This window comes from Canis aureus, chromosome 34 (genome assembly GCF_053574225.1).
Source record: "Canis aureus isolate CA01 chromosome 34, VMU_Caureus_v.1.0, whole genome shotgun sequence".
NCBI classification, from domain to species: domain Eukaryota; kingdom Metazoa; phylum Chordata; class Mammalia; order Carnivora; family Canidae; genus Canis; species Canis aureus.
This window is the reverse complement of record NC_135644.1, coordinates 4772318-4916354: the sequence shown is the minus strand read 5'-3', so window position 1 is coordinate 4916354 and position 144037 is coordinate 4772318. Positions and strand designations below refer to the sequence as shown.

General features: G+C 38.5%; 1 protein-coding gene, 2 long non-coding RNA genes and 1 pseudogene across 7 annotated transcripts; 3 read left to right on the top strand and 1 right to left on the bottom strand.

The window, feature by feature from the left end:
• Positions 1 to 17008: 17008 nt before the first annotated feature.
• On the top strand, positions 17009 to 18491 carry LOC144304563 (protein FAM98A pseudogene; annotated as a pseudogene).
• An 8778-nt stretch (positions 18492 to 27269) lies between these two features.
• LOC144304694 (uncharacterized) lies at positions 27270 to 34691 on the top strand. Its single transcript, XR_013371628.1, has 2 exons — positions 27270 to 27414; positions 34401 to 34691. It is a non-coding gene; the product is annotated as an uncharacterized LOC144304694 (long non-coding RNA).
• NCKAP1 (NCK associated protein 1) lies at positions 30242 to 133359 on the bottom strand. 5 transcript variants are annotated; one of them, XM_077883224.1, is made up of 32 exons: positions 133203 to 133342; positions 119247 to 119264; positions 118090 to 118200; positions 96870 to 96962; positions 96624 to 96680; positions 95754 to 95896; positions 95580 to 95670; positions 92642 to 92779; positions 91488 to 91536; positions 86901 to 87057; positions 84348 to 84404; positions 82028 to 82124; positions 81529 to 81635; positions 80660 to 80792; positions 78056 to 78137; positions 76437 to 76495; positions 70330 to 70475; positions 68283 to 68415; positions 64510 to 64629; positions 63780 to 63919; positions 62794 to 62925; positions 60362 to 60580; positions 60054 to 60184; positions 59682 to 59779; positions 47485 to 47578; positions 40459 to 40541; positions 39982 to 40062; positions 35347 to 35440; positions 33282 to 33398; positions 32564 to 32673; positions 32131 to 32220; positions 30242 to 31175 (listed from the first exon to the last, which is right to left on the bottom strand). In XM_077883224.1, the coding sequence occupies exons 1-32, from the start codon at positions 133308 to 133310 to the stop codon at positions 31059 to 31061; spliced, it is 3405 nt and encodes a 1134-aa protein (XP_077739350.1). In that variant the 5' UTR covers positions 133311 to 133342; the 3' UTR covers positions 30242 to 31058. The 5 variants fall into 5 exon arrangements, with proteins under 5 accessions (XP_077739350.1, XP_077739351.1, XP_077739353.1 ...); XM_077883225.1 differs by having other exon boundaries at positions 96870 to 96956; XM_077883227.1 differs by lacking the exon at positions 119247 to 119264 and having other exon boundaries at positions 133203 to 133359.
• Positions 133360 to 134463: 1104 nt separating this feature from the next.
• Positions 134464 to 140808, top strand: LOC144304695 (uncharacterized). The gene is made up of 2 exons (XR_013371629.1): positions 134464 to 134739; positions 135209 to 140808. It is a non-coding gene; the product is annotated as an uncharacterized LOC144304695 (long non-coding RNA).
• Positions 140809 to 144037: the final 3229 nt, after the last annotated feature.

The following is a 144037-nucleotide window of genomic DNA, read 5'->3' as shown; positions in this document are numbered from 1 at the left end:
CAGGGCGTGATCCGGGAGACCCAGGATCGAGTCCCACGTCAGGCTCCCTGCATGGAGCCTGCTTCTCCCTCTGCCTGTGTCTCTGCCTCTATCTCTGTCTGTGTCTTTCATGAATAAATAAATAAATAAATAATAATAAAAATAAATTCATTAAAAAAAAAAGAAGTTCTTCATTATAATAACCCCCTGAACATAAAGTCTAGAGAGACGTATTGGCTTTCAGTCCTGGTTCCACCTCGTACTAATACCTTGACCTTGTGTAAGTCATTGAACTTCTCGGACCTTCAGTGTCCTCATCTGTAAAATGAGCCCAAGAATTCTTTCTCACTCTATATCAAAAAGCAATCTTTGAGGGTGAAATAAGATAACATATATTTTTAAAAACGGTGTAAATTTTAAGTCATAGCCTTGACAACATTAAACGAATCATTTTAATAATGAAATATCAAGGATAAGTTGAGTCAATTCCCTCATTTCTTCTTGACTAAACTGACTGCTTGACTTATTCAGCATTTCATTACATAATGTCATTTATAATTGTCATTTATGGCTACTCCTTCAACTTTTCATACACTGAAATGAAATACAAAATCTTTGACTGCTTATAGCAGGATTCTGAAGGGCAGAAATTTTGTAACATATATATTTTTGTATTTCTCTTTTAGACAGGCTCTCAGTTCATATTGGATGGCTAAGTTTTTGTGAAATAACCTCATTAAATGGATTTCTAAACAGGGTAAGCCGTGGGGGAAGTGGCTCAGAAACCCTGGCTTATAGAAATCAGGTCCAACTGCCATCGGCTTACGGTACACAGCACTATATCATTATGAGACTATGAGACCACATCCTCATAATTACATTATTCTAATTATACAACAAATTATAATATAAATAGACTATTAAACTGATTGTGATCTTATATATCATCTCATTCTTCATCCTGCCTTGAAGCAGGACTGTGTCCAAATGATTTGAAGACCAGTAAGAATATACTAGAAGATCCTATGATTTCTATGGCCCCTAACAGAGCAAGATACACGGCTACAGCAGGTTCATTACATATGCAAGACCTATTTGTATAATTATCCATGTATAGATGTATAATTATCACTCTACCCAATCCATCCCGCAATTCTCAGGAGAAAACGCAGAATTTTAGTCTTCACAATCCATGTCTTTACCAGTTTTCAGGACCAAGAGCTTTGCACGACTAAATTCATTGATAAAACCATAGAAAAATATAAAGGCTCTAAATTAAGCCCTGCTTTTAAAAAGACATTTGTTGCTGGATAGTTTATAATAAAAAGTTGGAAACAGCGTGACTGCCATCACCCGGTCCAGTAAGTGATGGCAGCTGCCCCAAGAGCCAGTCTGTGCAGCAACCGAAACAGTAAGGCAGGTTTGCAGCTGTGACCTGAGCACCAACCCATGATGTATGAAGTGAAAAAAAAATGCCAATACACTGACACCTCAGGAATCCGTGAGGGTGGCAGGAAATACCCGCATGTACCTGCACGTGCTGCTGCGGTGCCCTAGGAACAGGGGAAGGAGACGCCAAACCGGACGGGGGTGGGGGGGGTGGGGGGGTGAGGGTCCAGGTGGTGAAAACTGAAGCCTGAAGTCCCAGATTGGTAAACGGCCTCTTCACAGGAAACATCCTAAACCGTGTCCCGCCCAAGGCCAGCAGGTGACCTACAGGGTCAGGTCAAGGGCCACATGTGTCCAAAGCTGCGGAGAAAGGCTCCGGGAGACACGGGGCTAGACAGTGCTCCCCCGCCCCCCAATCCCCCACCCCCCACCCCCACCCCTGCTGCCGCATGGTGTACCCCCACACACACACACACAGACTCATGCACACACGTGCACACCCAGCGAACCTTCCAGAGCGCCTGCTCCCACAGCAGGTGTCTTCAGCCCTCGGATGAAACGTCCCCAGGATGCTGCCCAGCCGTGGGTTCCACTGCGGCTGACAGGTGGCCGGCTGACAGGTGGCCGCCCTGCGTTCCAGCCCCTGGGACCCCATGAATGAATTAAAGCTTTCCACGCCCCCTTAAAAAGATTGCCCGCTCTTTTTTTTTTTTTTTTTTTTTAAGCAAAACAAAACAAAGCTTTTCTCCCTTGGAACTAAACATACTCACTATTGTGGAGTCTGTTCATTTCATCGGCTGTTTCCTGCAACAGGGCTTCTCTCATATTTATTACGGAAGCCATCTATTTTGCAGAAGCGTAAAGAGAAAACATTATTCTCTCGATAAGCACACCCCCCTGTCGGAGAGGTGGCCCTGTTTCAGCTGCTGCCGGGGCCTGGACAGGCCTGGGGGGCCCTCGAGGCGGGAGCCCCTGCCGGCCTGCCGATTCCCCAGGGTCTCCCCCGGACCCCCTGATTCACTGTGAATTCAGGGCCAATGGAAACCACGTTGCTTTTGCTTCTGGGCCAGAAATCACTGGATCCTGGGAATCTCACGAGACACAGAGAGGCAGCCGCAGCTCCCAGCAGAGTGGGGGGGGGGGGGGACAAAATCAGTCATCCCTGGCGACACCCATGGGCCCACAAGTGCCTGGCTCAAACCGAGGTGTGCTGGATGCAACCCCGCCGTCAGGGGGATGCGCGCTCCGGTCGCAAAGGCCAGAAGCACTCTCTGGTCAGTGGGCAGAGCCTGAGTCCGATGGCGTAGGTCGTGCAGGGCAGGAGGGTGACCGTCACCTGAACCTAGCTCATAAGCTCGGGATAGCTGAGGTGTAGGGCGCAGAGCATCCGTATTTTTATCGTAATTGCCGGCAGAAGTGTTCTTCGAAAGGGAACTGTGTCTGGGAAATGTTTTCCTAAACGCCTTGGGCGGAGGCCAGAGCCACAGGCCAGCAGCTGCCCAGACCACAACCAGGAAGGCGGGTGGCGGGGGGTGGGGGGCAAGCCTGGGGGGGGCAGCAGGAGAAGCTGGGCCTGCGAGCCAGGCCTTGTTCTCGGGCCCTGGGGAGCTTTAGCCCCCTTAAGCCTCCCAACAACCCGGGGCCGTGGTGACCGTTACTCACTCCCCTTCGAACCGGAGCCCACTTTTCAGACGCGGCCTGGGCGTTCCCTAAACCAGGACGAGCCCGAGCCCACGTGGCATGTGTCACTCGAGGGTCCATGCAGCTGTGATAAATCCCACCTCCTGAACCTCCGGGCAAGTTTCCTCCACGGACATAAATATCTCTGGTGAATGATTTCGGAGTCAGGCTCACCGTGGCCCCAACCGAGGACGGGGTCGCGGGAAAGCGAGGCGCCCTCAGCCGCCAGGCCCGCAGCCCTGAGCTTCTCCGGAATCCACGGGCGTCGCTGCGAAGACGCTGGGCTTTCGGCAGCAAGTGGGAAGGCATTTGACCGGCCTGGAGCAAAGTAACCCCCAGTAACACTTGGGGGACCCGGTATAATCAGTGGAATCCCCAACAATTGTCTCTTCCACCTCCTAAAACATCTTTTTCCTGCATGCCAAGCTGCAAAGGGCCTTTTCCTGCGTGTAAACTCCGTCCTGAGCACTCAAGATACATTGTTTCATGGAATCTTCACCCAAACACTAAGTTTTAGGTCAGCCCGATAGTAAAGAGCTGGTAAGTCAGAGTTAGGTTTGAACGTAGGGCTTCCAGGCGCCTGACGCAACCCGTCTGAAGTCACCAACTGCGAGGCACCTGCGTGGCTCAGATGGAGCTGCCACCTCTGGCCCCGGGGCCTGGGTTCGAGTCCCGCATCGGGCCCCGCAGGAAGCCCGCTTCTCCCTCTGCCTGGATCTCTGCCTTTCTCTGGGTCTCATGAATAAAATCTTAAAAATAATAATTCTAGGACCCGAGGCCCCTATCGTCTGAGACAGGATAGAGAGGTCCTTACTGGTTGCGCCAGTGAAGTCTCAGCTGGTCGGGAAACCCCTGGAGGCTCTCCAAGTGGAGACGAGCTGCCTGCACCCTGGGCCTTGGGAGGCGGGCGAGGGGCCCAGCGTGCCTGGGAGGGAAGGGGAGTCTGGGGGTCCCGCTGCCCCAGGTGATAACGAAGAAGGAAGTGCGGTCCCCTCCCCTGGGAGTGGCACCTCGGGGCCAACGTCCCTGGCACAGCAGCCTCCGCAGAACGCCGGCTCCTAGGAGGGCCAGCCGGCCTGCATGCAGACACGGGGCGGGCACTGGGCCGCCGGGCGAGGCTGGCACAGAGCGAGGCCCTGCGGGCCGGGTGGCCGCAGCCTCATGGCAGGACACTGGTTCCTACTCTTTAATTTTCCCCAATTTGGTTCGTGGGCTCGCGCCCTCCCGCTCCCGAGGCCCTCCCTGGGCCCAGGCCCGCCCCAAAGACAGGTCCAGGAGGCCCCTGAGCTCCCGTCGCTTTCCGCCCTTCTCACAGAACAGCTTCTGGGAGGAATTCGTCTTCCACTTGTAGGAAAGAATGTCTCTTTCCTTCTAGGGACACGGTCTGGCCTACAGGGACAGTAACGGTCACCACCATGTACCAAAACCTCACACTGGAGATCCACAGAGCGGGTCTCTCAAGACTTTAAAGACAGGAAACTGAGGCACCTGGAGGGCTCAGCGGGTGGGCGTCTGCCTTGGGCCCAGGTGGGATCCTGGGGTCCCGGGATCGAGTCTCACATCGGGCTCCCTGCATGGAGCCTGCTTCTCCCTCTGCCTGTGTCTCTGCCTCTTTCTCTGTGTCTCTCATGATTAAATAAATAAATAAAATCTTAAAAAAAAAGTCAGTAAACTGGAATCTTCAACGGTGTCACGATAAGGGATATACCTCACCAGCGTCGTCTTGATTACATGGACCCTGGACCAGGTGATGCGCTGGAGGTGCACAGTCAGACCCGGGAGAGGTGCCACAGGAAACACCACCACATTTGGGCCTCAGGGAGGTCGACGGCATCGAGCAAAACGAGTTTGGTTCAGATGCACGTACTCTGGCGGCCACCCCTAGAGGCTTTGCAAATAAATTGGATTTTGAAAAATAAGATCATGTCTTGTTTTCTTTCTTCTTTTTGGAAGTTAGCTTTTGGGTCACAGTCATCAAAGAATACTCTGAATCTCTCTTAAAATGGCAGAGAAAAGACGCATAAAGACTCCTTGGAAAAAAAAACATTGAGCCAACAAACCATATTCTTGAAATATCTCCTGGTTTCTAAGTCACCTAACTTTTTTTTTTTTCTACTCAAACTAATAAGACACGATATATCATTGTTGGTCTACCTTGCTCACAGGAAACCTCATTACGTATCACCTTTCACAAACTCAGTATCAAACGCCTCTTTTCGTTTCAGAATCACGGTTGATTATGTGCTACCTACGGCGCGGACACTGGCCACAACCTCAAAGAGGTGGCAAATATACAAAACAGGTTATTATGCAGCGGAGGCTGTCCAGTAATACATAACTCACAACGTAATTTACTTGTTTCCCCTACAAAGTTACATGACTTGCAAGCACCATAAAATACTTCACTTCCAGTCATAAAAGGGGAATTTATTGTACGTTTCCTGTTTCAGCGGCGATCTCGTTATAGCTCCCACAGGTAGACAGGACACAAGAGAATTCTAGCTTCCTTTAATAATTGCTCGAACTCGAATGGAGCTAATCTAGAAGGAAACGGCAACAGGCTACAAGCATATGGTACCCGCCGCGTGTTTGGGAATCTCTGGTTTGTATTTCTAACTCGATATCGAATCATTTTGTCTTTAAAATCGAAAAAACAAAACTCTTTTAATTGCGAGGCTTCTCTTCCTAAGAAAACAAATCAGCTGACTTGTTAAATTGTCCATAATAGATGGGGCGATATCACCCCAGCTAGATTTCCTCGGCCGCGTTTTGGATCCTTTCCTGAGCACTGCACACTTGCTTCTTAGAAAATAATGACTAATAAGAAAAATCATTTTTCCCAAGCACCTCAGTGTAGAGTTACAGCTGTATTTGGTTACTCTCTGGATGGGAAATAGGCCGGTTGCTTTTCTTCCGGGCCTGCAAGCCTGGCTCCTGAATCCTCTGCACACATGCTCCTCAGATTTCAAAGGGAGGCCCCGCTGGGAGGCTGAAGACCTGACCGTGAGAGAAGGAAGTGATGCTAATTTCCCACCCCAAAGACACCACGGAGCATTTCAAAGACTTGCAGCTCAGGAGCGGAAAAAAGGCTCCATTCTGGATCAATTCAACGTTGGTCTCACTTGCAGGGTTTCCGGCCCTGCCTCCTCGTCCCCTGTTCCCCTCCTGCTTAGCTCAAGAAATCATGCGGCTGCTGGAGGCCGAATGGACCAAGTGTCCTCCCAGGACCTGGGGCTGGGCCCTGTGCCGATCTATCACGCAGATGACTGTGTTTCTGGCCACAGGACAGCCAGGACGCTGTGTTTGGGGGAACTCATGGCCCCCAAGGTGTTGAGGGAACAACCATCCGACACCCAGAAGTACTTGGCCTCTCAGACTTGAAAGATTCCGGAAGGGAGAGGTGGAGGGGGGAGGGGGCTCTGGAAAAGGAAACATTTGTAAAATGTTGACACATCTGCCCACAGTGAAATAACAGACCCTCTTACCTTTGTTGGTTGAGGAATTTCTAACAGAACAATCTTGCAAGAAGACATGGTGCATAGTCCACGAAATGTTTCAAGAAGAAATACAGTCCAAGGCAAGCAGCCATCCACGGCTATTTTATACACGCAGGGCAGTGACTCCCAACCTTCTCCCTCTCTGAAATCTGATGAACAAGATGAACTACAAAGCCAAGCTCACCAGCCTCCTGCAGTAGAGGCCAGTTTCTCTGGGGGGCCGGGAGTCTCTGGGCCTGCTCCCCACCCCAGCACCCCCAGGTTTCATCATGCCCAGGGACACCCAGGAAGGCCCTAGGTCCCTGCGGTCCCTGCAGGTGAAGTGGCCACGCAGCAGCATGGGGAAACGTCCTGCACACCTTTTTGTGCTGACCCGGGAAAGTCTGAGGATAAAGGTTTTCTTGGAAGAGAGGCCTACTTACCCTGGGTTGGGACTCGGGTGCTCTCACAGGTTTTCAAAGTAGCGGTTCCTATTGGGGCGATGATGTCTCTAGAGCTCAGATCTTCTCGTGTGAAGTGAAGGAAGCGACGGAGCATGAAGGCAGACGTCCCCCGACAGTCCTAGACTCTGTGAGCAGATGAGCCTTTCAGAGCCCGGCAAGGGCACGGGTCTGGTCTCTTCAGAGCTGGGCTCCGGGCTGGGCGATGGGGCCTGCTGAGCCACTTCCCGACCTGTCCCTCCACGTTGTGACCGGTGGAGACACTGGCACAGTGCTTCACGACGTGCTTAAGGAGGAGCTACTGTGTTTATGGAAGAGCCGAGTCTCGCGGACGCAATCTAACAGCAGAATAATAAGTCAACGACTGCGAAGTCAAGAATGAACCCATAGAAGTGCTAGAAATGACGCGGAGGTTTTCTGATCTTGAACAAGTGGGTACATGGGTGTCTACATAACGAGTCAGGAGTTCGGTCTAGCTTTTAAAAAGTGTAAAGACAAATGATAAACTTGGAAAATATCTGCCAATTATATGATAGACCAAAAAAAAAAAAAAACCCTAATTCTTGAAAAGGTACGCCTCACTGTACGACAATCACCAGCACGCACTCCAGGACCTTTCCCTCTTCCCCAATTCTGTCCCCATGAAGCGCTTGCTCCCCACCCCCTTTCCCTGCCAGCCCCTGGCAGCCACCGGTTTCTCTTCTGCTTCTGTGAATCCAACTACTCCAGGCACCTTGTGTGGAAGAAATCACCCATCTCTCTCCCTTCCTGACTGCTCTACTTCACTTGGCGCAAGGGCTTCAAGGTTCATCCACGTGGCAGCATGGATCCAATTTCCCTTCCTTTTCAAGGATGAATCCTATCCCCTTGCTTGTATGTGCTGCATTTTGTGTACGCATTCCTCTGTTGATGAACACTTTGCTATTTTATCTGTTTAAGTGAAAAATAACTTTTTTTTTAAAGATTTTATTTATTTATTTGAGACAGAGAGAGAGAGAGAGAGAGAAAGCACGAGCAAGGGGAAGGGGGAAGGAAGAGGGAGAAGCAGGCTCCCCACTGAGCAGCGAGACTGATGTGGGGCTCCATCCCAGGACCCTGGGATCATGACCTGGGCCACAGGCAGACGCTTAATGGACTGAGCTGCCCATGCACCCAAAAAAATAAAATTTAAAGCCAAATTTTCCCTGAGAAAATATTAGTGGCACAGAGCATCAAAATATAAATAATTTGACTGGCAACGGAGAGTTTCCAATGTTTCATTGTGAATTTGACTGGAGGTGCTAAGAATAAAGGGAGCCCACCCTGAGATGAGGTTCAGAATGAGCTTCTTGGTCACTCCTAAGGAAAACATTTTGCTCAGTTCCATCTGCAGCCACTGGTTTATACAAAGGGAAAGTAGCCTTCTGGTCACAGACCACAGCTTCGGTCACGTTTGGTGTTCAGACACATCTGCACGTGCCTGTTGGGATAGGGGCGCCATGGTGGAAGGGGCTCAGTGAAGACTAAAATACAAAAGGAAACTGTCGAGCTCCAAGAGAAAGCTCGCTCTAAGGAATTCAGCTGCTGGGCCCCGGAATTGAGGGCCCAAATACTGCACCGAAATACTGATCGGTGCAAAGCTGTGTAGATGATTCTTTTTTTTTTCAAGATCTTATTTATTTATTCATGAAAGACACACATAGAGAGAAAGAGAGAGAGAGAGAGAGAGAAAGAGAGAGACAGGCAGAGGGAGAAGCAGACCCTATGCAGGGATCCTGACATGGGACTTGATCCCAGGTCTCCAGGATCACTCCCTGGGCTGAAGGCGGCGCTAAACCACTGGGCCACCAGGGCTGCCCTGTGTAGATGATTCTTTAACCTGTCCAGATTCAACCACCTGATGGTCCAGAGGTGCCCTGGAAGCCAAAAGGGCTCTGGATGCAAACTCAGAGAGCTGCCTTCAGAACTCTACACTTGAGGTCCACGTAACCCTGCTGTAGGACAACCCTAGGCATTCCAGCACCATCCTGAAGCGAGCACCCCAGAGGGAGGGCGCGTTCTCCTCCTTGCCTGAGAGACCAGCCGGCTGTGCCAGCTCCAGCGGAGGTGCTTGGCACAGGTCTGTAGCTCACCAGCGAGTGGAGTGGAAGCTCAGAGCAGCCCGTTCGAGCTGCAGTTCTTGCGTGAGAGAGCCAGTATGGTCTGGGTCCGTACCCAGGGGAGAACACCCTGCCTGAGGAAGGCCAAAGGGAAGATTTCTCAGAGGTTTGGAGGCCAGGGTTGAGTGCATGAGGGGAATGGTGACTAGCATTTGGGCATGGATGTTGACATGTCCCCATATGCACACACAACATTTGGAGCCTTGGGAAGTTTGGGTCATGATTCTTTGGCAAAGAAGGCACTTGCCTGCACTTGAGTGCAAAGGGAATCTCAGAGAGGTCAGAACTGACCTGAATTAGTGAAATGCTCCGCTGCTTTGATATTGATGGACAACACCCAAGCCGTGGGCATTCCACTAATTTTGAACAGTGAGCAGAAAACATTTTGCGAGTGGTTTCTGGGGAAGGGTATAGATAGATCGACGTCTCGGATAAAGACCGTGGGTTCCTAAAGTGAAGAAACCCAGTAAGGAGGCTCCTTTGCCATGTTCTTTCGTCTTGGCCGGAGGACAGGGCCAGAGTCAGAGGACAGGCTTGTGTCCCCAGTGCACCACCTGTTAGCCAGATGTCTGACACAGTGACCCTCAGGATTCTCCTCAGGAAGTCAGAATAATTCCTGCCCACCCTGTTGATAGTACTGCTGTGCATGTCAAATGAGACAACGGGTGTAAAAGAACACCCAAGAAGTTCATCCACATTCTGTGGGAAGAGATCCTCATGACCTCACAGGTAACACATCCTCAAACACCTTTTTATTTTTTCTAGGACACCCCTGGCAATCCAATCCTATTTCCTCATTTTTCATGTTGAGGAGGTGGATGGCCAGACACTGAGAGCATCTGCAAAGTCTGGCCATCTTCACAGAAGGCTATCAGTAAGGAGGCGCAGGCATTCCTACGTATTGTGTAATTGCAAGTATTGCTAAGTATTTATAAGTTCACGACTCCATCTGAATTCACGTCCTAAAGGCCTACAGTTACACGCAGCATGTCAGGCCAAAGAAGACACATCTTTAATTTGGTTCCCGCAGAACTCCACTGCCAGAGGAACATGTTAATCCCGTCACGCTGAACATTGCTTAACTTTATTGAACACTTATATTTCTCCACTTTGCAATATCTCTATAAAGCAAAATTAGTATTTGTGAATGGGACTTTTACCAGAATAAGTAAATTAAGCAATGCGTGAAAGTTGACTCTTTCTACACTCTGATGTGCCAACATGACCCAGCATATTTGTGTAAGACGGAACCATGTTCAGAGGGACTCTGTGTACAGTTTTACGTTGTGTATCAGAAAGCTTACATCCAGAGTTCAAATGATCCCCTTCCCACTTCCCAGCTGCATAGCCTCTTCCCGGTATCGCCACTCCAACAAGTGTACATCTCTGTTACACCGACGTTGCGGTGGCATGACTTGCACAAGTGCGTCCAGTGTGGTGGAACATAAGCCCCCACGCATCATAAATGTACCAAGAGCCTATCTGACCCATATGTGGGCTGAGTGGTCACAAGCCTCAAGTTTGCAAGAACGAAAAAGGACAGCTTTGATTTAAGCAAAGGGGGGATTTAGTGAACGAATGTTGACCAGCATGTCACCGAATAGCCAGGAAGGCTAGAAACCAGACTCGAACGCCAGGCAACCAGAGGCATCAAAACCAAGGCGCAGAGATGACCCAGAGGGAAGCCCACCGACACCACCTGCAACAACAAACAATAGAGCTTTACAGAGCTGAGCTCTGGACACCACCGTTAGCGAGGTCTCCACGGGCCTGGGAAATCGGATAGGGCATGACCGCCTGCACTGCGCTCCCCATCGTCTTGCATCACTACCCCCCAGTTCAAAACCAGAGTCGTTGCATCTGACTAGATGAGCCCGAGTCTGGTACCCCGCAAAAGGACGGGGGATGCTAGGAGAATGGGCCTCCAGGGTAGGAGGTGGCCTCTCACCCCCCACGTCTTGGGCAATGGAGATTTCAAGTGCGAACATGGGAAAAGGCTACATTCAAAGGACAGCGAAAATAAAGCTGAAAAATGGCAATAAATTCATGACTTCCCTATTGAGTTACCATATTTTACATAATCTGTTATGAACAGACTATCTAGAAAAACTGAAACCTAAAAATCTTAAACCATGAACACACAGGTGAAATCAATATTCTGACCCTTGAAACTTCAAAATGGTAAGTCCTCAATGGAGTGACCATCATTGGGACTTGAAACTGGCAAAGTCACCAGTTTTGATATTTTTTTCCCCTTTCCCTCGGGGAACATTTGAACATTTATGTTGAATAACACCTACTCTTTCACTTGGAGAACAGACCCCTGTTGATGGAGATTTTTTTTTTTAATGGCAGGAGAGACATCACCAAAATGGTGACACGGGAAATGGTAGCCGCGTTCCCCCGCAGAGAGCAAGACCCCAACAGCTACCCAAGAACAGAGCACGGCTGGGAGAGCAGCGGAGTCCCCCCAAAGTTAAGCAGCACAGTGGAACAAGGAACCTGCCAACAACTGCCCAGCGGGGGAAGGACGGCAGCTGCACTGTGCCCCTGCGGCCCACCCGCCGGAGAGGGGCTGCCCATCTGGAAGCGGCCCCTCGCCAGGAAAGGGGGAACGGGGCGAGGGCCCAGCTGCCCCGGCCTCAGGGCTCATGGAGGTTCCCAGTGGGTGGCACAGAGAGGCAGCTCGGAGGGGGAAGAGCAGCGCGGGCCATCGTGGCCCACAGTCACCTGCGCTGCACAGCAACACGGAGGACTTCCAAGAAACGGATGCCAGCATGGCTGGTTTGCAGCAGGTTTTGCCCACAGCAGACCCTGCAGGTCCCCCCCACTCCGGGGCCCAGGAGCTGCACTGCTAGGTTCCCGGCCCACCTCCACCGCCCGCACGCACCGGGGCCGGGCCTCCAGCTGTGACTGGCCTGCTGCTCTCCTGACACCTGTCACCTGCCTCCACTGCAGCGTCTGCACCGACTGCTCGCACACCTGCTGGGCTCAAATTAAGGTGCCTCTTTTGGCGCTGGCCTGCAGCTAGTGCCCCCAGCCGTGCACCTGCATAGCCTGGCCTCACCCACCCTCCTTACTAGCCTTCATGATAGGCCATGCAGCTCGGGGAAGACTGTGCAGCCACAGGGGGGCACACCAGCAGGCAGGGCCCCCAGAGGTGTGAGGGAGCCCCTAGCTGGCCTGGCCCTTGCTGCCTGCGCTGGCCTTCCTCACTACACGTGTGACCGCATTTGGCCCCAGCCCTCACACAGGCACCTGCAGCTGGCTCTCCCACACCACTGGGGGCTCCCCACTGTAGCCGCCTGCCCTGGTCACTGGTTGGGGAACCTGGAGGCACCACTAAGGATCCCAGCAGCCCTTTCAGCCACAGTAAGTGCTTACCAAGGACCACGTGGGTCTTCATGCTGTCCATTCCAGCAGCTCAAGCCAAAGAGGCATCATGCACCCCTGAACCCAATGCTGCCACATGCCCCCACACCTGTGCCATACCACTAGACCCAGGGTCACAGTAGACTGTGTCCCTCCCATGACTGAAGAAGTTAATCTATAAAGCCTGGAAGAGGTGACTGGTCCTGCAAATGTGCAGACACCTACTCAGGGCTACAGGGGTCATGAAAAATCAGTGAATCATGGCTGCACCAAAGCAATGTAGTAAACCTTAAGTAACTGTCCACAGAGACATGGAAATCCAGGAATTGTCTGACAAGGAATTTAAAATAATTGTTCTGAAGATGCTCAGAGAGCTACAAGAGAACACAGATAAATAATATAACAATATCAGGAAAACAAATACAAGAACAAAATGAGATCAACACAGAAAATAGAAAACATAGAAATAAACCAAACAAATGTCGGGGCTTAAGAATAATGCAATGATTGAACCGAAGAATTCAACAGAGAACTCCCATAACAGATTTGACCAAGCAGGAGTAGCAGCGATCCAGAAGACAGGCCAAGTGAAATCATCCAATCAGAAGGACAAAAAGAAAGAGGAATGAAGAACGCTGACAGCACCTGTGGGACTCTAGTAAGAGAAACAGTGTACACGACTGGAGTCCCAGAAGGAGGAGAGAGAGAGAGAGAGAGAGAATGGTGTAGAAAGCTTATTTAAAGAAATAATAGCTGAAAGCTTTCCCCCTCTAGGGAGAGATTTGGACACGTTCACGAAGAAAATAGGTCACCCCAAAATTTCAATCTAAAATGATCTTCTCCAAGACACATTATAATAAAATTGTCTAAAATCAAAAACAAAAAGGGAGTTTTAAAAGCAGTAAGAGGGGATGCCTGGGTGGCTCAGTGGTTTAGCATCTGCCTTGGGTCCAGGGTATGATCCCCGGATCCAGGATCAAGTCCCACATCAGGCTCCCTGCACGGAGCCTGCTTCTCCCTCTGCCTATGTCTCTGCCTCTCTCTCTCTCTCTCTCTGTGTGTGTGTGTCTCTCATGAATAATAAATAAAATCTTTAAAATAAATAAATAAATAAAAGCAGTAAGGGGAAAACAATTCTCTCATCAGAGGAACTCCCATCAAGCTAACATCAGATTTCTCAGCAGAGACCTTGCAGGCCAGGAAAGAAGAGAATGATATAATCCCAGCGCTGAAAGAAAAAAGCTCCCAACCAAGAATACTTTACCCAGCAAAGTTGTTCTTAGGAAATGAAGATGAGATAAAGATTTTTCCCTAGCAAACAAAAGCCGAGGGTGTTCATTACCAGTCAATCTGCCTTCTAAGAAATGCTGAAATAGAAGGATGCTAATTAGAAACATAAAAACATATGAAAATAACTCCTTAACTCTAGTATAAAAGCGAAAGGACCAATGCGTTAAAACAAAAAGCTATGGTTACAATAACTTGCTACTAGAGACACAGTATAAAAAGATGAAAATCATGACTAAAAAAAAGATAAGGTAAAAAGGTAGAGCTTTTGTAGCAAAGTTAACTTATCAGTGTAAAATAGACTGTTAACACCTATGTGATGTTTTATGTACGCCGCCTAACAACCACGCAATGGAAACCCACGGTAGATTCACGGAAGGCAAAGAGAAGGGAATCAAAGCATTGACCCCCCAGGGGAAAGCGTCAATTCATACATGGTGTGTGGGGGCTGGGAGGCCGGGGGAATGTACACACACACACACACACACACACACACACACAGAATATTATTCAGTTGTGAGAAAGGAAATCCTGCCCTTGTGTCAACCTGGATGAAACTTGGGGCATTATGCTAAGTGAAACATGTCAAAGAAAGACAAATACAGTATGATATGACTGTATGTAGAATCTAAAAAAGCCAAATTTATGGAAACAGTGTAGAACAGTGGTTACCTGAGGAGGGAAAGTGGGGGGAAATGGGGAGAGGTTGGTCAAGGCTACAAACTTGTGGTCTTAAGATGGATAGGTTCTAGGGATCTAAAGTACGGCACAGTGATGGTAGTTGGCACTACTCTATCAGATACCTGAAAGTTGCTATGAGGGTAGGTCTTAATTTTTTTTTTAAGATTTTATATATTTATTCATGAGAGACAGAGAGAGAGGCAGAGACACAAGCAGAGGGAGAAGCAGGCTCCATGCAGGGAGCCCGATGGGGGACTCAATCCCAGGACCCTGGGGTCACCTCCTGAGCTGAAGGCAGAGGCCCAACCCCTGAGCCACCCAGGTGTCCCTCCAGTAGGTCTTAAATGTTCTCACCACAAAAAGGAAATGGCAATCGTGTGACTTGGAGGGCACAGTAGCTAACGCTGTGGTAGGAATCATTTTACAAGACATAAGTGGATCAAAATTACACGTTTTACAGCTTAAACTTACACAATGTTGTATGTCAACTCGGTCTCGACAAAGTTGTCGTGGGGGTGTGAGGGGAGAGGCTTCACGGAAGAAAACCCAAACATGTCACAGGGAGCTTTCTCCCATGCACTCTTCCCGTAGCTGCCTGAACTAACTTGAGGTGGTTTTGCTTTTTTCGATTTAAGTTTTTCATGCTTTTATTAGAAAGCCGTAACTGCATTTGGAACCTTACTGATATCCCACCTCAGGATGGCTTTTGCATTATTCATGCATTTTTCACAATAGGCTCTTCATGCCTTTGAATTCTTCTAGTTGGAGCAGGAAATGCAAACAAATCAGCAAATGGACTTAGCCCTTAAAAGTTTATGTCCAGCTGAGCAGTTATGATATCAATTACATCATGAAAAATTCCTTTTCCCTGAAAGACTGCTAAAGCTCAGAGGGTTACGGTACAATTTCTCAGCATAGGACAGATCGGGGAGGGGGGCGTGTGGAGAATGTAGATCTTTGGATATTGGCAAAAATTTGGGGAGTCTTTGGATAAGAGGGAAAAATAAGCATTTATTTGTCTTTAAGGCAACATGTTGCCTGTTATGTATGAATAAACTGGCTTCAACAAAAACTGTTTTATCCATTGTTAAAAAGTGACCGACTAAAAAAAAAAAAAAAAAAAAAAGTGACCGACTATAAAACAGCTACCACAGTTCTGTTTTGGCCAGTGACAAAAGGATTTATTTCCAAATCTTTTCCACTAAAAAGTCCACAGAGATCAAAAAGTTTTCACATGTGATCTCCGCACGCCAGTAAGATAAAAGTGCTATGTTTTAATATGTTATAATAATCCTATTGTGCGCCACTGTTTTCCAATGACCTGTAAATAGTACATATTTGAGAAAGGCTTTTTTTTTTTTTTTTTTTTCAGTTAAAGAGACAAAGTAGGAAGTAGGAAAGGTACGTATGACAAGTCAGGTATCTATTGTTATAAACTAATTGCTTTTTCCCCAGTCTGCAGAGTTCAGAATTGCAAATGCTTGGCCAATGAGACATAACAGAGGCAGAACTTGAATGTTACAGTGCAGTTGGCAAAATGATTTATCGCCCCTTTGTCATTGAAATTAATAATATGTATGCTCTAACATTTACAGCTTTTCACTTATTTTGTTATGCATGCTCTGCACCAAATTAAAATATGTGCACTAGCACAATATTGCAGTCATATTTCATTTATTTATTTATTCATGAGAGACACAGAGAGAGAGAGAGAGGCAGAGACACAGGCAGAGGGAGAAGCAGGCTCCATGCACCGGGAGCCCGACGTGGGATTCGATCCCGGGTCTCTAGGATCGCGCCCTGGGCCAAAGGCAGGCGCCAAACCGCTGCACCATCCAGGGATCCCTGCAGTCATATTTCAAAAAAGAAGGAAAGGGAAGAAATAAGGAAGAAAAGGAGGGAGAGGGAGGGTGGGAAAAAAAAAACATCCAGCCAACTCTGAATTCCAGTGAAGTGCAATTTGTTTATGTTTTTGCTAATAATATCAATGTTCTTACGCATTCACGTATCCATTGGTTGTGATCAATAACATCGAAACTTTTACCTGAGCTTCTGGTTGGTTTTGACACCGCACTATCGAATAGTCATTATTTGTTCAATACCTGCCTCCTGCATCAGATGATGAGAGTCAACACTTGTGTCATGGTCAAGATCGGATACGTAACACCTGTCACCTGTCTCCTCCTCTAGGGACGAACCCCGTGATGGCAGGGACCGTATCTGCTTCCTGTATACACCAAGCATTTAGGACGCAATGCCCCGTACAATTCATTCATTCAATAAATATTTTTTTGAGGACCTTCTCTGCACTGGGAAGTAGTAAGAAATATAAATCTAATGAAATCAATTCAAGTGGAAAAAAAAAAAGAGAGAGAGATTGAAGGAGAGAGTCTGGATTTTTTCTCAACTTCATCGTGCCATGTTTCTTTGATTTCTTCTGGGCATCCACACCATTCTTTTCACCCGATCAGCTTTCTGATTCTCTCCTTCCTTATAATCTGGGAGCATAGCAAACTGCCCCAATGACCACCCCAATCTCTACTCCATGACACTCGCAGCTGCTGAAACAACCACTACAACCTTCAGCCTTGGTCCTCACTTACGAGAAACATCTGGTAGAAACAGGCCGCCACCTCCAAGTCAGTGGACTAACTCCCCGCGGATCCAGCTTCCTCTCTCATTAACTGCCCGGCAGCAGGAGGACGGGTAGTGGGGTGCCAGTGTAGGATCGCAGGAGCCTCCGCTGGGAGTCTTCCTCCTTAGGGGCGGCTGGGCATGGGGCTGGGAACTGGATAAGTCTAGTTAAATTGTGCTTTAGGATAGTGTCTTCCTACTCCTCTGCCCCAAGTGGCTGGCGCATAGCAGGTATTAAATAAACATTCGCTGCAGGGAGGCTGCAGATGTGTGAGCACATGCTGGGGGGGCAGAAGGGAGTCTAGTGACCCGGGCGTCTGAGTGGCGCAGTGGCGTGGAGCGTGACCTCGGGGACGCTACCATCTTGGCGCTGCCCGAAGACCCAGGTTGTGGGTCCGTCGTGGGCCGCCGGCCGTGTCTGCGGAGCCAGTTCCCGAGCTCATCAGACTCGGTGCTGGGCTGGTGGATGGGTCAAGCGTGCTCCATAAACCAGAGGGAAACGTGCAAGTGACTAACGGTCCGAGTGCAGCTGAGAATTCTAGCCCAAGCTGAGTGGGCCACTAGGGGAGGCCACATCTGGATGTGACCACGCACCTTCGCACTCAGAAGTGCCTCCTTTGGCTCACATGCCTCATCTCAGAGTTGGAACCTGCCAGAATGGCCTGTGGGAACGCTGCTCTAGGAGAAGCTCCGGAGGAGGCGCAGCGAGGACCCTCAAGACTTGAAAAGCACATGTCCTGCCCTGGGAACGTCCAAACCCGCCGCCAGTATGACTGCGTTCCAGGTCTTCAGCGGGATTGACAAACGATTAGAGGGGACATTGGCAGGAGCTGCAGCTAACCATGTGGGGAGGCCTGTATTGCAGGAGCCACTGGGACCAGCTCCCTGGGAAAGGCCGGGGCGATGAACCGCAGCTAATGAAGACCCGGTCCCGAGAAGGCCGCTAATAAGATGGTTGGATGTCGCTGTCCAGTCTTCTGGTTGGTCTGACGGAGCCAAAGGTCACACAGAAAAATTAGCAAAGACAAGCTGAAACCTTATCCCCTAAAAGCTCATACTCCTAAAAGCACCGTTGCTGTGGCCCACCTTTTGGCTACAAGACAACACCTGTCAAAACTTTTAAGAACAAGCCATGGCTCTATAGGAGGAAAGACCGGCCGAGCCAGCAACAAGGTGTTGACGGGCTGGGTGCCCGACAGGGGAGGTAGACCCGTGAAATCGCACCCCCCCTTCCAGAGATGCCAGCACGGCACAGAGGCAGGATGGCCCCTAGCGGCAAGCAGCAGGCCAAGAAGGGGGGAGGGGGTCATGAACCTTCCCCATATGGTGGACGAGGAGGCCATGAACAAGGAGGACGGAGAGGTCGACGAGGTGGCTACGCCCATGGTAGCTGAGGGGGAGAAGGAAGAAATAAGCATGAAGGAGGCTGGACAGATGGAGGGAATGGAGCAGGAGGTGGCTACCACGGTGGTGCTTACCAAGATTCAGGCTTCCAGGGCAGCCCGGGGGGCTCAGCGGTTTAGGGCTGCCTTCAGCCCAGGGCATGATCCCCGAGACCCGGGATCAAGTCCCGCGTTGGGCTCCCTGCGTGGAGCCTGCTTCTCTGTGTCTCTGCCTCTCTCTCTCTCTCTCTGTGTGTGTGTTTCTCATGAATAAATACATAAAATTAAAAAAAAAAAAGATTCAGGTTTCCAGCCAGGGGGCCATCATGGTGGTGGCCACGGTGGTAGCTACCAAGGTGGTAGTGACGGTGGCTTCCAAACATCTACCTATACAGGAAGTGGATACCAGGGTGGTGGATACCAGCAGGGCAGATACCACGATGGTGGGCGCCGTGGTGATCAAGGCAGTGCTTATGGAGAGAGAGGTGGTTGCGGAGGCCAAGGAGGAGGAGGCTGGGGGAGGAAGGGTGAGCCAGAATTGTCACCAGGGGGGCCAATCTGAACAGCACTCAGCATGGAGGTTATCAGCATAATCATTTTAGATTTGGACACGGAGGACATTATCCTAGCTGAGTCTACAGAACCTTAAATTTTGCTAGAGCTCAAGTAGTAGAAACCTAGTCTCAGAATCTTGAATCCAACATCAAATTTTTTTTTTAAGATTGTATTTATCTATTCATGAGAGACACCAAGAAAGAGACGGAGACACAGGCAGAGGCAGAAGCAGGCTCCCCGCGGGGAGCCTGATGTGGGACTCGAACCCGGGACCCCGGGGTCACGACCCGAGACAAAGGCAGACGCTCAACCGCGGAGACACCCGGGTGCCCCTCAACATCAATTTTGAGTTAATGTTGCAGGGAGGTGGCAGGCGGATTCCTGCTTGGCATAAATATTTGTAGGTCTTCATTCAATCGTGTGTTTTTTTTAAGGACTTACATAATGCAGTCTGTTTGAGAGACACACACATCTGTGCTTTGTATGAAGAATTTTTAAAAAGATGATTAAAATTACCTTTAATTGGGATCCCTGGGTGGTGCAGCGGTTTGGCGCCTGCCTTTGGCCCACGGCACGATCCTGGAGACCCGGGATCGAATCCCACATCGGGCTCCTGGTGCATGGAGCCTGCTTCTCCCTCTGCCTGTGTCTCTGCCTCTCTCTCTCTCTGTGTGTGACTATCATAAATAAATTTTAAAAAATTAAAAAAAAATAAAATTACCTTTAATTAATTGACCAGTAGACTAATTCCACAGTCCTTTTTTGGGGAAGAAATTTCTTGCAAAAGTTTTCAATAAGCGATTGTGAAAAGAGGATTGTCCTGGATTTTTTTTCGGATTTACAACTAGGAAACCCTCCTCATATTAATCCATGTACATGTGTTTCCCTTCAAGTATCCCAGAGCCTACTTCCCCAGCAGAGTTCGGCCCTGATTGGCTTTTTATTCAGAAAGATTATACCACGTTTGCTCCACGATAGAAATTTTAGCTCAGTTCCTATGAAATGAGCTCTTCTGCAGACGGCACGTCCAGAAGCCGGATCCTTCTTGGAACACTGGACCCTATGCTCATCGCTGAAGACCCGGGACGCGGCCCAGGTCTGTGAAGACGGAGCTGTGCAGCCAGGGTGCGTGCAGGCATTTGCGCGGCCCGGCGGTTCCAACGGAGCCGCGGCCGGTCAGAACAAACTCTTCCTTGAGCCCTAGTCTTCCTTGAACTCTGTTACAAGAAACAGCAAACTGGGGTTTGTCTGACGCATGAGATCGTACCCCTGGCTCGGCTGACGGAGTCGGTCTGCTCGGGCTGGAGACTTCCTTTTGCAAGGGAGGAAACGCGCTCCTGCCAAGGCAGGGGGCAGACGGCCCTCGGAGCGGGCGCCCTTCGTCACTGCGGCCGAAACGGGCCTGGCCCGGCCGATGCTCCACCTTCTCGTGACCGAGTCTCAGAGACCCGGCGTGGGCAAGCGGGGAGGGCGGCGGGACGGGCCGCGGGAAGGCTGAGCCACCACGTCTGCGCGTAGCCGCGGTCAGGAAAGAGCTGTTGCCGCTGAGGGCGCCCGGCTGGTGCCCCAGAGGAGCATGTGGCTCCCGGTCTCGGGGTCACGAGCTCCAGCCCCACGTCGTCGGGGGGGAAAGGTTGCTTGAAAATAAACTTAAGAAACATTCGTCGAACTGATGCAAGGCGCGATGGGTGACAGCGGTCCTCCCTGATCTCCTGTGCCACGTGGCCCGGCTTCAGGGACCTGTGTCGCCGTCTGCGGCCGAGAAGCATGTGATCCTCCTCCTGCCCGTGGTCACGGGACAGACATCAGCCTCAGGCCGCGACAGGACCCGCCATCCTCCCTCCTCCACTGACAGGCCGCCGTCGGGCCTGCGGCGAGCACCTCTGCCTGCGTGTGGCCCCGGGCCTCTCCCCGCAGGCCGAGCGGCCGGTGCACACGTCCTCCTCGTCCTCCTCGTCCTCCTCGAAGGCGCGGGAGGCCGGGGCGTGAGGCGAGGCGGGAGCTCCACAGCCCTGAGGGGGGCGGCTGGAGGAGCTGCTCCTGAAAGGCCACATCTGTCTCCCAGCTGGGACGCCCTGTCCGGAAGGCCACGTCCTGGTGGGCTGAGGCTGAGGCCAGGCCCCCGCCCTGGGCAGCGCCCCTCAGGCCGAGCCGCCGTGGGAGCTCCCGTCAGCCGGGCCGGGCCGGGCCCTCAGGACGAGCCTAGAACCCGCGGCCGAGGCTCTTCGCTCCGGGAGTCGCCGCTCCTCAGCGTGGGCCCGGCCGCCAGGGTAGCTGCCGGCGCATCGCGGGGCCGGATGGGAAGTTAGGCTGACGGGGTGACAGGTCCACTGGGCCTTGCGCCCGATGACCTCAGAGGACCGTCGGCCGAGCTCCGGGGCGGGGGCACCGCTGCCCAGGGCTGACGCTGCGGTGAAGGCCTCGCAGCCCCGGCCCCGTGTGTGAAGCGCCCACCTCCGGGAGGCCCGGGTCACCAGGCTCAAAGGACCATTTTTCTACTTCAGGACGATGACCTCAACTGTCACTTTGCAATTTCTCTTAGAGCTCCTCTTCTTTGCTCTTGGCATTTCACTTACGTTTCCAGATTAAAAAAAAAAAAAGTCATTTTCCTGTTACAGGAAACACTATCTGGATCTCTCACGACCCCTCCCCTTCTTATGCCTATTTATTAAAACTTTTTATATTTATTTTTTTAAGATTTTTTTTTTTTAATGATAAACATAGAGAGAGAGAGAGGCAGAGACACAGGCAGAGGGAGAAGCAGGCCCCATGCTGGGAGCCTGACGCGGGACTCGATCCTGGGACTCCAGGATCACGCCTGGGCCAAAGGCAGGCGCTAAACCGCTGAGCCACCCAGGGATCCCCTAAAACTTTTTATATTTAAATTCAATTTAGTTAACTTATAGCGTGTCATCAGTCTCAGGGGCTTTTGCCTATTTACATAAGGAGTTCAGATTCCAAGTGTCCCCCTAATACCCCGAACGTGGGAATGATCTCACTGGGAGAAATCACACAAACCACTTTGCGTCACCACTGAGCTACCTCCACTCCGGGCCCTGGAAGCCCTACCTACCCGTGCTTCACAAGCAAGTACAAAAAGAAAAATACCCACTGGCCCCCAACATGAAGTAAAGGCCATTTTTCTACAGCATCTGTCCAGCCATCAGCCTTTTCCATTGAGTTGGGGGTTTGATTAAAAAGAAAGGTGAGGGCAGCCCGGGGGGCTCAGCGGTGTAGCACCGCCTTCAGCCCAGGGCCTGATCTTGGGGCCCCGGGATCGAGTCCCACGTCGGGCTCCCTGCATGGAGCCTGCTTCTCCCTCTGCCTGTGTCTCTGCCTCTTTCTCTCTCTCGTGAATAAATAAATAAAATATTTTTTTAAAAAAGGTGAAATGAACACGGACCCAGAAGGTATTCCAAGAATCAAAGGAGACGCAGATGTGTAACAATCACGCTACGATCCAGTAAGTGTGTAATAAAAGTATTTACGAGGTTCAGAAGAAAACAGAGAATGATGTGCTATGGAAAAGAAGGTTTGAACTCACTGTTGACAATGCGATCAGGAGGTTGAGGCCAGAATATGAGCGAACATTCCATTCTAGAGGCAGGAAACAACATGAGGAAAAAGCACAGAGACGTCCAGCAAGCAATTGTTAAAATTGTTCCGGATGCTACAATGACATTGAAAATGCAAGCTTTCTATCTTTTACATCCGTGTGTATAATGTACATAAATATAGTACAACGTACAGGCGTAAAGAGCAGGCTTCAATCAACTTGAGCATTGCTTTATGTTAAAGCTGCCTGAGAAAAAGAACTCTTTCCCATCCAAGATCACATAAAGACTCTCAGACCAGAGCTGAAACATAGGCTGGGATATAGACACAAAGGATTTTTTTTTTTTAAGATTTTTATTTATTCATGAGAGACACAGAGAGAGAGAGAGAGGCAGAGACACAGGCAGAGGGAGAAGCAGGCTCCATGCAGGGAGCCCGACGTGGGGCTCGATCCCGGGTCTCCAGGATCACGCCCTGGGCTGAAGGCAGCGCTAAACCGCTGAGCCACCCAGGCTGCCCGGATATAGACGCGAAAGTGTCCCAGTCGGGGGGATCCCTGGGTGGCGCAGCGGTTTGGCGCCTGCCTTTGGCCCAGGGCGCGATCCTGGAGACCCGGGATCGAATCCCACGTCGGGCTCCCGGTACATGGAGCCTGCTTCTCCCTCTGCCTATGTCTCTGCCTCTCTCTCTCTCTTTCTGTGTGACTATCATAAAAAAAAAAAAGTGTCCCAGTCTCGTGAATGGAAGTTGTGATGTGATACCGTTCCTAGAATCCACAGCAAACTCTTTGAAGACAGTTGTATAAGATGCAGAACAAATTGTCAAATCAACCACAAATCAGAAAAACAACCTCCATCTATTGAATCTTATCAGTTTATACACATGACCTCACTTCAGTCCTGACAACAGCCCTTTGAGGTAGATATTATCTCTGCTCTACGTTTATAGAAACAAACTCAGAAAAGTCAAGTAACTTGAAAGTAGCAGAGCTGGGATTGCGATCCCAGATTTTCTGATGCCATGGAATCATCCCTCACATAGACCCCCTAAAATCCTAGCAGGAACCAGGAAACGCTCATGATGACTAAGACGTTACGACTGTAGAACCATGCACGTACGTGTAACAGCATGGCACAGTAGAAGGAGCACTACACCTACTATGCCACGAACCTAGATGACAAAATTCTAAAAGAAATCACAAGATTCCTTCTATGTGACTGGATAAATTACTCACCCTTGAGTAGGTTAAAGTAGATCATTTCTAAGGCTCTCTCCAGCTATAAAAACCTAAAGTGCTCCATTATTACTGTCACTCCATGTGCCTGTGACAAGGGACTTAAAGCTCTGTGGTACCATTTCTTCATGAAAAGACAATCCCTCTTGAGCAATTTGGTGGTGGGGATTAAAACAGGCAATGGGTGTCAAAGTGGCATGATGTAGGCACTCAGAAGTGGCTCCTAACGCTGAAGCTGCACCCAAGGCGGTGCCAAGCAGCCTTAAATGCGACTGCATCCAGAAGCCCACCCTCCGATCTGAGAGATCTGAGACAATATAAGGATAAGGATAAGTATATAGTTTGGGACCAGATTTAAATCTTGGCTGCTACTTCCTTGCAACATGAGTTTGTACAAGTTACTCACCTTCCCTGAGCTTCAGTTTCCACATCAGTAACGTAGGGATATTGTGAAGACTAGATGAGCAATACTTAGATCAAATTGGATAAAACTTGGCAGTGTCCGCTGCACAGTGAACTATCAGTAAGTTCTTCTTCTTATTATTCTGACCAGCGTTTTCAGCTTGGACAAACCCCTATTAACAGCCAAGATCAAACTTGACCTTTATTCCCACCTGAGTCCTACTGGCAGGGCCTTGCTTCAGGCTATGCAAAAAGACCCTTGTACGTTTTGGCCGGAGGTAGGCATTAGGGATGAACTGAAAGTTCAGCGTCAGCCTAGGAACTTGTGCATTAGCTGCTCCTCAGATTTGGGTTTAGTTTTTGCAAGGTCTAACCACCGAATGCCGGCTCCAATCTGCCTTTTGGCCTCTACAAGTTGTGTGTGATCAATGACCATGTAATTCCATAGGTTATGGTCATACCCAGTTGGTATGGCATCTTGATTTATGATTCGTAATTGAATATCTGCTCTCAAATACTTTTTTTTATAAGGCTTTTACTTATTCATTAGAGACATAAGGGAAAGCACAGGTAGGCACAGTGGCAGGGAGAGGGAGAGGGAGAAGCAGCCTCCCCACTGGGAGGGAACCCCATGAGGGGCTCCACCCCAGGACCCTGGGACCATGACCTGAGCCGAAGACAGACACTTAACCGACTGAGTCACCCTGGTGCCCCAAGACAAACATTTCAGATATAATTGGAGTGGAGATCTCCTTAAATTGGATTCTATCAGTTTAAGTACAAATGTGCCTTTAGAATGTAAGGATTTCTTACATGATACTACTTGTTGTGAAGATTCTCTTTCTACCACAAGATGCCGAAATTAGCATGCACACAGTTAAAGATAATATGCAAGTGGAAAATTTAGTTGCATTTGTACCACTGTCACATTTTTAGAACCAAAGTCTATCAAAAAATTTTTTCTCAAGTAATTATGATGCAGTAATGTATGCAAGAACTTAGGAAAAAATAAACAAGGGCGACATGTTTTAGGTTTGTTTCTGGAAATACCACCAAATAATGCAGGAAGTTTCAGTTTGGGAGAATACTGCAATGAAATTTTATCATTAGCACTGACCCCCAAAACTTCAAATGCAGGAGTTAAAGAAGAAATGCCTTTAACTTATTCAGTTACTAATGGAGAAAAAGCAAATCTTACTAATTTGATAGCAACTTCGTGAGTTGCTCTCCACTCTCCACTTGAAAGTCAGTATTTAGGGGCACCTGGAGGGCTCAGTGGCTGAGCGTCTGCTTTTGGTTCAGGTCATGATCCCGGGGTCCTGGGATCGAGTCCTGCATTGGGCTCCCCGTAGGGAGCCTGCTCCTCCCTCTGCCTGTGTTTCTGCCTCTCTCTGTCTCTCATGAATAAATAAAATCTTTTTAAAAAGTAAGTCACTATTTAGAATTTTAAATGAGTGGTTTAACATGAGCACAGGAGCAATTTAGCAGTTGATAGAGGTGAGAAATGAATGATTCTGAACCACATTACACTTTAAAAATATAACTGATGAGGGATCCCTGGGTGGTGCAGCGGTTTAGTGCCTGCCTTTGGCCCAGGGCGTGATCCTGGAGACCCGGGATCGAATCCCACGTCAGGCTCCCAGTGCATGGAGCCTGCTTCTCCCTCTGCCTGTGTCTCTGCCTCTCCTTCTGCCTGTGTCTCTGCCTCTCTCTCTCTCTGTGACTATCATAAATAAATAAAAATTAAAAAATATATATATAACTGATGAAATAAAATTATAATAATTTTTAAATAAGACTTGTTCATATGTCTTAGAAGCTTATATTCTATAATGGTGATTTTCCTCTTAGGCCTTGGCCAAATATAATTCCAAGACCAGACGATTGAGCATTTGGTCAGTATGTACACTACGAATATGACTTAGCCTTATACCACAGTTAAGACATGGCAATCACAGGTTGCTTATCCAGTATCGTCCCATCTCCAGGCCACCCATGTCCCAGGTTTGTGGACCTCATGCAAGAAGTTGACCAGAACCCATCCCTCCACCTCATTCTCGAAGTTAAGAGAAAGTAGTAAAGTGCATTTAACTGGAAATAAGATATGGCCTCTCTGGCTAGGTTCCTCACTTTGATTTGCTAATTTATTTTACATTGTTCTTTTTAGGTCAAAACGACAGCCTGAGAACCTTTCTTGGAAATGAAGCATATTAGAGTTAGGCATGCTTGACCTGAAACGGTAATGACAGTAACGTGTATGGAAAGTTCGATTCATATAAATATCCAAATTTCAATATACCTAAAGCAACTTTCCACCCTGAAAATAATACCAAGTGGGCTCAATAAATACTGATTTTCCTTTCAATTCAACAGGACCAAATAACTAAATATCCATTTGTCATTAAAGATTAAAACATTTAAAATTTCAAACCAATCTTTTTATGAAAAGACAAGGGTCACAGCAAATCTTTAGAAAAAGGGGCACCTAGATGGCTCAGCGGTTGAGCACCTGCCTTTGGCCCAGGTCATGACCCCAGGGTCCCGGGATTGAGTCCCGCATCGGGCTACCCACAGGGAGCCTGCTTCTCCCTCTGCCTGTGTCTCTGCCTCTCTCTGTGCCTCTCATGAATAAATAAAACCTAAATAAAAAACTAAAATAAAGTAAAAAAGAGCCATTGTTTGAAAATTCAGGCCAATGCCATCAGATGAAAACGGGATGCCTGCCCGTGGGCCGTAGTCCTTGTTTGAGCTCTTACAAAACGCAAGAAGTGTATAACCCTGTAAAAAACTACTCATTGTCAGGAGCCCTTCTTGACTGTGAAGAGTGTGTTTCCCCGGCCCCTGGCCCAGCGTAGGCTCCAAGAACTCCTCCTGACCTCTAGAGATACTAAAGGCTTGCTCATTCTGCGTTAACACCTGTAAATTCGCAGAAGCCTTTTCTCCAGGGCCCTAATCCTAGTCCACTGAACTTTGGAGTTTTTCCATCCCATCTGGGTTAAGAGATCGGCAACACTAGCAGAACAATCAGCTGATTATGACTTAACAGCAAGGTGCACTCTGAGCTCCCGGAAGGTAGGTGCAAGATCTTACACGTCGCTTTCATCCCACTGTACGGACATATGCTCTCAGACCGACTGCACTACGGAACATTCTGTGACCGGATTTCCTGCATTAGCACCATCTATGAAGGTCAGGATTACAGTAAATAAAGATGACTTAATGACCAGGCAGCTTTTTTCTCACAAGGAATTATCTTAATTACATTTAAAATAATGTATGATATAGATTCCATTTCCTTTATGTATTTTTTCCTTCCTATTTGTAATAACAAAAAGGCCACTTTAGGAGCACCGGGGTGGCTCAGTTGGTTAAGGACCAACTCTCAATTTCAGGTCAGGTCATGATCTCAGGGTCATGAGATTGAGCCCCACATGGGGCTTGACCCTCAGCATGGAGTCTACTTGTCCTTGCCCTTCACTCTTCTCCCTGAACAATCTATCTCTAAAAACAAATAAATAAAATCTTTTTTTTTTTAAAGGCCACTTAACCTTGGCTCCGAAAAATTTTGTAAAATGGAAAAACTTTCCATAACTTGAAGGCTGGGGTGGAATGAATGACAGAAACAATTTTATCAAGCCCATTAAAATATAAAGAGCTTTACAAATTAACTTTAGAGGATGTAACTGAAAGACAAAGGTTAACATTAATTACACTAATTTAGTTACTGAAGTCCTCTTTGGTCTTTTTTCTCTTTAAAAAAAATGATGTGTACCAGACTATTGGTATGAAAGGCAAGGAGTCTTACAACTTTTCGCCTTCTGATTGGTAGACATTTTTACTGAGAACATAGTTTTTAAAATGACATCTCCGAGGAATGAAGCTAAAAACTGCTGTGTATAGTCTCCTATATAGTATTTAAACACACAAACGGCATCTTTCTGAATTAGCTTAATATATAATTCATAATATACCTATTTAATAGAATAAAGGAATTGCAATCTCGGTGTAATTTTAATTGATTCTTAAATTCATGTATTAAAGATTTCATTTATTTATTTGAGAGCGAGACAGAAATAGTGACAGAGCTAAGTGAGAAAGAGCAAAAGCAAGGAGGAAAAGGAGAAGCATATTCTCCGCTGGACAGCCAGCCCCACGCAGGGCTTGATCCCAGGACCCTGAGATCACGACCTGAGCCCAAGGCGGACGGGACGGACACTGGGCCGACTGAGCCACCCAGGGGCCCCTAAGTTCATGTTTTTAAATTGGACATCTTTTCATTCTCTAACAGGTATACACACACACACACACACACACACACACACACACACACACCCCTTTTAAATGAATGCCATTAACTTGGACTTGGAAATAAATGTCATATACTTCGAAAATTCAATTAAAATTCAGTTATCAAAGTAGCTGCATCCATGGGCAGCCCGGGTGGCTCAGCAGTTTAGCACCTGCCTTCAGCCCAGGGCGTGATCCTGGAGACCCGGGATCGAGTCCCACATCGGGCTCCCTGCATGGAGCCTGCTTCTCCCTCTGCCTGTGTCTCTGCCTCTCTCTCTCTTCTCAGTTTCTCATGGATAAATAAAATCTTTAAAAAAAAAAAAAAGTAGCTGCATCCTAACATTAATTACTATGCACTACTAGATTTTAACAGTCATATGACTACACTCAAGATTGTCTGGGAGCTATTTTCAACCCTATTATACTAAAAAATGTTTACATATGCAAATAAGTGTTCAATTGGTATTTTAAAACAACAGTTTTTCAACACTCCACTTAAAACAGTGAAAATGAAAAAAAATAACACAGTGAAAATGAGAAATTCATTTAAGAAATAAAAATAACCAATTAACACAAAAAAGATATTCCATCTCCCTAATGAATAAAGATATGTGAATTAAAACACAACATGTGTTTCACTTTTTGAAGAGGCAAAGATGCATTGGCAGTTAATAGAGGAAATTACATTCACATAACTGAAAAGGTAAAATTGATACAATCTTACTGGAAGGAACCTAACATGTTTCAAAGTTTAAAATGTGTACTTACAGATGTATTTATTTTGAGAGAGGCAGAACATGACTATATGAGCAGAGGGACAGGGAGAGAGTCTCAAGAAGACTCCCTGCTGCTGAGCGTGGAGCCGGACTCGGGGCTTGATCCCAGGACCCGAGATCATGACCTGAGGCAAAATCAAGAGTTGGATGCTTAGATGACTGAGCCACCCAGCGCCCCAGAAAATTCCTTTTCTTTTCAAAAATCCTCACTGAACTATTGAAAATTTTCAACAGAGAGTGCTGACTATTCCCTGCTTGAAATATAGATTGGAAGGATCACACACAAAATAGCAACATGATAATCTTGTGGCACCTCAATTTCATTCTACTCTCTTATCTGAACAAAGAAGAATAATATATAACTGAGTTCATAGTAGCTTCCTTTTCTCTTAACGTGCTACTAGTGTATATTTAAGAAGCTGTGAGCAAAAGTTCTACTTGATATCCAGATACAAAGCTGTTGAGAAATAGTCTTTATAATGCCAATCAAAGAGCAAAACATCTGGTTAGTTTTTAAACAAAATTAGCTGCTCTACCCTCGGCCAACCACTAAGCAATTGGTCTTTCCCATTCATTACTGACTGATGTAGTAGCTCTCAGCAACACTTTACTGGTTCCATAATCAATCATTTTATTCCCATTCTTTCAAATAAAACTGTCCATTTGGTCACATGAAACTGCAAGCTGATGGCACATGAATATCCTTTTAGTGCTTAATTCTTAAAAAAATGTCATATGATTTTATTTTCTGATTTTTATTCAAAAAAAATTTTTTTCCAGTGGGATGTTTTTCAAAATATTTAAGCAGATTTTTCTGACAGCTGACTTGGTATCAAATGCTACAGTTAGACATTTCTAAACTAAAAGCTTATTTTAAACTAAATTGAAACTAAAACTTTCATATTTTTAATAAATTTCTAGAGATCCAAAATTAAAGAAATAATTCAAAATGTGATACAGTCTAGTGTTTATTTTATGTTATGGCAGGTACACTTGAATTTCAAAAATTTAAAACATATAAAAAGTGGTTAGGGACTAACATTTGTATCAACAGTTGATAAATGTCTAAGATTATTTATTATACAGCAGGGTACAATGGTAGTGCTATTGCCAGTAGGGCACCAGGGAAGTTAGTCTAAAAATCATCACCAGGCTTTATACAAGCAACAACATGTGCTGCCGTTTTAGAATTTCTGGACATAGCCTGCTTCTAATGCTAAGCAGTCCTTAAACATTTTTAATGTTATACAGTGTTACAGTATTTAGTTTGGCAAATGTTTCAAAATAAAGTAGAAATGTATTCATAACATCACAGAAATACACATCCAGTTTTGTTTTCAATGCGGACCATAGGTACAGATCAGAACTCTTCCCTATATGAAATAATTTACACACAGATGAATGCTATAATATCACTATCTAAAATAATCACTAAATACAATTCTTTTTCAGAAATAAACAAGCAAAGGGTTTTTTTGTTCATTTTCAAATATCAAAAACATAGAGATAAATGTATATTTCCCAAACAATGATATTCTAAAATTATAGGAATAATTTTAGTGAATTCAGTGAATGTGAAACCTAAATCAACCAAGTATACTGTAATACAACCATATTAAATGAAACCAATGATCAGAAAACACAACCGTATGAAAGAAATTTATAACCACAAAACTGTTTTTCAGGCCTTAAGGTAAAATTGTTCCACAGTTTACAGGTAAAACCAGACCAACAAAAATGCGTGCTTGTCTTCAATAAGTAGGTATTTTATGCAGAAGATGTAACACTTTGCTTGTAGACGGCATGGTATGCATTTCTCAGCAAGACGTAAGGAAAACAAGATTCCAAAAGATCCATGGTCAGGAATGGGGATTCCTGTACAATCTGAAAAGTGGCAAAAATGCATCACAGATTTGGGAGTTATTTATAGCAGCAACATTTACTCACAGCCAGTATTACAGTGTTATTAGAAACAGAAAATTATTTTCCTTTTAACTTTAAAACCTGAAATCTAAGTGTGCCACTGTTTTGCTATCAAAAATGTTTAAAACATCACTTTTCAATTAAGTCTATTAATCACAGGAACAGACTGAGTACTTTCATTTGCCCTCAACGGTACACTAGACATTTAAGAGAATATAAACATATTTTTTTGAGAATATAAACATATTTAAAATACGGTCCATAGCATCAAGTGTAATTGGGTTCTCAAGTCTAAGCTAGGAGGCCAGATCACACATAAGACCAACTGTATGTAACTAAGTGGAAAGCTAGAGGAGTTCAAAAGGGATGAAAGATTAACGTGGGGCAGAGTCATCAGGAAAGTCTATCCAGAAAAAGACGGGAGTGATGGGGTATTCTGAATCACAGAACAGATAGAGATCTCTGCAGGAAAAGGAAATTACTGTGAGAGAAGAGGGACGGTGTAGAAACAAGCAGAGCTGGTTCAAACAGTGAAGAGAAAGAACCGACGAGGCACAGAGACTCACAGGAAATTACAGTAGACGGTGGAAGAGAGTCAGGGTGTAGAAAACCAGAGGCGGTGAAATATAAGGCCCCAGGTGCTTCCCAGCTGGTTGAAAAACTACTCAGAAAGAATACCTTAGAATACCTTATAGATAATGCTACTCATCTTTGTTTTCTGACCTGATTATCATATGGTAAAGCACAAGCATGTCGGTCTTTCCTGCAATATTTAGAAAGTGTGTGGCTTGAGTCAACTACACAGAGGGGATCAAAAGGAATTTCAGCTCATGTTGTTATTTAATTATCTAAATGCCAAGAAAGACTATCAGACTGGAACTGTTTTCTTGTTAATAAAACATAAAATGAGACTTACCATATCTAGCAGTAAATACACAGATTCTCTGTTTCTCGTTGTTGTTTTATCTGTCTCCTGGCCAATTTTCAGTAGACTGGAAGATGCCAGCTTAGAAGGATACAGACAATTTAAGGAAGTTTTAATGAAATGTTCACAAGTTACTTGTTTATTTTCAGTATGTTTCAACTTACAATATATTTCAATTATTCAGTGGCTATCTGTAATATAATGGGCAAAATTCTAGGCAGTCCAAATACCAGCTTAGAAAAAAAGGTCATATTGCAGAGCTCTAGAAATGAGAGACAGCTAAGGGAACAAATGATAACTGGCTCCTTTATTTGGTTCTCCTTTCAGGGGGGGAAAAAGGAGACTGTATTCTGCTTTATTTGATAGTTATCATTTTAATTTTCCTTATAAAACATCATGAGTTCTGCTATTTGAGTATACCTACCGCCAGAAATTCCTTAAGACGGTCTTCAATGCTTCCTTTGTGAATTGTAAACAAAGCTGCGGCAATCTGGTTGATGGCTTTGGCCAAGCAATGTATGTTGTTGCAGTGCCCTGAGAAAGTTCATATAGGGTTTGTGGTTTCTGTGTGACTCCGATATTTCAAATAATACATAAATGGCAAGTCTTTAATAACTTCACAATCTATATAAATAGTGACATTATTAAAGAGCTAGGACATAGCCTGCCTTGCTCTCCTTTCATTTTCATGTGGACTAGTGCTTTTAAAAATACTATAGTAGAAAAGCAACAAGTGATGATGTCTCTATTAAAAAAAAATTCCTAAAAGAAATCATGTATCATTTTTATATTTCCTTAGAAACTTAAAAAAAAGAAGCTCTTAGCTGCTGTAGAAACATTCTGTCATTCAATCTTTAAAATAATCTTAAGAGTTGGGTACTCCTTCACCATCCCCTGCCGCACACATTCAGGGACCCAAAAGCTCACCCATACATATTTCATTTATCAGGAAACTAGGGCTGAGAAACTCAAGAAAAATCTATTTTCTCTTTCTAAAGAAAAAACTATTTATGGTTATCAAGCTAGTAAGTGGCTACTAAATTAATCCGCATTCTTTATATACAAACATTAATTACTTGAAAACTACCTATTATATCAAAAGTTACTTCTTCATTGCCAAAACAGTTTTAAAGCACTATTACCTTCTATAGCAGGGCTATACTGAGACATCACGTTACTTGCCAGTGTCGGCAAGGAAACTGCCACAAAGACCATAAGGAGGCAGGCAATTTTATATTCTTCTTCTGGACTTATGTTTTCTGAGGGAGAAAATTAAAAATAAAACCAAGGTATTTCTTCAAGATTAGTTAAGAGTTATCAATCTAAACCAGAAAATGCAAATTTTAATTTTTGTATAAAGTATATTACTGAGCTTCTACAGAACTAATCACAACTTTGCTGTAAGAAATATAGAAGTAACATATATTATTATTGGCTATTATTAACTATCCAAGAATATTTCAAGGACCTCTAAAAACCCAATAAGGCAAAAAAACAGAGGAGATGATAGGACAAAAAAGTACGATTAGGATAAGTGGAATCCTAAAATTTCCTAACTGAAAACTGATAAATTATTATTTCATAAGATAACTGTGTACTACAGTTTAGAAAATTATCTCATAAATTACTCTGTAAAATCTTCCTAAAAAATCCTTAAATAGATGTAATTAAAAAATTACTATTTAAAAGACATAAGTGTGGAAAGTGGACTGGATTTCCAACCTCTCCATTCTAAAAGACAGAAGGAACCAGTCATAAATGAAAATAACTAGCACTGCTCTAAGTCCTTGAAGACATAATCCTTTCTAAAATATTTACTGTAATGTGTACTAGAACTCTAGGTCACACCTCGGCACTTGAATTTGGTGCCTGGGAAATTCTAGTTACTCTACTATTCACCCTACCACGCATATGTAAGAATTGAACATAAGAGCCAGAATAGGTCTTAAAAATTTGGCTATGAAAAATAGAGCTGTAGCCAAACGAGTAATAATGGCAACTGCTCATGTGACCATAATTAACATATTGCACGAATGATAAAACAAAAAGCAGTGTTAAATAAAAAAAGAACTGATGAGCCCAGCCAAACATGCTGAGTACAACGGGATAGGGAAGGGCATTTTAGTATCAGAAACAGATAAAATGTTACCTACTTTGGAGACAAATTTAGAAATATCTAGAGCATTCTGGGTACTATATTTCGAAGACCTGGTTTTAAAATCTTTTTTTAAAAAAGATTTTATTTATTCATTTATTCATAGAGACACAAAGGGAGAGAGAGAGGCAGAGACACAGGCAGAAGGAGAAGCAGGCTCCATGCAGGGAGCTCGACGTGGGACTCGATCCAGGGTCTCCAGGATCACGCCCCAGGCTGCAGGCAGGGCCAAACTGCTGCGCCACCGGGGCTACCCGGTTTTAAAATCTTTTAAATATAACACAATGATGCACTGACTGGTAAATAGCTCTAGTCCAGTGAAAACAGGACACCCTTTTCCAGGTATCAATTTTGCTACCTACTGGTCCATCTCCATCAGTACGCAAATGCTGTTACTCTCTCACCTGAAAAAAATCCTTCTCTTGATTTTATTCCTGCCTCTGGCTACTGTAATTTCATTTCTTTGTTCCCTTTTATAGTAAAACTCTTTGATAGAGTTATTTTATACTTATTTCCAATTCCTTTTCTCGTGTTCTGTCTTAAGACCTCTCTAATCAGCCTTTTGCTCTGAAAACTCCACTGCAACTGCTTTTGGCAGCATTACCCATTAATTCTACATAGCTGATCATTCTCTCTCCACTTTGCTGGAAGCTCCTCTTTCCTAGTTTTTTTTCTCCTTCATCCATCCTTCTTTCTCAGCTTCTTTTCTGGTAATTACTCCTTTTCTTCCTGAGTTCTTGAAGTTGAAAGTATCCTAAGGCTCAGACCCTGATCCCTCTTACTTCTGCATTTATGCTAACTAACCTTAGAAATTCCATCTAGTCTTATGGCTTAAGTATCATCTGTATGATGACTATGCTAAAACATAAGTTCCAGAAAACAGGGATTTTTGTCTCTTCTACATTGCTATATTCCAACTACCAAAAAAAAAAAAAAAAAGGCAAATATGACATTAAGTGGGTATTTGAATAGTGCCACAACCTGCATACCTGTATCTGTATTGCCCTGATAATTTTAACTAAGACTGATATGTATTTACTAATGCATTTTACCTGATTTTTGTGAGGAGAGAGCTACCACCAAGGCAGGATCAATCTCGCAAGGTAATCCAGCAGCTGATGATAACTCATACACATTCATTGCAACCTGATGAAATATGTAAGAATTATAGAGTAAGAAATATTTTAGCAAATTTCTAAGAAATCTCACTTTACTAAGAAAAGATATACTGTTTAAATTAGAATCTACCTATAAGAACACTAGAGAATTTCAAAACGTGGCTGAAATAGGAACCACAGCACACCCAGCCTACAATGAAAAACTGAGTTATTACTTCATGACGTACTGCTTATTTGAACTTCCTATTGTCATACTAAAGAAAGTTTGTATACTCTCTGTGGCAAATACCAACAAATTCATCCTAACATTATTTTTCTTGGAAGCATGGATGTAAAATATCAAGCCAAAAGAGATGAATAAATGAACAAAAGTGAATCAAAATCACTGAACTTTTATTTACATTCATACTTATTTAATGAGAAATTGGGGTGGTTCAATGCCTCATCATATAATAGCTAGTAAATTACTTATCCTAATAGATTTTTTTTTTCAAGCAAGCTCTATGCCCACCGTGGGACTTGAACTCACAACCCAGAGATCAAGAGTTGCATGTTCAACCAACTAAGCCATCCATGTGCTCCACAACAGATTTTTAAGGAGTAATGATTTAAAACCTGATAAAGGAATTTCTAATGACTAAAGTAATTCTTTTTGGTTCTCACATATGGATTTCAAGTATTTACAATACTCTGTTCAATACTTCAGTTAAAAACCACCTACACGGTTGGTTACCTCTGATACTACTAGAAGAAAAACCCTCAGGATAAAATATGAAGCAAAACTGTGTATCTTAAAATTAATGGAAATTGTCATGGAATAAGTTTCAAAAAAATCATTTGAGGGGGGTGGCTCAGTGGGTAAAGCATCTTGATTCCAGCTCAGGTCATGATCTCAGGGTGGTGAGAAGCCCTGCATTACGCTCTACACTCAGCAGATGAGTCTGCTTGAGATGCTCTTCCTCTCCCTCTCCCTCTCCCCACTGTGCATGCAAGCACAGTCTCCTTTTCTCAAATAAATCTTTTTTTTTTTAAAAGGAAAAACTTTTTTTTGGTGATTCATTACTCACTCCACATACAAAAATTAACTCAAAATGGATCATAAACCTAAACATAAGAACTAAAATTATAAAATCCTTATAAGAAAATATAGATATAAATCTTTATGACTTGGGTTAGGCAATGGTTTCTTAGGGCACCAAAAAGAAGAGGCAACCAAATCAAAAATAGACAAACTGGACTTCACCAAAACCAACAACTTTTGTGCCACAGACGACATTATTAAGAAAATGAAAAAAACATCCACAGTACAACAGAAATTTGCAAATCATGTATCTGTTAATAGACTTGTATCCAGAATATATAATGAACTCTTAAATCTCAAAATTAAAACAGCAAAAAATCCAAGTGAAAAAAACAAGCGAAGGACATGAAAATATTCAATATTCATCGTTTCAGGAAAATGTGTAACAAAACAATGAGATACCATGTCATACATACTAGCATGGCTATAAGTAAGACAAACAGCAACAAATATTGACAGGATATGGAGAAAATGAAACCTTCACACATTGTTGCTTGAAATGCAAAATGGTACAACTACTTCGGAAACAATCCAGCAGTTTCTCAAAAGGTTACACATAGAGTTTCCATGTGACCTGGCAATCCAACTTCTGGTATATACCCAAGAAAAGGAAAGCGTATGTTCACACAATAACTTGTATATGGATATCCACAGTAGCATTATTTATAAGAGCCAAAAAGTGAAAACCACCCAAATGTCCATCAACTGATGAAAGGAAAAAGAAAATGTGGTATATCCATATAATGGACCACTATTCGGTAATAAAAAATGAAGTACTGATACATGCTACAAGATGAATAAAACTTGAAAGCATTATGCTAAGTAAAAGAAGCTAGCACCAAATGCCTACATATCATATGATTTATATTAAGTGTCAAGAATAGGCAAACTTGGGATGCCTGGGTGGCTTGGTGTGTTAACCACTTGACTCTTAATTTCAGATCAGGTCATCCTCTCCTGGGTCACGGGGTCAAGCCCTGTGTAGGGCTTTGTGCTCAGTGGGGAGCTGGTTTGAGGATGCCCTTCCGCAATCCCTTCCCCTATGCACACATGCACGTGTATTCTCTCTCTCTAAAATAAATAAATAAATCTTTAAAAAAAAAAAAAAAGAGCAAACTTTAGATATAGAAGGCAGGTTAGTAGTTAACTAGGGTTGGGGACTAGGAAGATTTCTGGAATGACTGCTAATGGGCACAGGCTTCCTACCAGGAGATGAAAATGCTCTAAAACTGGCTGCAATGACTGCTGCACCACTCTGTGAGTATACTTAGATCTGCTGAATTGTATACTATAAATGAGTAAATTTTAAGATATCTGAGTTATATTTTAATAAAGCCATTAAAAAGTATATATTTGGAGAACTGGTGGTTGCCAGAAGGGAAGGGAACTGGACAAACAGGTGAAGAGAATTAAGAGGCAACAAACTTCCAGATATAAAATAAGTAACTTGAATGAAAAGTACAGCATAGGGAATAAGTCAACAACGTAGCAACCTTGTATGGTGCCAGATGGCAGCTACACTTACCATTGTGAGCATTTCATTATGTGTATAAATGTGGAGTCACTATGTTGTACATCTGAAACTAGTGTAATATTTTATGGCAACTATATTTCAATTAAAAATAAATTTAAAAATATATGACTTTTCAAAAAAATATTAAGTTCTGTTGAAAGTTTGCTAAAAACTAAACATAATTATGTTGGGTGCTGAGAGAGCTGGATGGTTGCTTAGAATATTAATTAGTATTCTCATAATTCACACACCTGTGTATTTTTTTAAAATATTTTATTTATTTATTCATGAGAGACTCAGCGAGAGAGAGAGAGAGAGAGTGAGAGAGGGAGAGAGAGAGAGTCAGAGACACAGGCAGAGGGAGAAGTAGGCTCCATGCAGGGAGCCCGATGTGGGACTTGATTCTGGAACTCCAGGATCACAACCTGGGCGGAAGGCAGGCGCTAAATCAGTGAGCCACCCAGGGATCCCCACACTTGTGTATTTCAAGGAATGATTCTTCTTTCATGTTTTCTTAACTTTTTTTTCCTACAGTGTTTCCATTTAATCACTTTGTACTAATCATAATGGTTTTCAATCATAAAATCATAAGACAATCATTGATCTCTAACGATCACACTACATACTGTGTACACTAAGCATCGTGAGACACACAAAAATAAAGGAATAAAGGTCTTCAAAACGTTCACAATCTAGCATAAATTGAGGAGAAAAAACACAATTATAATACAAGGCAGAACATATGTAACTGCACAATGGATAAACAAAAAGTTTTCTGATAATAATAATAAAAAAGAAAACCTTTACTGCCTGGGGATCAACGAATATTTCTTAGACGAGAACAACTGAATCTGGCCTCAAAAGAAATGCAGGATTTCCAAAGGCAGAAAATAGAAAAAGGGCAAGATTTTCAGGTAAAATAATTAAAGGATGAAACAGACAGATGTGAGATTGCACCCAGGAAGAACTAGTTACCTCACAGGATACATATGAAGAGAAGCATAGTGTAAGAAAGGGAGTAGCATGGGAGAAGGATGGAATAAGCCATGGAAGATAAGCCTCAGGAAGTGAGTGGCATCAATCTGAGAAGACCGGAGTGTCATACAAGAGAGTTTAAACAACTTTTTTCAGACGGTGTGCTTTAAAACATGTGAAACAAAATAATTTCTCCAAGACACATGAAAGTTTAGAAAACATACAGAAGAGATCACTTACTGGATGTGTAACCACTGGTTAATTATTACTGGGGTTAGATAAGGAGTTGGATTTCATGATCAAAAAAATTTCAAAACAAAAATTGTAAACTCATATATGGCTACTAATATTCTATATTTATAAAAACAGGATATGAAAATTTTAAAAAATCATACCCTATAATTGACATCCTTTTACAAGACTTTTTAATATCAATTTATAAAAAACTGATTTAATTTTAATTAAACAAAACAACTCTTATTTCACGGGCTTGTCAAATTACTCTGCTTAAGGCCATGTATAGACAGCTATCAGCAAAAGGGATAAACATCAATACCAACCCATTTTACATTGCTATAGGTAATCAAGGAAGATGAACTTTCAAAATGCCTATGTAGTAGCACTCTGGTGCTGAGCTCTCAAAGATGTATTGTGTTTTTTCTTTTCTTCTCACTTTTTATTTTTTAAGATTTTATGTATTTATTCATGAGAGACACATAGTGGCAGAAACAAAGGCAGAGGGAGAAGCAGGCTCCCTGCAGGGAGCCTGATGTGGGACTCGATCCCAGAACCCTGGGATCACACCCTGAGCCAAAGGCAGACACTCAACTGCTGAGCCACCCAGGCATCCCTCAAAGATATATTTTCAAAGGCAAGCATGCTAACTGATCACTCTAAAATAGACACTTTACAGTAGTTTAGAATTTATTAAGTTTTATTGCACGTGTAACTCAAATATTTCATTTTAAACACTGTAGAATTGGAACAGAAAGTTTATTACCTTCATATCAGTTTCCCTTGGAATGTGATCCTTGAAATCTTCAATTGAACTTACAAGAAAAGGAATGTGGTAAGATAAGACCTAGGCAGGACAACAAATAAAAATGCAGTTACTTTTAATTGTGAACCCCAAATTTATCAAATATTACCATTCAATTACTTCTAGTTTTCATAACTTTTTTTTAATATTTTCACGTGATTTTCTAAAGTATTAAGAAGAGTAATGCCAAACTGAATACAGCCAAAATGGGAAATGCTTCAATGAAGAGTAAAGTTGAAAAAGTAGTACAATATCCAGACAAGCTAAACCCTCCCACCCCAATTTCAAAACCAAAATTAAAAATGTTTAAATAACTCTAATTTCTATATATTTGATTTTATATAACTATGTAAACTAGAATTTTAAGTAACTTTTAATTCCTGGGAAATTAAAAGGGATTATTTGACTATAGGATGTGTACTTATAATGGTTTCTTACATCTCTAAGTGCTTCTTGTGCCAACGATCGGAAGGATAAAATCACACCAATTATTGTCATCCTCTTCAAGACACTGTCAACAGCTAAATTGGAAGAAAGGAGAGGAGAAGAGTATGAATTTGATTCTTTCTTAACTAGGAGAAAACTCTTAGTCATAAAATTCCCATGATAAAAGGTACAAGAGCAATTTGATTACAACATTAAAGAGGCAAAGGTACCAAAAGATGATATTAAAAGGAAATTACAGTTCACATCAAGTACACACTATTCTTTAAAATGGTTTAGATGGTTCACCAGAATCTTGAAATAATCCCATAAGTAGCCACTTGTATAATCCTCTCAGAAATGGCAGAAGTAGGGGGAAGGAGAGAGAAAGCCTAGGGGAGAAACAGGAAGCTGCCAGAATGGAAAGGAGCTAAGTCCTCAAATGGTCCCAGAACTTGGAGACACTAAATTCTTAAACTGTTGAGGAGGTCTGGAGAGTCAAGAAACAAAAAAATGACTACTGAAATCACAAGCAGTTTTGGGAAGACCAGGTTGCTGACGACTACGAATGGATTTGATCATTTAACATTTTGGTTAGAAAGCATTACTTTGAAAATTATTACTATATATTCAATATTAAAACTTAGTTAACAAAATCAAGGGAGATTAGAATGGGAAGGATCAATACCTTCATATTTTAAAAAGCCAACATTTATGGAATTACTCCAAATATACAAGGCATCGTACTGTGTAATAAGAACACAAATATAAACAGAATAATGATCTAGCACCATGTAGGAAAGGAAAAGGGCAAATATAAGGAAGAAACCATTGAGAAGATGCAAGAGTAAAGTAACCTTATATGTGACTTTAAATAAAAACTTAAAATGAAAAAAAAAAGAATAATGATCTAGACTAAGTAACAGTCTAAATGGACTATCAAGAAAACTAAGAAAATATGACCCTATTTATAGGAGACAAAAAGATAAACAGCGACCCTTGAATAACACGGGTTTGAATTGTGTAGGTCCACTTACACATGGGTTTTTTTCTTTAAATATAGTGCTGTAAATGTACTTTCTCTTCCTTATGATTTTCTTAATAACATTTTCTCTTGCTCATTTTATTGTAAGAAAGCAGTATATAATACATATAATATATAAGATATGTTAACTATTTTATCAGCAAGGCTTCCAGTAAACAGTGCTACTAGTAGTTAAGTTTTGGAGGAGTCAAAAATTATATGCAGATTTTTGACTGCACCGGGAGTCAGCGACCCTACCCATATGTATATATGGGTGTGTATATATATATATATATATATATATACACATACTCACACACACATTTGTGTATACATAACAAATTTCTAGAAAGATGTACAGAAAAGCATTAACCATAGTTACCTATGAGAAATAGGAATGGAGAGAATTGTTATGACTTTCTACCTCCTGCATGGTTTGCTTTAAACTGTGACCATAGCATCTTTTATTAAAACATACTAACAGCCAAAAAAAAAAAAAAAAACACAAAAAAACATACTAGCAGCCACAATATAAGCCAAAATGTGATGAAAATTAAAACAGTGGTGTTCACAAAATGAAGTAAGGCACAAATATGTTATACATTCCACATGAGCAGTTATCAGTTTAATCAATCTTTTCATCTTTCTTTAGCACTCAGAAAACTACAAAATGTTTAATGAAATGGTTATTCAAAAAATGAGACTAGAAAATTGTTACCATCCAGAAAAGGAGAGAAGAAAGAAGGGTGAAAGGAAATAGTTATCTGAGAAAATGTCATCTAAGTTGGTCATAAAGGAGGAGTAAGAAGACAAAAGCATTCCAGGCCAGGAAACAAAATAAAAGGGGATCTAGAAAAAGGAATGGCAGAGAATAAGGTGAATAATCAGAAAATAAGTAGTGGGGTAGAATCTCATATTTTCCAAGGGATGATACCCAGAATTCAATCAATTAATTTTGCCAGAACTATATCTTACGACCTCCTCTTGAATATACACAGTAATAATGACATATTAAAAGTTCTGAGAAACTTCATGGTAAGAAATGTTGTTTAACTGATCATTAATGGACTATTCGCTATACCTTTTTAAGCACTGGCATCTCCTTTTATCCCCCGTAATTTCCATTAACATCCTGCTCTGGTGTGAATGTTTATGTCCCTACAAAATTTATATATTAAAAACTTAAGCCCCCACAGCTGATGGTATTAGAAGGTGGGGCCTTTGAAGTGCACTCAAGCCATGAGGGTGAAGTCTCATGAATTTGATTACTGCCTTATAGAAGCTTCAGAGAGAACCCTATCCCTTTCAGTCACATGAAAATACAATGACGAGTCTGTGACCCCGAAGCGGGCCCTCACCAACCATGCCAGCACCATGATCTTGGACTTCCAGCCCCCAGAAATATGAGAAATAAATTTCTGTTGTTTATAAATTACCCAATCTGTGATATTTTGTTGTAGCAGCCCAAATAGACTAAGGCACATGCCAAGGAACTAACACTGAGCACAGGCTATGTTTGGATCTCAGGCCAGGCAGGCAAAAAGTAGTGGGGGGAAAAGAGGTTATCTAAATAATGGCTTCTGAATACATGCTAAGGATTTTTAGACTATCCTCCAAGCAAAGAGGAGGTAGTTCAGGGTTTTTAAATATAAGGAGTAATATGAAAAGAAATCTTTATCAATATGACTCTAAATGTGAGAGATGGGCTAGAGAGGGAAGACTGGACATGTTAGGAAACCAAGACTGGAGTTCACAAAATAATGACAAAGCCTTAAATGAGAACCATGGGAATAAAAGGAATAGATTTAGGCATCATATTTAAGAGGTGGGATCTGCAGCAGGAGTTACAGGCTCAAACATCTACAGTAGGTAACATAAAATAGTGAAGTAGACTAAGCGAAAGAACATTGGGGCGGGGGGGAACTGAAGAAAAACATTTCTAAAGGGGGCAACTGCTACTTAGCTCCAGTCCATCACTGCCATGTGGGGAAATACTGCCTAGGATTTGGGGGGAGGGGACCCAGAAGTTTGGATGTTTATGCAAAATCTTCCATTTTTAAAATAATGATCAAAAAATGTTTTTAAATTTAATGCAGCATAGAGTCAAAAATTTTTTCTCTTTGGGCCAAATGTGACCCATCAATTTGCAAACTCTGATCTGGAACATACAGCTACTCATAGATATGGAATGTGATTATAGGAAAAGTCAAGATAGCACACCCAAGTTTCCCTGTGAGAATCACTGGGTGAATGGCATGGGAGGTAATAAAATGGTCAGTAATAGAAGAAATCAGGCTTTTTCTCCTCACTCATTCATACCTCCAATGAGGGGAATATCCTTCCTATTCCAGAGATATTGCAAAGTATCTGTGGGTCATATAGCTGTAGATAATCTAACAATGTTTCTCAAACTTCAATGCAAATCAGAATTACTTGCTGGGCCTCAGCAAACTGATTTAGTAAGTCTGGGGTGGAAATAATTTACATTAACAAACTTCTACGTGCTATGCCTGCTTGTTGCTTGTGGTCCACAGACCACACACACCCTGACCAAACCAGCCCTTGGTATTAAATTCCTAGAGCTCCATATAGAGAGTCAAGGATGGGGATGAATATTTTAAAGATACACTGATAAATACGACTGGATGCATTTTCCCAATAGGATTATTAAAACAATGGCTTAAAAAGGTAAAATTACCGGAAAATGAAGAGAATAAAATTTCAATAAAAAGGAGGAAAAAAGAAATCTTATTCAAGTAGAATAAGAGGAAAGAGGCCCAGATTTTGAAAATGCGTAGTCACTAATGACCTCTTCCAGAAAAGTTTCAGAGAGTAGCCACATTATACTACTGAAAGCAGAAGACCAGGAAAACAAAACAGTGAATACAAGCTAGTCAAGAATTAAGCAATATGAAGAACACTAGAATGAATAAAAGGTAGGCTTAACAACAGACTTTAACAAGTGTTATTTTACAAGCAGTATCTGGCTTCCACGGAGCAGGAGACTTTTCTGGGATCAGGAAAATTGTTTGGAATGACAAACGTAGCAGAAAGTCAAAGATCTGATAGCAGAGGAGAATGCCATTAAAATCACTGAATTTTAAAGTCCAGAATGGATAAGGAAGTAAAGCCAGGAAGAAGCTGATTAGAAAACTAGGGAGACATCCAAGTTTCAAGGAGATAGAACAAAAGATTTAGTAGGAGTGAAGTGGGAAAGCTGGAAGACAGGACTATGACCTGAGAGTAAAGCTTCAAATTCAAGATCTTACCAGTGCAATAATTTCAGGTGATGACATTCAAAGTACTGCTAAAGTAAAGGTCTCTGGAAGCAACTTGTAGGTTTGTAGATGGTGGCAAGATCAGGGCAAAAGTGAATGAAATGGATTTTAAAAAGGAAGAATAACTACAGGAAAACTAGAAAATGAAGGTCTCTAGTAAGGGAGCCAATAAAGTGAGCCAAGCCCTAGGAGACACACTGTGAGAAAACAGAAAGAAATAGAGACAGTATTAAATTTGCTCAAGTCACATGGCTAAAAAGCCCAAAAACTGAAAATTATTTTGAGATTACCTCCCAATTCACAGCTACTTTTTAAAAAAGATTTATTTATTTGAGAGAGAGAGAGAGAGAGAGAGAGAGAGAAAGCCTGCATGCAAGAGTGAGCACAAAGGGAAGGACAGAAGGGAGAGAGATTCTCAAGCAGACTCCATGCTGAGCCTGAGGCCCCACGACTCTGAGATCATGACCTGCACCAAAATCAAGAGTCACACGCTTGACCGACTGCACCATCCAGCTGCCCCAATTAGGGTCACTTTTAATAAATTATATGGCTTTTTAAGGGTATTAAAAAGAATATGGTTGTTGACTATGAAAATCCAACTGCTACAAAAGTGTATCAACTTCTGGATATAAGGTGAAGGAAGTACGAAGATAACAAAGATAGGAATCCGAGACAACAGAGAGTATTTTAGAAAATATTTCAACTGAAAGAACAGCTTTCTCTAGTCCCCTAAGTAAGCCATTCTTGAGCAGCTTTTCTAATTTACAAAAAAGAATTAATAAATTCTACTTATAGGCAAATTTGATATACATGGGTTATTCAGACTCAGCAATTTAGATTTTGATTTTGGACAATTCCATAAACCATGACTCACCACTACCATATCCAGAATTCAAGTAAACAGAATCTACATAAAGGATTACGGATTTTATTTTGAAAATTTACAAACTGAAAAAAAAAATTTACAAACTGTCTGGAATTTTAACAAACTCCATTTTGTTTCAATTCCACAAACAGGAGAGTTAACATAACAGTAAACAGGCAATGAACAGTACGGTGGATTCCATGCTTCTCACCAGATGATACAGTGAAAACGTTATTTACTAGTAAGAAGTTAGGTAATTAGGCTGCTTGGGTGGTCAACTGAGTATTAAAAAATGGGAGAAACATGAAAAATATAAGAATAAAGAAAACGAGACTGGAAAATATAAGTATATAATACAACAATGAACCAAAGAGATCAGTCAGAAATTTAAAAAATAACCTCCTATTAAGTATTCATACTCTACCTCCCTTTAATACTACCAAGTCAGTATTTTCATTTTTATCATTAATTTCATTTCTTAGAGTCCCATATGGTAAACCTGACCTTCCTTCCCTCTTTTGGTAGATAGCTCTAGGAAAAAATTTTAACACATATAGATTTGTGTCACCACCACTGCCACCATGAGGAACAGTTCCAACAACGTAAAAAACTCCCTCATTGCCTTCCCAGTTCTGGCAACTGATCTGTTCTACAAGGTCACCTATCATGTAGTTTAATTTTATATGAATTTTTATTAAAGAAGTTTATATTTTTGAAGGTAGGCATAAGATAGCCTAATAAAATGATTCTCTAAAACTTTATACATTTATAAAATTTGAAAAAGCTACATAACAGTTAAAAGAAAAATATCAAAGGCGAAGTATTGAGTAAAATACATACATGGCTATAATTTTTTCAGGATTATTTTTTATTTGGGAGAATAAACTCTTTGGTTTTCTCAAACACAAAGAATATTTTATTTGGTATATCATTAATTTTTTAATGTTGGAAAGGCTTTTAAATGAATCAATAAAAGTATGACTTTAGAATGATTTTTAATTATACTTCAAGTTCCAGTGCCAAAGCAAATGAAAATGAAATTAATTCAAATGCATCTAAAATAGTTACCTGGCTAAATATAGTTTAATAAATATTTAAGATTCACTGTTATTCCACAATGAATCTTATTTCTTCTCCTACAAAGAACCAATGTCAAGAAGATATTAAAAACAATTTTTAGTTGTAGGGCTCAGGTTTTCATCCAATGGATACTAGATAGCAATGAAAAGGAACAGATTACTGATTCACTTCACATAGCCAGTGAAGCTCCAAAACACACCAAGTGAAAAGAGGCAAATACAAGAGTATATGCTGTGTGATTCCATTTAGGTGAAGTTCTAAAACAGGTAAATTTAATCCACAGTCATAGAAATCAGATCACTTTTCGTCTGGGTTTGGAGGATGGCCAGAAACTGGCTATGAAGGGACATGAGGGAACTTCTGAGGCAATGCAAGTGCTCTATGTCTTCACTGTGATGATGGTTACACAGATATACGCATCTGTCAATATTCATCAAAGCGTTCACTTACATGCGTAACTTCATCATATGCAAACTAAACCACCATAAAGTTGATTTTTAGAAAGTTATAGACTCAAAAGTTAATTCTCCTTTAGTCTAAATTAATATAGACTTACTTGGATTAAATGACTTTATAAACTAGTAATATTCATCAAGTATTTCATACATGGTACTAAGAGTATAGTAAAATAAATGTGAAATACGTAAGCCATAGACTTAAAATATTGTTTCACTGCAAATATTTTCTGCTCTCTTCATAAGCTAAGGAGTACTTATATTAACGTTTTAGCAAAAGCTAACTACTGAGTATCAAGGTCTTCTTAATGCTTATAGAAAGTTTCAAGAGTTACCCACATGATAATCTTTTAAAGAGTGCGGCCATCTGGTCTGGTTTGTCAAAGCTGGTCCTCATTTGTGTTAGCACATCAACATTCTCCACCACAAGTTTCTAAAAAAAAAAGAAAAGAAAGAAAGAAAGAAAAAAAAATAAAGATCCTAGGTTAGGCATAGACCACCTTGTGTTAATAGGAGCATGCTTGGAAATCATAATCCAGTAAAGTAGGAAATACAATTCATGAAATCCGGATGTTCTATGCTATATACTTCTGTTGGTGGTTTAATTAAAGAATCTTAAAATTATTCACATAGGATTAATGTTTTTCTTCAGTTTGCAAATTCAAGAAGGGAGGATGGTTCAGGAAAAAGCAATAAAGATATGCAGTAGGATAAAGGATTACCTAATGCTTAAACACAGAACAGCATCAATAATAAAAAACAGACACTGAAGTGGATATAGAGAGCAATAAATTCCAACCAAAATAAGAACTTGCTAAAGTTAAAGCTAGCCAAAGATAGCCTACAGTTCATCACTGGATGCATACAATCAGAGGGAGAATAACTTTTGGGGTATATACCACTTCATGGGGATTATAATAGAGCGAGGTTTCCCACACAAATTATAAAATGAAAGTGTTAACTATCTACCTTCTCTTTCAGAGACCACTGAGAAAAAGAAGAGAAGAGCTAAAAATAAGGGAGAGGAAGAGTAAAGGATAGTTACTCAAAGAAAAGTATAACTCATTAAAGAATGTTTTTCTTAAAAGGTACTTTGGAAAAGTAATTTAGTTTAAAAATTAAAATAAAAACAAATATAATTAATTTGATTCTGGCAGAGATAATGCCTATATATGAATGTGGAGAGCCTTGATGTAGTATTTAAATATCCAGGGAGGAAGCCTAGTATATTTCAAAATACATACAAATCCAAGCTTCATCCTTAGATATTTCAATTTAGCAAATCTGGTTGCAAAGATTTAACAGCAAACATACTGTTAAAATGCCATAAGGGTTTTGTTACAAGCCAAAGGATGATGGTAACTGACTTAAGAGAGCATGAAAACCTATTCAGAAAATTTATAAAAATCATTTTCCTATACTAGTATGAATTTTGTTTAGGTTACTTGATATTACAGGTATACCTCAGAGATATTGCAGATTTGGTTCCAGACCACTGTATTAAAGCAAATACTGCAGTAAAGCGAGTCAAAGGAATTTTTTGGTTTCCCAGTACATAAAAAAAGTTATGTTGACACTACACCATAGTCCATGAAGTGTGTAACAGCATTATGTCTAAAACCAGTGTACATACCTTAATTAGAAAATACTTCATTGCTAAAAATGCTAACCATCATTTGCACTTTCAGCAAATCATAAATCACTGATCACTATAACAAATATAATGAAAAAGCACAAAATACTGGAAGAATTACCAAAATGTGCCAAAGACATGAGCAAATACTGCTGGAGAAATGGTGCCAGTATACTTGTTCGACACAGGGTTGGCCACAAACCTGTAACTTGTAAAACTACAGTATATGTAAAGTGCAAGGAAACAAGGTGTTCCTGTATTCACATTATTTGTCTTCATGCTCCCAAAGAGATACATATTTCCAGTCATATCTGTTTGCTAAACTCAACTTCTACAGTCTCTGATTATAGTATCTGCTCCCTCCTGGGGCCAATTCAATATCTGTTCCATGCTAAACCTTGATTCAATCAATACACACTCAAATATATGCTCAACCCTGACAGTGGTCCTGCACCTTGAACATGATACCACATGTATCACTGAATCAGACACCACTGAATTTTAAATGTACCATTATCTTATATGGCATTAAGGGAAAAAAAGTTTTTTTAGCAATTAAATTGATATAATGTTTCCAATCAAGTGACTTTAAGATACCTATAATTTCAGAAACATTAATATGTAATAACTATGTTTTAGAATCAATAAATTGTAGTGTATATTTAATGTTAAAGCTACTGTGATCACCTTTTAGCTCTGTACCAACCAATTTACAAACAAAACCATTTATCTGGTCTACACAAAAGAGGTGTTATTCCAGTTTTACAACTGAGGAAACTAAATGAAGGCTTAGAGAAATGAGGTAACTAGTCCAAAGTTGTAGAGATATTAAAACAGTGAGTTTTGGAATTTGAATTCAGGTATTTCTGATTTAAAAATCCATGCTCTTAATCCCTAAAGAAATGGTTCCCAATTTTTAGTGTATGAACAATCTGGAGGACTTATTAATTAGAACACACATTGCTGGGTTCTGGTCCCACAGATTTTGATTTAGCAAGTCTGAGGCAGAACCAAAAGTTGTGCATTGTTAAGTTCTGAGGTAAGGCTGCTGCCACTGATCTGAGGATCATACTTTTTACAAATTACCCTAAAATATTTGTTTGTACATTATTCCTTTAAAAAAAAAGTTAATGATATCTCCACTTAAAAAATAGTTTACATATTAAAAAACATTTTTTTCCTCCCTCAACTGCATCCTGAAACAGAGCTCTCTAAATATTTTAGGCCATTGATTAGTATCACTGGCAAATAGACCCTAAGCTGGAAGTAATACTAGTGAATACAAATCAAGTGAAATATATCAACAGTACTAAAAATAAATTTGGTTTTCAGTTAATAAGAAAGTGTTAAATTCTTGGCATAACTCATATTTAAATTTCCTACTTCATTTGAAAAAAAAAAGTCTTCTATGAAGAACTAGAAGAACTGATCTGTAAAATGCCAAAAAACGATTCTTTTGGCAGGATTAGAAGGAGACACTGACTCAATGGGCACACCACCAAATGAAACACTTCAAGAATTTTAGTAGGAAAGAAGACTGGCTGTTTTCTTCTCCAAAGAGCAACGAACACATTTTACCATGAATATGCATGCACAGTGTTGACTATGTCTGACACATGATTTATTCACAACCATTAAATATAAAGAAGTTCTCCTTTTTTCTGACACATAAACTTACTCTTTGAAACAATGAAGGTCATCTTTAAGATAAAAGAAAATATGTGACCACATATTTAGTTGATGTCAAGTTAGATTAAACGTGAAAAATAAAAACAGAAAAATAAAAGCTAAGTTATAGAAATTATCTTAAAAGAATTATAATTCTCTCCAAAACATTTTATATACCAATTTAATTGTTTATTTATTTTTAGAAATCTCTACACCCAATGTGGAGCTCAGACTCACAACTCTTGAGATCAAGAGCTGCATGCTCTTCCAAATAAACCAACCAGATGTCCCTTTATATACTAATTTTAAAAAGATAAAAATGCGGGGCTGGCTCAGTCAATATAGTATGAGGCTCAAGCTCAGTGTTTGATTTCAAACCCCATATAAGGTATGGAACCTACTAAAAAAAAAAAAAGGATAAAATGCTATTAGAGGCATCCTCATGTTCTAATGTGAAGAGTGTGAGTTACAATCTCTTCAGAGGGATACTTGGCAATATTAGAAAATATTTAGACATCCCTATCTTTTGATCCATTTTCAGAAATTTTTCCTATGCTCAAATTAAGTTTATAAACTATGCAGAAGTGCTGGTTAAATGTCGAGTGTTTTACACTCTAAAACTCTTCCAGAAATTCACTAAAGTGAAAGGAAAAGAATGAAAAAGAATAAATCCACAATAAATAAGAAAACATTACAGGAAACAAGATCAAATGAGAGAAGTCAACAAACTTCTAGAAGATGGAAACTGGACCAAAGAATAAGTAGAGGGGAGAAATGTGACCCAGCAAATTCCTGCAGGGGAGATACGGTAGAGAAGGCAAGCTGATACATGCCTTTAGGACCCAAGTAGGATGTAAAAGTTGTAGGCAGTGGCACAGAAAGACTGGAAGATGAAAACAAGACAGTTATTACATGTCTAAATGGGAGGTTGTCACACACCTCTCACCATCTTAAGAAGTGATGCCATTTACGACAACTCTAAAATCAGGAGCAAAAGTTGACAGGAGGAAGAGAAGGGGCAGAAAATGACCCGAGACAGCCAGACAGATGTATAAAAACTCCTACCTCCACATTCCAATGATCTCCAACAGACTTCTACTCTCTAGCTGGAGGTTACTGTTTTTGAAAAAGGACTGTAGGAATCATTTGAAACCTATGATGAAGATACCTTCCTCCAAAGAGTATTTGTTAGCTTTTGTCAAGCCCTTTGAGGCAATACTAATCTAGGACCACCTTAATCCAAGTTTCAGAAAACAGATTCCTTGGTCAAAAAAAGCAACACCATAAGGGCTGGAGATCCTGGGCAGGGGCAAATCATTTCCAGTTCATGATTACCCTGCAGATACAACCCTTTGGGGGTATATGTGTAAAGAAGGTCGAGAGGAATTTAAGCAGATTTTCCACTCTCCACTTTAGCAGGCTTTTTTACTACAGAACCCCACCAGTACACAAGGCCACAAAACCTACGTATTACTCTCACAAATATTGCTTCTAGATAAGCAAATGTCCTCAGGTCAAGGGTAGCTTCCAGTGCTAGCCTTATGTCTCTGAGTTCCCACATTCTCCTAATTTTGGCCTACACCTTTTTCGCTTCTTTAAAAGAAGAATCTTTATATCTCTCTCCAACTTTTTAAGTTGTCTTTAGGAGAAAAGATGGTCTAAATAACCTAGCCTATCAATACTTGAAGCAAATATTTGTATACTATTTTGTTTCTGTGTTTTCATAAATTAGGTCCTTCTAAGGAAAGTAACTTTATACGACATTTAAAAATGTAAAACAAGTAGAATCATCACTGAGAGACTGAATACTTTCAAAGATTTATCTCAATGGGACAGAATAGTACACAACACATTGAACTTGTCTATGCGATACACCAATGTATTATGATAAGATTTCTTACATTATAAGATACAAGAATATACATGGAAGTATGCCTCAGCATTCAGAGGCTAAGAAAACAAAGTCATAAATAACATCTTCTCCAGTTCTTAATAATATACAAGTAGTTGAATCCAGATAAAACTGGATTACATCTTGGGGTTGTTAAAAAAGGATCTGTAAGAAAATGGCTGTAAAGCACTGTGCAATTCCAGAAAATTGAATCATTAGGACTAGCTTTGTTTTGAAGAAACTTAAAGGTAAAGGCACAATGCTAGAAATGTAAAGCTTTCATATTTATGGCTGCCTACATGAAGGAGCCTTTTGAAAATATTTAAATCAGGATTTACTACTTCAGAAGTAAAAAGGTAAAAACAGGAAGTCCCTAAATACCAAAATATAATCATGGTTTTTAAAAAGTCTTCCTGTAACTACAACTTCTTGTCATTAATAAAATATGCAAGTTTCTATGAAGATAAAATGAAAACTCAAGTAAAAAAATCACATGGATTTCCCAAATGCTAAAATCTATGAAAAACTACATGCCAACAATTTGAACAACCTGGAAGAAATGAATAAACTCTTAGAAACCTATAAACTACCAAAACTGAAACAGGAATAGGAAACTTGAACATACTGATAACCTGCAAAGAAACTGCATCAGTAATAAAAAAATCTCCCAACAAATGAAAAGTCAAGGACCAAACGGCTTCACAGGCAAATTCTACCAAATATTTAAAGAAGAGTTAATAGCTATTCTTCTCAAACTATTCCAAAAAACAGACAGGGAAGGAAAACTTCCAAACTCATTCTACAAGGCCAGCATTACCCCGATAACAAAACCAGATAAAGACTCCACAAAAAAAGAGAACTACAGGCCAAAATCTTTGATGAACACAGATGAAAAAATTCTCAACAAAATACCAGCCAAGAGAATCCAACAACACTTTACAAAAAATCAATCACTACGATCAGGTGGGATTTATGCCCAATATGCAAAGGTGAATCAATATTTGCAAATCAATCCACGTAATACATTACATCAATAAGGAAAAGGATAAAAATTATGTGATCATTTCAACAGATACAGGAAAAGTATTTGACAAAGTATAACATTCATTCTTGATAAAAGCCCTCAACAAAGTAGGAACATACCTCAACATAATAAAGGTCATATATGAAAAGCCCACAGTGAACATGACACTCAATGAGGAAACACTGAGAGCTTTTCCCATTAAAGTCAGGTACAAGATAAGGATGTCCAATCTCCCACTTTTTTTCAACATAGTACTAGAAATCCTAGCCACAACAATCAGACAACAAAAAGAAAGAAAAGGCATCCAAATTGGTTAGAAAGAAGTAAAACTCCATTTGCAGATGATATGATACTATACATAGAAAACCCAAAGACTCCACCAAACACTACTAGAACTGATAAAAGAATTCAGTAAGGTCACAGCATACAAAATCAATGTAGAGAAATCCACTGCATTTGTATACACTAATCATGAAGCAGCAGAAAGAAAACAATCCCACTTACAATTGCAACAAAAAATAGTAAGATACCTAGGAATAAACCTAACCAAAGAGGAGAAAGATCTATATTCTGAAAATTACAAAACACTGATAAAAGAAATTGAAGATGGGGTGCCTGAGTGGCTCAGTCAGTTAAGCATTCAACTCTTGGTCATGATCTCAGGGTCATGATCTCAGGGTCCTGGGATGGAGCCCCATGTTGGGACTCCATGCTGAGGAGGGAGTCTGTCCTTCTCCCTCTGACTTTGCCCCTTCCCCAGCTCACATGTGCACGTGTGTCTGAGCACACACTATCTCTCTCATAAATAAAATCTTAAAAAAAATGTAAATACATGTCATGTTCATGAATTGAAGGAATATTGTTAAAATGTCTATATCACACAAAGCAATCTACACACATTTGATGTAATCTCTATCAAAATACCAAAAGCATTTTTCATAGAACTAGAATAAACAATCCTAGAGAATTTATATGGAACCACAAAAAATCCCAAATTGCCAAAGCAATCATGAAAAAGAAAAGCAAAGCTGGAGGCATCACGATTCCAGACTTCAAGTTATACTACAGAGCTGTGGTCATCAAAACAGTACGGTACTGGCACAAAAATAGACACACAGATCAATGGAACAGAACGGAAAACCCAGAAATGAACCCACAACCATATGGTCAATTAATCTTTTGCAAAGCAGGAAAGACAGTCCCTTCAACAAAAGGTGTTGGAAAAACTGGACGGCAACATGCAAAAGAATGTTGCAACCTATGTACACTATATACAAAAATAAATTCAAAATGAATTAAAGAACTACAAAAAAATAAAAAATTAAAAAAAAAATGAATTAAAGACCTAAGTATGAAACATGAAACAATTAAAATCCTAGAGGAGAACATAAGCAGTCACCTCTTTAACATTGGCTGTAGCAAGTTCTTTCTAGCTACGTCTCCTGAGTTAAGAGAAACAAAAGCAAACATACACCATTGGGACTATATCAAAATAAAAAGCTTCTATACAGTAAAACTAAAAGGCAACCTACCAAATGGGAGAAGGTATTTGCAAATGACATATCTAATAAAGTAATATCTAAAATACATAAAGAACTTACACAAACCAACACCCCTCAAAATAATCCAATTAAAAATGGGAACAACAGACATTTCTCCAAAAAATACATACAGCCAACAGACACATAAAAGATGCTCATCATCACTTATCATCAGAATGCAAATCAAAACCACAATGCAATCTCACTGTATACCTGTTGGGATGACTAAAACCAAAAACACAAGAAACAACAGGTGTTAGCAAGGATGTAGAGAAAGGAGAACCCTCTTGCACTGTTGTTGGGAATGCAAACTGGTGCAGGCAGCCACTCTAGAAAACAGTATGGAAGTTCCTTAAGAAAACTAAAAACAGAACTACTCTATGATACAGTAATCACACTACTAGATATTTACCCAACAAATACAAAAATACTAATTCAAAGGGATACATGCAGACCAATATTTATAGCAGCATTTTCTACAATAGCCAAATCACGTAAACAGCCCGAATATCCATCAACTGATGAATGGATATAGAAGATGTAGTCTGTGTGTACACACACTGGAATATCACAGCCATAAAAAAGAACAAATTCTTGCCATTTGCAATGATGTGGATGGAGCTATAGAGTATTAGGCTAAGTGAAATAAGTCAGAGAAAGACAAATACCATATGATTTCACTCATATGTGGAATTCAAGAAACAAAACAGATGAACATGGGGAAAAAGAGAGAGAGGCAAACCAAGAAACAGACTCCTAACTATAGAGAACACACTAGGGGTTACCAGAAGGGAGAGGAGGAAGGATGGGTTAAATAGGTGATGGGGGATTAAGGAGTGCTTTGGTTGTGGAGAGCACCAAATATTGTATGGGAGTGCTGAATCACTAAATTGTACACTTGAAATTAATATTACGCTGCATGTTCACCAACTAGAACTTAAAAACTTAAAAATAGGGCAGCCCCAGTGGCTCAGCGGTTTGGCGCCACCTTTGGCCCAGGGGCGGATCCTGGAGATGGGGAATCGAGTCCCACGTCGGGCTCCCTGCATGGAGTCTGCTTCTCCCTCTGCCTATGTGTGTCTCTGCCTCTCTCTCTCCCTCTATTACTCTCATGAGTAAATCAATAAAATCTTTAAAAACAAAATAAAAAATACATTAAAAAAAACTTAAAAATATTACAGTAGAGCTACCGAAAGTGTCAACATAATCTTTACCTGTACTAGTAAACATAGTATCCAGAAAAGGTAAGTGCATCTTCACTAATCGGATCTCTAACTAAAGTTTATTCTCAATTCAAGGCACTATTCTCTAAGGATGAGACAAACAATTTCAACAGAATTTGTACAGGGGAGACTAAGCATCAGTATATTTCACATGCGGAAGACAAAGGCAATACACTACAAAAGTTTTTAAAATATATGAAGCGTAATTTTGTCAAAGGCAATCTTTACCTCTTGATGTTAGAATAAAAAACAATCAAAAATCGCTACTTAGATACTGACTCAACAGAGATATGTAGTTAACTAAAAAGACTGCCTCATTTTCAAAAATACCAGACCATCCTCCTGGAAAAATGTAGTATATTTTCCTGCATCATGTAAGCGTGGGTAGATGACTGCTTAGATCCCTTTCATTTCTAAGAACAGTCTAGCACAGTACTAGTAGGATAAGCTCTAAGTCTAGATTGACTAGACAGGTTCAAATTTTAGTCGTACCACTTCTAATAAGCATGTGAACCTAGACAAGGTACTTAATATTTCTTGGTTTTATTTTTCTAGTTTGTATATTAGGAACAATACCAGTTTTATTTAAGGAGCTTAGAAAAGTCCTGGAAAAAAGTAAAAAGTCAAAATAGCTACCTATTTTTATTTCTATACCCAACAAATATTTAGTGCATACTTTCTATGTGTGGATATTAATTTAGTACCAAAGTTTTAAGAGAGTTTATAACTGAGACTTTATTCTAGTGACAGGGACATAAACAAATACCTGACATGAGAGTCACAAGTAAGATACACAGGAAGCTGAATAAAGAGAATAAAAAGTGATGCTTGCTATTTTACAAAGTGTGGTGAAGAAAGGATATTCTGATAAGGCAACATTTGAAAAATACATGATGCATATTACGAGAAAGTAAGCTAAGACAATACCTCAGTGAAGAGTATTTTGAAATAAGAACAAGTAGGCCAACCACGCTGGGTGAGTTAAGGTGAGAAAAGTGAAAGGCTAGCTCTATATTCCAGGCCGCCTTCAGTACTGTTAAGGACATCATGCCTTTGAACTCTCATGGGATATGGATACAGAGATCTAAATAGGCTAATTTCTTCTACTACATGACAATATTCAATCTATCACATTAAATGGCAAACAAGCACTAAAAATACTTAAGAATTCTAAAAGTACCTATTATTCAGTCTGAAATAAAAAATAGCTGGTGCAAGTAAAATTCTTTTCTAGAATTCAAGAACAAGAATATCTTGTCGTAAAAAAAAAAAAAAAAAAAAAAAAGAGTACCTTGTCCTAATTTTTCTCTCCTACTGAAAAGAACACAAGAAAGTATGTTGAGAAATTTGTTACCTAAGAACAACAGGATGGAAAAGAGATCATGTATTTAGAGGTGAATGAGTGTAATAAACAGAAATTAGACTGCCTGTAAAGAACCAAAATTGTCAAATGTTTATGTCTTCAAAACTATATCAAGTATACAGCTTATGTATTTAAAACCCATATTACAAAGTATCTAAAAGTTAACTTTTATACAAAAATTGCAAAACACTCTTTTGAAAAAGAACAGTAAGAGGATAATGGACATGATGAATACCAAGTAAGATTTATTTAACGTTTATTGTGGGCCAAGGACTAGTCTCAGAACCCAAGTATCTGATATGTATTATCTCATATATTTCTCTCAAAGTAAAAGTTTAGGAATTTAAACTTTGCCCAATGTCAAAGCTCTTAAGTGAGAGGAATGAAATTCAAGATAATTTCAGTCTCGAAGGCTTGAGTTCTTGGGGCACCTGAGTGGCTTAGTCAGTTGTGTGTCCAACTCTTGGTTTCCACTCAGGTGATGATCCCAAGGTCATGAGACGGAGCCCTGCATCAGGCTCCATGCTCAGCGTGGAGTCTGCTTGAGATTTTCTCCCTCCATTCCTCTCCCCACTCATGCACTCTCTCTCTAAAATAAAATAAATAAAATCTTAAAAAAAAAGCGTGAGTTCTTAAACACTGGGTAATATCACCTCTCCTTTTAGTCACAGACTCTTGCCATCTATTTTATTCATTCAGTAAAATATTTCTCACCTTGCCGGAACTGACTTATCCCATATATTTGCTCAATTTTCAATAAATAAGATTATCACATTTAGACCTCTCTAAGTGCTACATTTAAAATGCAAGCTACTTAACAGTGCTATATACTATATTGCTAGGAAATTAAAAATGCAAGGCACAAGTAACCACCAAAAAAATTTCACAAAGGGCATATCTTTCTACAATTTGTTTTAAGATTTTATTTTCTCTACACCCAATGTGGGGCTCAAGCTTACAATCTCAAACTCAAGAGTCTCACACTCCAGCAACTGAGCCAACTAGTTGCCCCTAAAAGAGCACATTTAAAAATATGCCTCTTCTATTTTGTTTGTAAGTTGAAAAGTTTTAGTGGCTCAAATTCAAATTCTTTCAAACACTTGAAAGCTACAAACTAAAACTAACTCATTCAAAGTAAATCACCTTGACACTGGGATATTTCTAAAAGGCTTTTTTAAAAAGTCATTTAAAATGCTGTTGCTTCAGCTCTTTTACATCTTTAATAAAATGCTAAGCATGCTCAGAGCACCTGGGTGGCTCAGGGGTTGAGTGTCTGCCTTCAGCTCAGGTCGTGACCCCGGGGTCCTGGGATCGAGTCCTGCATTAGAGAGAGCCTGCTTCTCTCTCTGCCTGTGTCTCTGCCTCTCTCTATCTCTCTCATGAATAAATAAACAAAGCCTTTTTTAAAAATGCTAAGTAAGCATTCTAAAGACATTTTTTTTAATCCAGCGTAAAGGGTATAAGATAATTTAAAAGATTACTTAGAAAAGTGAGCCTAGGGATGGCCTGACTGGTTCAGTTGATAGATCATGTGACTCTTGATCTCAGGATCATGAGTCTGAGTCCCAAAGTGGGCAGAGAAATTAAGATTACTTAGGGAAAAAAAACAAAAAACAAAAACCAGTGAGCCTAATAATGTTTGTAATATAATCTGTGGAAAGCAATACATTCAAACTACAAATTTAAATAAATGACTTTAAACAGAAACACCATGGTACAATAGAATAAAGACGTGACCAACGGTCAAGAAATCTGAGTTTAGCAAGTCATTTCACCTCTCTAGGTTCTCAGTTTTTTCTTCTGTAAAAGAGAGAGTACTAAATGAAAATGCTATTGAAAGGCCATGCTAGGGGCACCTGGACGGCTCAGTAGCTGAGCGTCTGCCTTTGGCTCTGATTGTGATCCCAGGGTCCCAGGATCGAGTCCTGCATCAGGCTCCCTACATGGAGCCTGCCTCTCCCTCTGCCTGTGTCTCTGCCTTTCTCTCTGGGTCTCTCATGAATAAATAAATAAAATCTTAAAAAAAAAAAAAAAAAAAAAGGCCATGCTAGCTCTATAATTTCATTTATATATGAGAACTTTCATGTTGGGTTAAAGTAATTAACATTCTAGGCTTGCTGTTCATATTCTTAAAATGTTTTGCAGGAAATAGTTTTAATATTTCAAAGCTAAAACCGATAAAGACTATATTACCTTAAGTTCAGCAACTTGTGATGAAATGTGCCACATAAGGCTCTCACTTAGGAACTTCATACCATATGGGCCTAGGAGCTCTGATAACGATCTCATTTCTGAAAGGAAATGTAATTAATTTTATACTTTGACAGAGCAAACACTTTCAGAAAACGAATGTTAACACACTGGAATGTTTCATTATAGAAGCAAATTATTAATGCAAAAATCCTGAGAAGTCTCTAGAATAAACAAGGTAACACAAAAGCAAAGTAAGTCTAAGATATAATGTATGATTATGCACTGAATGAATTAAATGAAAACAGTCATAACAATCAAAAGCCAAAAGAATCGAGGTGTCTTCACTCTAGAGAACATGTCCGTTTTATTCACCTGATATGTCAGAGTATTCCTCTGCATTGAATGTTAACTCATTTTCTGTAGGTAAGTTCACAAACGCTTTCATTGCAGGGAAATAAGCTATGTGACCATTGCTGACTTGTCTTAACAAAGTTTCCAAATACCTAAGAAGAAAAAGTAAATTTAAAATCAGGAGAAATTAAGTCAATACTTATTATGGTATAAATTCCTACATAAGTTGACTGATAACAAAAATGAGCACTTATTAATAAAAAAAAACTTCCCTAAGCAGTTCGTTACAAAGAAACTTTGTATCACTCCAAATTTCTAAATGTGCTTACCAATTTGTGTATAGACTTGTGATGGTTGGTTCTCCATGACTGTCTAAATGTTGTGTTTGTTGAAGAAGAACGTTGTTAAACACTCTTGTAATGTCAATTTGCACATAGTTTTCTATGGACTGTAGTACAGTCATATATGCTCTTACACTTGTTAGAAGCTCTGATGGTTTTGCAATTTCCTGTGTGGCTTGATTATACATAGTCATTCCAACAATTGACCTGTTGGGGGTGAATAAAAGAACTGACTTTTCCATTTATTAAGCAGGCCATTTAACCTACTGGTAGCAAGAACATTAATTTTAAAGACAATTTGTTACAAAGCCATGAAATTACTATCATTATCTCCAAAAAAAATGAACACCTAAAAGCTACAATAAAGTAGAAATATGATTTTAAAAATTCTAAGGACATCAATATTAAAAATGATTTAAGGATAAAGAGGGCTTAAAAAAATTCCTTAACAAGATACACTGTCTATAGCAAGTACAATGGATTATTTAATCCACAGCTCAAATTTATCTGGCACTCTAACACACCAGTAAGCTTTATACCGATCATTCTCATATTTAATAACTCTACTATGTAGTTATTATCACCACCATTTCACAGATTTAAACACCACCACCACCACTACCTAAGGCTCAGAACTCAAGTAAACTGAATAAGGTCACTTTGTTTGGAAGTAGGGGGTCTAGGGTTTGAGTCCACATCTGCCTGACAGTGCTGCCACTCAACAAAATGCACAACAGTCAAACAAGGCAACAAAAAACCTCCCATGTTGTTTTTTAATCATTTGCAGCACACAAAACACAGTTCTGTTATATTTATACCCCAATGAACTATAAGCCTGAAAGGAAACACAAATTTTGAAAATACTTTCCTACCTGTTCTTTTCCTATGTTGGCCACCCCATCTTACCATCTTTAAAACTCTGAGCTTTGGATCTGTAAAGATCTTAAACTTGTGTTTGTAAGGATAAATCCTTAAAGACAACATCAAATTCCATCAATAGAAACAAACCCCAGAAGATCAACTCAAGGCAATAACTGCTATCCTTGCATATAACCCCTCAAGTTCCAAGACTGTACTCAAGTGATCAGCAAAAATCAACAAACTAATGCAACCTATTGTTTTGGCATGAAAATCTTTCCCAGGTAAACAAGTTTACAGCCTTGCTTTGATTCTGATAACTAAGTAGATGTTTTGTCAAAAGAACATCTGTTTCTCTATGGATTAACAGACCAGACTACTTACAGAAGGAAAACAAGGGGGGTGTAAAGTCAACCCTATCTTCCACCCACCATCCTCTCATTCCCACCGAGTTGAGAATAATAAATACCAGAGTGCATAATGTCCCTTTGGTTTAAAAACTATTCTAGGTTTCACTGTCAGAATGCCTGCCTTACTAAAGGATAGCAAAAGACAGTCTTTGTTTAACATCTCACTAGGCAACTGATGACTTAACACACAATTTAGTACCCACTTACATATTCTCCTATTTTGTTCTCTAATTGTTGTAGCCTTCTCACAAACTATAGCTCTAAGCTTTATACTATTTCATTACTACTTACAGGACCTAACACAATGTCAAGCACATGGTATAAATACTACTTGTTAACGACCACAAAACTGAAAAATCTTCAGCTAAATTTTGTTTTATAAATTGATGTTCAAAGAAAAACTTCTCAAATCAATCAATATTTTCTTGAATAAATACATGTGTAACTTTAGAAAAAAGCTGAAGCAACATTTATAAAACTGAAAGGTTTCTGATATCACATGCAATATGACTTCAAGAAACATATATAAGACTTATAGAACTCTAATTAGGGGTGCCTCAAGAGTCTAGAATTCTACTGACCTAAGAGCATACATGTGAACTCAGAAAAAAACAAGATATCATCTAGTCCTGATGGTTTCAAACATTTGACTGTGACCGACTTATAAGATATGTATGTGGCATCATGACTGGGTACATATATACATATAAGTGAAAAATTTCATGAAGCAGTATTTATACTTACTACATGCAGTGGATGATTTTTTCTATTCTTGTTTCTTTTCCTTCCCTGCCTCTTCTTTCTTTTTTTAAATGTTTACTACAACCTTCTACATTGATTTCATGACCCGACTTGGTTGCTACCTACCAGCTGAAATATACTGATTCGCTTCAATCTTCTCATTTTACTTATAGGGAATCTAAGGCTCACAGAATTAACTGGCTTGTCCGGTGTTAAAACTGGTTAATAACAAGTATGGGACAAGAATCTGGGTAACTTAAGTGATTCCTAGTTCACCATTCTCTATACTTCCCCATTCATTATTCTTGATACTATATCAGTTCTACTACTACTTTTCCTCGTAACAAGGATATGAAGTACATAACAAATTCATTAACTGAACCAACAAAAAAGTTTGTTATTCTTTCTTACTTTGTAAAGCGGATTTCCAGATGAGAAGTCAAATATTCTCGTGGGGTAAAAGTATGTTCCCAAACCACCATGTTTGGTACATAATTTATAGAGAAACACAACTCAGAAAGTGCAGTGTGCAATTTATCAAGGCTGAAAAAATATTAATGAACAGTAAATGAAATGTTCAATGTTTCATCATAAAAATACAAAATTACTTTTATAAATGTATCAGATCTCATTTGGGGATAATAATTCCAGAATTCAGTATTTTTCTTCCTAAATTGACAAGTTCAAAATCTTTAAGGATATCACTAACATGAGAGCAGTTTTCTAAAGACAGTATCACTCATTTGTTTCTCCATTCAGATGACAATTACATTGATTTAATATACAAGAAAGTTTATTACATGCTCATAGACAATCTTGCTGTACTTTCTGTATTGGAGGACGAAAGTTGTCTACAAAATGGCAAACAGCTTGCTCAACATAAAAAAAGCCAAGAAGTAAGAAATTTACTTTAAACAAAACAAATGTTCATCCATTATTGTCCACCAATGCCTACCCTCCAAAAACACAATCCTTAATATCTAGTCTGATATACGTACTATAAAAATGATTTATGTTCTAATACAACAATATGCCAAAATAAAGTCTCAGATTACCTGCTTTTTAATAAATGGAAAATTATGGATTACTTATAGTGTATCCTCCCAATTTTTAGACAGATTTTTGGCCTTTTGCATTCATTATATATAGACAAATATTACCTATTAAATGAATTTTCTTTAAATCCAAAATTTTCAAAAATCCAAAATCTGTATTTTGGAAATAAGCACTAATTATTCAAATACACAAAGGTAAAATAATAGTAATAATAATGATGATACTTAATGACAAGAAATGAAGAATTTACAACTATGAGCATTCCCTCAGTACTAATGCCATACAAAAAGTGAAAAACTTCTACTTGTAACAAAAAGATACAATAAAATTGGATGGCTTACTTGGTCACTACCAGCCTGTTTTTCCTCATACTCTCAACTCCTGGCTTTTCCCTTTCAGGTTCCCCTTTCTTACCAGTCTGTTTTTTTGACTTCTTATTCACTGCTTGACTAATGGTTTTGGCACAATGCTTGGGCAACAACTAAATTTAAAAAGAAATTAAATCTTATATTACACCAATTATTTTGAAAAAACATTAACTATTTAAGCAAATCTCAGCTGAATCCAGACAAGGTAGCAAATAGCATCTAGCACAAAGAACAGAGGCATATGTGAGATGCAGTTTACCTACCCAGGTCAGGGAAGTCACACAGCTTGGTAGAAAACAGAAATAGGTAAATCTTGTGTGAAGAAAGCTTCATAGAGTAAGTTATATCAAAACTAAAGTTTAAATGGTAAGTAAAAACAGACTAGACAAGCAAAGAATGAGAACATTTTACTGGAAAGAAAAGTTCAGAATTTAGTGAGAACTACTCGGTGTTAAAACACCAAGTGAAGGGTGAAGTAGATGGTTTGAGCTATGAGGAAGGGACTTGAATGCCAAGCTAGAGGCTGGATTTTAAACAGTAAGACAGTGGCAAATTTTTAAAAACCTAAAAATGATGTTTTATAAGAAGAGGTAAGGAGATTTACTGACATTTTAACAATAAAAAAATTACAACTGCCTAACACTTAATTCTCTTGCCTTCGTACACAAAAGTCCTGTCTGTAAGGAAACACGTAAATTATTACCTGGTCACTAAGAGTACACTGTTCTGTGCAAATATCAGTGATGAGATTTCGAGCTTGTTTGGCCATTTCATCCAAGAACATATTACATAAAGAAAGACTGCGATCTCCAATATGATGTCGCTGTCAAAGCCGAATGATAACAATAATAAAAGTTATAAGAAAGTAGCTTGAATTAAAATATTTTTTTAAATAAACACGGAAAATAAAGTTAAAGTCCATTGTACACTAAGGAGTGGTAGTAGAGAATGTTCTAGATTACTTTTATCTCTTAGAACAACTAACCTATCATACTGTTTTTACATAGTTGACATAAAATAAATATTTGGTGATTATACAAGTCAAGCACAATTGGGGAGATCTTAGAGGACCAGTAATTTCTTTACCATGAAAAGCTATTAATCTTCAATTTTTGCAAGGTCCTACATTCGTTCTTATTTAAATACTGAACCATCAAACAGAAGATGTGAAAGAACACATTTAGAGTAATGTTCTCTAATCTTAACTGATACACACACACACACTATATATACAGATAAATGTAAATCTTGGCACAAAAAATAACTTGGTAATATATAAACAAAAAAGCTTAAATATTTAATTAAAATTGTGAGAAATCGTGTCAATAAAACAAAGTCACAAGACATTCAACTTGCTAAAATCAAACTCCCCAACCCAGAAGAGATAAAAAGCTGACCATGCATTTTCTGAACACAACAGCGGAAAAAAAGAATTATTATTTTTATATTATGTTTAATTTTAAGGAGATTTTATATATATATATAGAGAGAGAGAGAGAGAGAGAGAGCACGCCACACACTCACTTAAATCCATCCATCTTTCTCTATAGGAATCTGATCTTTTTAGTTTTGGTGGGTGCCATAATAATTTAATAGGTTTTTCTTGTCAATGGTAACTAGAATGTTGAGTATATAATGCAATAAAATTTTGTATTACACTTTTGCAATACTTTACAAAGAGATAAATTTTTGAAAGTTTACCTTACCAAATCTTCCGTAATTACATAACAAATATACCGAGAGTTTACATTTGGTATTTCTATGTGCTAAAACAAATGCAATATACAAGAATATAAAAATACTTCAATACCTAAAGTAACAGTTCCTAGATCTATCATGATACCTTAATGTATTTTATTCTAAGCACCACTGAAAATTTTAATAGGAAACCAAACCAAAAGGAACCTCCAGGACAGATACAATTAAATATTGGTTTACATAAGGAAAGATTTCAAATAGTAAACATTTAAGGTTTTATGTAACCAAATTCTGACTCCTGGAAGATGAAACATATCCCTTGCTATCACTTAATTCCGAAAAAAGACCACTGAACTAGCATTTCTTCAAACTTACTAGACTTATTTAAAATACAAATCTGATATCACTACTCCCCTTCAATGGCTCAGAAATGCTGAGACTGGGTGAAAAACAGAACAAATAGTCTCTTAATATCACAAAGTCTCTCCATGATCTGCCTCAGCCTCGGGCTACAGTGCTGAGAAAGATTTTAGGAAAACAATGTCAGAAGTGGAGACCATTTAGGAGACTACAACAATAATCCAAGAAAAAAGATGTGGCTTTGACAAGGATGAAAAGAGGGAGGAGTTTGGATAAGTTTGGATATATATGAAGCCAAAGGCAGAAAAGGCTTCAAAGGATGATGACTGAGTAACGTGGAGAATCAAGTTCTATTCTGGACATGCTACATGTCAGATGGCTAAAAATACCTGATCCAGAAAATGGAGATCTTTCAGTAAAGGTCTGGAGTGGAGATAAAGACCCAGGCAACATCAGCAATATGCTAACTGAAATAAGCCAGACACAAAAAGACATATACTGCATGGTTCCACCTATATCAACTACCTAGAATAGGCAAATTCTTAGAGACAGAAAATAGACTAGAGGATATACCAAGAGTTGGAGGGATGAGAAGTTCAACTTAATGATTACAAAGTTTATCCTTCGGGTGACAAACATTTTGGAAATGGATAGTGGTGGTGGCTGTACAACACTGTGAAAGTAATTAATGCCACTGACTAAACATTTAAAAATAATTTAAATGGAAAAGTTTTATGTGATATATATATATATCACATATATTAAATATATGTATATACATATATTTTTAATTATAAGGTTTTTGTTTTTAAAGATTTTATTTATTTATGAGAGACACAGGCAGAGGGAGAAGCAGGCTCCCAGAAGGGAGCCCACTGTGGGACTCGATCCTAGGACCCCAGAATCACGCCCTGAGCCAAATGCAACCACTCAACTACTGAGTCACCCAGGTGCCCCTAATTACAGTTTTTTTTAAGAGAAAAAAAGAATGAGAGTCCAAATTGCTGAAGATCTAAGTGCTTTGGTGAGAAATGTTTACTTTCTCCATATGCAACAGACAACCACTGAGGATTCTCCCAGAAGGAAAGAGACTCTGGTGGCATTGTATTAGATAATCTTAAAGGCAGAAATACTGAAGGCAGGAAAACTATTTAGCAGTACATGTGGGGGCAGCCCGGGTGGCTCAGCGGTTTAGTGCCACCTTCAGTCCAGGGCGTGATCCTGGAGACCTAGGATGGAGTCCCGCATCGGGCTCCCTGCATGGAGCCTGCTTCTCCCTCTGCCTGTGTCTCTGCCTCCTCTCTGTATGTGTCTCTCATGAATAAATAAATAAAATCTTAAAAAAAAACAAAACAAAACAGGAGTACATGTGAAGAGTACTGCAAATTTGAGCTACAATAGTCACAAAAGCAAAACTGAGGGTAGAGGGTGAATTCAAGAAATGAAACCAGACAAAATTAAGAAGACTTCATGGGTGATTGAATGGGAAGGATGACTGAAGAAAAAATTAATAGTATACCTTGGGTATAAAGCTCAAGGAAAGAATCTATTAAATCTAAAAAGTCTAAAATTTGCTGGCGTTGCTATCCCCTCACAGTTAATATTCCTAAAAGCAATTCCTCCTAAACCTCTTGCAGGCTAAGTTCTGTCTCAGAGTCCCCTTCCAATGCACTGAGGAATACAATCTGCAACAGATGTTACTTAATGCTTAAAGACATTAATAATGCTACTGCTATTTGTTAGTTTCTTTTCTCCAAGCTCTGTAGTTCTAAGTAAAGGGACTCAACATAAGTTAAACTATAAAAAACCAGACCACTTAACTTTAATATATAGTCTTATCACACTTACAAAGTGACATTTCTTCTCTAAAATCAGGAGAAATACTGCATACTTTTTTGATACTTTTTATTGATAAAAGTACCAAGTAATTAAAATATTCAATAACTATGTGTGGCTGTATGTCTTACAAATACTAATAATGTTAATTTTGTTTACTATATCTATCATATTAACATCAGTAAAATTCCTCCTTGACATGTTTTATGTTTACAGTCAGTAATCGGTAATTCAATTTTTGATTCTTTCCAATAATAATTTAAGAGGAAAAGTAAGCATACAAAATCAATTACTGTATGTAGCTTTACCATAAATATGAATATTTAATCCATTTAATAAATGTAACCCCAAGTGATTTTATAATATGTTCTTAAAAATATATATGTGTATTTATTCATCTGTGGAAGTAAATGCTACATCTATTTTAATCTATTGAAACATTCTTCTGATTCTGCAAACAGAGAAATTAGGTAAGAAACTAGATTAGGTAATTGTGACTTTGCAAAATGTAGCCAGCTACATTTTGGTGTACTCTGGTGTATTCTACATACCATATAAATCATAATACTACCCTGAAATTACCTCTTCAGGACACAGTTCATGTGTGCAACTCATAAAATGAGTGCAAAGTAGTGGAAATGCAATGGAGTATCTTGACTGAGAGGGTAACTCCAAACACTGTTGAAACATCTTCTCGAAAGCACGACTATAAAAACTATATAAGGAAACAAATTAAAAATTAGAATATTTTATAGTAAAAAATTTTATGATACAGTTAATTTTGTTTGATTCAAGTGAATGAAAGCTATCAACTGGTAGCCTTTATTCCCTTAAGAAGAGAGTAGTTATTTCTCCAAAGACTATCTTTTATACACCAACAATCATTACAGAATAAAAGAAATATTATTTTATAATATTAACCAAGTTTTAAAATAAAAAAACACAAAATAAACTGTATCTATGGCATATGAACATATGACATTCAAATCTCACACTACCAGATTTATCAAAGCCAAGTCATTATCAATTTTAAGAAACACCACTATTTTATGTACCACCAAGAAAGAAAAGCACTGTCAATTAAATAATGATGCACCATCAATTTAAAATTACTTCTGGATTTAGGAGATATTAAATATAAAAGACTATGAGTCAATAAAATATAGTACATCTTGGAATAGACAACCAGAAGTAGTAAACATGTCTTTATTTTGGATGTAGTAGACAAAATAAGAATGTGACAAGAAAAAAATGGGTAAAAATTAATTAAATATGACTGAAAATCACAAATTTTAAACATTACTCAATGTATTTTTACTTCTAAGGAAAGGGAAAAGGATTTTTTATTGCAGCAGCTTTCTTTTACCAATAGGTACCTTGCTGTAGATCAAATATATGTAGACCTAAAATGTTCCATTTTTCTTTCCAAGTCAGACAATAGTATACAGTTCTAAAAATAATCTTAAAATTCTTACAAATCTGACATGTGATATATTGTGTTTCAGTGATACATTGTTTCAGGAATTCCCTTAAGAAACCTCTCATGCCTTCCCTATCTGATGACCCGGATTTCTTCTGCAATACTGTTAATTAAAGCTATCCTAACAAACGGCCCAATCAGTGTGGACTGGGGGTATCTCCCCACACTAAAAAAAAAAACAACAACAACAGAAAAACAGTGAGAAGCTATTCATAATGATAGCTTTCAACACATAGAAACTACTATTAGTATCCACTGAGATTATCTCAGCATTGTAGAAATAAAGGATAATAGGTTACTCCAATTAGCCTCCATACACAGAAAAAAAGCCAAGAAGCAGATACAGCATTGATACTGCACAGCTTAGGAGCCAGAGTACTTGAGTATGAATCCTGGTCCCACTGTTTATTAGTTTGATCACAATCAGGTTCATTTATTCTTTCAAACATTTATTAAGTATCTACCATGTTAGATACTAAGAAAACAAAAACCTGACCTTCCTTCAAGGACCACATTATGTAAGGGGAAAGAGAGGGAAGAAAAGAACTAAAAAGGCTATGATAAGAGCAGAGGAAAAAAAAAAAAAGAGCAGAGAGGAACAGAGCACCATGGAGGAGTAGTCACCACATCATCATAATATTAACGTCTAATTTAATACTGCAGAGCGAAATTACTTGCCATTTAGTTTCCAACATTTGCTCTATTTGACCCTGATTCACAACTTCTTTTCCTTCATATAATGATGCAAAAGAGGGCCTTGAGGCAATCTAAAGTGACTGTTTTTTACCTCCTCAAAAAAAGTAAAATAAATTCACAACTCTTAGAACTAAAAAAAAAAGACATAAGATCCCTAACTTTGTAGACTTTTTGTTAGCAAGTTGCCAACTATTCCATTTATTTATTTTTTTTTTTGAAGATTTTATTTTTAAGTAATCTCTACATCCAACATGGGGCTCAAACCCCTATCATTGAGATCATGAGTCACATGTTCTACTGGTTGAGCCAGCTAGACACCCCTGTTCTTTTTATTCTTAGGAGTCTTTTACTGAATGGGCTCAAGGACTACAACACTAACATAAAAACAACCAACAAAGATATCTTTGAATACTAAAAATTTCAAATTCTGATTTTTAAAAAATTACCACATACCAAAATATGGAGAGATCTGATGTTTCCACCAACATTTCCACCAAAGAATCTACCATTTTTGTATGAAAAATTATTGTATTCATCATCTTTCCAAGTTCTCTGTGATCTGCAAGGCTAAGTGAAGCCTTAGAAACACTAGTATATGCCTGTGAAAGTCAAAAACAAAAGTAGTTTAAGAACAGACCAATATTTCAGCCTTGACATTCTACAGGGGAAAAAAAAAAACCCACTACTGAAAAATTTCTAGTGTTTATTTTGACACTGTATCAATAACATCACCTTTTTAAAGCTGTCAATAGTGACCAACTTGAAATTCCTATCAAGAAAATTATTTACATAAACAAACAGGTATTACTGTCAATAAAACAAAATCTAATATGTGGGTCATTCATATTGAACCCCAAAGGAACTGAAGTTACAATATCAAAAGTATAAAACAGTGAATTATCAGTTAACCCTACTAAAAGAAATTTTCAATCTAGTTTGAAAGAAAACATACGTGGGAAACACAGAGATGAAAGGAAGTACTGTACGTTTTGATTCACTGAGGTTTTAGATTATACTGAATAATTAAAAACTAGGTAATATGACACACTGTACTAACTGATGGATTCTAGAAAAGAACTGAAGATAGTAAAAATTAATGTAGGTTGACCAATAAGGTGACAGAACTTAACCAAAACCATGAGGATAGCTTTATGGGAAAAGAAACACTGTAACAGTGTTTATTACAAGGGTATCAAATCAGAGAGCAGAAATCTGTCCATGGACAGTGAGCATTCCAGAAAGGCACAGAATGAGAATAGGAGGAGTGTCTACAGAATAAATACTGTTCACTATGGCTACAGTTAAAGTGAAAAGAAGAGAGGGGATCCCTGGGGGGCTCAGCGGTTTAGCACCTGCCTTTGGCCCAGGGCGTGATTCTGGGGTCCTGGGATCGAGTCCCGCATTGGGCTCCCTGCAGGGAGCCTGCTTCTCCCCCTGTGTCTCTGCTTCTCTCTCTCTCCCTCTCTGTCTCTCATGAATAAATAAATAATCTTAAAAAGAAAAAAAAAAAAAGAGAGAGAGAGAAAGTGGTATAAGACGAGAGTCCACCAGATCTTGTAGACCCCTTTCATGAACTAAAGGTTTTGCACAGTGGCCAATTATTGTTTTAGAAAGATTATTCTATGCAGTGGAGGGAATTGGGGAAAGGTGGACAGAAAGGGAATAGGAGGCAGAGATCTGTTAGCAGGCAGGAGTGGCAATAATCCAGACAGGATCATGATGGTCTGGTCTACAATGGTGGTATAGTTTAAAACAGTTTCATCCAGGAAATGACTAGAAATGGTGGGCAACTGAAGAGCTACGAATCGTGGCCAGGGTTCTGGCTTTTGGGAAATACTTCCTCGTGGATCTCATGTATGCCTACACATTGGATATGCCAAGAATGCAAGACCCAGAGCACTCATTACTCAGGCCATTTCTCAAGGTTGTATTTGCAGCTACCAAACTTGAGGAATGAGGTCATCTCGACCTCTGGATCAAAGAGCTAGTATGCTTGTATTGGTAAAAGGGAGGGTGCATCAAATTCAGTGTTCCCTAGCTGCAACATAAACCTACTGTGTACCCACCATTCATCTGGGTTCCTCTGGGCCTTCCACCATGGGTCATGGAAGCAAGGGGAAAAAATGATACATATACACTAATGCTCATGATGCTTCCTGTGCAGTGAATAATTAAGTCCTTTGTCTCTGCTGCAGGGGCCCCATGTCTTCTGCCAGTTTCCATGAAATAGTAGACTATAAACAATTATTTCCTTGTAAACTGGATAAAAATCAACTCTTAGCCTCTACAATAACAAGGGGCCAGAGCATGGATAATTACTGTTTACTAACACAGAAACACCACAGACAAAACAGAGTTTTATAGTTTTTGAATAAATGAAGAATGAGGGCAATATTCTGACGGCATGGACATATATTACAAATTAAGTCTAACAGAAGTTTATCTTTAATCAGCTTTACAGTTTAAAGAGGAAACACAGTTGTGGCCATGAGCTTAATAAAGACTTTCATTAACTGACCTTCATTTCAAAAATTCTGAATTAAAATATCACTGTGGAAACAATTTCAGATGAAATGGATGGTGACAAAATGAGATAATTTAACGTAAAAGACTTATTTGAAATACTTGACAACAATGAAAGGAGAAATAGGTTATTTTTTTTAAAAAAAAAAGGTTTAAATAAAAGTGTAAGATATGAACAACCCAAGTAAATTTGATGACAGAAGAAAAGAAGATAAATGAAGATAGATGACTAAAGATGCTTAAGACACTACTGGAATACATAGGGGAACAAGAAGTAGGAAGGAGAAAAATAATGACAGAGAATACATGGAGAAAGAATGCTTTAAAGATTAGAAAAAAGGAAAAAGATCAAAATGACGTATAAAAGACCAATGACCTTAAGATCAAATTGGATAGGACTCCAGTTAAGGCAGAAAACAATTACAAAATTCTCCCAAAGCCTTATCCTTCTGGCCCTGCACTACAAGAATTACTGCTACCTAGAGAACTCTACACCCTCTCGGGCCACGCGCTCATACCCAACTCTTATCCTTCTATTTGATCACTCATCAGTCATCTCTCTTGTGAAGGCTTCTTCCCTCTTGTAGTAATACTTTACACTAAAAAGTCTCTTTACTTGCCCTTTCCTCCTGTGTAGGCTATTTTCCTATTCAATTTCTACCCATCTTTCAAGATCTGGGCAAAATGATGCTTTCTCTATAGTCGTTATTAGCAATTCCAACATGAAAAAAAGCTTTCTCCCCTCTAAGAAAACTATAGTTAATTATAATCATACTCTGTCAAGTAGCATCTTTTACACTTTCAACCGCTACTTAATTTTCATTATCTTTTATGCCTGTCTCCACACCCAAATTTATAATATCCTCAAAACAAGATTTGTACTCCTCTACAGATTATAAAATAATGTTCAATATTTTATCTCCTGTATCCTATGGTCTAGTCAGTAGGCATGGAACCTTCATTGCTGACCTATTCTTCATCACCTATGCAAACCTTCTGGATTCTCACCACTGCCTCACAAGTTGCACTTTCCCGCTCAGACAAGACTTCTCTGGCTTAGTTGTATGTCCCACTGCTTTCTTCCTTGTATGCTCTGCCCTTCTGTCACTAAAAATGAAGAGTTATAGAGAGTGACTTTATGTCCCAGTCACGATTATGAGCAATGTTATGGGTTAAATTCTATCCACAAAAAATATGTTGAAGTCATAGTCCCCAGTACCTCAGAAAGTGACCTTACTTGGAAACAGCGTCTTTACTGAGGTAATCAAGTTAAAAAAGAGGTCATTAGAGTGGGCCCTAATCCAATAAGACCGGTATCCTTATAAGAGGAAAAATTTGGACACAGAGATATGTACAGATTATATGAAGAGAGACAGGGACAATGCCATGACAGTGACTCATCTACAAGCCAAAAAACATCAAAGATTGCCAGCAAATCACCAGAAGCTAGGAAAAAAGCATAGAAAAGATTTTCCCTCATAGCCCTCAGAAGGAATCAATCCAGCTGACACCTTGATTTCAGTCTTCTAGCCTCCATAACTATAAAACAACAAATTTCTATTGTTTAAGCCATCCAGCTTTGGTATGCTATCACGGGAGCCTTAGCAAACTAATAAAAGCAAGAATACAACATATGAAAAAATCAGAGAGAGTGATATTCTTATAATCACTCATAAAAATTAAAAATACTTACAAAGGGATCTGTCAGTTCTACATTCTTAATGCTTATACAAATGCTTTATATTTTGCCATATGACTGAACACAGCTAAATTATCAAGTGATTCCTTCAAATGAGTAAGCTTAATAATCCTGAAAGTATTTAATAAGGGTAAATTTGGGATGTACCTAAATCTCTATAATTTTCTGAACCCAAATGTTGGTTTAGGCACTCTCACAAACTGACAGCAGAAGACTTAAATACTAAATAGTTCAAGCTTTTTGACAATGAATGACTTTCAAAATTCTAAATGTGGATATCCTTTGGCAGAGCAATTTCACTTTTATTTTCACCTTATATGCTCCACTTCTATATTGTTTCACAGATCTTGTTAAAACAAAGAAATGTTCATTTCTAAACTTTATTTTTAATAGGAAGAAAAAAATCTTTTATACATACACACTTATTATTTTGGGGTAGTGGTGTTAAGTGTTCTTCCCTGATTTCCCACTAACCAACTCTGCAACTTCAGGCAAGTTACTTAATACTAGTGGTCTTCTTTATAAAATCATCTCCAAAAGTATGCAACCACAGAACAAAGAACGAGAATGAAAAAAATGTCCATGTATTTTGAGGTTCGAAGAAAAGAACCTGAGAGCAAAATTACCTCAGGGAACTAAGCAGACTGCCAGAAAAGCATGCTCTTCCTAGGAGTCCTTCCTGAGACTGGGCTGATCTAAAAATGACTTCCACCAATATATATTGGTTATATTTTTACTTTATAATTAAACAAATAAAAATTAATTTAAGTTGCACAGCCATGTGTATATATAGTATAATCCCACTTACCGTTTGAATACCTAAAAGGATATAAGCCACTTATTAAGTGAGTATTTCTGAGGTATGAAACTGGGAAAAGTACAAACTTTCATTTCCTACTTTACCTCTGGGTATTCTGACATTTTATAATGAGAACATAATATTATTATTTTAAAAATATATTTTAAAAATATGCAGTTATTGAAAAAACTGGGCCATAGTCTCCACATAATTACTAGAACTATTTAAGGGGCAATTAAATCCCATCATTAAATTCATAGTATACACAAAGATTTTAAGCTTGAATTTAAAAGTCCTTAAAAACTATGTATGTGAGTTATATATTAAATGAAAACTGAACTTTTAAAGTCTACTACCACTTATTTCTGCATTTCAGAAAAATGAAGCTTATGACACTATATCGGGACAACAAACTACACCCTGTGAGCTGCCTGCTTGTTCTTTTCTAAAGAAGATATCCAGACAGCTAACAAACACATGAAAAGGTGCTCAACATCATTAATCATCAGGGAAATCAAAATCAAAATCACAATGACATATCACCTCACATCTGTTAGAAAAGCTATTATCAAAAACACAAGGCAAGAATGTGGAGAAAAGGGAAGCCTCATGCACTTAGTGGGAATGTAAATGGATGCAGCCACTATGGAAAACAGTATGGAGACACCTCAAAAAATTAAAACTACCATATGATCCAATAATTCCATTTCCAGGTATTTATCTGAAGGAAATGAAACACTACCTCAAAAAGATTATCTACAAACCCATGTTCACTGCAGCACTATTTGCAACAGCCAAGACATGGAAATAGCCTAAGTGGCAACTGGTGGATAAACAGATAAAAGAAATGGCATTGTAAATACATATATGTATAAACACACACACAATATTATTTAATCAGAAGAATGGGGCAAATCCCACCATGCGCAACAACACGGGTGGACCCTGAAGGCATTATGCTAAGTGAAGTAAGTCAGACACAGAAAGTCAAAGATCAAATGATCTCACATGTGGAATTTTTAAAAATAACAAAACCCCCAAAAATCTAAAACTGAACTCTCAGACAACAGATTGCTGGTTGCCAGAGGTGGGGAGCCAGAGTTGAGCATTATGGGTGAAGGTAATCTGAAGGTATAGACTTCCAGTTATAAGATAAATAAGTCCTGGAGATTTCATGTACAGCATGATTACTGTCTCAGGAATACTGTACTGCATATTTGAAATTTGCTAAGACAGCAGATCTTAAAAGTCCTCATCATAAGAAAAAATATTTCTAACTATGTGTGGTGATGGATGTTAATTAGACTTATTATGATCATGTTGCAATATGTACAAAACTCATTATGTTGTAAACCTGAAAACTCATATGTTGATACCTTAATAAAAATGTTTCTTCTATGAGGTAAAAAATTATAGTTACACAAAACTAGTCTTTTCAACACATACACAACAATGAATCTTTTTCTTATTAAACGTTTTCATGTTAACAAAAATATTCAATACTCAAAACAGAATGACAAAATTATTAATTATTCTTACCTGTAATCTAAACCAATCTAATCTCATTCCTCTGAAATCAAATACTTCCCCATCTTCAACTACAATAAGAGAAAAAAGATTACAAAGGAAGTTAATGTTTCACAGATACAGAATCAGAGTTTTAAAATTTAAGATCTAAGACAATTCCATGTATGGCCATCTACATAAAAGAATTAAAACCAGAGTCTTAAAGAGGTATTTGTACACCATGCTCACAGCAGTATGATTTACAAGAGCCAAAAGGCAAAAGCAGCCCAAATGTCCATCAACAGAGGAATAGATGAACAAAATGTGGTACATTATTCAGCCTTAAAAAGGAAGGAAATTCTGGCACATGCTATAGCGTAGTTGAACCTTGAGGACATTATGCTAGTGAAGTAAGTTAGTGACAAAAAGACAAATACTACATGATCCCACTTATGAGGCATCTGGAGTAGTCAAACCCCTGGAACCAGAAAGCAGAATGGTAGATGTCAGGGGCAAGGGAAAAATCAAGAGCTGTCTTTAATAGCTATGGAGTTGCAGTTTTCAAGACGAAAAGTTCTGGGGACTGGTTGCACAACTATGTGAATACACTAAACACCATTACACAGCACACTTAAAAAAAAAAACAAAAATAATTTAATCACTAAGACACTGAAGTCATTCTCAAATCCTATAAAGATGTTGATATAAGGAGGGAGTTATATGCTAGGAGAAGTGTAAAGTACAGACTTCTGCCCTAAACTCTAAATGCCAATTTTGAAGAAGCTAGAACAGAGCTTGAGAAGTCCTGTTAACAGAGGCTTTTGCAGAGCATGGTGAAGCTCCTCCAAGTAACTATAAACCAAGTATCACCAGGCAACTTTACAATAGTTTCTCTATTTTTAAGTGTGATAAAGACCGATTAAAATTTATTACTCGGGATCCCTGGGTGGCTCAGCGGTTTAGCGCCTCCCTTTGGCCCAGGGCGCGATCCTGGAGTCCCGGGATCAAGTCCCGCATCAGGCTCCTGGCATGGAGCCTGCTTATCCCTCCTCCTGTGTCTCTGCCTCTCTCTCTCTCTCTCTGTGTGACTATCATGAATAAATAAATAAAATCTTTAAAAAAAAAAAAAAACTTATGTGAATTAAATAGGATAATATGTATATGCCTACCACTTTTTAAAACATTTTATCAGTGGTACCAAATATTGTCATAGCTGATGCTTGGGCTGTATATACACTTCGTTATGCTTTGTTTTTTTAATTACAAAATACCTTCTTTCTCCCTGCTGAAAAATAAGATATTTCAAGCTATAATTCTCATTTTTTTTAAGACTTTATTTATTAATTCATGAGAGACACAGAGAGAGGCAGAGACTCAGGCAGAGGGAGAAGCAGGCTCCTCACAGGAGCCCGATGTGGGACTGGATCCCAGGACCCGAGGAGGTAGACACTCAACTGCTGAGCCATCCAGGCGTCCCCTCATTATTTTGATAAACATTATGACACACACACTTTGGCAACTTTTGCTTCAGAGAGAACAAATTAAATGTGTCCAAAAATAAGTATATAAAAATTAACTGTTAAATCCCCTCCTTAATAATCACATTTGAAAACCTAATCAGAAGAAAATATGCTTTTATTTGGAAGACTTACCTTGTTTTACACTCAAGGAAGTCATAGTGTTAACAAAAGAGGACATGATGATTGATTCATCTTCAGGGCAAACAGAAAGATTCTGAAAAAAGAAACAAAGAACAATGTTAAAAACATCTAACTCAGGAAACAATTCATAGGTCCGTCAATTTGGTGGATGGATAAACAAGCTGGTATGGCCATATTATGGAATATTTTTCAGCCTGAAACAGGAATGAAATGTTGATACATACATTAATATGGATCAATCTCAAAAACACTATGCTAATTCAAATAAATCACAAACAATAGATTATATAGCATATGATAGCATTTATATGAAAAAAAAATTTTTTTTAAGGTAAAAGTGACAAAAAGCAGATCAAAAGCAGATCAATGGTTGCCCAGGGTTAGAGAATGAATCAATTACAAAAGTACACAAGAAAAAAAAAAAAAAAAAGGACACAAGAAAACTGTTAAGTGTTGGAAACTTTCTAGGTCTTGACTGCAGTGGTAGTAACATGAATGTACACAGTTGTCAAAATTGAAATGGTATACTGAGAACAAGTGACTTTTATTGTGTATAAATTATACTTCATCAAAAGACCAAAAAATCCCTCTCAAGCCAGCTAAAAAAATGAATACCTTATAAACTGCACCTGAAGTGCATGCTGAATAATATTTTTTCAAAAAGTAGATACTTAGCTCACAAACAGCATAATTTTCTAAAACCTATACAATATGTGCATAATTTCACTATACTGTACACTTAAAAATAGTTAACATAAAAATTTGCATATGATACTTATTTTACCACAACAAAAAAATTTAACACCTATTACAATGAACTATATTAACAAATTAATCTTAGTTCTAAATTTAAATCCTAGTAAATGGGTAAAAACACCATGCATGTACCTTACAACCAAAAAGGGTATAAGAAGCTCGGGCTATGGAGTTAATAAAGCCTATGCTCAAATACTGGTTCTATTACTTATGAACTGTATGATACTGAGCAAGTCATACAAAGTCTTTTTTCCCCAACAAATGGTAACAATACCTACCCCCAGAGAATTGTTGTATAGATATAGTAAAATACATCATCAACAGATCTGATAATAATTAGTATTAGTATTATTATTGGTAATGTGACTGTAATTCCAGAAAAAAATAAAACATTATTTTTCCTAGTATTGTTAAAACACAACTGATGTAAAAGATACCTAAAGAGATGGAATGACTTAAAAAATTTAATATTATATAACATAAATCTGAAATGTATTAATTAATATCCAACTTCAGCAAGTTTCAAAATGACATGAAAGCAGGAGTCTGGTTTATTTTTTAAATTGTGATAGCACAAAAGCCTCTCCTTTATCTGGTAAGTGACAACTATTTAAATAAAAGTACAGAAAACAGTAACATTTTAGGGATAAAATCAGCTCTTCCATTTCCTTTTTTTAATGGACATTCTAGACAAGAAGCATCTGAGCTCCATCTAGTGGATAAAGGAAGAAATACACCAGTTCAGGATACCAAACTATAAGGTGTGTATGTTCCAAGATAAACAATTTACAATTTTTTCTTTTCTTATGTGCATTTTTAGGTAGGTTTGAAAAAAAATCAGTATTTCAAAGTATGGTTATTTCATTGGAAAATGAGTAATTTTTTTTTTAAGATTTTATTTATTTATGAGAGATACAGAAAGGGAGAGAGAGAGGCAGAGACACAGGCAGAGGGAGAAGCAGGCTCCATGCAGGGAGCCCGACGTGGGACTCGATCCTGAGTCTCTGGGATCATGCCCTGAGCTGAAGGCGGCACTAAACCACTGAGCCACCTGGGCTGCCCGGAAAATGAGTAATTTCAGAATAGTCTTATAAAGAGAATTCATGCTGTTCTTTATACTGTGTTAGCTTATGACACTCTTTAGACATCTTTATTTTTATAAAATGAAGTGAAAAAAAATTTTCCTTACAGTTAGCTTATTTGGAATAAAAGTAAAACAAATTTATATTAAGATGAAAAAGACTGAATAAAGAAATTATGGAGACAAAAGTAAGACTAAAAATCCATAGAGGAAGTCCAAATTGAAAATAAAATAAAATCAGGACAACTAGATGATTCTTTTTTTTTTTTTTTAAATCTGGTCATTTACTAACACACTATGCCAAAAGATTTATATTCTATTTTTCCTCTAAAACTTGGTTACCAATTATAATGTCTCCATCATCTCATCTTTATTGCCATAGCCGCCGACCAAGTTCAGGCTCTCATCAGCTCTCTTCTGACCTCTCTGCCTCCTCCTTTGGCCCCCAGCAAATCCATCATCCACACTGAGCCAGAGGGATTCTGTTAGTAAATCTTTTTGCAAGGCCTTCTAAAATTTTGCCACTGTATACCTCCACCCCCACAGTAAAGAATTATTCCCTGCATTGTGTTCACTCTGAGCTTTGTACACACTTAAGCATAACACCTATTACATATCTCCTTGACAAGATATGACAATGACTTACTTATATTTGTATCTCCACCACCTGACACTAAATTATTTTGAGCAAGCAAATTAGTTACTAGAAAGGAGGGAAGGAAGGAATAAGAGGGAGAACAGCATGAGACAGTTTTTACCTGCACAAGTTCATTGAGAACAACAGCATCAAAGCCAGAAAGGTACTGTACATAATACCTCTGCATTACAGGTCCGTATTTCCTTACATGTGCTCTAAGCTCTTCCATGTAAAATATTAATTCAGCAATGTGCCTTTTAAAAAAAAATTCAAGAGAAGTACACAAAAAATAAATTCATCAATCTCAAGGAACACATAAAATGCCTTTTCTTAGAAAAAGCACTGCTAAATATCATCTTATGTGAACTACTTTTTAAAGATATCTCCTATGATGGAAAGTAAAATTAAAAAAACAGCAAAACAGCTATAACTAAAAAATTAACAAAGGACCACCCAAAATGAAAATAAAATTAGGGTATCTCAAAAATTACATCATTAAAAAAAATATCACAAATAAAAGACGATTAGAGGATTGGGAAGAAATAAGATTTTTATATATGCTCTTACTTCTCTGCTTCATTTATCTAACTCTTATTGAAAGACTGTAGACTAAAAAGATAGACATTTCAAATAACACACTTGGTACAACTCTACTTCATAAGGATTCTTATTTAAATTTTTGTGTGGTTAATCATTTTAAAAACTGAATTCCAAAAGAAATATTACTGGTTATAGCAAGAAAACAAGTAAGAACTTTACTTTATACCTAGGGTATTGGAAAGGAAACATTAAAAGCCCTAATATTAAGCTACAGTTGACTTTGCATTATAATTTGTATCATCTAATGATATATTACAAATATTACTTTACTATGAAATATGAAAAGCCCTAAAAAAGATTTTTCAAAATAATTTAACTCCACGTTTTCAAATTCCACATTCCATATATCAAAATATTCAAAAAATAACTTTTTAAATGTCGCTAACTTACTTGTCTATAAAGTCATCTGCACTCTTCTTTGGCATGTTATCTGCATGACGAAGTAGCCAGATAATTTCATCACGGGCAAAGGATAATGCCATAAAAACAAAAAGTGCCTAATTAAAAAAATAAACAACATTGCTTATTCTCATGCCAAGATTATAAACAAAACCTTACTCATAATCTTTCTGTAAGCAAAGTCACTGGCAAAAGCTAATAAAATCAAGTTCAATAAACAAAAATGAAAACAGAAGAAAACTTGGGAAAGTATACATGTAAGGAAGAAGTGAGAAAAACGCAAAGAAGTGTGATATGTGAGTGTCAATTCATTCTCAGTTTTAGTAAGACTTCAAATTTTAGCACAACTTCCCATAGAGTATTTTTAAATTTTAATATGGTACACCAATAGTTGAGATAAGAATTAAAACAAATTTTAGTAAAACTTCACAATGAGTTTTTCATTTTAAGAAGGCATACCTATAATTAAAATAAGAATTAAATTAATTACCTTAGGACCTAGCAAGCCAGGTTGATCAGAGAGGACAGTAGCCAATTCTTTCAGCGCAGACCTTAAAAATTTGCGTCTTTCTCTGTGCATTGAACCACTATAGGGAAAGACATCATTATAATTTATCTGTTTCCACTAAAATCATTACTGGCTATTAAATGACTTATCATTTCAGGTCAATTTCCAAAGATTTTTTTAGAAAGCAGAAGCCCTACAAATATCTTCTATGGTATGTCATCTCATTAAATGACTTTCCAATCTTATGTTTATCCTCACCTTTCTTGCATTGTTTTTATAACCATGTTTATTCTGTTACTCTCCACCTATCAAAATCCTACTCAAACTTTAAGACCAATCCTTCAAGAAGCATTTCCCAAAATCCAGATGTCTGTTTCTAAATAATTTCCATAAATTTAATAACATTTAGCATAGCACTTCATAAACTGAACTGTGAAATCCTTGAAAGCAAGCAATGCTCTACTATATAGTTTCTGTCATCCCCACACACACACACACAAAAATCAATGAACACAAGGTAATATCTGATTATGTATATCCTAGTTTCCTAAGTACATTCCTGTTAAATATGTGAGACCCTTTAAAGAGCTATATACAATAAAGATATTAGGATGAGATCATTTGGCACTCTTGTTCAAAAGCAGAAAGATGAGGAAGGGAAGAGATAATTATAAATATTCATTACTAGGTATTTTTAAAATACAAAATTTTAAAAAATAATTACTCTTACATATTAACATGGAAAAAAAATCACAGAATATCCTAAGTATTCCAACTCTTCATCACACTATGCAAGACATACACTGTCCCAATTTAAGTTTTAATTTTAAGATTGTGATAGGTTTAAAAAAAAGGCAGTCCTCAACACACACACACACATACACACACTCACACACTATGTATATATGCCAAAACAGCAAGTATAAAGAATACAGAATACCAGAAATTTGGCTGGGACACAGCAGGTTAGTTTTAGAAGACACAGATACTTCTAGTTCCAGCCTCTCATCTATAAAAAAGGGATGATGATACCTGCCTCAAAGGATACATCTTTCATAATGGCTGATACATAGTACTTTTACAATGTTAGGTTAATTCCAATGACAAGCACTTTTTTAATCTAACGATAACAAAGTCATCCAGTACGATTTCTAAGACGAAAAAGGGCAAGGTTATTTGGACTATTTTACTACACAGAGTTGTTGCAAGGAGCCTGCGGTGTTATTAATACAGAGAGAAAAGGTCTATAAAGTAGTATGCCTGGCACATGGTAATGAGGAATTCCTATGAAAAATTACTACTGCTTACTGTTTATGATTACTTTATAATAATAAAGGGGGGGAAATGCCTTACCTTTAAAAGAGTTTCATAAAAGATAGCTATGACACCATATATGTGCTTAAAACAGGGTGTATCCCATGAAGAAGTGAAAAACATTTGTATTTCTGTATGTTAAGAAAGGAATTCTAACACACTCCAAAGTATGTTATTTGTACTAGAAAATAACTTGTTAATCATATAAGCATTTCATTCAAGTAAAAAAATATGCATGAAGAAATGATATAGCACTGACAGCAATGAATAAAGATGGTTTAAATTCCCAACATCCATCCCTTAACTTAAACCTAAATTCTAAAACTTCTTGCTTGTGGCTTTACATCTGGCAGTGCTATAATGACAAAGGTGCATTATCTTCTCTCTGGCTTATAGAAATAAGATAGGTCAAATATTACTTCTACCTAGGCTCACCAGAGAAAAGATATACACAAGTATACCATATATTTAACAATTAAGTTGAAATATCAAGTTATTTATAATTATTTCTGAGAAAATTGGGAAGTTGCTCAAAGATCTTAAATATGCTAATTTTTAAGTTATTCTACTTACTAATGTAAAATATTTACCACAATTCAGGAAAGCCATATTTTGAAAAGTAAATACTATTGAGGGGAGTGTAAAGATGTCAATTTTCATGAAATAGTACAAAAATCATCACAACTTGCAAAGTATTGACACAAAAGCATGGTAATAGTAAAAGACTTGAGTGACACCTAAAATAAAGGCTCTGTAAGGTACTTCCTAGAGTATTTTTATTAATACCTCAAAAATACTTAAGGACTGTATGTATGCACTAACTTGAAGCTTACAAGATACTGATATATATTTATTTTTCATTGATTCAAAGTCCCCCATTTCTATCACATCTTGCATACCAAAAGTCTGCAATCATTGAACAAAATTATGCTTTAAGAAAAGAATTCTTCTTGATTGTAACTTCCACAGATAAGATTGAACTACTTACGCATGTGACACAGCTGCCTCTTTGCATTCTCTTATGTCATTAATACGCTTATTATAGCTACATGCAAAAAAAAAATTTAGAGCCATGTTAATCTTAATTTCATCAGTAACAGTCAAAACGAGTTAGCCAAATACTAAAAGTCAATTATAAATGACTATTAGCAACAAGAAAAACTAGCCCTCAAACTAGAAGTGCATGGAAGAAATCTACCTCCCTCCTTTCTCGGTCCCTTACAGTACCAGTTAAGTCTTCTTAGAAAAACAGATCTCATATTATATTATATCTAACAAAAAAAAAATAAAGCTCACTATGTAGATCTTTTTTTTTTTTTTTTTTTTTCACTATGTAGATCTTGAGTAAATACACCTCATTCAGCCCCCATAAAGACATTAAAATTATACTTCCATTGCAATTAATAGTGGTTTCTAAAAAATCTCAAGTAATAACAAAGCTATTTAATGCTATCTCATTAAAAAAAATTCTGAAAGAACATATATTAGGTCAGCAACACTAGTGAATGTTTAGACATACTAGTTTTGTTGTACAAAAAACTGGGGTGGGAAAGCATATGACTACTTTAAACTAAAACAGGACACCAACATCAAAAAGTTTAAAGGTAACATCTGAAAAATAAGTGCTAATAAATGTTATTTTCGTAACTACTACATACAAAAACTGAAAATTCCTATAATGTTAAAGAAAAACTATATTCCTAAAAAAAAAAAAAAAAAAAAAAAAAAAAAAAAACTATATTCCTGACAACCTGGCTAAAACCAGTTATACCAAAAACTTCAACTTCTAAATTAAATACTCTTAAGATTTATATGTTCTTTGAGCAAATGTCCAAAATACACTAATTCTGTAATCACTGTCCTTTACAATTAAGAAGCTTTTATACTTAATGATCTGACTTGTAACTACTGCTAAGTCATATTTTAAATTGATCACTCATGATTGAATAAAAAATTAACAATTTCCAACTTTAAATAAGATTCTTAACTGGTAAATTTATTAGAAAAGCATAACAAAAAAAAAGGGAAAGAAAAGTGTAACAAAAAGACAGTCTCATGATGCCATGAAGCGTATGTGTATCATAAATAACATAAGCTTGCTCAATATATAGACCACCTGGTTCTAAATGCTTATAATTTATATATAAATATGATTTCACAGAGACGTTATCAATATGGTAAGACACAATACAAGTTTCAGGATTTTCAATCTGAATTAATTAGAAAATGAAAAATCAATTAGAAAATATCCCAAAAGACAGGGGGTAGTTGCAGGTACTCTAGCATCTAAAATAAAAGCCACATAAGAGTTGGAAAGTACACGGGGCACTAGACCTCAGTTTATGACTAAGAATGTCAGAAACACCCATGCTGACAGAAATCAGAATAGTCACTTGAGAAGGGGATTGATGGATGGGAGATGGAGCGTGGCAGCAGTGACCCAGAAGGGTGCAAATCAATTTTCTAGGGATAATGGAAATGTTCTATATCTTGATCTAGGAAATCAACAACAGTATTCATATGCAAAGTTGTTGAGTTATACACCTAAAATTTATGCATTTTTCTGTCTGTAAATTTTACTTCAAAATTACTAGGGAAACAAAAAGCAGATTCCATTAACCTCTTCAAGATATAGATATAGGAAATACAAGTCAGGAATGATGTCCAGGCTTTTAATTCACATCACAGAGTAATTCTTACACTAAAATTTGAGGCTTAAGTTGATAGTCTTAAACAAGACTATCAAGTTGATAGTCTTTATTGACTAACAGATGCTTTGTATCAATTTCATCAAGACGTTTCCAAACTGGATATGAAGTAAATCTAGGTAAACTTCATTTCTACCTCAGCTAAAAAACAAAACATAATTATTTGACATTCTCAGGTACAGGGGGTCCCAGAATATTTTAGATGCTTCTAATTTCAAAAGATTTCAAAATTGCCACCAAGTCTGAGCTCAGCCTGACTTCTATACAACAGCTACAGAACCTCAAGTGGAAAGAAATGCAGGCATTAAAAATTTCAAGGACACGAATTTGTATGAACTGTTTGCTTTACAGGGAATGAATATAAATGAGTCACTTGGAACATCTTATTAAAAGGAACCGTGATTTCTCTTGTGCAGTGGTCTGAGTTCTATAATTGCTGTAATTAATTTAAAGAGGAGCTTTTGACTGATTCACATACTTAATTTTAAATAGCACTTATAAAAATGTCAAAACTCTAAAATGTATATGGTGCTTTTAGCAATACTTATGTCTAAACCCATATCATGATTTGAAAAAGAGGAGACATCTTCTCTATCCTAGAATGAAAATTTTGAAAAGGCAGAAACACTAGAAACTTTAATCTACAAAGTTACCTATAAAATTATGAATATTACCATAACAGGACAATTGTTAAAAACAACTTGCTATGGCCAGTAGGAAAGTACAGGTGATCACCACATGATCCTTCTCTATCACCAAACTTCAATAAAAATAATCTGCTCACTACCCTTCTCCAAAAAAAATAAAAGACAAGATAAATGAAAATGTCATACCCTCGTATGTTTACAAATAAGTCTTCTGCAGCTTTATGAATGTGGAAAACTTCATCCCGAAAGAGAGAGAGGCAAGAGCTACTTTGAAGAGCTAGCTTCCAAAGGTTCAAAGCTGTCGCATCAGTATTTAGAATCCCATGGCACAAAATGAAGCCAACTTTAAAGAAACAGAAGTAAATACAAATATAAAAGTATTCCAAAATTGAAATCTTTCAGTTACAAAGTTGCTTTCAAAAATTTCAGAAATATAAACATAATCACTAAATTGAGGATTTCAAGTGACAGGCAATAATTCATATACATAAAGATGGCAACATGTTTCTCTCAATCTTCTGTATACTGCAAAATCAGTTCTTTGAACCCACACTGATGAGAAAAGGAAATGTTGCTTCTGGGTTGTATAAGTCATTTTAATAAATGAATATATTTATTTATAAAATCTTTATATTTTAAACAAAAGATCAGAAGTTACTAATTAACACATAACTTGCTAATCGTTACAACTGTTAAAATAACTGAAAAATAAGGCTAATCTACTTTTCTAAATCACCAGAAGAGATGTAATGGCATCTCGTATTTTCATAGCAATTCATAGTTTACCAAATAAGTTCCACGTATATTATCTCACATGATTCTGCGGAGAAGATAAAACAGATGGTATCTTTTTCTTTCATAGTTGAAAAAATGAGGGTTCAAGGACTTACATAAAGTTATATCATTAACATGTTAGAGCTAGAGTTAGCCTCAAGTATTTACCCTATGCTGCTCTCTAGTATATGAATTCAGGTAACTCTTTCATCTTTTGTTATCTACTTTGGAAACCCTACACAAATGTATAATCATATATATGTTTGTGAGTGCTCTCTCTAGCCCTCTGAACTAGGCCACAAAACCTCAACTGTCATTCATTCAACGTCTACTCAGTGCGGGCTATACACAAAGTACTATACTGGGCCAGTTACAAATCAACCGTATTTCCCATGAAATCTCGCTAGGATTCTCAGTAGTCACTCCCACCTTTAAACAAACTCCTGAATCATTAACATACAACTTGCCATTTATCTTTTTATTTTTAGCTCAAGAACCTTCCTTTAACAGAGTTACTACACAAGCAAGTTAACTTTAAAAGAAAAAAAAAAAAGATTTTATTTATTTATTCATGAGAGACCCAGAGAGAGAGAGAGGCAGAGACACAGGCAGAGGGAGAAGCAGGCTCCCTGCAGGGAACCTGATGTGGGACTCGATCCTGGGACCCAGGGGTCATGCCCTGAGCCAAAGGCAGACGCTCAACCCCTGAGCCACCTGGACAGCCCCACAGGTTAACTTTTTAAGTTACGTAGACATATTTTTAATGCAAGAGGACCCCTAAACACAAGCCAATTATACGACCTGGTACACAACCAAAGACAGAGAACACATGCATGGAAATTTAAAGAATCCTTATGAGAAATTGTAAAAGATTCTTTCCTTATATAATGACTTTTTACTCTAAAACCCTGAGTAAAAAGAGATTTCACCTAGTGTCTTATACCTTGTGGAATACTTAGATTCACAAAATTGCTGCTGATAATATAACATTTCTCTAAAAATATTAGCAGTTATACTATGTGTTACCATGTTTTATTTTTTAAGATATGGATTACCTCTGAATTTAGTGTATCTATTTGTTTATGATAGAATCAAAAAAAGTAAATTAAGATTGCCCAGATCAGGATAGTTTTTGTTTGTTTGTTTTGTTTTTAAGATTTTACTTATTTACTCATGAGAAACAGAGAGAGTGAGAGGCAGAGACACAGGCAGAGGGAGAAGCAGACTCCATGCAGGGAGCCTGATGTGGGACTCGATCCCGGGTCTCCAGGATCATGCCCTGGGCTGAAGACAGCGCTAAATCGCTGAGCTACCCAGGCTGCCCCAGGATAGTTTATTAAATCACATTTTACCCATCTTTCCCCACCAAGGTCCCAATAAAAGAACTGAACATTTTTTTCATTTTTTAAGCCACAAAATTGTTGGAAAACAAGATAAAAGACCAATACTAGACAAGAAAGTTGGAGAAAATCTTTTAAGAAAGAATCAACTATCAATTTAAAAAGAAACAGAAATTAGTAACACAAAACTCTAGAAATGAAAAAGAAATCTTTTCCAAGGAGTCCTTCTGAGTGCAACCAATATAGTAAGAACAACAGGGTAAGTTATTTTATAACTGCATTCCAAAAAGCTGGGTCTTCAACATTCCAGACTCTCAGTAACTCTTGGCCCCAGGTTACAATCTAGACCTGTGATCCTCAAACTTTAGCTTGTATCAGCACTGGAAAGGCTTATTAAATCACACTGCCACGATCCATTTACAGTCTATGTTGGTAGGTCTAGGCCGACATCAAGATTCTGTGTATCTAACAAGCTCCTAGGTGATGCTGCTGACCCAGGGACCACACTTTGAACTAATCTAAAGCAAAGTGCTAAAGAAAGTAGACTATCTTCTACAGAAAAAGTCCTACTATGAATATCAGGGTCAAAAAAGCACTGAGTTGGAGGTAATTCTTAACCTCTGTTAACTCTACTCAAGGCTCAGCAAAGCTCAGAGTTAACACTTTCCATACTTCAGCAACTGTTATCATACCAAATCTATCTGCCTTATATATGACCCTGTGTAGCCTGCCTTCTGACCCACATCCCTGCCCATCGTACAGAGCCTTGAAATCAGCATTCCTGTATAGCCTGGGGGAACTAGTGCTATTAATTCTAGAAGTCACCCATGCCACCTAATTCTACTAATCACCTCTGTTCTACAACCATACTTCCATAAACATGAACAATCAGGGATCAGGATACATTTAAGCAAAATCAACACTTTGAAAGCTGTCTTTTGAATCAACCAAGAGGCAAAGAATGAAAATCTTAATTATCATAATGGAAGAAAATATAAGTATCAAAAAAATGATCAATGTGAAAAATATAATTAATAAAAATGACTAAGGAGGGGCACCTGGATGGTTAAGCATCCAACTCTTGATTTTGGCTCAAGTCATTATCTCAGGGTGGTGGGATCAAGTCTCATGACAGGTTTCACACTGAGTCCCTCTGTTTGAGATTCTCTCTCTCTCTCCCCCTGCCCCACCCCGCCACTCGTGTGTGCACACTCAGAAAGAAAGAAAGAAAGAAAGAAAGAAAGAAAGAAAGAAAGAAAGAAAGAAGGAAAACCTTATTTTTTTTTAAAAAAAAGGCTAAGGATAGGGAGTATGTCCTAAATTACTTTTCTTTCATAATAAAAACAGTGCTATTCAAAATGACAGGGCATACTGAGATTAAGTAAAGAAAACGAGTATTTAGAAATTTTCATAAAAATTTGACATTTATAGTAGAAATCTAGTAACAATCTATTAGACCAATCTAGTAATTAAAAATGTGGATTTTGGGATCCCTGGGTGGCGCAGCGGTTTGGTGCCTGCCTTTGGCCCAGGGCGCGATCCTGGAGACCCAGGATCGAATCCCATGTCGGGCTCCCAGTGCTTGGAGCCTGCTTCTCCCTCTGCCTATGTCTCTGCCTTTCTCTCTCCCTGTGTGACTATCATAAATAAATAAAAATTTTAAAAAAAAATACCTTTAAAAAAAAAATGTGGATTTTTTTAAAGATTCTATTTATTTACTCATGAGAGACACAGAGAGAGAAGCAGAGACACAACACAGGAAGAGGGAGAAGCAAGCTCCATGCAGGGAGCCTGATGTGGGACTGGATCCTAGGACCCCGGGATCACAACCCAAACTGAAGGCAGATGCTCAACCACTGAGCCACCCCTAAAAATGTGAGCTTTTCTTTTGTATCTTTATTACTTTATTTCTGGTAACTTTAGTAATTCACTTTCAGTTATTAGTTTAGTCATTCATATTTTATGTAAGTATCAATCTAAAAATTTGTTTAAAAAAAAACCTGATCCTTCACTATAATTTGAGGCATAATAAAAAAATCAACAAATACTGCCTAACAGTGAAAAAATCAAGAAACAAGAACTAGAGAAAGTAAAAAACACAAACTGCTTAAAATCATTCCCCTCTGCCACTGGACCGGGGGGTGATACAAGCAGCTGTATTATAGCAATTCTCATTCTCTATTTTATCTGTGTGTCACCATGTCTATTTCCCCGAAAATCTGTGAACTTTTCAGGAGCACAAGAAATTTTATCCTCCATGCATCTAACTGCCAACCATGAACCGCTATTATATGTACTGAAGTAAATCAAAACCAAAAACATTAAGTGAATAAACAAAATATTTTTTAAAATCCTTAAAAACAAAATAAAAATGTAGTTTTGACAGCTATACTGAGAGGCAACATAATACACCATGAGCCCTGGCATTAGCCTGGGTTCTTATTTTGCCTTTATCGCTTATCACGTATGTGAATTAAGCTTTAGATTCCTTATCTATAAAAGAAACGATCTATCTTGACAGGGTCATAAAAGAACTGAATGAAGTAACGCAGAGAGAAGGCGCAGGACAGTGCTTAGCATAGAAGTAATCCATGTTACCTGTTATTTTTCTCTAAAAACTTAAAACCTGAGGGGTAATTACAAAACTAATTTTACTTACAGATTATCCATTTTTCCATTGCATCCAAAGAAAGATATTCACAAGGCATCTTAAAAAGAGAAGATACAAAAAAAAAAAAAAAAAATCTGTGATTAAAAGAATTTCTAAAAACACAAATCCTATACCGAGTTACACTCCTTTTTTTCCTCCTAAAAATTCTTACTACTCAATAGTTGGCTCAAATACCACCATGACATATTTGAAAAGCTAGATAATAGTTTTATAACTTATATTTAAATGTGCAGTTATAAAGGACAATAAGAGCTGTGCCCCTTTCATATTTACACTCCCTGAAACCTCCCTTAAATTAATACTCCTGCTTGTCTTCAATTTGGTAAATGACAACTTCCAAATTTCCTATTTCAGAGTTTGCAGTATTCCAAAAGATAATATTTTAATCAAGTTAAAAAAGATTAATGTACATAGATGTTCACTGTCTCACCCAAATCAGTAATTATGTGTGTACTCTCCACCTGCAGAACATCTTTGTTCACAGGGAAAAGATTAAACAACACGAGGGTTAGGAGTGCCAAAACCCCCTCCCTGCGCAGCTGAAAATTCACACAGAACTTCTGACTCCCAAAGACGTATCTACTAATGGCCTACTATTGACCAGAAGCCCTACCAATAACACAAAGTCAATTAACATATATTTTGCATGTTAATACACATTATATAATGTACTCTTACAGTAAATTAAGCTACAGAAAAGAAAATGTTATTAAGAAAATCTTAAGGAAGAGAAAATACGGTATTTATGAAAAAGAAAAAACCCAAATGTAAGTAGACCCACACACTTCAAACTTGTGTTGTTCAAGGGTCAACTTTGTGAAAGAATTAGTAATGATTTTCTCGGGTTGGTGAAGATTGAGATTTTTTTTTTTTTCTTTAAAACTTTCTGCTTTTTCCAAATTTTCTACCATAACAGAACAAAACATTTAAATTAGTGTAAGAAAATACTTACACTAATTGTATTAACTCAGCATCAGAATTTAGAAATAAAACTCAACAGTAGGACTTAATGAACATTTAGCAAATTTCACTGATGAGCTAATATCAATTAGAAGAAAAACTGCAACAATACTGTAAAACTTATGTTATTTTAAAAATCAACTTTACTATTTTCATTTGAAAAGGGAAAAATAGAACCATACAGTGTCAGACTGTGCAGGATTAAGCATTGTACTAGGTGCACTGATGAGACTCAATAATTGGGCATTTCTCCACTGGTCAGCTGAAAGATTCCTTCGAGGATACACCATCTGAAGAGAAATCAGTGCATCTGAAAGAGACTAAAATAGGAAAAAAGGAAGTTGAGGAATAACATTTTCCTTTCTCATTTAAATTTCAGCTACAACTGCTGTGTGTTTCTAAAACTGTACCATCCTAAAACAACAAAGCCTAATCACAACTATGCTCCGTAAAATATTTGAGAGGGTCTGGCAATCTCCTTTAGAATTTTTTTTTTAACTTCATAAAAGCAAAATAGATTCTGCATTCCTGGGCAAGAGCTTAACTCAGGAAATCATGTTACTTCCTTAGAAGTTAAAATGTTTGGCAATCTTGAGATACTTATTTCAAAAGGGGTAGGAAACCTAGTGTCATTCTTTTGTACTCTGATAATTTTCACTGAAATAACAGAACATTAGGGTTATATGACTAAGTGTTAAGAGAGCCCAACTTATTTCATATTTCTCCAAAGAATGCCTTATAAAAAAATGTACTCTATCTTAACAAATTACTTAACTTCTTTCTGCCTCTTGGTTTGTTAACTACAGCTTTATCATCAAGATACTCAATGTTTCTTCTCATCTGCTTCTTGTTTGCTTTTAACTGTGCTTTGGTACTCATCTCTGCTTCCTAAAACTTCTGTATAAGAGTGATTCTTTAATCTGGCTGCCCATGAACTATCATGGGATTTGTTCAGGAAACAGAAAGTTATATAGTTATATAGTTTACTATAGCTTAGTAAACTAGAACCTCTGAGAGTAGACTCTAGAAATCTGTATTTTTATTATGCTCTATCAAATGATATTTTTTAAACTAAATTAATTTTAACAAATTCTAGCAAATACAAGATAGACTTTCCACTAAAACTTGGGATACTAGGATGCCTAGGTGGCTCAGTTGGTTAAGCATCTGACTCTTGATTTCAGCTCAGTTCATGATCACAGGGCCATGGGCTTGAGCCCTCTATCAGGCTCTGCACTCAGTGCAGTCTGTTTGAGATTTTTCTTTCTCCCTCTCCCTTTGCTCTTCCCCCACTCACACTCTCAAAAAGAAGAAAAAGAAAATCTTAAAACAAAAAACCTGGAATATCATCGTACATCAGAAAAAATCATAATAAGGAAATAAATGGTCTAATCCAACTGTATGATTGTCCTCAAGCAATTTAATAGCCTAGTATATGTGAATGAGTATGGAGAGTTTATTTAAAAAGAGATCCAATCCAATCTCTTTAAAAAGAGATCCCAATCCCTGGGTGGCGCAGTGGTTTAATGCCTGCCTTTGGCCCAGGGCGCGATCCTGGAGACCCGGAATCGAATCCCACGTCGGGCTCCCGGTGCATGGAGCCTGCTTCTCCCTCTGCCTGTGTCTCTGCCTGTCTCTCTCTCTCTCTGTGTGTGACTATCATAAATAAATAAAAATTAAAAAAAAAAAAAGAGAGATCCAACCCTTAAGCCTTTAAGGAAATTTTTATCACCTAAGTGGGAAAAAAAAAACAAATTTGAAGTGGATAAATAAAAAAAAGGTCAGACATGATTGGCAAGAAGTCAGACACAGATCCAGAGAAAAAACAAGGGAGAAGTAGGGAAGCTAGTTCAAGGTGAGGAAAAAGAGACAGATGACTAAAATCAGAGACAGATGACTATGATGTGCTCATCAACACTCTGAGGAATCCTGACACTTCCATCTATAAGGATGATTTTTACTTCAAATCTGATGCCATCTATTAGCTTGTAACTAATGATCCAACTAACTTCAAAACATTAGATATATAAATTTGTGGCTATAATACAGCTATGCAAAAATTAAACTGCAAATGCACCTTCAGAATTTTCAGAGGTAAGAAAACTAAAGGAAAATTTTGGCGTTAACAGATGCATACAAAATAGTGTATTATTAAAATGTCTAATTCTCATCATTCAAAAAGAATGAACTAAGGTTCTGAAATCTTGGCTTTTGCTCTGGTTTTGCCATTACTGCCAAATGCCTAATTGTGTCAGTTCTCCAGCGCTCAACTTCCTTACCTATAATGAGGATTTATGAGATACCTATACATTTCCTTCATGTGCTTACGTACACTGAATCAGCCTTAACTGCAGAGAAGCCATAATGGCAAGACTCCTTCGAACAGAAATTTTTTCAATGTATTGTAAAAGACAGACATTCCCAAGTATTTTCACAAAACTCGTCATTTTTTCCTCATTAAAAGGCTTTACGAATTAATATAGCTAAAATTTATCAAATACTATGTATCCAAACACTTTTTATGAAGTAACTCATTGAAACATCCTAACAACCATGAGGCAAGTACCATTACTCCATTTTTACGGATAAGAAAAGTGAGATACAATGAAAACAGTTAAGTAACTTTCCCAATATTACATACTTAATAATCGGCAGCATTGGGATTAGTATCAAGATAGTCTGGTATCAGAGTAGACATTCTCAAATACTAAATTTCACTACCTCTATACCCAATACCAAATGTGAAAACTATAATGAATGATCCCTGAGTCTCCATATACTATTTGGAATCTAACTAATGAGTGCTCCAGTTCACAATTAGATAAAACCATGCCTGCCTACTATTCATATCCCATTTTAATGTTTTTCATAAAAGAAGTTTGTTAACTCTATTCACCCTTATGTCATCTCATATGCCTATTTATTTCTTTATTCATTCATTCTTTGAGAGAGAGAAAGAGAGAGAGCAAGTGTGCATGGGTGGGCAGTGGGGGGTGGGGGCGCAGGAGGCAGAGAATGGGAGAGAATCTTAAGCAGGCTCCATGCTCAGCATGGAACCTGATGTGGAGCTCAATCTCATTACCCTGTATCTCACATGCACATTTAAAAACCAGGTCCTACCTTGCTGTGGGGTACAAATTCTTCCATCATCTTCTTTAAAGGGTTTTCATAATCCACAATCATCTGACCAAGGCGCGGATATTCTCGGTCACTTAAAACAGACATATCAAATATCAGTGAGTTGTTAGCCATCAAACTAAGAACTTCACAAAGATTTGTATAATGGAGGTCTACCTTGCTCCATGGGTCATTTCGTGAGCATAGTTGTATAATCCAATGATTGCCTTCCTTTCTTCAATTCGAGACAGCAGTATCATTAGTGTCGTATAGGTTATGATCAAATCTAAGTAGTTCTTTGTTAAATCAAAGTTTACAGTCTAGAAAACAAAAATCAAGTTTAACTCCTTATTTTGCTAACTTTTAAAGGCACAAAAATCTTCACAGCAGCTACTGAAATCCAATCTATAGTTATTTATTTTATTCCCATTTCTAAAATTCTAATTCCTTTCACCAAAAAACATACCTAAAATTTGGAAGTTACAGATAATAGTTTTGTGTTGGTGACACAATTTTATGGATGAAAAAAAGTTGTTATTGCCTTAATTGGTAACAGTTTAAAAGAATAAACAAAACTAGAATAACAAGGAATATGGAGCCAATCTCACTAAGCAAGAAAAAGAAGTATTAAATAAATAAGTAATAAAAGTCATTCAATAAGTAAATTGTCACCGGAGACATTCTTCACTTTGATTTTCTGTATATAGAAATTGTCTCACCTAAGAAAGATCCCATCAAGTATGTCTTTTACAGAGAAAAATATTATTCACTTAACTTTTTAAAAGACCTACTAAAATAAAATACTAGAATTAAGAACTATTTCCCAATATGTGCAAGACTCATACTCAGTGACAATTAAATAAACAAAAACAGAGAATACATTATAACTTCTTACCTTAAAAAAATGCTACAAAATAAGCCAAATTAACAATGCTAAAATTTCACACGCTAGTCATGGAGATTTTTTCTAAAGAAAAATATTCAGTCTCCTTAGTTCTATTAGAAAATCAGAAGAGAACTGGAAACTTTTCTGAAAATAATACTTACAATATCAAAGAAGACTTGGCAAACATCAATAGTATTCAGCAATTCACAAACATGGTCCTAAAAATAAAAGCTGATTTTAATCTTTCACCTATATAAATAATACTGAATTTAGAAAACACATACAAATAAAATACATTTTAATTTTTAGTTCTAAGAATTCTAATGTTATTATCTACAAGTTACAAAGCAATTTATACAATTAACAAACATCATTCTATGTTAAATTTTACATATTAAAATACTTACCTTAAATTCCATAACATCTACAAATGTGAAATAGTACAATGCCAGATTTTTCAGAATCTCTGATTTTTCTTTCTGTAGCTGTGCAAGCTGTTGCTGTAAAAACAAAATCAGAATGCATTATTCATTCAGAACAAAGATATTTAATATTACTACAAACTATCTTCTTTTATGATTACTATATGGAAGCACAAGCTCTTAGAACAACATCTCTAGATGACTAAGGCTTTTTTAAAAAACCAAAATACTTGAGACAGCAATTGCTAAAGTGATCAGCAACTGACAGCGTGAGGCTATAAAACCAATCAAAGCAGATTAGTATCAAACTGTACTACTATTAAGGAAAGTTGGAAAATGTTAGGAAAAAATACAAATGAACTCTTCAAAAAAAATTAAAAACAACTCATGAGCATGAGCACATTACTAGAAGTGAGAGGGGGAAAAAAAGATGAAAAACACTGTAACTTACACTACAAAAAAACAATATGCTTTATAAATTTGGAACTTACCAAAAAGAACATCCAGGCAAAGCCACGTTACGCATGCAAAATAAAATGTAGATACAAACATAAAATACAGTAACGGTTCCCTGACCAGATCCACAAAACACAATAATACATTAAACAAAAGCAAAAAACCACAACAACAAAAAAAAAAGAAATGAGAAAGAAGCAAACCTAGAGTTAAGACACAGGTAAACATGAAAGAGGGAAATGTGAATATAAAAGATAAATATTATTCAATCAGCTGTATTATTAAATTTACAGAAGTACTAAGTTTTCTTTTTAAAACTATTGATAATTCTGAAAGAATCCAGGTAATAACTTAATGCCCTGTATCCTAAGATTTACAGAATTCCAGTAAACTTTTTAGAACCTTTGGTCCTGAGTGCAGTCTACAGAATAGCAACTCCACACCATTTAGGAGCTTATTAGAAAAGCAGATTCTCAGGCCCACAGATCTACTGAATCAGAATTAGCCTTTTAACAAAATACCCAAGTGATCTGAATGTACATCAAGTGCCTGAGAATCTCTTGTCTAGAATATGAGAAAACTAGAAAATATGGGAAAGTGGCTTGAAATAACAATCTGGCTATCAAAATCCATAGTGTTGAAGCTCTCAGGCAGTTCTTACTTCTACAGGACGGCCGGGGGGAAAGATGCCTCTGCATAATCGAATTGAACCATCATGAAAAGCCAGAAAATTACAGCACTGCGTCTATCATCAAGGGAAGATCTTAAAAACTGTAACAAGAGTATTTAAAACAGCAAGCACAGCAGTCCGGAAGACCAGCTAATACAAGGTAAACTACCCTGAAGACTGCAGTCCCTGAAGACATTTAAAGAATTATGTTGAGAAAACACGTGTAAATGAAGTACCTCATTACTTCCCCTAAATGCCAGACTTACTGAAGGGTATTCTTACAGTGACGTGTAATTGTCTTTAGCTTTGTCTATGAGAGTAACGGACTTTATTTTGAACAATATACGTTTCAAAACAATTCCATGTTCATATGCACGTTTTTAGTCATCACCACTCGTACGTAACATCAAGCAGATACTTAATTAAAAATGATTCTATTTCTGGGGGGTGGTAGATGGTCAAAATGCGTGAAGGGGAGTGGGAGGTACAGGCTTCCGGTTATGAGTCAGTCACGAGAACAAAAGTCCAGCACGAGGAATACAGTCAAGGGTGTTACAGCAGCACTGCAGGTAACAGATGGGAGCCACCCTGGTGGTGAGCACAGCATTAACACGTAAACTTGTGGAATCACTACGTTACACACCTGAAACAAATGTGACGTCGAGTGCCAATTATACTTTAATTAAAGATAATGTTTAAAAGATTATATTTCCTCAGATTATACTACTTTTACCTTGGTTCAACATTAAACATATATGATTTATGTCTTAGTTCTTTTTCTTTTCAGTAGCTTAAATTTGAGTTTTGAAATAGGTGAAAGTAGACTCATAATAAGAAGCAAGAATATAATTCAGTTGCTACTGAGCTTAATTATTAATAGTACCTCCTTTCAATTTCAGCATCTTAGTTTAGACAAGAAAAGACACAGTCACCATCTCATTATGGCTTTAATGATCTTTTATACAAACCTCATTTTACATACTGAGAAACTGATGCACATAGAATGTAAAAGGCCTATCCTGACATTATATAACTACTTCATGGCAGGGCAAGGATTAGAAATTTCATTCCCTTTTTCCTAATAAAATGAATATTCTTTCTACCATTCTGCATGCCCACCAATTTCCCTTTTTAATAAAATCTCATCGTGGTCTAAATTTCTCATTCCCTTTTATTTTCCCCAAACCATATGTACCTAGCTTCTATAGTGACTAAAAGAAATGCACTCAACTAATGAATGTCTGAATTCAAAACAGTCACGTTTTCAAGATCCTACACAATTTGGTCCTAAATTTAATTTACCTTTTCAATCTAAAATTTCCCCTAGAGGGCAGCCCGGGTGGCTCAGCAGTTTAGCGCCTGCCTTCAGCCCAGGGTGTAATCCTGGAGATGGGGATCAAGTCCCACATCAGGCTTCCTGCATGGAGCCTGCTTCTCCCTCTGCCTGCCTGTCCCTGTCTCTCTCTCTCTCTCTCTCTCTCTCTCTCTCTCTGTGTCTCATGAATAAATAAAATCTTTTAAAAATAAATAATAAAATTTCCCCTACATTCATTCATTCACACACAGTAGCCAAAACAAACTACACACTATTTTCTATACACATCTCATGTTTTGTTATTGTTTCTTCAACTAAGTCATCCAAATCCCACTCCTCCAAATCACTCAGTTTAAATGTTAACTGTTTTCAAGAAACCATCCCTGAGGGCACCTGGGTGGCTCAGTCGGTTAAGTATCTGACTCTTGATTTAGGCTCAGGTCATGATCTCTGGGTTATGGGATCTTGGTCCTTTGTCAGGCTCCACACTCAGGGCAGAATTTGCTCCAGATTTTCTTTCTCTGCTCCCAACCCCTGCTCGTGTGGGTGCGCACGCTCTCTCCTCAATTTCTCTCTCTCTCATAAGTAAATAAATAAATGAAAAAATAAATAAATAAATAAATAAATGAATGAACGAATAAAATCTTTAAAAAAAAAAAAATCCCTGATTAAACTTCTTCCCTGAAGCAAACATCTCTGTCCTCTAAGTGTGTATAATTTCTAATAATACCAGTTTTTACCTTGTATCTCAGTGTCTCCCACACTACAAGACACTGTACCAAAAATATCTTCAATCTCCATAGCCCATATCCTATAGCTCTGCATATAAGAAAGTATCCAATATATACATTTATCAGGAGTGATTTTGACAAATTAAAAAGCCTTTTATGTCAACAACAGATGGCAGGTTTGGATGTTTTGTAAGAAAGCCTACCTCTTATGCAACCATGACTCAATAACTTCACATCTCAGAGCCTATTACCCTAATCATAAGCCAAAATAATGTACATGAGAACATCTGACACTGCCTGACACCCAGAAGCTACCCATTAGATATTAGGTGAATAACAAAGGGGGCTCACAGACCACTTCTTCAAAACAAGCAAAAATAAAGCTATTTTAAATAATCCCAATCCCACTTACAGTACTTCTAATAAGAGTTGATATTAAGTAAGCATGAACTCCTTGCCAGACTTTGTTCCAAATATTCTACAAGTATTTCACTCAATCCTCTCAATTATGTTCCCTCTTTAATGAAAATAAATTCCATAAAGCCATGCATTAAAGAGTTGAATTATAACAAAGAACAAAAGTATCTACAATTTTCAGACTTCCACCACAAAAAAAAATGTTACCTTTTAGTTCTTAAAGTGAAGGAGAGTAGATACTACTAAAAAGTACTTAATTTTAGGTTCAACATTCAGAACAAGGTTTATTTAATTCATCACCTCATTGTTTTTATAGAAAACAAAAAGCTGGAAATAGTTTAAGTAAATTAGCAAATTGTTTGATGTTACAGAACATTAGAAAACTACAATTTTGAGAATAATTCATGAATTTCATTAATACTTTAAAAGCATATCATAGGGGGCATCCCTGGGTGGCTCAGCGGTTTAGCGCCTGCCTTCCGCCCAGGGCATGATCCTGGAGTCCCGGGATCAAGTCCCATGTCCGGCTTCCTGCATGGAGCCTGCTTCTCCCTCTGCCTGTGTCTCTGCCTCTCTGTGTCTTTCATGAATAAATAAAATCTTTTTAAAAAATGAATAAATAAATATAAGCACCATCATAGATCTATAAATTAACTATATACATTGGCAAAATATTTGTACAATGCTTTCCTTAAACTTTCATTTCAAACTATGGGTCATATTCTTAACTTTCAAGTAAAATATGTAAAAATTGAAAATAAAAAGGATAAAGATTAGCCATGCAGATTATATCTTTGCCCTGAAAAATCCTGGTAATCAATCTTTGCCAAATTAAGAAGCATTTTCCACACAAAGTAAAAACTTGAAATGTGTGTGATATTTACTTGTTTTCTTTTTCAAAGAAAAACTACTGGCAACTTACAATAATGGAACCAATGCCTAAGCAACTCACTGATTTTCAAGATAGATAAATGTGGCTATTGTTCTTTATTCACCTGTGTCAATTACTACCTTCTTTCATTATCAAAATTGCTTATACATAATATTTTTCTTGATCTAAATTATGCTAGTATTTTGTTCCTCTTAAAAAATAACCAAGTACAGAAGTTTGGTCTCAGGGAATGCTTTCTGCAGTTTCTTGGTAAGATACTCTACTCTAAAGCAGGTTTTTAAAAATATGAGTTCCAAGAAGCTACTTGGGTACATCTCTTTTAAGGAACTGTCAGCTTCCCACCCTCATCAACTCTCTGCTAGCCCACTACACTAGCCTCCGAACTGGTCTCCAGACTTCATCTCTTGCCTCTTCAGTCTTCACATAGAAGCAGGAGAGTGCAAATTTTAAAGCAATATACTACCTCAAGGGCGGCCTGGGTGGCTCAGAGGTTTAGCGCCGCCTTCAGCCCAGGGCCTGATCCTGGAGACCCTGGATCGAGTCCCACGTCAGGTTCCCTGCACAGAGTCTGCGTCTCCCTCTGCCTGTGTCTCTGCCTCTCTCTCTGTGTCTCTCATGAATCAATAAATAAAATCTTAAAAAAAAAAAATACTACCTCAAAAAACTGATTCCAATAATAGTTATGCAAGATATTGATACTGGGTGAAGAATATATGGGCACTCCGCACTATTTCTGCAAATTTTTAAAGTCTAATACCATTTCAAAATAAAAGGCTTTTAAAAAAATTCCAATGGTTTCCCATCACACTTAAAATACAAAGTCCCTACTAGTGCCTCAGAAAAAAATTTAAATAGGACACCTATCTTTAAGACCTCACCTTCTTTCATGTTCCTCTAGCCTCACTCAGTAGTTGTCACTACTGGACTTCCTGCTCTATCAACTTCACCACCCTTGGCCCTACCTCAAAGCCTTTGCACTTGCTATTTCTCAAATCTGGGATGCTCTTGGTCACTTGTTTGCATAGCTCACTCCCACACTTCTCTTCAGAGATGCCAACATTAGACCCTTTTCTCTAAAATAGTCTCTTCTTCCTCATTACTCTCTTAACTTCTTATCCTGCCTTTTTAGTTCTTTCTACCACTTATCTCCAAATCAAAGTACGTATTTATTTCCATTAATTATTGACTAAAATCTCAACTTGAATTTAAATCCATGAGAGCCAGGACATTTGTATTATTATCTACTGTATCTCCAGTATCTAGAACACTAGCACATATTAGATGAACTGTCAATCAATTACCAATCTTCAAGATTCTTAACATAAAAATCATGAATTAATTTTTCAAATTGCACTGCTGACTATAAATGAATGCAGTATCAGGCATCAATTCATGTCTCAAGTGAGTTTATGTATCCTAACAAAGAGTAGTAGTATTTAACCCCTTGAATAAATCCCCACTGTTGGGCAAAGTATTTCATTATGTCCTTCTGGGACAAGAAAGCATAAAAGAAGAAAACGAGAAACATCTAAAGAGAACGACATATTTTTTTTTTTTTGAGAACGACATATTCTATCCAATATAAGCAAATCTCTTGATTACCTGAAAATCCAAATTCACCCAGAGTACTCATTTTTAAAAAGGTTCATGGGATTTTGTAGGATTCTCTTTTTATCATATATAAAATGATTCTACCAGTAGTCAATATTTCAGAAACACATTTCTCTGAGTAAAGGTTAAATAAATTTTAGGGAAAGTAACCCTAACAAGCTGCCTAGTGAATAAGCATAACTGAGTGTCTGTTACTAAATCTAATCCTCATAAGTGCTTTTCAAGGTACATGTTTTGTTTTGTTTTTTTTACTGCAATAAAATATACATAACATAAAATCTACTTTAAGCATTTCAGTCATTTTTAGGTGTTGAGTTCACCCTTAAAAATATACCAGCGTTGGGGCACGTGGGTTCAGTCTGTTGAGCATCCGACTCTTGTTTTTGGCTCAGGTAATGATCTCAAGAGTCATGGGATGGAGCCCAAGCCCCACATAGGGCTCTGCACTCAACGAAAAGTCTGCTCGTCCCTCTCCCTCCCACTTTGTCCAGTTACTCCCTCCCCCATGTGTGCACTCTCTCACTCTCTAAATGAATAAAATCTTTAAAAAGATATATACTGGGATCCCTGGGTGGCGCAGCAGTTTGGCGCCTGCCTTTGGCCCAGGGCGCGATCCTGGAGACCCGGGATCGAATCCCACGTCAGGCTCCCGGTGCATGGAGCCTGCTTCTCCCTCGGCCTATGTCTCTGCCTCTCTCTCTCTCTCTCTCTGTGACTATCATAAATAAATAAAAATTGAAAAAAAAATATTAAAAAAAATAAAAAAATAAAAAGATATATACTAGCACTGTTGTGCAACCATCATTTCCATCTATCTCTAGAGCTTTTTTTTATCTTCCTAATCCAGATATATTTTTATCCTCACGTTCCAGATACAGAAACAGACCATAAAAGCATAAAATGCCCATCCAGGTCAATCAAATTTCAAAGCTCAAAACACCTCTTCTCACTTCAACATTCAAGTTGCCATACAATGACATGATAGTAGTATAGAAACAAGCAAAGCTAAAGCTATTTTCTTTTCAGAAAATACTTGTATTTACGTGTAGCCTCATCAGACTGAAGCTTCCAAGAACTCCTCTAAGTCAACCTCTTCATTTTTTATATTAAAGCAAACCTTTTCAAGTTTATATTCCTAGTCATCTGTTCCAATTAATTCTGAAAAGCAGAATTTTTTATTTTAAAGAACAGAAAGGCCAAAAAAAAAAAAAAAAAGGAAACATTGTATGCATGCCTCTTTTGTCATAGGACTTTACTGCTCCTCCCATCAAGAGTTGTAGTCTACTTTCCCACCCTTATAATCTCAGCCCACCTTGTGACTTGCTTTGACCAACAAAAAGCAGCAGAAATGACACTCTTAACTTAAGGCCTTACAACTTCTGATTTTGCTCTTTTGTGAACACTGCCCTAAAGCACTATGTGTGAAGAACCCTCAGATATCATATCATGTGGCAAGAAGCAGCTCAGCATCTCGCTAAGCCCAGCTAGGCCCATCCCCTGGCCCATCCCCCAGGCAACCCATCTGCTAAATGCAGCTGTGATGTAAGACTTACCTGGTAAGACAAGCACAAGAACTGCCCAATCAACCCACAGAATGATGAAAGATAAGTTGTTTTAAGCTCAGTAAGATTTGGGGTGGTCTGTTATGTAGTACTAGGTTAAAACTAGCACCAAACTAAAACAACCTTTATTTTACCATCTGAATGCATTAACTTGCATCAGAAAAAAATCCTGAAAGTTTTAAGATTTCTAGTTACAAGACAGTCAAGTTAATGCAAACTGATGAAACTACTGTAATTTTATCATTAATACTAGAAAAATCACTAATTACAGGTCCTAGTATAGTGTGATTCGTCAGGTGTAACATGACCAAGACAGCACACTATTAATATAATTTACCTCATACATTGGCACCATTTTCCAATATAAATAAAAGCATAAATGAAGCTGGTTCCTTTACATCAAATTTTAATAATTAATTTTTATAAATTTTTACATAATTACCTTGCTTTCATAACCTAGGGACACAGAAATAAATCAAGCTTTTCTTACTGATTAGATGTCATCACTGTAATCAGTAATTATACCAAGCTATTAATGTCAAGATGGCCTCAGGTGCTACTGACATATATAAGGTAACAAGCCAACATTAAACACTCTTTGCTGGATAAACTTTTTACTTTTTTTTTTTTATTTTATTTATTTATTCATGAGACACACACACACACACACACACACACACACACACACGGCAGAGACATAGGCAGAGGGAGAAGCTGGCTCCACGCAGGGAGCCCGACGTGGGACTCGATTCCAGGACTTCAGGATCACACCCTGGGCCGAAGGCGGCGCTAAACTGCTGAGCCACCCAGGCTGTCCTACTTTTTACTTTTTAAAGCTTTTATTTCTTTTCCGTCAATCATCATTTGCTCCTGATCAGTATCTTTTAAATGTACAATGTGTACACTGTGTTAGAAAATAGACTGGTTACAATTTTGCCTAAGTAAACTCAACAAGCTTGGCATAGTGAGAACCAAAAAGCTTATTTCTGGATAAACTTCATTTTTTCTAAAATACCTCATCTGGATGCTCAAAATTATTTGTTCTTCATAGCTTTATTGTGATACAATTTACATTCCATAAAATTCATTGATAATATATGAACAATTAAGTAATTTGTGTAAAATTTAGATTTGTGCAACCACAAACCCTATTTGAGAAAATCTCCATTATCCCAAAAACTTCCCTTGTGCCTATTTATAGTTAACCTCATTCTTACCTCACTACCCCCAGCACCAAGGAACTATTGATCTACTTTCTCTCTCAACAAATTTGCTTTTTCTAGAGGGACATTTCCTATAAGATAGAATCACACCGTATGTACCTTTTTGCATCTGGCTTCTTTCACTTGTCTAAACTTTTCTGGAGTTCACTGATACTATAATATGTTTCAGTAGTGTTTTGCTGAACAGTGTATTCCATTAAATAGATATACCACATTTTGTTTATTTATTCATCAATTGCTGGGCATTTGAACTGTTTCCAGTTCTAGGCTATTATGAATAATAAATGCTTTTATAAACATATCTTTATAAGTGGACACATACTTTCTTTTTCTTGGAAGATGCTTTAAAAAAAAAAAAAGATTTTATTTATTTCTTTGAGAGAGAGAGCACCAGTGGTGAGATGAGGCAGGGGAGAGGGAGAAGCAAACTCCCCACCGATCAGGGGCCAAACTCAGGGCTTGAACCCAGGACCCTGAGATCCCAGGACCTTGAGATCATGGCCTGAGCCAAAGGCAGGTGCTTAACTGACTGAGTCACCCAGGTGGTCCTCTTGGGAAGATTCTTAAAAGTGGAATTGCTTCCTTCCTAGTTCTCAGATGTAATGCAAAGCGGCAAGTGATATGAAAAGTAACCTCTAGGAAAGGGAAGACTGTAATAATATATTATTCATTGAGTCAACAAATATCCTAACCTATTAGATTATCAGGCATTGTGGGGGGACCTGGGGATAAAACAATAAAATGATGGCCCTCTAAATCAGTATATAATCTACTAAGGGATGTATATGTAGATATACAGGTAATTCTCACTTTTTTTTCTAGGTAAATATCCAGTTTTAGAAGCTGGTTACACCACAATTAACTTCTAGGTACAAAGTACATGGCGAAAAACTATCATGTATAATGCTTCAAACAAGACACAGACCCTCACCAACTAGTAATTACATGGAAGAGGTTTAAAACACACACACATACACACACACACACACACACACACTCCAGTTTGAGGAAGACCGCAATAAGAATTGTCAGAGTTTCTAAGGGTAGTGAGGATGGTGAGGAAGAGGGGAAAGTTAAAGGAGATCTTAAAACAGAGAAGACTGGAATTATTTTTCTTACATACTGACAGAGAGTGGCTCATGTTAAATTTCCTCAATTCACAGGCCTATAAACAGGAGTAACGTTTATGCTTAAACTGCCTTGGCTTCTTTCTGGCCTTTTTATTTGTGTTCATGGCAGATTTAGAGACAAGGTAAAATGGCATCAATGGAAGAGTAACTCCCACTTAATACCTCTAGGGATCCCTGGGTGGCGCAGCGGTTTGGCGCCTGCCTTTGGCCCAGGGCGTGATCCTGGAGACCCGGGATCGAATCCCATATCAGGCTCCCGATGCATGGAGCCTGCTTCTCCCTCTGCCTGTGTCTCTGCCTCTCTCTCTCTCTCTCTCTGTGACTATCATAAGTAAATAAATAAAAATTAAAAAAAAAAAAATACCTCTAATACCCTCTTAATACCTGTATATCCTTATCAAGTCTTCGAACTCGGAGGCACCTCCTATCCATTTACCCTACCATCTTTTCACTCACCATCTTATGCCCTATTTCCTTTTTTATCCATCTTAAGATTGAATGGCCCATCACTGTATTACTTCCTTGTCCCTGTCTCCCTCTATCATTATTGCCTGATAAAACCCACAATGAGAGAAAGCATATACATGTGCTGCCTTGACCTCAACCTGAATTCATGGTCATAAACCATAACGAGTAACTACTCCATTTTCACTGCCAATTTTTACTATCAATTCATTCTCCTACACTCAGTCATTATGCCACTTCTCCTCCCTCTTAAAACATTCAGTAATTCCTCTTCAACTTCTCAGGTCCAGGCTAGCCTGAGCTCAAGACTCATATATACAACTGGCTACTCAACATCTCCACTCAGATTTCTAGTATGCCCCTCAAATTTAACATATCTAATATTGAGCTGGTGAGTACTATCTCTTCTACACCCCTATCCCAAACCCGTTCCTCTTGTGTCCTCATCCAAGGAAATTTTGTTATCCACTCAAGCCAGAATCTTGGGGTCTTATTTCTTATTGTCTCACATATCCCGTATCAACTCATGAGTAAGTTACTGTTGATTCTATTTTCAAAAACATTTCCAGCATCTGAACATTTCTCACTGCTACCATTCTACCCCAAGCCACTATCACCTCTCATCTCAAGGACTACAAGTTTCATACTCCTCAGAATGGCATTCCCTGGTCACTTTAAGTAAATAAGCATCTCCCCACACTCTCTCTGCTTTGTTCTTCTTCTTAGAACTCACCTCTACCTAGTATTACATTTAAATCCTTTTCTGTCTATCTCTACCCAATAGAATGTAAGCTCTACAGGGGCAGTAATTTGTCTATTCATTACTGCCTTCTCGAATAGGATTTGGCTCACAGACAGCACTCCACAAAATTTTTAAATAAATGAATAAAGTGATAAAAATGAGTGATAAAAGGAGAAAACTATACATGCAGCACACAACCTAATTTGAAAGGGTTAAAGAAAGCTTCTCTAGAATGATGACATCTAAGGATAGACCCAAAAGACAAGTAGAAGTTAGCCTAATGAAGGATTATAGAGAAAAGTATTTTTCCAGAGTAAAAACAACATAAACAAAGGCCTAGAGGCAAAGTAAAGCATGGCTATTTGTATATACACTATATCTTCCCAAAGTAAAATACTTCTTAAAAAACAAGCAATTTAGGGGTGCCTAAGTGACTCAGCTGGTTAAGCATCTGACTCTTTTTTTTTTTTTTTTTTTAATTTTTATTTATTTATGATAGTCACAGAGAGAGAGAGAGGCAGAGACACAGGCAGAGGGAGAAGCAGGCTCCATGCACCGGGAGCCTGATGTGGGATTCGATCCTGGGTCTCCAGGATCACGCCCTGGGCCAAAGGCAGGCGCCAAACCGCTGCGCCACCCAGGGATCCCGCATCTGACTCTTGATTTTAGCTCAGGTCATGATCTCAGGGTCATAAGATCAAGCCCTGCTTGGGGCTCCACTTTCAGTGTGGAGTCCACTTAAGATTCTCTCCCTCTCACCCTCTCCTGGCCCCTCCCCCTACTGGCGCATCCATGCTCTCTCTCTCTCAGATGAATAAGTAAATTCTTAAAAAATATATAAGCAATTAAATTTTCTCATGCTCTACACCTACCCAACACTATAGACAGAGGACTAACACAATATATACTACCCTATTTATTTTTAGCCAAAGATCATTGGTATACATATTTAAAACATTTTTAGCCAAGATCACCACTAGGAAGAAGAATAAAGAAAAATAAGAGTTTCTGCAACATTTCTTATTTACTCCATTGTAATTTCTTTTGTTGTCTTTTATTCTGGATGTTGGCAAATAACTTTTGCTGTGATAAAGTTAAGACCAGAACTGCCATGATAAATGCTAAGAGTACTCAAAGGGCACCAGGCTAAAAATGGCTAAAGCCTCCTTCAAACAAATGACCAAGAAAAATAAAAATTAAAGATCAACAAGTGATTAGGTATTGGTAACATCCTTTGTTATTACAAAGGGCATCATAATCACCATTGCAGCCAAAGGGAGAAAGAATTGAAAAGCTATCACTAAAGGTAAGATATAACTTTAGGAAATTTGAGGAAAATATAAAGATGATTGCAAATACCAGGAATGTATCTCTTTGGGGGCTATGCTAGGGGCTACGCTATAAAACCCCAGTATAATGTCCACTTGCAGTCTCATTTGCAAGAAAACAGCATCAATGAGCTGAAGAGGTTATGATTACAGTTTTGTATAATTAGCATATACAGTACACAATACTGTGATTCAAAGCAGATGTGGTTTGGGATCATAAAAACCATCCTGGAGAATACAATGAAAGCTGAAAGTATATTCACACTCAAACGTTGTGCACAATTTCAAGGGATTCCCAAACTCTAAGAAAACTCCTCCATATGAAAGCCCAGGTGGGACAACAAAAAGAAGATTTCCCGGGATGAAAACTATGCAGCAGACATAAGCAAACTGTCCAGAGAGAAGTTAGAAGACTGCGGGTTATAGGAGGGTGGGCTTCACAAAAAAAGGAAAGCTTATAAAAGTGATATGATTATTAGGATAAATTTAAGAATTCTATCAAAACACATTACTGTAAGTCCAGAAAAATCAACATATACCTTTGAGACAAATTTAAGTATGAAATAATACTAGAAGAATCCATTTAATTTTACTGTTACATATATATAAACATAAATAAATACATGTAATAAAAGTTATTTTAAGTCCAGTGTGACAATGGAGTGAAGCAATGCAAAATAATCACTCAGGTCTTTACCAGTTTTTAATTTTTAGAATCAGCATATAGTTCAATCTCAGAACACTTTATGATTTCAGAAACAAAAGGGAGCACTAACAATTCTGACAACATTTAAATATATGACCAAGAGTAAGGCTATAAAAATAGAGAACTATATTATTTAAAGTTTAAAAAGAAAGTAACCAATGATCTAAAAATATTAACCAAAAAAAAAAAAAAACTATCAAATATCAGGAGAAGAGTAAGCAAGAAGTGAGAAATTGAATGAAATAAACTTTCATTTTTTATAGCAAAGAATTTATAACAGATATTGTCTAACACTATTAAATTAATTTATAAAAGAAAAAAGAATAAGCATATTTCTTATAACAGTTCCTGGGACGTGTGGGTGGCTCAGCGGTTAAGCACCTGCCTTCGGCCCAGGTCGTGATCCTGGGGTCCCAGGATTGAGTCCCGCATCGGGGCTCCCTGCATGGTGCCTACTTCTCCCTCTGCCTGTGTCTCTGCCTCTCTCTCTGTGTGTCTCTCATGAATAAATAAAATATTTTAAAAAAAGAAATAGAAGTTCCTTCTGAGAAACATGACCAGGTTGGGAAAGAGTGGAATAGGAGATATACTCACTTTTTATCCTAAATTCTTCTGAATTTCTTGACTCATTACCATGCATTCATATTATTTTGATAAAATTAAAAGATCATTTAAACCAGTTTAGGTAAGTCATTAGTGCTAATGCAATTCCCTGCCAGCATCTGACCAATTTCAAATACTTTTCAAATATATCTAAGCATGACTTACTTGCATCTGCTAATGAGGGGTTCATTCTTTTATTTACTGTTTATTCAAGTTAGAATTAAAGACCATTACATGTAGAAAAAATATTAAATGAATACTGATAATACCTTTTTATTTTCTTTTAAAATTTTATTTATTGACACAGAGAGAGAGAGAACACGCTAGCAGGGAACTCAGCAGGCAGAGGGAGGAGGAAAAGGAGGCTCCCCACTGAGCAAGAAGCAGGATGTGGGGCTTGATCCCATGACCCTGGGATCATGACCTGAGCTCTCTGTGCCAAACAAGCACCCTGATGATTCTTTTTTCAAAGAACAGACATTTTAGTTAGTTCTGCTTCTTAATTTTGGTAAAGTTTAATTAATTGGTCAAGACCAAATATTTCTTTAAGTTTCCATTAGCATATATACAGATATAGAGAGAGACATACTGACTAAGGACAAAATATGCCATGAAAATACTGTAACATCATTTTATTGTAAGATAAATCCTTTTAAAACCAAAGTATTATTTGCTGGCCTACTATATGCTAGTGAAAAGGATTCAGGGCAGCCCGGTGGCTCAGCGGTTTAGCGCCGCCTTCAGCTCAGGGTGTGATCCTGGAGTCCCAGGATCAAGTCCCACATCGGGCTCCTTGCATGGAGCCTGCTTCTCCCTCTGCCTATGTCTCTGCCTCTCTGTGTGTGTGTGTGTGTGTGTGTTTCTCATGAATAAATAAATAAAATCTTAGAAAAAAAAAAAAAGGATTCAAAGATGAGTGCTTGGGCCAGGAAGAGATGTGAGTTACCACAGAGAGGGGTTTTGTTTTGTTTGGTCTCCCCTAGTGTGGGAGGCAGAGGGTGACAACAGTAAGAGAAATTGGAAGAGACGAAAAGCAGTGTTTGGATTATCACAGCGTTTCTCCCAGCAGGAGATGCAGACCTTAAGGGGATAAATTCAAGACATTATTAAAACTGACAAGTATTAAAACTGATGAGCCCTAAATAACTTGACATTTTATAAAAGTCAAAGGGGTTTCTGAAAATTCTAGCGTAGGTAACCAAGTAGAGGATGATGGCTCAAGACAGAAACCACAGAAGAGAAACAAAATGGATCACAATCATGTGTTCAATAACTGGATATGAAGTTTGCTATTTAACTTGTGCTGCTGTCCAAAGGGTAGCTAATCCAGAACCCAGAGAACAGAAGAGAGTATATCACTTAGTTGAAGCCATGGAAGTAAATGTTTTCATACATATACACTGCAGGCAAGGGGGGCAGGGAGGAGTGGGGAGGTGGGGGAAATTATTCAGAAACACCCACATTTAAAAGGCAACTACAAAAAAAGCCAGTGAAGTAGACCAAAAAGAGAGGTAATCTAAGTAACAGCTTCCTTTTCTCAGAAGCAATTTGTCACACAGATCTGTGAAGTACTTAGAAGATATTAAACTGCTTCTTGAGAATTGGGTTTTATCATAATTTTATAGATAAGAACCAACGGGCTTTTAGATGTGAAAGGACGCCCAAACCACTCAGCTAGTAAGTTGAAAGACCAGAACTCAAATTCTGGTTTATTAGCTCTGAAGTCCATCCTCTTAACTACCTCATCATAATGGAAGCCAGGACAAGACAACACATGCTCTCTTAGAGATTAGCTAGAAACAAGGAAGTCCTTCCCCTTTCCTTCTAACTACTAACTAAACCACAGTGCGTGTGTCAGGCTTCCCTGTACCCATCCTCCATACCACCATCCCACTCCCACATACATTCATGTTTTTAAGAAGCTAGGACTCCTATTCTTATTCCAGTTTACTCTCAATAGTATCATTAATGAGATGTATTTGTGTAGCTCTACTAAAAAGGATATTTTTTTAGCTAATAACATAATGAAGTTAAAAAATTATTACTAAGTTTGAGTTCTGATATAAATTTAAAACAATGATTGAATAAAGGAAACCTTATGCACTCATCAAACATATATTTATTTTCTTACGTACTCAGCACTAGGGATAAAACGGTGTTTAAAAACACATTCTAGGGGCACCTGGGTATTTCAATCGGTTGAGCATGTGCCTTTGGCTAAGGGATGATCCCAGAGTCCTGGGATGGAGCCCCACATCTGGCTCCCTGCTCAGGGAGGAGGCTGCTTCTCCCTCTCCCTCTGCCCCTTCCCCTGTTCATGTGTGTGCACACGCACTCACTCTCTTAAAATCTTTTAAAAATAAATAATAAAAAAATAGAAATAGATTCCAAAGCTATGTCTCACAACCAACATTAGAGTTGCTTTATTTTGTCTTTCTGTAAATGATGCTATAAGCTACTTAAATTTATTACAAGGTATCCTATAATACCGTGTTCCTTAAGAGCGGAGATAACTAACATCTACAAAAAAGTATTCCTAGAAGTTTGAAAACTTAATTTTCAAATTGTATTTAAAAAAAAAAATTCTTTTTTAAATTTGAGAAAGAAAGAGAGCACAAGCAGGGGGAGTAGCAGAGGGAGAGGGAGAAGGAGACTCCTCCCTGAGCAGGAAGCTGATGCGAGCCTGGATCCCAGGACTCCAGGATCATGACCTGAGCCAAAGGCAGACACTTCAATCAACTGAACCACCCAGGTGCCCCTCAAATTATTTCAATAATGGCCTATATCTCACTTCAGAATCCCTGTAAGATTGTTAATAGCACTCTCCTCACCAACAATGCCTTCATTCTTAGGGAGTTAAGACCTAATCCAACATATACAGGGCAGTAATTTATATCACTTTACCATTAATTTGGGAATTAAATCCAAAATTTTATACTGAAATGTACAGTAAATAGACAAATCTTATAATAACACCTCTGTGTCAGATAACTTTACTGTTTTAAAAAACACAAATTAGGGCGCTCGGGTGGCTCAGTCAGGTCAAGCATCTGCCTTTGGCTCAGGTCATGATCCTAGGGTCCTGGGATCAAGCCCCACATTGGGCACTCTTGCTTCTCCCTTTCCCTCTGCCATTCCCCCCACTTGTGATCTCGGACTCTCTCTCTCTCTCTCTGTAAAATAAATAAATAAAATCTTTAAAAAATACAAATTAGCTTTTGGATGGAAATACAACACAGGAACAAGCAGGAAATTAAGTTTAAAATATTTTAGGAAAAATATTTCAGAAGAAACGTTTTAACATACATACACCCAAACATTTCCTTAAAATGCCCCTTAGAATTTCCTGGACAAAACAATTTTTACCTGTTAATAAAATAAGAAATTTCTACTATTTTCTTTTTATCCAGGAAAATAACAGATTCCCTCTATATGCTCATAAGAAACTTACAGGAGACAAATTATGCACCCATCTGGCAGTCACATATTCAAAATACTAGAAGATATCATGTTATAGATAAATTAGACAATCAGCTCACACATGCTTTCCTTAATTTAAAATTAAATAAGGGATGCCTGGTTGAGCATCTGCCTTCAGCTTAGGTCGTGATCCCGGGGTCCTACGATGGAGTCCTACATGGGGCTCCCTACAGAGAGCCTGCTTGTCCCTCTGCCTGTGTCTCTGCCTCTCTCTGTGTCTCATGAATAAATAAAATCTTTAAAAATAAATAAATAATAAATTAATTAAATTAAATAAGAAAATCTATGAACTCTATTAAACTACATAGCCTGACACATATTAGACACTCAGTAAGTGCTGGTATAATTATAAACTGGTATCACTTTTATTCAGTTGAATAAAATGATGTTTAAAGAGATTCTAGGGGCACCTGGGTGGTTCAGTCAATTAAGCATGTGCCTTTGGCTCAGGTCATGATCCCAGGATCCTGGGATGGAGCCCCGCGTTGGGCTCCCTGCTCGGCGAGAAGTCTGCTTCTCCCTCTCCCTCCGCCCCTTCCCCTGTTCATGCATGTGTGTGTGTGCACACACTCTCTCTCTCTCAAATAAATAAAATCTTTAAAAAATAAATAAAAATAAAACCAGATTCTAAAGCTATGTCTTACATTAGAGTTACTTTGTCTTTCTGTAAATGATGCTATAAACTACTTAATTTGTTATGTAATATTTTAAAAATTATTACATAATATTCTATATTATATATTAATTTAATCAGCCTGCTTTGAAGCCTACAGGGCATCTTGTTCAACATCATGACTCAGAAAAAAAAAAAAAAAATTCTTTGATCCAGACTTTCCCTAAACCCAAAATTGAGTATAAAAGTTTCTACCTAGTTACAAAGGGGCCTGAGCAAGACAGTAAAACTGACTCAACAGAACCCAACAGCATCATTGTTAAAGCTATGTTAGGCACCAATCCGGCTAGATCTGTCAGCAGCGCCCTCCTTTCTTAGAGTGTAAGATAATCATCCATCTGTGAGCACATAGGTAGCTTTTTCACACGACTCTAATCATGGAAACTTCAAAATAAATTTGTGCTTAATTTTCATCAAAACAATTTATAATGGCCTTTTATGAAACTGTGGTGCTTATCTGAATCAAAATAGAAACGATGCTAACCAGTAATTCTCCCTGAGATAAAGGGAGATAAATACGCTCTGGGGCACATATTTATACTATGACTCAATGACCCAAATAACAAGGGAAAAAAAACCCCGACCATGATATCAATACTGTATCTTCAGTGTACCTAACAGCCAGAAGTCTACGAGTATCTATCATTCCCAGATGCTACTACCATTCCCAGTCCTTAAACCTCCATTAAATATTTCTATGAAATTAAACGAAAACAAAACAGAACTCATTTCTCATTTCGTAACCCAAGTTTGCCAGGAACCTCTCACCAGGATTTTAGCAGGCTCAGATCAAAACTGAGATCACAAAACTTCCTAAGCAGGCAGCCCTAGTGGTGCAGTGGTTTAGCGCCGCCTGCAGCCCGGGGAGTGATCCTGGAGACCTGGGATTGAGTCCCATGTCGGGCTCTCTGCACGGAGCCTGCTTCTCCCTCTCTCTCTCTCTCTCTCTCTCTCTCAATGTATAAATAAATCTTTAAAAAAAAAAAAAAAAAAAACCTTCCTAAGCACCCAATACATAGTACCTCAGTTGGCAAAATACAAAAGAACAGCATCACAGAATAGATGCAAAGGTTCTAAGACAAAAGTCAGGCTTTGCAAACAAAACACCAGAGTCAATTCCACAAGCAGCCTAATATTCAACAATACCATATAATTGATTTTATAGGTCAAACAAAAAATCACCACATGACTAATTCCACATCTAAGGATACATATCCGAGAGAAATGAAAACATAAGTTCACACAACTTTTACACATATGTTCACAATAGCATTAATCATAATTGTAAAAAAAAAAAGTAGAAACAACTCAAACATCTATCAATTGATGAATAAATAAAATGGTGTATCTGAACAATGGAGTATTTTTTGGCAACAAAAAGAAATGAAGTACTGATCTATGCTACAACCTGGATAAACCTAAAAACATTATGCAAAATGTAAAGAAGCCAGTCACAAAAGACCACATGTTATATGATTCTATTTATATAAAATCTCCACAACAGGCATACAGTAAGAAAGATTAGTGTTTGCCTAGGGATGGGAGATTGACAAAAGTGAATGCTAACAGGTGTGGGGTTTCTGGGGTGACAAAAGGGTTCTAAAATTGATTGTGGTACTGGATGCATAACTCCGTGGATGTACTATAGACCCGCTGAACCCACTTTAAGTGGGTAAACTGGATATATGTGAATTATACCTTAATAAAACTGTTACTTAAAAAAAAAAAATCAGTTTTATACTACAGAAGTTGAGAAGGGAAGTAAAACTATTAAAAAGCAAAAAACAGAGGCATTATAAAGTTTGCCCTGCAAATCAGGAAGAGCAAAGATTCTTAATTTACTCTTTAACAAAAAAATGTTACTGTTATAAAAACAGTGAATATGTATTTAATTGTATCTTATTAATTTTCTAAAAAAAGACCTCAGATTTAGGAACTATGGTTATTTTTATATGGAAATTTACACACACACACACACACACACACTAAATTTAAATGACTCTCGGAAGAGCTCATATCACAGAGATTTTATGAGCCCGGAGAAAAAGAAGTGTCAACAACGAAAAAAGAATTCTCCACACAAATAATGGTATTCTTAAGAAGTGCATACTTTGAATCACCCATTTGTAATCAGGAACTAATTGTGATACATTAATATACCAATTATAAAACACAATCTTCTAACAAAGGGAGACTTCTATTAACTTGTACTTATAAGAATCACAGACTTTCTAGTTCTTTAAAAAGCACTTTACCAGACTTTATAAATTCTGACTAGTGTTTTCTTCCTACATTAAAATATTTTCAAGTAAAGATGATATCCATAGGTTAAATATGAATCTTCAATAAATACACGTGATTTGAGGAAACCAAAAGATGACAAAATATTTTTTAAACAGTTTCTTAGGAATAGGGAGACCATATATATGAGGAAATTTCTAGACTAAGTTTGTACATAAAAAGAGAACAAAGATTGTAACATGAGACTACAAACAGAAAAAATTTAAAAGAAGACATGCAGAAAGATTCCAAGTCAATAAAATTCATATGAAAAGACCAGAGTGAGATAAAAATTAACTGCAATTTTCTAAAATTAGTTAAATGTAGAAATTATCATAAAGAACTACCAAAAGATTATGTAAACCTATCAGGAAAACTGTGAATATGACTGTATTTTATATATTATGAAAAAGTATCCCATCTGAAAAAATATGGAAAAATAAAGGTCCAACAGTATTACCTTGCTACATACTTTTCAGAAAGTTTTCTCAATTGTAAAAATACTAAACAAATATATTTTAGAATAAACACAGCTAATTTCTAAAAACAATACAAGTTCTATGAAGACATTCACTTACCTCAAAATAAGGTTTATTACCATAAAGAAAAACTCCCCAACTAGTCATGCAAATATCTGGAATATATATACATATTACCTTACTTTCTGTTGCAACTTGAAAGGGAAGAAGTGTGTAAGAAATTAAGATTTTATTTTTTCTATAATAAAATGATTCAGAGTCTTTTTTTTTCCAGTTTCAGAGATAAAAATATTGTCCCAAAAAGCCCTTAATCAACGTACATAAATGGCATACCAAAATATAAAGAATTAGACAAATAACAACTACTTCAAGTATTACACTAACCATTACTTTCTCTCACACATGGCAAAAATCAAGTAATACGAAAATTTCTATGACTCACATTGTTGTTGCGAGTTTCTACAGCAGGGAACTTTCTGACTATGAATTTCACAGCAGATTCCAGGTTTTTGTCAATAAGGTAGGATGGTTTTGCCTTGGGATCTCCACATGCCTATAAAACAACAGTAATAAAAAGGTGAAATGCATCCTTGTTCTAAAACCAAGTAATAGCAAATCTGTAATCAGAAATTAAAGATATTTATTGTTTTTGGTGAGCAGGTGATAAAATGAATAGGCAAAGTGCAGGGATTGTCACAGCTGAAATATGCAATGGGAGACAGTACAGAGATGTTCTTCTACTGAAAAAAATGCATGGAAAGTTTCAAAGCAGTTAGCGCAGAACAGCAGTGAAGGAAAAAGCTCAAACCTAAAAAAAAAGAAAAAGAAAATAAAAGTCTTGGTTTGAGGTAGGATTGTATTCATCTGAAGCTAATAAAATATTACAAAATTAAATATTCAGAAGAGTACTGGAAATGTTTCTAAGTGTTATAAAATAAAAGCTTATGTTTAAATGTCTTTTCCAGAATGTCTTCCTCATTCACTTTAAACATTTTAATACAAGAGCCCTAGTTCAAAAGAACTGGAAGCTGCTAAAATTGTCTTTATAGTACTAAAGTGTATTGCCTGTTCCTCTGAACATCTGAGTTACAGCACTATCTTTCCATCATACCAGCAGCACTTAAAACAATGAATCTGCATCTGTCCTACGTCTCGTCTCGTAAGCACAGAATGAATGGGAATGTTTACATTTTGACCACATCAGCCGTACAGCCAGCGTTCTCTGTAGTAAACTGTATTAGAAAGAACTTTTTACCTAAACTATTAGCACTACCAAATATAATCAATACTATTCAGCATTTTGTAATGTGACATTTAATTAACTGCGTGCTAGTGAGATGTTATTTCTTAGGGAATTACTAAAATTGTAGCACTGCTATTTAACTTCTCATTGCATTTTTTTTAAGTGTGTCCTTTGCAAAGTTTCGTCTCTCCCTTATATATCTCTACTTCGTGTGAGGAAACACCGTATTGCAATTTAATGTTTCTTTCATTGTTTACTATGGCTATGTTGTGAATTGCAGAAAGAGAAGTTATGAAACATGAAACTGATCTGAAAGCGGGCAAGCGGGCAGAGGGAAGGTGAAAAGCTTTGCAAACCTTCCAAACTTGTCCTTGCTGGGGAAGCATTGTAATAAAAAGAGAGAAAATTACGTGTAAACAATGATTGTCAAACTATGACATACGTTTCAGTAGAGAACTTTATGCACTGCAGACTATGAATAACAAAACAACTATATGGTGCTACAACTCTAAAGGTATTCTAAGTAGCGAGTTTAGTATACAATAGATTTTATAGAGTTTATATTATTCATATATATATTTAAATACTATTGTGTAAGTGTACAACCATGTAAGTTTCTTGGTGCTCTTTCTAAATAAACTTAAAATAATACTAGAAGAAAAAAAATGAAGACTACATGCAGCTATAAAAGTAGGAGCAAAACCGTCAGTGAAATTTTACATACCTTAAAAAGAAACGGTAGCCAAGAATAAAAATAAATCGTTATTGGATGACTCTTACTTCAGCTCAAATTGTAACTACTTTTCGAATTTCACCTAACTCCCTTCCAACTCAAAGTATAAAAATCAATGCAAACATTCCTGTATTTTCCAAACGGAAATAGGAATGCAGTAAGAATTCTCCTAATTCTGAAACATAAGTAGATAAAACAAAATTAACTCAAGAAACTTAGAATTTCATAATCCTTAACCAGAGTGACACAAGGCAGCTTTGCAAATTTCATTTCAACATCATAAATACTAACTGTATCTGACTTTTCTCCTCAGAGCAGACCATCGTTCATTTAAAATATTATTTCTTATAAATTCATTTGCCAATTAATCCACTTCCCCAAAAATATTATACTATATAAGAGAATAACTAAGAACCACATACTAAGAGTTTGTCCAAATAGAAGTACCTTACAAATAGCATTTCCTTACACCGATGTAATACAATGAAAATCAAGTTCCCTAAATACGCCTGAGGTGGTCCAGAATCCTAACGTGATTCCGAATTATACTCGGTTTTTTAATGGTATGTTTTATCTTCCATATTCTAGTATTTTAAAATTTAGCTTTCTATTCCAACAATATCAGTGACTTTAGAATAATGAAAATACATCAGGTTACCATATGCATTTCCCATGATCACAAATTATACTGTATGAGAATTTAATCAAATATCTACAAACTAACTTATGTATTCTCATACACATACATGCATGTATGTATGTAAGGAACTCTTCCTTCTTACACTGAAAACAAAAAGAATCCAATTTCATTTCAATGGAAAAATAAATGGTTGTTTAATTTTCCCTTGGAATTGATTTACCTTTTTCCACACTGCTCAATGAGCCATACCTAAACATCCTATCCCAGGAGGCAGGAGACACATTCTAGAATAAGACTTACTGAGTTTCAATCTTCACCACTTAACGATCCATAGGACCTTGAATATATTACAAAATACCTCCTACTCTGTTTCTTCGTGTTTAAATGGGGAAATTAGTACTTACCTCCTAGGGTCATTATGAGGATTAGAAAAGAGACAGATAAACCATGTACAGTACTTAGCAGGACTAACAGGTAAGTGCTCTAAGATGCTCTAAAAATGTTTGCTGTTGCCAAAAACCGCCTCAAAAATTATAATTACCCAAGTAAAAGTCTCATAAGAATATAATTGCAAAATCGTCTTTCTCATAATATACAGAACTAACGATAATGACTAAAATTCCCTCTTCCAATCGCACATTTCCTTCATTTGTCCTAAGTCTGAATGCCAAATATGTTGTACTTACAGAAAGGGTTTAGCCTGGTAGTTAAGAACATGAGTCCTAAGACTGTCCAGGTTCATATTCTAACTCCATCAATTCTTAGTTGCAGAACCATAGGCACGTGATTTTACTTCTCTGTGCCTCAACTTTTCCATCTGCTAAATAGGTTAATAATAATTGCAATTTACCCTAAAAAGTTTTTAGGCCGATTACGTGTGTGCACACATGTGTGCATGCAGTTTACACAAATATCTTGAATACCATGAGCACTCCAATATGCCAATAAACTACACGAGGCTCATAGATACTATACAGAACTAGGCCCTATTTTTTTTGTTGTTTTTTTTTTTCTGAAATCAATCTGCTTGATTTATTTACTTAATACCAACAGTGATACTGTATAGGGAACACTCAGGCCAAAAAAAAAAAAAAACTCATGTCTAAGTAATTTTTTTTTTTTCATGTCTAAGTAATTAAAATCTGACAAAAAGCCATACTTTTAGTAATTCAGTTAAAATGGGTTTCTTACCATACCAAAGTAGTATAGCAAAATTGCAACTAGCCAGATGTCTCAGTTTATAAAAATTATTCTTCTCTACCCTAACTGAAAGCATTCTCAGGACACAGAGGACAAAGAAATCATAAAATAACCTAGATTTCAAAAACAATGCCTGCAGTTGTACACCTGAAACTCTACTTCATCCTAATACAACTACAAAATTACACAAAATTAATCTTTCACTCTCAAAAATATCACCCTTTGAAGTACCACATTTAGGAAAACACATACAATGGTGATTAATAAATTTTAGACTGATATATATCAGAAAGGCTTACCACAAAGACTGAACCAAAGGTTTAACAAGTTACTAATTCAATCAAACAAAACTTTTGAATACTTCTATCTCTCCCATACCAAAAAAGAAAAAGAAAAAGTGAGTACAGGGCAAAATTGCATCTAAATAACTGAACCTTATGGTCCTATCAAAAAACAAAAGTTTTTTTGCATGAGTGGTTAAAACAGCTACTTTTCCTAGACAAAAAGGAAACCATATCTGAACCACAGAACTTAAAAAAAAAAAACCCACAACCTCAAAACCGTGTATGTGACTTTATCTTGACTCAGCAAGCTTTCATATTGCCTAAAATATTGTAATTTAAAATTCCAATTTAAAATTCCAGAAGATCTAAAGGAAATTTAAATATCTATATACTTAAATTTCCAGTTCTCACAATTAGAACTTTATTTTCTATGAATATTCTATTTATCTTTAAATTCAACAAAGTTAGAACTATTTAATGTAGAAGATAAAATTGTACTCGTGTTAAAGGGAATGTTTAAATATAATAATTAAAAAATCTGTCTCTGAGTCAAGGAGCACAGCCCATATGACTTCCTGGCAAGCTGTTTAATCTCTGAACCTCAATTCTCTAAACCATAAACTTAAGGGCACTAATACTACCTGCTTCACTGGGTAAACTGCTCAGATTTTTAAGACAAAATGTACATAAAGTGCTTATTCCAGTGACTGATACCTAAGTACTAAGTTCTAAGTAATCATCTTCTACTTTTTAAAATAAAACTTCTCAAAAATACATGGATATTTATAGTGAGTTCCCAATTATTAAAGTAAGATTTTCCATTTGACTTCAGTATTAGCTCAGTATTAATTATCAATCAACATCTCCAAGTTCATTTTCTTCATGAAACATAAATATAATATTACTATCAAAAATAAAGAATAAAAATGTTTTAGAAAACCGCAATATATTTTATTCAGGCCACAAAATAAAGATCTTTGACTAAAAACTTTAAGACCAAACTTTAGTATGACTTTAAAACTAATTTTTCTGCCGATCTACCACCAAAAAACCCCTTCCCAAGTCCTTTCCTCAGGCTGTAACAACGTCAGATTACATCCCACAGACTAACCTTACACGGTCAATGCTATGTATTTTTTCAAAAACTTATCATGTTAACAAAAATCAAATATAGAAATAGTCTTCTATCTATTCATAACAGGTTAAGCAACAATCAAGGAAAAAAAAAAAAAAACAAAGAGTGGGGAATAAAAAGAAAATTTACTGGGCACCTGTTGTGTGTAAAACATCTATGCTTTTGAAACTATCTAAAGTGTCTCTCAGCAGAGAGGAAAGGAGCTTCAGAAAAATTAAGTGACTTGCTCAAGGTTTAGCTGTGAGTACTTAAAGATTCCAAAGCACTAAAATGGTTATTTAAAAATATATGCTTGGGAAAAAAGTAAAAAAAAATACAAAAAAAAACACACAAAAGATCTCCATTCTTTAATTACCTCAACCGCCCAAAACTTTCATTGGAGTAATTACTATCAAAGGAAGTATCTGGGGACGCCTGGGTGGCTGGGCGGTTGGGCGGCTGCCTTTGGCTCAGGGCGTGATCCTGAGGTTCCAGGATGGGTCACGGTCCCACATCGGGCTCCCCCCGCAGGGAGCCTGCTTCTCCCTCTGCCTGTGTCTCTGCCTCTGTCTCTATGTCTCTCATGAATAAATAAATAAAATCTTTTTAAAAAATAAAAATAAAATAAAAATATTTTTAAAAAGGAAGTATCTGCTTAATTTGATCAGTTTCATTTTTAACTGTTAGTCTAACTCAGCAATAAAATACATTCCTTTGCCAAAATACTGTAGAACAAACCAATTTTTTAAATATAATAACATAATTGAAAATATGAACAAAATTCCAGAGTTCAGAGTGAGAATGCTATTTGTGAGAATACAGGAAATAAACTATCCCTATCTGAATATGTCAGGGAAGGAGAGAAAAATGTAAAATGTGACCAATTTATGCTAGAAACAGGAATTTGATTTTTACTCAGTAAACAAGAAAAATCATAGTTTTTAAAGGTTTTGCAAACCAGGACCAAGATTCTCCATTGAGTCTGAAAGGAAATTAACTGTCATTAATGCTTAGAATGAAAACAGACATTACCTAAAATCAAAAACTATAGAAACAACTTACCTATCATTCTTTTATTTTCTAATTTTAAAAATGATGAAAGTAATACAATGAAAATTTTCAATAAATATTGGAAAATTATCAAGAGCAAAACAAGCCTTAAATTCTTGCAGTAATAAAACTGCAGTTTTTTAGAAACTAAGTGGTTTAGTCTCTAATTGTTTTGTTTTCTTGTGTATCACCTACATTTTGGCCAATCTGCTTTGAACTTCCCCTTGAGCTGAGTAGGTGGGGAAAAAAGCAACTCACTGCTAAAATTTAGATTAAGAGGCTTTATAGGCAAGTATACTGGAATTATTGGAAATACTTTTGAGTTAATGCAAATTTATCAATAACTGTTACTTAGAGCCAATAATGGCCAACTTAAAAATATATATTATGGTATTTGGTCTCAAAGCACAAGTTCTGGGAATTTCACAAACTTAAATATTTCAAAGCTTTATATATTTCAAAATTCATTATTAAAAACTTTAATGATTCAAATGAGTTACCAATTACTATTCAATTCATAAGAAGATGTGTATGTCACTATTGCTCTTAAACACTTTTCAGGGGGCAACCCCGGCGGCTCAGCGGTTTAGCGCCGCCTTCAGCCCAGGTCGTGAACCTGGAGACCTGTGATCGAGTCCCACGTCAAGCTCCCTGCATGGAGCCTGTTTCTTCCTCTGCCTGTGTCTCTGCCTCTCTTTCTCTCTCTCATGAAGAAATAAATAAAATCTTTAAAAAAAAATTTTTTTTCAGCTTGCAATATACAGAAACATCTCAATATAAAACAAAGGTGCTTTATAGGTTTTTTTAAAGTATTATATATACATGGCCACATTTTTACTGTTTTCAAGAAACTGTTCTTGGGGTGCCTGGATGGCTTAGTGGGTTAAGTGCATCTGTCTGACTCTTGATCTCAGCTGAGGTCTTAATCTCAGGGTCATGACTTCAAGCCCCATGTTGGGCTCCACTGTACTTAATGAATGAATGAATGAATGAATGAATGAATATTTTAAAAAATAAAATAAAATAAGCTGCTCTCTTTAAAGACCTACTGAAAAAAAGAAGGGAAAAAAAATAAAAAATAAAAAATAAAATAAAAAGACCTACTGAAGAACACACTCCTGAAATACAAATACTTATTTTGTACTAACAGTAAGTAGATATCAAACTGTAATGTCAGGTAGTAAAAAAGAAGTAAGTAATGTTTCCTAAAGGTGGCCTTGAGCTGTATTTAACAGGAGAAAAAGATGAACACTTATTAAATGTCCACTCTGTTTCAAGCCCCAGAAATAGATTTAATAACAACAGCCTAAACATATTCATTTCTTACTCTTAAGCCTGCACTAGCACTTTAAATGAATTAACTCACTTAACCTTATAAGGTTAACTAAAGAGTATTCCACACACCTGGGAGAGCTGGATACCTATTTTAGATTTCAGGAATTCGAGGGGCTCCTGGGTGGCTTAGTTGGTTAAGCATCTGCCTTCAGCTCAGGTCATGACCCCAGGGTCCTGGGATGGAGCCCCATGTCAGGCTCTCTGCTAGAGCCTGCTTCTCCCTCCCTCTGTCTGCCACTCTGTCTACTTGTGCTCTCTGTGTCAAATTAATAAGTAAAATCTTTAAAAAAAATTTCGGATTTCAAGAATTCAAATCAAGAAGAATAACATGGCTTAGAAAACAAAAATATATAGCTTGGAGCCTAACAGACACGGAGAACAAATAAGTACTCTGTAAATGGTTCTGCTATATAAACTCTATGTGCAAGCCCAGCATTCCAGAAATTTGGTTTTACCCCCAAAACAAAGTTACATCACTATTGTGAACTATATAAGAAAGAAAAAATAAACAGATATTAAGAACTTACATCTGACTTATTTCAGTGGTTCTTAATATCAGAATCACTTCCAGGGCATTTTCTTACTAACTTTGGGTCAAGATACAGATGTATTTTTAAAAACCTTTTAAAGGACAGCCAGGGTAGCTCAGCGGTTTAGTGCCGCCTTCAGCCCAGGGCCTGATCCTGGAGACCTGGGGTCGAGTCCCACGTCAGGCTCCCTGCATGGAGCCTGCTTCTCCCTCTGCCTGTGCCTCTGCCTCCCACTCTCTCTCTCTGTCTCTCCTGAATAAACAAACAAAATCTTAAAAAAAAAAAACTTTTAAAACTGGTCTCCCCAATTTATAAGAAACTATAACCGGGAACAACAGTTAAATAGCTTGTCCAAAGCTTAAAAAAATAGTATCAGAGCTTTATCTTGAATCAAGCTCTCTCAAGCTATAGAATATACTGCAAGTATGGAAAATGAGAGAGAAGTTTAGAGGCTGTATGCCAGCAAGAAGGACATTAGACATTACTAGGGCATTATTTTGTAACCTTATATATATCTATCTTTATATATTCTGCTGAACAAAAGTTCTGGCACCTTAAATAATGACTGACTATACCTGTCACTGCCTCCCTGAAACTATTAGTACTTCAAAATCAAGCACAAAAGTTACTATCTCTTCTTACCCAGAATGGAATCTTCAACACCCTTCTCAAGACTCCCATAAGAACACTTACATAATACATTTTAGGTAAGTATCTGTAAATCTCTTGTACCTACTAAAATGTGAATCTCTTGGCATTGGAGACTGCATCTTAATTTATTTGTCTCCCCAGACATTCAATAAAAGAGGAAATGAATGAATGAAAAGGAAACCCTCAAAATTTGAGATTAACTAAAAGAATAGTTCATATGATTTATAAAACACTTCTTTAAAAATGCAGTTTTATTACTGTCAAGTATCTAAAATAATCAACTATGCAATAACAAAATTATTTTCCAGTACAGGCTTTTACTTAAAACAAGAAATTCCTTTAAAACTGGCACATGTACAACCCTACTTAAAAATTAGCAACTTAAGAGCGTATGAAGTTTGTTAACTTATTTAAGACACTGCAGAATAATATTTGAAGAAATGAGGAGCCAGTCTCCTCACTGTCAGATAAGTAAAGGATCTGCCAGTCTAATTATACTACTTGCAAATGTCTAATAGGATCCAAATAAGATTTTGCTACATTTACTGATAAAGGCAATAATAAAAGCCGCCAACAACAACAAAACTCATTTTGAGAATAGAAAAAGCATACGACTGACTGACGTACCACCAATTACTAGTTTCTGCCCAAGACAGAAAGAAACAAACTTACCAGTTGACTTTCTTAATTGCATTTCTTATATTTCATGTTACAGAATTTTTGGGGTTTTTTTTTTTGTTTGTTTTTTTTTTTTTTTTTTAGAGATTTATCTGAGACAGAGAGTGTGCAAAAAAGGGGAAGAGCAGAGGGACAGGAAGAAGCAGGCTCCGCTGAGCAGAGAGCCCAACCTGAAAATGTTACCATTTAACTGTATGTAAGATTTAAAATGAAAAAGTACATTCAAATTCCCAAATTCAGGAGCTCCTGGGTAGCTCAGTCGGTTAAGTACCCCACTCTTGATTTCAGCTCAGGTCACGATCTCACGGTCCTGGGATAGAACCCTGTGTGGGGCTCATTTAGCAGGGAGTTTAAGATTCTCTCCCTCTCCCTTTGCCCGTACCTGTGTGAGCCCGCGCGCGCTCTCTCTCTCTCTCTCTCAAATAAATAAATAAATCTGCGTGGGGCTCCACCTGCCCTCCGCCTCCCTCTTTCTCTTTCTCTCTCACAAATAATCTTTCTAAAAAAAAAAAATAATTACCCAGGGTGCCTGGGTGGCTCAGTTAAACATCTGCCTTTGGCTGGGGTCATGATCCCAAGGGCCTGGAACCAAGCCCTACGTCAGGCTCCCTGCTCAGCAGGGAGCCTGCTTATCCCTCCCCTGCTCCCCCTACTTGTGCTCTCTCTCTCTCTCCCCCTGCCTCTCTCCCTCTGTCAAATTAATTTAAAAAAATCATTCTGATACACGGTTAGTATGATCTCAATGATCTTTTCATGCAAATCCACAGAAAGTTCATACAAAAGTCATCTCCAGTAAAAAAAAAAAAAAAAAAAAAAGGTTTCTGTACTATGTTTATGTACATGTTTCTTTAAGGATACTATGTGTTCAGGCAGCCCGGGTGGGCTCAGCGGTTTAGCGCCACCTTCAGCCCAGGGCATGATCCTGGAGACCTGGGATCGAGTCCCACATCGGGCTCCCTGCATGGAGCCTGCTTCTCCCTCTGCCTGTGTCTCTGCATCTCCCTGTGTCTCTCATGAATACATAAATAAAAATCTTAAAAAAAAAAAAAATCTAATTGTATCTCCCACAAAAACGTCAATAATGACTATAAATCTAATGGCAAAAATAATTAAATTAGAAACCATTTTAGTGGTCAATAAAAAAAGGTGTCAATCTAAATTCTTATTATTTTCTAGAATAAGAATTGGGCAGGGGGCATCTGGCCAACTCAGTCAGAGCAACATGTGACTCTTGATCTGAGAGTCATGAATTAGAGTCCCATACTGGTTGTAGGTTAGTAAAACATAAAGTTTAAAAAAAAAAAAGAAAAGAAAAGATACAATAAATATCTTGGGTAAGTTATTTAACCTCTCCAAATTCAACTTTTTTTCAACTGTTTTATTAATTAATAAGTATATGTATCACAGACCTAAAGACAAAAAAAAAAATACAGAGTATACAGTACAGCCTCAATAAATGGCAGCAAGTGTTAATTTCATTACACATTTTTATTGGGCAATAAAGAGATGAAATTATTTAGTTCTAGTAACATTTAAAATGTGCAACTACTGGAGCTGACTCAAAATTACTGCTGGAACTTAAGTTAATGTGAACATTCCTATACTATCAAACAAGAATATGGAATAGATCTTTCAATCATCCCAACCAGTAAGGACAGGAACTTTTGACACTGACATAATTTTCATCTGAGCTCCCTCATTTTTTACATATTGGATACAGATAGTTAAGTATGTGCATTCTTTTATAATTTTCTTACTAGTCTAAGTACACAAGCAATATATTAAGGACCCTAATTTCATTGATATGCAAACTGCACCATGCTGCTTCAATTTTATTTTTGTGAAGAGTCTAATTTAATCAAAATATAATAAAATATGCATGCACATATGTTAGCATTTGTACAGAAAAGGATGTAAGTATATAGGCTTATTTTTAAAAATGGGAGAAGGGGAGGCAAAGAATTTCTGAAGTGACACAATGCTCTTATGTTTGAGTTGCTGATAATAAACATATATTCCTTTTGTATTAGTTAAAAAAGCTTAATATTAAGTTATTTAACAAGTCCATAAGGGACAATCTATCATTGCCACTTGAAAAAAAAAAATTTTTTTTTCCTAAGTATTTTTCAGTGACCTTTATCTCCTCAGCCTACCATCCAACGTAACAAGAAAAAAGATTATCAAATCCTTATTTTTATGAGTAGCTTTCCTGAAAAATAAAATTACAAATAGACATGATAGGATCCGTTTAAAAAAAATAATATATACTATTTAATTCAGATTTATGAAGAGGTGTATGTTTCCTTAACATGTTTAAGGCTCTTAATAATGAAACCCCATAATGATGAGAAAAAAAATCTCATACTAGTAATACTTATTAGTTTACAATTTGCTACAAGCCAATCTTTGGAGCATGTTTCTGCTCCTGATTGAGGAACAGAGAAAATACCCTAAATGAAAAGAAAGGTTAACACTGAAAGAGAAAGCTAAAGGTGGCTCCCCCTCCCTTTACCTTGCACTACACCCTTCACACACATCCTTTTTTTCTCCATTAAATAAGCAGATACCAGCCAAATACTTTCAATTTTTTACACTGCTATTTTAATTCATTTTTTTCCTCATAAAATAAACATATCCAAAATCACGGGGGAAAAACTACGGAAAAAAAAAAAAGAAAAATAGTCACTAATAAGAGAAATTTTTTTTTTTTGAGGAATTTTTTTAAAAACAAGTGGAAGTGCATCGAAATCTGCAAACACACGCCATTCAAAAAAAGTCTGCAATAGTTGGGTGGCTCTTCTTTTCTGTCCCTTAGAATTAAGGGAATAATGTAGCAAGAAAAATTATGCAACTATTACCAGAGACCTCTGCGGTACAGAACCATCAAGTTCAGGTTGGTGACAGGTAGGAAAAGAAAGACAAAAAAAAACCAAAACAAGTATTTTCTGAACTCAGCTAAAATGTTTTGGTATTTGGGAATGTGTTTGCAAATAGCAGTAAAATTTCAGAGAAACAAATGTTGCCCAAAAATAGTCGCTGAGACTCCTAAATAAATACTATCTCACGTTCACTGAAGCTCTGAACTGTGTTCACTTTTATATTCATGCGGGATCCTGTGAGGTAGGCAGAGAAGGCACTGGCATCTGTGTATTACAGAAAACTAGCCTGAGCCTAGGCACTGTTTAAAATGGGCTATCACTTCTAGAGATAAGATAATCAGAGCTGGAATGGACTTTAGCATTTTTTTTAAACAGTTAACTTTCCCATTTTACAGATGAGGAAAAAATGGAGTTCAGGGAAGTCAAGACATCTCCCAATGTTAAAGAACTCTCAGCGACAGACTCAAGACTGGGAGGCAGGTCCCCCCAAACCTGGCCTAGTACTCCACTTCCACAACCACACTGCCTACCATGCCACGGTAAAAGATATAAAAGTAGTCTGGAAAATGTTAAAAATCAAGATAGAAGTGAGTAGCATTATCAGGTCTGGAAAAAGACATATTTTCAATAAAAAAAAAAAAAAACAGAATTTGTAAGAAACCAAGAAACAAATAAATTTAAATGTAAAACTACCTACCACCTTCCTGTCTTTTCCCTAAAATACTCCTTCATGTGTTCTCACATCCCTGAAGTGTCTACGATCTTGCTAAATTTTCCATAATCTGTACATATTAAGACCTCAAAAATTTTTTCAGCTGATGAAATTTTCTTTAAAAAAGCAAAACATTTTCAACAACCATGTTACCTTCCTATGACAAGCATTAAAGCACATTATTTTTGATCACAGTATGAAGCTATCTTACTCAGGTCATTTAAATATTTTCATTGTGTATGCTCACTAAAATATTTCCATGCAGACTCCCAATAGAAACAGAGCAACTGGACCTGACAGGCAATGTGATGCACACATGCATTAATAAAAACGTAACAACTGATTGGTAGACGTGTATTGTGTAGTGGAAGGGTTTGGTTTGTGTTTTTTTGAGGACTCTATGAGATTGAGATCTAAAAGATTATGTAGCTTATACTGTCATAAAAAATGCAGGCGGCATGAACCTTACAAACACATGGTGAACGAATCTTACTCACTTTTTTTGGCAAGATTTCTGAACAAATGTTTCAATCCCTAGTCAGCCAGGAAGATGTGCCAGTCTTACAGACAACTCTACAGGCTAAAATATTCTAAACCTATCTGATGCATTTGTATGCAAAATTACACAAGGAGAGCAAACCCAAAGGTATTATTTAAACTAGATAAAGATCATACGCTCATATGCTAAACATATACGTATAACCTAAGACATACGGTGTATTCATCCTTTTCAACAAGACTTGACTCAAGACTCCGTAGACCAGGTAAGGGCCTGAGCACGAGTAATTCAAAAAGGAGTAGCACTCTCCCTGCCCAGAGGGAACTCACAATCAGGCAGGGGAGACAAAACATTTCTCAATAAACTCTAAATGTGTGTTAAGGGCTGAAACACATTCCAGTAACTCAAAATATTTGACCCTAGGATGTCACCCTTGGGGTTCGATCCATTTTAAATTTCAGCAGCTCAGTGATATAAGAGCCTGAAGTTCCTCAACAAACAGGAAGTGAAAAAATATGCTTCTGAGGCAGTGAACTGAAATAATACGAGTTGAAACGCTTAAAACTTGGTTTAATCTTCTGTATAATTTATATGAGGGTGGAGTAGGTAAAGTCTGGTTGTATTTTACGCCATAAACGTGTTTCAAGGCGCACTTCGAAAGGTAGGTCGTCCAAACACCCAAATCACTTTTGATGTTACTCTCACTTCCTCTTCTGAAAACCATCATAACCATTTCCTCTAACCACAATACCACAGGTCTAGTAATTTTCAGTACTGTTTGCCTTGCTCGTCTTTTTGGACAAAGCTCATAGAGGAACCAGTTTCAGAGTCTGTCAAGAAGCATAATAATCTGGCCAGAAAGCTCAGGTCAACCCCTGAGTTAGGAAAATCAAGTTCTTTGCAAGTGCACAAGCGTGTGGCCGAGGCTGTCCGGTCAATGCAGAGGGCTTCTTTGTAATGATGCTGCGCTCCTGCCCCCCCCCCCCATGTGACAACCTGGACCGGTTTCAGGGACTCTTCAGGCCGCAGGTGAGCTCGCAGCCCGCTGGGCCACAGGAGCGGCGATCCTTACACACCCTGTGCCCCTACCTAGAGGCGCACCGTCCTCCCTGGGCGCCCAGGATCCTCAGCAAACGGCTGCAGCGAATTACTTTTGTGCTCGAACCTCACTGTTTGCATTTCTGAACCGTGTCCGCAGCCGCAGCAGCAGCCCCGAGGGCCCACGCTGGGGTCCCAGGGTCGTCCAGCCCCAGGGGACGCTCGTCATACACGGAAAGGCCGACACTGGAGACTCGGGGGGGTCGGCCGTGCCCACAAATCCCCCTCATTTCCCTCCTGACCGAGGCCTCGGGTGCACCGACCGGCTCTGCCTTCACCGGGAGGGAGGGCTCTTGCTGTGTCTGCTCTACCTGGACGGGCCCGGGCTGCAGCCCCGCCTGCCCCGGCTCAGTCGGCGGAGCCATTTGCAGACTTCTCCGGGGCCTCGGGGCCTCGGGGCCTCGGGGCCTCTGCGCCGCGGCGGGGGAGGGGGGCACGGCAGGCCGCACCGGGTGCGCTCTCGGCCCCGCGCCCGCAGCGAGCAGGGGACGGGCCCGGGGCGTCGGACCAGGTGGGGAGGGCGGGGGGCGGGCCGGGAGGGGAGGCGGTTATTCCGGTTGCAGTGACTCACGGCCAGAAGTATTTCGGAAGAAAACTGGTTCCACCCTCGCGGCCCCCCCGCGGGCGGCCCCTGCCCTCCCAGGCCCCGCCGCCCCGCCCGCCGCGCGCTCCCCCTGCCCCTGCCCCTGCCCCTCCCCCTCCCCGGGGACCCCGCCGGGGGGGCCGCCGGGGGGGCCGCGGGGGGGCGCGGACGGCCGACGCGGGCGTCACCCCGGCCCCGGGCCCCGCCGCAGGACCCGCCCGCAGGACCCGCCCGCAGGCCCCGGCGCTCGGCGGCCGCCCGGGACCGGGCCCGGCCCCGCGCCCCCCGCCCCCGCCCCCGCCCCCGCCTCGCCGGCCCGCGCGCACCTTCTTGATGTTGTAGAGACGAGTCAGCATGCCGACGCCCCGGTCGTTGAGGATGGTGAGCTTCTCCGCCAGCTTCTGCTGACTGGGCTGCAGCACCGCGCGCGACATGGTGCCGGGCCCCGCCGCCGCCGCCGCCGCCGCCGCCGCCGCCTCGCGCCCCGTCCCCCGCCGCGGCCTCCGGCTCAGGCCAGCGCGCCCATGACCCCGGCGCCCACACCGGCCTCGGGCCCGGCCCCGCAGCCGCCCGCGCCCCCGCCGCCCCCGCCCGCCGCCCGCCGCCCTTCCGCCCGCGCCCGCGCCGCCCTCCGCCCCGCCGCCCTCCGCGCCGCCCTCCCCGGCTCCTCCGCGAGGTGTGGCGGCGGCGGCGGCGTCTCCGGCGGCTGAGAACGAGGCCGCTTCCCGCAGCCCCGGACGGACGCTCGGTCACCTGATCCGACGCTCGCGCGCCCCCGCCAGGCCGGACGGGGAGCTGCGCCCGGGGGGAGGGGAGGGGACCGGAGGGGACCGGGGGCCGCCGCCGCGACGCCCGGCCCCGCCCCACGCCCCGCCCCCCGCACTCCCAGCCCCGCCCCTCCCGGGCTCCCGGTCGCCTCCTGGCCCCGCCCCCGCGTCCCGGCCCCGCCCCACGCATTCCAGGCTCCGCCCCTCCCGGGCTCCCAGCCGCCCCCTCGCCTCCGGGCCCCGCATCCCGGCCCCGCCCCCGGCCACTTGGCCCTGCATCCCGGCCTCCTGGCCACGCCCCCGCGTCCCGGCCCCGCCCTCGCGTTCCAGGCTCCGCCCCCCCGGGCTCCCAGCCGCCCCTTCGTCTTCGGGCCCCGCATCCCGGCCCCGCCCCCCACATTCCAGGCTCCGCCCCTCCCAGGCTCCCAGCCGCCCCCTCGCCTCCGGGCCCCTCATCCCGGCCACGCCCCCGGCCTCCTGGCCCCGCCCCCGCGTTCCAGGCTCCGCCCCTCCCGGGCTCCCAGCCGCCCCCTCGCCTCTGGGCCCCGCCTCTCTGTCCCGCCCCCGGCCTCCTGGCCCCGCCCCCGCGTTCCAGGCTCCGCCCCTCCCGGGCTTCCAGCCGCCCCCTCGCCTCCGGGCCCCTCATCCTGGCCCCGCCCCCAGCCTCCTGGCCCCGCCCCCCGCCTCCCCATCCTGGATCCGGCCCCGCTCCCCGCATCCCCGGCTCCGCCCCTCCCGGGCTCCCTGCCGCCCCGCCCCCCCACTTTCCCGCCGCCCGGGTCTCCCCCACACACCCCGCGTCCCCACCTCCCGGCCCCGCCCGGCCTCCCCGCCTCCGCCGCCCGGGACTGGATCCCCGGCGCCCCACACGCCGCTGCTACGAGCCCCCGCAGCGCCCCCCGGAGGGGTGGAGGGGGGGTGGCCCCAAGCCCTTCCCTCCCCACCCCCCCGCCCCGCCCCGCCCCGGTGGGGACCCGAGGTCGGAAGCGAGGGCCGCTGCAGCTCCGGAGGTACTCGGCGTCCGGAATCCGTTGGCTGGCGGCTCCCATCCGGAGAGGAGTCCCGGTGGCCCTGGCCTGGCCTGCGGGAGCCCAAGGTTTGCGCAGGGACCGGGCCTCCACCCTCAATCCCCCCTCCTCTTGGAAACATTCTGCTTTTCCTGCCCACTGTGTGTGCTGCTCCCCGGCCGCGCTCCAACACGGCCCCTCGGGCCCGCGAGCGGAGGAGCCAAGCCCTTGGGTCGCCGGCGTGAGCGGAGCCAGGAGCATCTGCCCTGAACTTCCTTCCAGGTGTCGATGTTTCCAGTGTATTCCTTGATTTTAAGTGAATGACAAAATGCTCTGGCACCTGCAAAAAAAAATACAGAAATATTTATTTTAACGTCTTGACCAGGGAAAGGGAATGGGCTGAATGCATTTGACTTAAGGGGCGTTAAAGGAATCCAACATCCACCAATCAGACCTGACACTGCGCTTTAAATTCTACAAATAGAACTGCTTTGCCTTGAATGAAGGCTTTGTACCTAGAGTCCTTTTTTTTTTTTTTTTTTTTTTTTTTTAATCCAGATGCCTCAGAGAGATGACCTATTGAGCTATTATTACTCAGTAACCTGTTGGGGGATTTAATTTATCTGGTTACTCTCCAACCTGAGAGTTAAAACTTTAGAGGAGGCGATTACCTGGAGCCTGCCACAGTGAGAATGGATCTGGGAAAAACTAAGCTGCATGAGGGGTTTGAGACCAGCCGAGAAGAGAACTGAAAAGATGTTGAATGTGGAGGGAAAGATGTGCTCTTTGGGGCGACCACAAACAAATTTAGCTAGAAGCAGAACTACAGAGTCCCACCAATGAAAGTTTACATCACGGGGCGCCTGGGTGGCTCAGTCCATTGAGCATCTGTCTTCAGCTCGGGTCATGACCTTGGGGTCCTGGGATCCAGCCTCACCTGGGACCTTGCTCAACCCAGAGTCTGCTACTCCCTCTGCCTCTCCCCCCTGCTCATACACACACACACTCTCTCTCTGCTCATATGAATAGTTTGAAAAAAGAAAGTTTACATCATTTTCCAGTTTTTCAAAAGTGTTGCATAAAGAGAACCAGGAAATGGCACCATATTATAATTTGAACACAACTGTTACTCCTCAAGAAAAGTTCCCACATGAACTTGAACACTTGTACCTACTTATAATTCAGAATACCCAATAGAGGGAGAACTCTGTAGATACTCGTTCATTATCCAGTTTTTATTACAATGGATTTCTAGACATATTGACCGTAGACTGAAAATAGAATATGCCTATTTGAGTAAAAGGGATTAGATCTAGATGAAGTATTCATAATTCTTGCATTTTTTTCCTACAGTTTGCATCAAAAAGCATTTTGTTGCTAAGATTCAACCCTTTCAAGTATTTGCCTATATGTATAAAAACTATACTATCAGAGCTAAGATAATTATATAATTTGCCATGTACAGATGATTTTACGGCAGTTTTAGTCAGTATATATCATTTTATGTTTTCTTTTGGTTCTTCAGTCTTTGAAAATATATGCTGTATCATGTTAATCAGCCTATAAGGCTATTATGAAAAAGTGTGACTGTTATGTTTCTTTTCCTACCATACATAGCTTTCTGGAAAAGCATAAAATTTTAAAAATGATTAGGAAACTAAGCTTTAAAAGCATTACTGGAGATAATTATTCCCCTCATCATGTGAGGCATAGTCTTAACAGTTCCTTTGGTACTAAAGATCTCCAAATAGTTTCCCTTCAGTTAAGAGATTTCTACTGTTTTGTCCCTAAAACATATTCAGGCATCATTAAAATTGTAAGCCTTCAGAGATGTAGAAAGTAGATAATAGCTTCAAATTTGTAGTAATCTTAGAAAATTAACTAGTAAAAAAAAAATTAACTAGTAAAATTAACTGGCTGAGACCAGTATGCCTAAGAAAGTATGAATTTTATTGTACATTATCTCAATAAATTACATTACATTATCTCAATAAATCTGATTCTTAAAAAGTTATGTATCTAAATTTGAAAAATTGTTTTCTAAGCCAGGCAAAATGTACTCACTCTAAGCAAAGTAAGGATTTGGAAATCCAAACTAGAAAATATTTAAATTGTAGGAGGAGTGAAGTTGGCCTTATAGAAGAACTTATAATAGAATTATAATTTGTGGCTCCCAAATATATTTTACAATGATTCAATTATAAAAATTCTACTCATAAAATTTCAGAAACTAATCTATGGCACACAGCTCTTTGTATAGGTATTATAAAACATTTGATCATTTACAGTAACAATTGTGGATGGATTTAATGAATATTATCCAGTTCTAAATAATACATTAAAATAATCAAGTACTTAAAATATGCAGAGTACTGTTTTTTTTTTTTTGAGGACATATGCAGCTATGTACGATAATAAATTTTTATCTCCTTAAACTCATATCCTGATGAGAAAAGAAATAGGAAACAGCTCTAACATGAGGCAGCCTGAGATACAAGGCTATAGGAGAAGACCTAAAGAGAACGGTTTCAAACTGAAGCTTCTAGGAACCCTTTTCAGAATAACCTATAATTGAACTTTGAATTAAAGTGTGAAGTCTTGGACCTACAAACCTGTAGAAAATGACATTCTATGCACGAAGTTCAACTTTAGTAAAGGCAAAAATAGCAGGAAAATAATAAGAATGTTCATTACATACACAAAAGACAGAATGAGAAATGAAGGTGGAAAGAAAAGTGGAACAGAAAATATATAGGCTTAGGAATGCTAAGGCAGGAAAAAAAATTCAGTGGAGAAGAAGAAAAAAAGAAAGCCAGAGAACAAAAGATGACTTTGGGGAACTTGAGGATAATAAAGATAATTTGAGACCATTGCTGACTGTGACAAGGGTTATAGACTATCCTTCAATATCCATGGTCTCTTTCTCCCTTAGAAATTAAATAAAAACTGCATTTCCCAGCATCTCTTGCAGCCCACTATGGCCATATGACTGACATTCTGGCCAATAGGATATAAGCTTTCAAGAATGTTCCTTAAGAGACCGATGCAGCTTTCCTTTTGCCAGTTCTACACTTAACCTCATTCGGCCACAGGAAACCAGGATGCAACGACTGCCATCTAGGACCCTTCTTTAAACTCTTCAAATAACAGCTAGACTCTGTCATATTTTCCCCTAATATGCCAGCTTTTTTAGATAGCTTTCTTTAGCTTTGTTTTCTCCAGAAAATTAGGATAAAAATTATTTCTGTATTGCTTTTTGCAAATCATGAGGAATATTTCAGTCTAATTTTAAAAATCACTTATGAGACCCAGCCTTTTGGTGCCTCCCTGCTTAAGGCAAGGAGAGAGAAGAATTGACAAGAGAACCCGAAACCCATCATTTTGGGTTCTTGGGATAAAGCCATTTGATTAGGATGTTCCTTGTCAAAGGTAATGTTCCACTTATTCTTCAAGACAAATGCAACACTTTTTTTCCCCATCAGACTTCAGAGATAGAGGGCCAAATTTCTCACAGCCTGAGCATGGTGCAGCAGATATATATTGGGTTTCTCTATCCTCCATCCCTTCCTTTGGGAAACTGCTACATTCTGATAGAATCGAGCACAGAAAGAAAAAAAGTGGGAAGGGTCAGACCACCTATGAAGTAGAAATTAATGGAGTTTTGCAAGGAATTGGCGTTTTTAAAAATTGTTTTAAAGACTACATTTGGTTGGACCATATTGCAAACAGAAGAACCAAGTTGGGGTGAAGAAGCTTGGAAAAGGACAATCGAAGATTTCACTGTTTAACAGTGTTCATAGACAGTAACATATATGGCTAAATCAATACTTGAAGTTCTGTACCCCATACATCCAAAGACAACCAGGCATGAAAATGTACTGTTACTGGAAAATAATTAGGAAAGAGGATAGGGAACAGATGGAGCAACAGTATCCCAGTATCTGTAGTAAATGAAGTAAGGAGTTCAGACTTAGCCAGAGATTGCAACTTGGTATTGCAAAGGAGTAACGAAGACAGGCCTAAATGAAACATAAGATGTCTCCAGTAATCAGCAGAAGAGATGCCAGAAATAGGACCGAGCCAGAAAGTTCAAAAAGAAAACAATGAAAAATCAATTAACAGTCTTGATCTTGACCATTCACATCCAATTAGATTCATCTTTTAGCGGGCTGGATCTCTGATAAGGCACTTCATAGGTGTTTTTTTGCTTCTGCTCTGCAAAACTAATGATAGACTTGTCTTTCCTATTAAAGTCACCCAGAAAACTTCTGTTTTCCCTGTAGAAAAATTCGAATGTAATGAAAAATTTTATGATTGGTTTCACTTCTTATTTTCCCAATACAAAGGATTTGTGAGTTTCTTGGTTTTGTTTTAGATAAGTGTTATGCTTAGACTGACACTTAAATAGTGGATGACGAGGACGCCTGGGTGGCTCGGTCGGTTAAGTGTCTGCCTTCTGCTGGGATCATGAGCTCAGGGTCCTGGGACCCAGTCCCATATGGAGCTCCCTGCTCAGTGGGGAGTCAGCCTCGCCCTCTGTCCCTCCTCTGCTCGTTCTCTCTCTCTCTACAATAAGTAAATAAAATCTTTTTTAGAATGGTGGATGATGAAATATGAATCAGTATATACAAATATTGGTGGCTCTTTTTAGTTTGATCTTAAGTCTTCTTTTAAATATGAGAATGCATAGAAAATTAGCAAAGTCAATGGTAGAATAAAACTTGAATTAGAATACAAGATAAGGGGATCCCTGGGTGGCTCAGCGGTTTGGCACCTGCCTTTGGCCCAGGGCGCGATCCTGGAGTCCCGGGATCGAGTCCCACGTCGGGCTCCCGACATAGAGCCTGCTTCTCCCTCTGCCTGTGTCTCTGCCTCTCTCTCTCTCTCTCTCTCTCTCTCTGTCTATCATGAATAAATAAATAAATGAATATTTTTTAAAAAAAGAATACAGGATAAACCTATGATGATACTTAAGTTCCAGCTGAACATATGAGACCCAACATTTTTACATTTAGTGGACCCCAAAAGTAAACGGTCTTTCAAAAATTTGGAGGGATATTGAGTATACTGAACTGGATGGACATCCCAGGAATGACCTAGACTGTAGGTCAGATACAGTCTGTATCAGGTCCCAGATACAAATCTGGGATCATCAGAATATGGATTATTTGAAGCCACAGGGATAGATGAGATCATTTTTGGAGGAAGTATTTTAAAAAAAAACAAAATAAAGTCTAGTCAAAAGCCCTAAGGAACTCCCAACTTTTAAGATCAAGAGCCAGCAAACTGAGACTCAAAAGAATTATGAAAGGGACCAAAGACTGGGGCAGTATCTGGAGGGGTTAAGGGAGGGTTTTTGTTTATTTTCAGTGGTGGTTGCCAAATTATCCTATGGAAAGGGAGATTTTATAACTCAGTGCAGAGAAACAGGATAATCAAAAGAGCAGAAGCTTTGGGGCACGTGGGTGGCATCCAACTCTTGGCTTTGCCTCAAGTCTTGATCTCAGGGTCCAGGGACTGGCCCCACTGCACCCCGCCCTGCCCCTACCTCCCCCTCAGCATGGAGTCCGCTTGAGATTCTCTCTCCTACCCCCACCCCCCAGCTCTGGTGCACACGTGTGCACTCTCTCTCTCTCTCTCAAATAAATAAAATCTTAAAAAAAAAAAGAATAGAAGCTTTGATGAAACAGGAAGGAAAGGGATGATGGGGAAGCAGATAACATAGAGCCAGACTGATTTTTGATTGGGGGTTGTAGGGAGAGACAAGATAATGTTAGCTAATATTTACTGAGTACTTGCAATGTGTCATGTTCTATTCCAAGTGCTTTTCGTGGATTAATGTGTTTCATATTCGTAACAAATAGTTCATTAGACTAAATGGAAGGTCATGTGTCAGAAAAATGTTAAGTGTTCATTTGAGCTTGGTGTTATATATTTAAATGATTCGCAGAGGAAAGCCTAAGCTCTGAGGTCAGACTGCTAGAGCTGGATCCTGCCTTTGCCACATGCAGCAACGTGACGTTGAACGTGTGACTAAAGCTCTCTAAATCTCAATCTCAATTTTTCACCTTAAATGGGCATCATTGTTGTGACGAATGCATGAGATAATTCTTAGCACTGTACCTTATACAATTGAGAATAAATGTTGCCTATGATTACTACTGTTATGGTTATTATTATTATCATTACTGCCCCAGTCTGCTCAGTTGTGTAATTTTCTATATTGAGAATGGCACAAAGAAAGATGGAAAGTTGTGATTTTTCTTTTTTTAAGTGAATGCAAAGGAGGGAAAAAGTAGCAAAGGAGTTGAGAGAAGTGGTTAGGGAATAATATAGCCAACTCACTGCGCTTTAACATTCGAAAAAAAAAAAATTAAAAGCCCACCTAATTGTATTAACATTGCTTTGCTTGACAAATTCCTATTCCAAAGTAATAATTTCTGAAAATGATATTTTCACTATTTCATGTTAGACACACACCATAATCATTAAGCTTCTAAGTGTTGATTATGTGCAAATGTTAAGAACATTAAATTTCTTATTATAAAATATACATTATGCTAAAATATTATAAACTCATTATAAGATGATTTTTTCCCCATTAAAACATCACTGAAGTCTAACTGTTTACAATAAGTCAGGTGTTCGCTGATGCTTAAATTCAAATTTGTATTCCCACTTAAATTCAAATCCAGTGTTACTTAACCACTATCCTAAAAGCTAAGCTGCTACTGCCAAATCCTTTTTTTTTTTTCCTGCTTTGAAATTATAAATATACAACTGCCCCACCTGGATTGTCTGCATGTTAAAGTTTTACCATTTCTTCCACTATTTGTAATTCCTTCAACAGATCACTATTTTCACAATAAAACTTCAAGAATCAGAATTTATTTATTTTTTTTAAGATTTTATTTATTTATTCATGACAGACACAGAGAGAGAGAGAGTCAGAGATATAGGCAGAGGGAGAAGCAGGCTCCATGCAGGAGTCCCTGGTCTCCAGGATCATGCCCCAGGCTGAAGGCAGGGCCAAACCGCTGGGCCATCAGGGCTGCCCCAGAATCAGAATTTATTCCGATTTTTCATACTTTTTGTATTTCTCCCATTCCTAATGGTCTTTATTTGTGCCATATTTGAAATGATAGGATAAGCAATTAACTTTTAGTTTATAAAGCAAGGACAACTACTTCTAACTAGTTTCAAAACATCACTTATTTTATATAGTAGGTTCTGCATTTAAAATATTAGGAGCATATTAAAGCAAACTTTTGCATATAGGTGTATATATGTATATACATAAACACTTTCTTATGTCAGATTTTAATTATAGAATAGTTTGACATGAATAGTAAGCATTTGTAAATTGATATATTTTTAAAATTTTTTTAAAAGGTTATATTTATTTACTCATGAGAGACACAGAGAGAGAGTCAGAGACACAGGCAGAGGGAGAAGCAGGCTCCCTGCAGGGAGCGTGATGCAGCACTCGATCCCAGGAACCCAGGATCACGACCCGAGCCAAAGGCAGCTCAACCCCAGAAACACCCAGGCGTCCCTGTAAATTGATTTAAATTGCAAGTAGTTATGGTAGTTCTGTTATCTGTTAGATAGATCAACTCCATGGTAATCTTCTCACAGACGTCATCTTATCAGGCTAATATCAGGACTAAACATCCCACTGTAGATGGATGACTCAGGTTCTCTCTTTATCTACCTCCTCTGGCTGCCAGAACTTTGGCACCTCCAGCAGAAGGTGGGAAAGAGTCCGGAAAGCAAGAAACTCAAGTTGTTTTGTTTTTCTTTCAGTTGAATACCTTGACTAAACAGCTTAGCGCGAGGAAAAGGTGGAAACTGCTGTTTAGCACTAAGGCTTTGAATTGCATGCGGGTTATCATTTGCCTACCTACCCTTTTCTCCTATTGTTACTGCAGTACAGGGTTGGCTGCCTCCTTAATGAAATGTGCAGTGCTTTAAAGAGCTCCCGTGGCTTCTGCACATTACATAAGCCACAGTTAGTCGGCCTCGGAATGATTGCAGGGAAATTGTAAATTTAGTCTCAGAAACCTGCTGCTTAAAGCAGACTCAGCCAGCTTTTTGGTTTTCAAAGCTGCTCTGTATAAAGCCGCACATTTGGAAATCTGTTGCTGATACACACTCTGTTCGTAAGAAGTAAGACTTTACAAACTTAACTCGAGCAAGAAAGGGACCTAGCATACATGAAAGGATCACAAAAATGGAAGAAGCAATGAATTCTAAGAAAATTCAGTGTTGGTTGGTTTTCAAATACCTGGACATGAAACGTGTCTTTGAACGTTGATAATATACTCCTGCCAGGTGGCAAGTTCCCACTCTACCACCATATAATTGGCCCTATTTTTTTTTCCACTGCTAATGCTTTTCCAGGTAGGCAAAACATGGATATAAAGTAAGTGCAACCGCCACCACTACCAGCATTATTTAACATTAAGTAACAGTTTGACACAAAACGATGGACTTGACTACAGTTACCAGAGTTAAGTAAGGTGCCTCAAATTCTGTGACATCATGTAAAAATATAACCAAATACTAAGATTAAGGGATTTTTTTCCCCTTCCCTCCATGGGAGACAGTTTTGTTTAATTCATACAAAAGATTTATTTTTCTTCATGTGTCTTTTTTACTTCAAGAGGTATTTCTTTAGGGGATCCCAGGGTGGCTCAGTGGTTTAGCACCTGCCTTCAGCCCAGGGCATGTTCCTGGAGTCCCAGGATGGAGTCCCACATCGGGGTCCCTGCATCTCCCTCTGCCTGTGTCTCTGACTCTCTGTGTCTCTCATGAATAAAGGAATAAAATCTTTTTTAAAAAAGAGGTATTTCTTTAATTTCAAGAGATATTTATTCAAAAGGAAGGTTTTTCTAAGTTTTAATTTTTATTGCAAAATTGTTTCAAACATAAAAAGAGTAGAGTATAATTATCCCATGTACCCATTACCCAGGTTTGACACGTAACATTTTCCCAAACTTGACTGTAAAGGATTTTAATTTGTCTGTAATCCAAACCAGAATATTTAAATTTATTTAAATTCTTATAATAAATAATAAATGATTATAATAAATAATAAATTCTTAAATTATTATAATAAATAATAAATGATTATAATATAAATAATAAATAACTAGGGAATATTGATGAAGAGATCACTTTAAATTATTTTTCTTTTTTAAAAAATTTAATTTCAATTTAATTAACATATGGTGTATTATTAATTTCAGAGGTAGAATTTAGTGAATCATCAGTTACGTGTAACACCCAGCGTTTATTCCATAAAATGCCCATCACCTGGTTACCTCATCCACCTACTTTGAATTATTTTTTAAAAGACAACTATTGGGATGCCTGGGTGGCTCA

Excerpts from the sequence above, each read along its gene's own strand:
- NCKAP1 (XM_077883224.1), bottom strand. The coding sequence starts at position 133,310 with ATGTCGCGCGCGGTGCTGCAGCCCAGTCAGCAGAAGCTGGCGGAGAAG. Across the intron at positions 96,963-118,089 it reads TAGAAACTCGCAACAACAAT|CAACAGCTTGCACAGCTACA; the intron begins GTGAGTCATAGA and ends TTGTTTTTACAG. Across the intron at positions 47,579-59,681 it reads CACAAGTTGCTGAACTTAAG|AAACTTGTGGTGGAGAATGT; the intron begins GTAATATAGTCT and ends TTTTTTTTTTAG.